The 123,699-nt window shown below is 46.8% G+C and overlaps 2 protein-coding genes across 5 annotated transcripts; one reads left to right on the top strand and one right to left on the bottom strand.

The window, feature by feature from the left end:
* The first annotated feature begins 6,901 nt into the window (after positions 1-6,901).
* On the top strand, positions 6,902-55,696 carry ncoa4 (nuclear receptor coactivator 4). Of its 4 annotated transcripts, none has more exons than XM_085970279.1 (12): positions 6,902-6,998; positions 39,108-39,268; positions 39,457-39,597; positions 40,971-41,059; positions 42,097-42,205; positions 43,088-43,165; positions 44,278-44,391; positions 46,089-47,318; positions 49,480-49,560; positions 50,387-50,482; positions 51,747-51,833; positions 53,397-55,696. In XM_085970279.1, the coding sequence occupies exons 2-11, from the start codon at positions 39,119-39,121 to the stop codon at positions 51,798-51,800; spliced, it is 2,142 nt and encodes a 713-aa protein (XP_085826405.1). In that variant the 5' UTR covers positions 6,902-6,998; positions 39,108-39,118; the 3' UTR covers positions 51,801-51,833; positions 53,397-55,696. The 4 variants fall into 4 exon arrangements, with proteins under 4 accessions (XP_085826405.1, XP_085826406.1, XP_085826407.1 ...); XM_085970280.1 differs by lacking the exon at positions 6,902-6,998 and adding an exon at positions 14,047-14,163; XM_085970278.1 differs by lacking the exon at positions 6,902-6,998 and adding an exon at positions 35,043-35,147.
* A 12,096-nt stretch (positions 55,697-67,792) lies between these two features.
* On the bottom strand, positions 67,793-122,905 carry timm23a (translocase of inner mitochondrial membrane 23 homolog a (yeast)). The gene is made up of 7 exons (XM_085970276.1): positions 122,661-122,905; positions 103,554-103,612; positions 94,420-94,513; positions 93,344-93,428; positions 81,530-81,588; positions 79,080-79,190; positions 67,793-68,992 (listed from the first exon to the last, which is right to left on the bottom strand). Exons 1-7 carry the CDS (start codon positions 122,791-122,793, stop codon positions 68,877-68,879), a joined length of 657 nt encoding a protein of 218 aa, XP_085826402.1. The 5' UTR covers positions 122,794-122,905; the 3' UTR covers positions 67,793-68,876.
* Between the last annotated feature and the right edge of the window lie 794 nt (positions 122,906-123,699).

Here is a 123,699-nt window from a genome sequence, read left to right as displayed (position 1 = left end):
TCCAAGTGGTCATACTACAGGTGTCAGCCGCGACCCAGTCAGTAGCACTCTCGCCTATGAGTCAGAGGGTTGTAGGTTCAAGCCTCACTCCAGGGACTTGAGCACAAAATCTAGGCCGGGTGAGGGAGCGCTGCACCGTCGGAGCTGACGTCTTTCGGATGAGACTTTAATCCGAAGCCCCCGTCTGCCCTCTTGGGTGGATGTAAAAGATCCCAGGGCACTATTCGAAGAAGAGCAGGGGAGTTCTCCCTGGTGTGCTGGTCAACATTTATCCCTCAACCAACACAGACACTTAAAAAACACAGATTACCTGGTCATTCATCTCATAAATGTGGGCTGTTGCTGTGTGCAAATTAGCTGTCATGCTCCCTACATTACGGCAGTGACTACACGTCAATTAGTACTTCATTAGTTGTGAAGTGCTTTGGACGTCCTGAGGTTGTGGAAGGCGCTATATAAATGCATGCTCTTTCCTTTAGTATAACCAGCTTCCTTGTCCCAGCAGAGGAATCCTAGACACAACTTTTTGTGACTACGATTCTTCCACCAGACTGAGGGAGCTGGATTTAGTGGTGTAAACACTGGGACCCAGCAAATTTATGCCTGTTCCCCAGAATGCAAGCTAAATAGCTCTAGTTAAAGGAGGCTTAATGGATCTGGCTTTGAATGCAGCCCAACCTGGTGAGATGAAAGTCTCCTTTGTCCGCTGGCTAAATGATACGGGCGTGGGAAATCTCGACCTAATTCCTTTGGTGCTTAAACCCATAGCGCAAAACTATTTAAAAAAAAAGATTTTAAAAAATAGCACCAGTTGCTACGTGAAGAAACGGGGTGAGGGAATAAGATTCAAATATTACTTTCAAAACATCGGTTGAGGTATGAGGGAATCTTTCACAATATCAAAAATTAAAACTGTGCACGCAGGTTCCAGCGCTTTATGGAAACCAGCTGTTGTCTCATCCTTGCCAAATTCATCACATTCCAATGAAAGGCCGACAGGGAACAGCTGCAAAAGTATTTCCATATATAAAATGACAAAGGGGAGGTCAGTGGTAACAGGGTACACCCCTCCAGCAGACAAGAGGGAGATTATTACCTTCCTTTGAAAAGCGCTTTTCACAAACTCGGGACATCCCAAAGCACTTTACACCCAACAAAGTACTTCTCATGAAGGGCAGTCACTGTTAAACATAAGAAGTAGGAGCAGGAGTAGGCCATACGGCCCCTCGGGCCTGCTCCGCCATTCAATAGGATCATGGCTGATCCGAATCTAGACTCACGTCCACTTCCCTGCCCTCTCCCCGTAACCCCTAATTCCCTTATCTGCTAGGAAACTGTCTATCTCTGTTTTAAATTTATTTAATGTTGCAGCTTCCACAGCTCTCTGGGGTAGCAAATTCCATAGATTTACTACCCTCTGAGTGAAGAAGTTTCTCCTCATCTCAGTTTTGAAAGGGCAGCCCCTTATTCTAAGATTATGCCCCCTAGTTCTAGTCTCTGTTGTAATGTAGGAAATGCGGCAGCAAATTTGTGCATAGCAAGGTCCCACAAACAGCGATGTGATAAATGGCCAGATCATTTGTTGTTTGACGGATAAATGTTGGCCATCGTTGTTTTTTTTACATTTGTTCTCAGGGTATGGGTGATGCTGGCCAGGCCACATTTGCCCATCCCTAGTTGCAGTAGCAACAGAGGGCATTCAGGGTGAAATTCTTGGGCAGTGTCGCAAAGCGGGCGATAGTGAAACGGCAGCAAAATACTGCGGATGTTGGAAATCCGAAATAACAACAGAAAAGCTCGAAAAACTCAGCAGGCCAGGCAACATCCGTGGAGAGAGAAATAGAGTCAACGTTTCGGGTCGAAACCCTTCTTCAGAACTGAGAGAAAAGGCAGGAAATGAAACAAAAGGCAGTTTGGGGGCTGGGAAATGGGGGAGGGGATGAAAGAAGAGACATTAAGAGATATTCAAGGCGAGACGAGATGGTAATAGGACAGGTAAAGAGACAAAGGATGGCTCTAGATGAAGTGTGAAATGCGCTGGCAGAGTGAGAGACAGCTGCCATGTGGGAGAGAGAAAAAAACAAGGAAAAGGCACACCCTGCCCAATTGTCTTTGGAAAATAAAACCGGGGTGAGGTGTAAATGGGGCTGCCGATTCACTATCGCCTGTTTTGTGACACTACCCAAGGCAAATTCACCCCCATTGAGTCACGTGTAGGCTAGACTGGGTAGGGATTGCAGGTTCCTTTCCCTGAAGACATTTAAAAAAAAACTTGCATTTATATCGCTCCTTTCACAATCTCAGGATGCCCCAGAGCACTTCACAGCCAATGAAGTGCTTTTGAAGCAAAAAAGAAAATACCGCAGATGCTGGAAATCTGAAATAAAAACAGAAAATGCTGGAGATACTCAGCAGGTCAGGCAGCATCTGTAAAGAGAGAAACAGAGTTAACGTTTCAAGTCGATGACCTTTCGTCAGAACTGGAAAAAAGCAGGAAATGGAACAGATTTTTAAGCAAGTGTAGGAGCTGGGAAATGGGGAGGGGATGAAAGAACAAAAAGGAAGGTCTGTGATAGGATAGAAGGCAGGAGAGGTTAAGAGACATTGAGAGATATTCAAGGCGAGAGGAGATGGTAATAGGACAGGTTAAGAAACAGAGGATGGCTCTACATGAAGTGTAAATTGCGCTGGCAGAATGAAAGACAGCTGCCCTGTGGGAGAAGAACAGGAGGCACAAACAAAAGTTGTGGATAAAAAATACATATAGGATAGGGGCCGAGGTTATGATCTGAAATTGTTGAACTCTATGTTGAGTCCAGAAGGCTGTAAAGTGCCTAATCGAAAGATGAGGTGCTGTTCCTCGAGCTTACGCTGAGCTTCCGTGGAACAATGCAAGAGGCCAAGGACGGTGAGGTCTGAGTGGGAATGGGGTGGTGAATTAAAATGACAGGCGACCGGAAGCTCGGGGTCCCCCTTACGGACTGAACGGAGGTGTTCCGCAAAGCGGTCACCCAATCTGCCTTTGGTCTCCCCAATGTAGAGGAGACCACACCGTGAGCAGCGAATACAGTATACTAGATTGCAAGAAGTACAAGTAAATTGCTGTTTCACCGGGAAGGGGTGTTTGGGGCCCTGGACAGTGGGAAGGGGGGAGGTATAAGGGCATGTGTTGCATCTCCTGCGCTTGCACAGGAAAGTGCCGGGCGAAGGGGAAGGGGTGTTGGGGGTGACAGAGGAGTGGACTAGGGTGTCTCGGAGGGAGCAGTCCCTATGGAATGCTGAAAGGGGAGGTGAGGGGAAGATGCATTTGGTGGTGGGATCTAGCTGGAGGTGGCGGAAATGGCGGAGGATGATCCTTTGAATGTGGAGGCTGGTGGGGTGAAAGGTGAGGACAAGGGGAACCCTATCATGGTTCTGGGAGGGAGGGACAGGGGTAAGGGCAGAAGTGCGGGAGATAGAACGAACACGGTCGAGGGCCGTGTCAACCACGGTAGAGGGGAATCCTCGGTTGAGGAAAAAGGAAGACATGTCGGAAGCACTGATGTGGAAGGTGGCATCATCAGAGCAGATGCGGTGGAGACGGAGAAACTGGGAGAATGGAATAGAGTCCTTACAGGAGGCGGGGTGGGAGGAAGTGTAGTCCAGGTAGCTGTGGGAGTCAGTGGGCTTGTAGTGAATGTTTGTCAATAACCTATCCCCAGAGATGGAGACGGAGAAGTCGAGGAAGGGAAGGGAAGAGTCGGAGATGGACCATGTGAAGGTGAGGGAAGGGTGGAAATTAGAAGCAAAGTGAATGAAATTATCTAGTTCAGGGCGAGAGCAGGAAACGGCACCGATACAGTCATCAATGTACCGGAAAAAGAGGTGAGGGGGAGGACCTGAGTAGGACTGGAACAAAGAGTGTTCCACATATCCCACGAAAAGGCAGGCATAGCTAGGACCCATGCGGGTTCCCATAGCAACACCTTTGATTTGGAGGAAGTGAGTGAAGTCAAAGGAGAAGTTGTTCAATGTGAGAACAAGTTCAGCCAGGCGGAGGAGGGTGGTGGTGGATGGGGACTGGTTGGGCCTCTGTTCAAGGAAGAAGCGGAGCACCCGCAGGCCATCCTGGTGGGGGATGGAGGTGTAGAGGGATTGTACGTCCACAGTGAAAAGGAGGCGGTTGGGGCCTGGAAACTGTTAAAGTGGCGGAGGGCGTCGGAAGAGTCATGGATGTAGGTGGGAAGAGACTGGACAAGGGGAGAAAAAATAGAGTTGAGATAGGAAGAGAAAAGTTCCGTGGGGCAAGAACAGGCTGAAACGATGGGTCTACCAGGGCAGTCCTGTTGGTGGATCTTGGGAAGGAGGTAGAAGCAGGCTGTGCGGGGTTGGGGAACTATGAGGTTGGCGGCCGTGGGGGGAAGATCTCCAGAGGAGGAGAGGTCAGTGACAGTCTTGGAAACGGTGGCTTAATGTTCAGTAGTGGGGTCATGGTCCAGGCGGAGGTAGGAGGAGGTGTCGGAGAGTTGGCGTTCAGCTTCCGCTAGGTAGAGGTCGGTTCGCCAAACAACAACAGCACCACCCTTGTCAGCAGGTTTAATGACAATGTTGGGGTTGGATCTGAGAGTATGGAGTGCTGCAAGTTCAGAGGGAGGTAGGTTGGAGTGAGTGAGGGGAGCAGAGAAATGGAGATGGCCGATGTCACGCCGGCAGTTTGCAATGAAAAGATCAAGAGCGGTTAAGAGGCCAGGGGGAGGGGTCCAGGTCGAACGAGAATTCTGAAAGTGGGAGAAAGGATCAACCGTGCGGGGGGAAGACTCCTGGCCAAAGAAGTGGGCACGGAGACGAAGGTGGTGGAAAAGGAGCTCAGCATTGTGCCGAGCTCGAAATTCATTGAGGTGGGGGCGTAAGGGGATGAAGCTTAGGTCTTTGCTAAGAACTGATCGTTCGGGGTCCGAGAGGAGAAGGTCAGAGGGGATCGTGAAAACACGGCAGGGGGTGAGATTGGAAGTAAGGGGAAGAAGGTTCCGGAGGGGTGTTGGTGTCCAAGAGTTGTTGAAGCTTGCGATCCTTGACATCAGAAAGGAAGAAAAAACGTTTTTTGTTAAAGCGCCGGATGAGGCAAAGGATGAAATGGAACTGCGGACCAGGACAGCTTTGAGATAGAGTGAGTCGGTGCTGCTGAAGAGAGAGGTCGAGAGTATTCATGTGGCGGCACATGACACTCAGTGTCGATCTCAGGATATGACGAGAGCAGTGGTTCGAGGAACGCTGAATATCTTGGAGATATCTGTAGTCTTGGGTGGATCCAAAACACGAAGGGTGGAATTTCAGTTGGAATCCACGTGGAGTAAGTCGGAGCCGGAGACAGTTGCTGAGGAAAGATATGTGGCTGTGAAAGAAAGTACTTTTGAAGTGTGGTCACTGTTGAAATGTAGGAAACGTGACAGCCAATTTGCTCCCACAAACAGCAATGTGATAATGACCAGATAATCTGTTTTTAGGTGTTGGTTGAGGGATAAATATAGGCCAGGACACCGGGGAGAACTCCCCTGCTCTTCTTCAAAATAATGCCATGGGATCTTTTACGTCCACCTGAGAGGGCAGACGGCGCCTTGGTTTAACGTCTCATCCAATCCAGCGTTTTTCATGATTAGTTTTCTGCTGCCAGCCCACAAATTACCAGATTAAATTGTGTTGCAGCCTACTATGGTGGGATTTGAACTCATGGTGTAGGGAGAGGTTAGAAGAGGTTTTTGTTATCCATGTTAGGACATTAATGCCTTAGCAGAAAGTGAGGGATAAAAAAACCATAACAGATTTTAAAAGGGAAGTGAATAAACAATTGAAAAAGAAAAAAATTAAGAGTATGCGAAAAGGGCAATGGAATGGGACCAAGTGAGTAACCCTTTTAGAGAACTGGCCCAGGCACAATGGGCCGAATGTCCTCCTTCTGTGCTGTAAAAGTCTGTAGATTCCGCTCATATTTACAGCAATTTCTATACCTTTGCATACAAACAGCAATGTGATAATGACCAGATAATCTGTTTTAGTGATGTTGGTTGAGGGATAAATCTTGGCCAGGACACCGGGGAGAACTCCCCTGCTCTTCTTTGAAATAGTGATGGTGTGGAGATGCCGGAGTTGGACTGGGGTGGACAAATGTAAGAAGTCACACGACACCAGGTTATAGTCCAACAGCTTTATTTGAAGCTCCCCCCGCGACAGCTATCTTTGAAATAGTGTCATGGGATCTTTAACATACAGCTGAGAGAGCAGACGGGGCCTCGGTTTAACCTCTCATCCGAAAGACAGCGCCTCTGACAGTGCAGCACTCCCTCAGCACTGCACTGGAGTGCTCAAGTCGCTGGAGTGGGACTATGAACCCTCAACCTTCAGCGGTGAGAGTGCTAACTACAGCTGAGTAACGGCTGAGCCGAGAGGCTTTGGGAGGCCATTATCACTGAGACCCCAACGGGGGGGGGGGGAGGGTGATACCTTCTATGGTGGAAGAGCCTCCAGTCACCGGGAGGAGTGAGCGCTTGGTGACCGCTAGGGGGCAGCAACCAGGGAGCCGACAGCCTCAGAATCGCCCCGCCCCCTCCCCGCGCCCCGCCCCCTCATCGGGCCCGCCCCGCCCCCTCCCCGCGCCCCCCTCAGGAAACCGTCCTGGGGGGCGGGGCAACACTGTGGGAGCCCGTGGACCGAACCATCCGCCAACTGGACGGGGGGGGGATGATGGATCACTTAAATGCAAGATAATAATTGTAAGCATTCGTAATAATACAAACACGAGTGCTGTGATTTATACATTTGTGCCTCAAACAGAATACGGATTTTCTGGAGGGTTTTTAAAATGTGGAATCCGCCACAAGAGCTGAAGTGGTCAACCGCTCCCCCCGCGACAGCTACCGGTGGGTGGGTGGGTCCGGGATGTCCGCTGTTCTCGCGGGACTTGGCGCGCGCCTCAAGGTGAAGCGACGGACGGCAGGAGCGCGAGCGGGCGGCCCGGAGAGCGGGTGAGAGAGAGTGTGAGGGAAAGAGAGTGTGTGTGAGAGAGAATGGTGGGGGATGAGAGAGAGAGGTGGGGGATGAGAGAGAGAGGAGGGGGGCGATGAGGTGAGTGAGAGGGGTGGACGATGAGGTGAGAGGGAGAGAGGAGGGGGGCGATGAGGTGAGAGGGAGAGAGGAGGGGGGCGATGAGGTGAGAGGGAGAGAGGAGGGGGGCGATGAGGTGAGAGGGAGAGAGGAGGGGGGCGATGAGGTGAGGGAGAGGGGTGGACGATGAGGTGAGGGAGAGGGGTGGACGATGAGGTGAGGGAGAGGGGTGGACGATGAGGTGAGGGAGAGGGGTGGACGATGAGGTGAGTGAGGGAGAGGGGGGTGAGTGAGGGAGAGAGAGAGAGGATGAGGTGAGTGAGTGAGGGAGAGGGGTGGACGGTGAGGTGAGTGAGGGAGAGGGGTGGACGGTGAGGTGAGTGAGGGAGAGGGGTGGACGGTGAGGTGAGTGAGTGAGGGAGAGGGGTGGACGGTGAGGTGAGTGAGGGAGAGAGAGAGGAGGGGGCGATGAGGTGAGTGAGTGAGGGAGAGGGGTGGACGGTGAGGTGAGTGAGGGAGAGGGGAGAGGGGTGGACGGTGAGGTGGGAGAGGGAGAGGGGTGAGGGAGAGGGGGGTGGGAGAGGGATGGACGGTGAGGTGAGTGAGGGAGAGAGGAGGGGGGCGATGAGGTGAGTGAGGGAGAGGGGTGGACGGTGAGGTGAGTGAGGGAGAGGGGTGGACGGTGAGGTGAGTGAGGGAGAGGGGTGGACGATGAGGTGAGTGGGAGAGGAGGGGGCGATGAGGTGAGAGGGAGAGGAGGGGGCGATGAGGTGAGGGAGAGGGATGAACGATGAGGTGAGGGAGAGGGGTGGACGATGAGGTGAGTGAGGGAGAGGGGCGTGAGTGAGGGAGAGGGGTGGACGATGAGGGGGTGAGGGAGAGGGGTGGACGATGAGGGGGATGAGGGAGAGGGGTGGACGGTGAGGTGAGTGAGGGAGAGAGAGAGGAGGGGGGCAATGAGGTGAGTGAGTGAGGGAGAGGGGTGGACGATGAGGTGAGTGGGAGAGGAGGGGGCGATGAGGTGAGAGGGAGAGGAGGGGGCGATGAGGTGAGGGAGAGGGGTGAACGATGAGGTGAGGGAGAGGGGTGGACGATGAGGTGAGTGAGGGAGAGGGGCGTGAGTGAGGGAGAGGGGTGGACGATGAGGGGGGTGAGGGAGAGGGGTGGACGATGAGGGGGATGAGGGAGAGGGGTGGACGGTGAGGTGAGTGAGGGAGGGGGGTGAGGTGAGGGAGGGGGGTGAGGTGAGGGAGGGGGGTGAGGTGAGTGAGGGAGGGGGGTGAGGTGAGCGAGGGAGGGGGGTGAGGTGAGCGAGGGAGGGGGGTGAGGTGAGCGAGGGAGGGGGGTGAGGCGAGCGAGGGAGGGGGGTGAGGCGAGCGAGGGAGGGGGGAGCGAGCGAGGGAGAGGGGGGCGACGAGGCGAGCGAGGGAGAGGGGGGCGACGAGGCGAGCGAGGGAGAGGGGGGGGCGACGAGGCGAGCGAGGGAGAGGGGGGGCGACGAGGAGAGGGGGGGCGACGAGGCGAGCGAGGGAGAGGGGGGGCGACGAGGCGAGCGAGGGAGAGGGGGGGCGACGAGGCGAGCGAGGGAGAGGGGGGGCGACGAGGCGAGCGAGGGAGAGGGGGGCGACGAGGCGAGCGAGGGAGGGGGGAGCGAGCGAGGGAGGGGGGGGCGACGAGGCGAGCGAGGGAGAGGGGGGCGACGAGGCGAGCGAGGGAGAGGGGGGCGACGAGGCGAGCGAGGGAGAGGGGGGGCGACGAGGCGAGCGAGGGAGAGGGGGGGCGACGAGGCGAGCGAGGGAGAGGGGGGGGCGACGAGGCGAGCGAGGGAGAGGGGGGGCGACGAGGCGAGCGAGGGAGGGGGGGGAGCGAGCGAGGGAGAGGGGGGGCGACGAGGCGAGCGAGGGAGGGGGGAGCGAGCGAGGGAGAGGGGGGGCGACGAGGCAAGCGAGGGAGAGGGGGGCGACGAGGCGAGCGAGGGAGAGGGGGGCGACGAGGCGAGCGAGGGAGAGGGGGGGCGACGAGGCGAGCGAGGGGGGGGGGCGACGAGGCGAGCGAGGGAGAGGGGGGCGACGAGGCGAGCGAGGGAGGGGGGAGCGAGCGAGGGAGGGGGGGCGACGAGGCGAGCGAGGGAGAGGGGGGGCGACGAGGCGAGCGAGGGAGAGGGGGGGCGACGAGGCGAGCGAGGGAGAGGGGGGGCGACGAGGCGAGCGAGGGAGAGGGGGGGGCGACGAGGCGAGCGAGGGAGAGGGGGGGCGACGAGGCGAGCGAGGGAGGGGGGAGCGAGCGAGGGAGAGGGGGGGCGACGAGGCGAGCGAGGGAGGGGGGAGCGAGCGAGGGAGAGGGGGGGCGACGAGGCAAGCGAGGGAGAGGGGGGCGACGAGGCGAGCGAGGGAGAGGGGGGCGACGAGGCGAGCGAGGGAGAGGGGGGGCGACGAGGCGAGCGAGGGGGGGGGGCGACGAGGCGAGCGAGGGAGAGGGGGGCGACGAGGCGAGCGAGGGAGGGGGGAGCGAGCGAGGGAGGGGGGGCGACGAGGCGAGCGAGGGAGAGGGGGGCGACGAGGCGAGCGAGGGAGAGGGGGGGCGACGAGGCGAGCGAGGGAGAGGGGGGGCGACGAGGCGAGCGAGGGAGAGGGGGGGCGACGAGGCGAGCGAGGGAGAGGGGGGGGCGACGAGGCGAGCGAGGGAGAGGGGGGGCGACGAGGCGAGCGAGGGAGGGGGGAGCGAGCGAGGGAGAGGGGGGGCGACGAGGCAAGCGAGGGAGAGGGGGGCGACGAGGCGAGCGAGGGAGAGGGGGGGCGACGAGGCGAGCGAGGGAGAGGGGGGGCGACGAGGCGAGCGAGGGAGAGGGGGGGCGACGAGGCGAGCGAGGGAGAGGGGGGTCGACGAGGCGAGCGAGGGAGAGGGGGGGCGACGAGGCGAGCGAGGGAGAGGGGGGGCGACGAGGCGAGCGAGGGGGGGGGGGGCGACGAGGCGAGCGAGGGAGAGGGGGGGCGACGAGGCGAGCGAGGGAGAGGGGGGGCGACGAGGCGAGCGAGGGAGGGGGGGGCGACGAGGCCGAGCGAGGGAGAGGGGGCCGGGGGGCGACGAGGCGAGGGAGGGGGGGCGACGAGGCGAGGAGGGGGGGCGACGAGGCGAGCGAGGGAGAGGGGGGGCGACGAGGCGAGCGAGGAGAGGGGGGCGACGAGGCGAGCGAGGGAGAGGGGGGGGGGCGACGAGGCGAGCGAGGGAGAGGGGGGGCGACGAGGCGAGCGAGGGAGAGGGGGGGCGACGAGGAGAGGGGGGGCGACGAGGAGAGGGGGGAGGCGAGCGGGGGAGAGGGGGGCGACGAGGCGGCGAGCGGGGAGAGGGGGGGCGACGAGGCGAGCGGGGAGGCGACGAGGCGAGCGAGGGAGCGGGGGGGGCGACGAGGCGAGCGGGGGGGGCGACGAGGCGAGCGGGGGGGCGACGAGGCGAGCGGGGGGGCGACGAGGCGAGCGGGGGGGGCGACGAGGCGAGCGAGGGAGAGGGGGGGGCGACGAGGAGAGGGGGGGCGACGAGGCGAGCGAGGGAGAGGGGGGGCGACGATGCGAGCGAGGGAGAGGGGGGGGCGACGAGGCGAGCGAGGGAGAGGGGGGCGACGAGGCGAGCGAGGGAGAGGGGGGGCGACGAGGCGAGAGGGGGGGGCGACGAGGCGAGAGGGGGGGCGACGAGGCGAGCGAGGGAGGGGGGGGGCGACGAGGCGAGCGAGGGAGAGGGGGGGCGACGAGGAGAGGGGGGGCGACGAGGAGAGGGGGAGGCGAGCGGGGGAGAGGGGGGCGACGAGGCGAGCGGGGGAGAGGGGGGGCGACGAGGCGAGCGGGGAGGCGACGAGGGAGCGGGGGGGCGACGAGGCGAGCGGGGGGGGCGACGAGGCGAGCGGGGGCGCGACGAGGCGAGCGGGGGGGGCGACGAGGCGAGCGGGGGGGGCGACGAGGCGAGCGAGGGAGAGGGGGGGCGACGAGGAGAGGGGGGGCGACGAGGCGAGCGAGGGAGAGGGGGGGCGACGATGCGAGCGAGGGAGAGGGGGGGGCGACGAGGCGAGCGAGGGAGAGGGGGGGGCGACGAGGCGAGCGAGGGAGAGGGGGGCGACGAGGCGAGAGGGGGGGGCGACGAGGCGAGCGAGGGAGAGGGGGGGCGACGAGGCGAGCGAGGAGAGGGGGGGCGACGAGGCGAGCGAGGGAGAGGGGGGGCGACGAGGCGAGCGAGGGAGAGGGGGGGCGACGAGGCGAGGGAGGGGGGGGCGACGAGGCGCGAGGGAGAGGGGGGGCGACGAGGCGAGCGAGGGAGAGGGGGGGCGACGAGGAGAGGGGAGGCGAGCAGGGGAGAGGGGGGCGACGAGGCGAGCGGGGGAGAGGGGGGGCGACGAGGAGAGGGGAGGCGAGCAGGGGAGAGGGGGGCGACGAGGCGAGCGGGGGAGAGGGGGGCGACGAGGCGAGCGGGGGAGAGGGGGGGCGACGAGGCGAGCGGGGAGGCGACGAGGCGAGCGAGGAGTGGGGGGGGGGGGCGACGAGGCGAGCGGGGGGGGCGACGAGGCGAGCGGGGGCGCGACGAGGCGAGCGGGGGGCGACGAGGCGAGCGAGGGAGAGGGGGGCGACGAGGCGAGCGAGGGAGAGGGGGGGGCGACGAGGCGAGCGAGGGAGAGGGGGGGCGACGAGGCGAGCGAGGGAGAGGGGGGGGCGACGAGGCAAGCGAGGGAGGGGGGGCGACGAGGCGAGCGAGGGAGAGGGGGGGCGACGAGGCGAGCGAGGGAGAGGGGGCGACGAGGCGAGCGAGGGAGAGGGGGGGCGACGAGGCGAGCGAGGGAGAGGGGGGCGACGAGGCGAGCGAGGGAGAGGGGGGGGCGACGAGGCGAGAGGGGGGGCGACGAGGCGAGCGAGGGAGGGGGGAGCGAGCGAGGGAGAGGGGGGGGCGACGAGGCGAGCGAGGGGAGAGGGGGCGACGAGGCGAGCGAGGAGAGGGGGGGCGACGAGGCGAGCGAGGGAGAGGGGGGGCGACGAGGCGAGCGAGGGAGAGGGGGGGGCGAGCGAGGGAGGGGGGGGCGAGCGAGGGAGAGGGGGGGCGACGAGGCGAGCGAGGGAGAGGGGGGGCGACGAGGCGAGCGAGGGAGAGGGGGGGCGACGAGGCGAGCGAGGGAGAGGGGGGGCGACGAGGCGAGCGAGGGAGAGGGGGGCGACGAGGCGAGCGAGGGAGAGGGGGGGCGACGAGGCGAGCGAGGGAGAGGGGGGGCGACGAGGCGAGCGAGGGAGAGGGGGGGGCGACGAGGCGAGGGGGGGGGCGACGAGGCGAGGGGGGGGGGCGACGAGGGAGAGGGGGGGCGACGAGGCGAGCGATGGGGGGGGGGCGACGAGGCGAGCGAGGGAGAGGGGTGGCGACGAGGCGAGCGAGGGAGAGGGGCGACGAGGAGAGGGGGGGCGACGAGGAGATGGGGGGGGAGGCGAGCGGGGGAGAGGGGGGCGACGATGCGAGCGGGGGAGAGGGGAGGCGACGAGGCGGAGCGAGGGGGCGGGGGGGGCGACGAGGCGAGCGGAGGGCGCGACGAGGCGAGCGGGGGGGGCGACGAGGCGAGCGAGGGAGAGGGGGGGCGACGAGGCGAGCGAGGGAGAGGGGGGGCGACGAGGCGAGCGAGGGGGGGGGCGACGAGGCGAGGGAGGGGGGAGGCGATGAGGCGGGAGAGGGGGGGAGAGGGTGTGGGGGGGGAGAGGGGAGTGTGGGGGAGGAAGAGAGGGAGAGAAAGGGGGAGGGCTGGAGAGAGGGGGTGCGAGGGGTTAAGAGGGGGTGAGGAGTTGAGAGAGAGAGGGGGTAGGGGTAGAGGGGAGTGTGGGGGAGGAAGAGAGGGAGAGAAAGGGGGAGGGCTGGAGAGAGGGGGTGCGAGGGGTTAAGAGGGGGTGAGGAGTTGAGAGAGAGAGGGGTAGGGGTTAGAGGGGGGTGAGGAGTTGAGAGAGAGAGGGGGTAGGTAGAGGGGGGTAGGGAGTGAGTAGGGGTAGAGAGGGAGTGGGGGGGAGGTGGGGGAGAGGGAGTGGGGGGGAGGGAGAGTGAGGGAGAGGGGAGGGTGCGAGGGAGAGGAGAGGGAATGAGTGAGGGAGAATGAGGGTGTGGGGGGAGATTGCGTGCGGGGGAGGAAGAGGGGGTGAGGGTAAGTGGGAGAGGGAGAGAGAAAGGGGAGGGAGAGGGGTGTGAGGGGGAGAGAGGCGGTGCGGGGGATAGAGGGGGAGGGAGAGGAGTGGGGGGAGGGAGTGGGGGAGTGGGGGGGAGGGAGTAGGGGGGAGGAGGAGGGAGAATGAGGGGGTGTGGGGGGAGATTGCGTGCGGGGGAGTGTGTGGGGGGTGAGGGGGAGGAAGAGGGGGTGAGGGGAGGTGGGAGAGGGAGGGGGAGAGTGGGTGGTGAGGGGGAGGAAGAGGGGGTGAGGGGAGGTGGGAGAAGGAGGGAGAGAAAGGGGGAGGGTGAGGGCGAGAGGCGGTGCGGGGGATAGAGGGGGAGGGAGGGAGAGAGGAGTGGAGGCGGAGTGGGGGGAGGCGGAGAGGGTGAGGGGAGGAAGAGGGAGGGTGGGGGAGGGAGAGAGGGGGTGTGAGGGTGGGGAGGGGGTGAGGGAGGGGGAGGGAGAGGGGGTGAGCGGGAGAGGGGGGGCAAGAGCGAGGGAGAGAATGTGAGCGAGGGAGAGAGAGAGAATGAGAGGGAGAGGTGCCGGGGTGGGTGAGGGAGGGCAGTGTGGCACCGCGGGGAGGAGCGATGGTACTGGGGACAGGAGGCCGCTGCTGCCGCCCCTCCTGAGTAGCGGGGAAGCTCTGTTGCTGGGCTGTGTTGAGTCCTTTATGGGGGAGGAGGCACATGTGGAGCATAAACACCAGCGTAGACCGGTTGGGCGAATGGCCGGTTTTGTTCCTGTGCTGTAATTTTGTGTAATTTTCTCCCCTTGGAAATATGAACAATGACGGGCAGGAAAAGACCCACTGCTCCATCTAGCTTATCTAAATCCCTGAGCTGCTCGTCAGGCTACACACTGTGTTTAACATCACTGGATAGGAGCAACTCTGAATGGATTGATCAACCGGCAAAAGCAGATCCATTGAGGCCAGTTTATTTCTTATAGAATGATACATCAGAGAAGGAGGACCTTCGGCCCATCTTATTCTTGTGTGTGAATGTGATGCGGTGAGGACAGCATCCCACTAAACCCAATCTAAAAGCTGCTCTCGTACCAGGCACATAATCATTTCAATTCCTTTAAAATATTCAGTTCCTAGAACAGCTTTTCTTTTGCACCAGAATGCAAGGTTTTTGTTAGAGCTTTTTTTTTTTTTAAAAAGAACAATTGAACACAACTTTGTAAACACATCGAAAGACCAGACAAAATTACATACTGACAAGAGTCTCTATCTCAACCATTAACTATTCACTTTTGGTGTTTAGTGCTTTACACAACACATGGGTATTTCCACTGCCGTTTACATTACAAACCACTACTGGAAAAATCAACCACCACACCTAGCTTAACTTGTATGTTAGTCACCGAGGGACTGACTGCTGCGTATCAATTTAAGGTGTTACCTTTTAGATAATTAGAAGGAATGGTAACACCACACTCTGCAACGTCAGATGGCAAGACATTTCTATTGCTTCAGTCTTTAGGGCATTGCCAGGGGTCTAGTTGGGCAGAAATAAACAACTTGCATTTATATAGCGCCTTTCACGACCATAGGACATCCCAAAGCACTTTACAGCCAATGAAGGACTTTTCAAGTGTCGTCGCCATCAATGTACCCTTTAAGCTGCATTGCCATGCAGTGTCTGGAGCTGCCATGCAGCCGGCTCAGCGGCTTTTAAATGGGGAAAAAACGCGTATGCCCGATATTTTGACTGGACCACACACACAAAAAAAATTAAATAAATTAAAGGGAACATTGGTCACCGTTGTTATTTAGGGAAACACGGCAGCCAATTTAGGCACAGCAAGGTCCATTAGATGTTTAATAAAGAGGCAGTAAGATTGGCCTGGGACCAGTGAATACCTTCAAAGAGACACACTATGCTCACTGCTATCCTATTTACACACAAGAAATAAAATGGATTCAACAGACTTGTGTTCCCAGCAGCCAATCTGGCAAGTTTACCTTGGTAGTCATCATCAGCTGTGCTCGAACCACTTTTCAGGAGCCACCAGCTCTCGAACCCCACAAAACCCAACATAAAAGCAGCTTTCATACCAGGCACATAATTCAACTTTATAATGTGGGATTGGGGGGGTGGGGGAGGAAGCTCGAGTGGAGCATAAACACCAGCATGGACTGGTTTGGGCCGAATTGCCTGTTTCTGTGCTGTATAATCTATGTAATAATCTCCACCCCAATCAATTGACCTTAAGCCCTTGGAGTTGCCAGCTAATATTTTACTAATTAAATCACGGAGTGTTTTTCTTCATTCCTATTGTGATGATATAACCTAGTGTGGCCTGCCGACTCGAGCTAATGCTGGCTTCGTGGGGATCAAAGTGTGTTTATAATCCAAACTCTTCTGTCTCCAAAACAATTTCCAGACACCACAGGTCATAGTTCAGGTCATGTCACTGACCATGATATGCTAAGGGAGAACAGCAAATATGCGAGGTCCTGAAACTGCATTTAAGTCGATGATGTTTACATTTTTTGTAATTGTGGAGTATTTTAAACCAACACTCAACACAAGGTTTTAGATCGTTATTCAAGTTGTCTTTATTACACTGGTGGGGAGACAATCTCTACTGGCGCACCAGGAGACTTCTCCAAATTGATATAGTAAACCTTACATATTTATGCGTTCAAAAGCCATGGTAGCATCGTGCACAATCCCGTTACTTGGCTTAAAGCCCGCGTGCACAGTTGCTGATTGGCTAATTCCCTATCTCACGTCACAACTGTTCGCCTATATTTTATTGTCACATGATCTTTATGATCTCACCTGTAATATTTTGTAACCTTTAGTAAAACCTCATGTCTGCATTTCTGTCTCGCTGTGCCCCGTGTGGTTTTACTTATCTCTAAGTTCCATAGTTTATGGTTAATCATAGATGGTGCTTCTGAGCTAATTTCATCTAATCTTGAAAAGCATCGAGACCTTGTGGTCAGCGTGTCTGAGCTATCTCCACCGGTCTCTGTCTCAACCATTTCTAGCGTGCAAGCTGCATTGTTAACCCCTTAATTCCTGAAGGACGCCGATGTCCCACTTCAGTAATGCATCTTTTTATTTTGTGGTTTAATTTATTTTTGGAATTCAGTTGAGGGGGCTTGTGGCGATAATCTCCCATTGAAAGTGATGGGAAGCTCTAATTTTCTGGTCTTGTGTGCTCCTGCGATTAGTCAGTGGAAGTGTGTGCATCGGGGACAGATCCTGCTTAATATTTAAAAAATAATAATTGCAAATTAAAGTTGGCTTTTACAGGAATATTGTCTGAATTGCAAGTACAGTAATGCTCCCCTTTAGTCTAATTTAACTCGTGTTTGTATCGGGCAACAGTGCCAAATGGCAGTTACTTCCGTTTTTTTTTAAAAAGCATAAGAACATAAGAACATAAGAACATAAGAAATAGGAGCAGGAGTAGGCCAATCGGCCCCTCGAGCCTGCTCCGCCATTCAATAAGATCATGGCTGATCTGATCCTAACCGTCAATCTACTATCACAGAACCATCTCCTGAATCTAACAGAATTAGACACACGAAATAGGAGCAGGATCAGGCTACACGGCCCCTGGGCCCGCTCCGCTACCCACAGGGCCATGTCCGATCTGAACCTAGACTCATGTCCAAATTCCTGCCCGTGCCCCGTAACCCTTAATTCTCTTTACTTCTAGGAAACTGTCTGTTTCTGTTTTAAATTTATGTAATGATGTAGCTTCTACAGCTTTTTGGGGCAGCATATTCCATGGACCTACCACCCTCTGAGTGAAGTAGTTCCTCCTCATCTCAGTTTTGAAAGAGCCGCCCCTTATTCTAAGACTATGCCCCCTAGTGCTAGTTTCACCCATCATCGGGAACATCCTCCCCGCATCCACCCGATCCAACCCCTTCACAATCTTATATGTTTCAATAAGATCGCCTCTCATTCTTCTGAACTCCAATGAGTAGAGTCCCAATCTACTCAACCTCTCCTCATATGTCCATCCCCTCATCCCCGGGATTAACCGAGTGAACCTTCTTTGTACTGACTCGAGAGCAAGTATGTCTTTTCTTAAGTATGGACACCAAAACTGTATGCAGTATTCCAGGTGCAGTCTCACCAATACCTTGTACAACTGAAGCAATACCTCCCTATTTTTATATTCTATCCCCCTAGCAATGAAAGCCAACATTCCATTGGCCTTCTTAATCACTTGCTGCACCTGCATACTAACCTTTTGAGTTTCGTGCACCAGGACCCCCAGATCCCTTTGTACTTCAGTACTTTCCAGTTTCTTGCCATTAAGATAATAACTTGCTCTATGATTTTTCCTGCCAAAGTGCATAACCTCACACTTTCCAGTATTGTATTCCATCTGCCAAATCTCTGCCCACTTACTTAGCCTGTCGATGTCCCCTTGCAGGTTTTTTATGTCCTCCTCACTCACTACTTTCCCTCCCATCTTAGTATCATCTGCAAACTTTGATATGTTACACTTGGTCTCCTCCTCCAAATCGTTAATATAGATTGTAAAGAGTTGGGGACCCAGCACTGACCCCTGCGGAACACCACTAGTTACTGATTGCCAGTCTGAGAATGAACCATTTATCCCAACTCTCTGCCTTCTGTTAGATAGCCAATCCTCTATCCATGCCAGAATATTACCCCCAATCCCATGATTTTTTATCTTAAGCAATAATCTTTTGTGTGGCACCTTGTCAAATGCCTTTTGGAAGTCTAAATACACTACGTCCACTGGTTCCCCTTTATCCACCCTATATGTTACTTCCTCAAAGAACTCCAGCAAATTTGTCAAACATGACTTCCCCTTCATAAAACCATGCTGACTTTGTCCTATTAAATTATGATTATCCAAATGTCCTGTTACTGTCTCCTTAATAATGGACTCCAAAATTTTACCTACCACAGATGTTCGGCTAACCGGTCTATAGTTTCCAGCCTTCTGTCTACTGCCCTTTTTAAATAAGGGTGTTACATTAGCAGTTTTCCAGTCTGCCGGGACCTTTGCTGAGTCCAGGGAGTTTTGGAAAATTATTACCAATGCATCCACAATCCCTACCGCCACTTCCCTCAAGACCCTAGGATGTAAGCCATCAGGTCCAGGTGATTTATCCGCCTTGAGTCCCATTATTTTACCGAGTACCACTTCCTTAGTGATTTTGATCGTGTTTAGCTCCTCCCCCCCCCCCCCCCCCCCCCCCATAGCCCCCTGTTTGTCCAGTGTTGGGATATTCTTAGTGTCTTCTACTGTAAAGACTGATACAAAATATTCATTCAGTGTTTTTGCCATCTCCATATTTCCCACCATTAATTTCCCGGTCTCATCCTCTAAGGGACCAACATTTACTTTAGCCACCCTTTTTCCTTTTATATAACTATAAAAACTCTTACTATCTGTTTTTATATTTTTTGCTAATTTACTTTCATAATCTATCTTCCCTTTCTTAATCAATCTTTTTGTTAATTTTTGCTGTCTTTTAAAGTTTTCCCAATCCTCTATCCTCCCACTAGATTTGGCTACCTTATATGCCCTTGTTTTTAGTCGAATACTATCCTTAATTTCTTTACTTAGCCACGGATGGCTGTCTTTTCTTTTACACCCTTTTCTTAGTGGAATATTTTTTTTTTGGAAGTTGTAAAATAACTCCTTAAATGTACACCACTGATCATGTATCGTCTTACCCTTTAATCTATTTTCCCAATCCACTCTACTCAATTCCGCTCTCATACCCTCATAGTCTCCTTTATTCAAGCTTAGCACGCTTGTTTGAGATCCAACCTTCTCACCCTCTAATTGAATATGGAATTCAACCATGTTATGGTCACTCATTCCAAGGGGATCCTTTACTAGGACATTTTTAATTAATCCTGTCTCGTTACATAGGACCAGATCTAAGGTTGCTTGCCCCCTGGTCGGTTCAGTTACATACTGCTCAAGAAACCCATCCCTAATACACTCAATGAACTCATCCTCAAGGCAGCCCTGCCCAATTTGATTTGTCCAATTAATATGATAGTTAAAATCCCCCATAATTATAGATGTTCCCTTATTACAAGCCTCAACTATTTCCTGATTGATACTCCGTCCAACTACGCCCACTAGTGTTTTTTTCCCCTTATTATTCCTTACCTCCACCCAAACTGTTTCATTATCCTGATCTTTTGACCCAATATCATTTCTCTGTATTACAGTGATTCCTTCCTTTATTAACATAGCCACCCCACCTCCCCTTCCTTCCTGCCTGTCCTTCCTGATCGTTAAATAACCTGGTATGTTTAATTCCCAGGCATTGTCACCCTGCAGCCATGTTTCTGTAATGGCCACAAGATCATACCCATATGTAGTTATTTGTGCCATTAACTCGTCTATTTTGTTACGAATGCTACGTGCATTCAGATAGAGAACTTTCAAATATGTTTTGTGACACTTAGTTCCTGCTTTTGCCCTTTTTATTACTTTACCTTTTACTCCATACCTTCTGCCCCTTCCTGACATGCTCTGGTTTTTAATTTCCCCACTGCTACCTAAGTCTATGACCTTCTCTGTTGTCATTTTTATTATTTGCTCTCTAGGAACCTCCCCCCCCCCCCCCCCCCCCCCCCACTGGTTAGTTTAAAGCCCTCTCTGCAGCCCTAGTTATATGATCCGCCAGGACTCTAGTCCCAGCACTGGCCAAGTGAAGCCCGTCCCAACGGAACAGCTCCCTCCTGCCCCAGTACTGGTGCCCGTGTCCCAGGAAGCATAACCCATTTCTCCCACACCAGTCTTTAAGCCACGCATTTAACTCTCTAATTTTATTTGTCCTAGCCAAATTCGCTCGTGGCTCAGGTAATAATCCAGAGATTATTACCCTTGAGGTTCTGTTTTTTAATTTGACCCCTAGCTGCTCATACTCCTTTAACAGAACCGGCTTCCTAGTCCTATCTACGTCGTTTGTACCAACATGGACCACGACAACTGGATCCACCCCCTCCCACTGCGAGTTTCTTTCCAGCCCAGAGGAGATGTCCTTAACCCTGGCACCGGGTAGGCAACACAGCCTTCGGGACTCTCGCTCTTGGCTGCAGAGAACTCTATCTATCCCCCTAATAATACTATCCCCTACAACATTTCTATTTACTCCCCCCTCTTGAATGACCCCCCGTTCCACGGTGCTGTGGCCAGGTTGCTCATCCTCCCTGCAGTCCCTGCTCCTGTCCCCACAGGGAGTAAGAACCTCGAACCTGTTGGACAAGAGCAAGGGCTGCGGCTCCTCCAGCTCTACCTCCTGGATCCCCGTACCTGCCTCACTCGTAGTCACACCGTCCTGTCCCTGACCATGGGCTACATCTGAATTAATTAACTTCATAGGTGTGACCACCACCTGATACACAGAGTCCAGGTACTTCTCCCCCTCGCTCTGCTTCTATTTATTTACAATGGGGGCAGGAGATTTAGTTGGCTAGATTATCTTCAAAGTCAGTTTTGTAATGGCAATATGAAATCAGTCTCTCAAACTGCAGTAACCCTGAACAGTCTGGTTGCTGATGAAATCTTTAATGTTTTCAATCCTTAGGCATAGAGAACTCCTGACGATTGCTTGGGTAAACTTCTGCAGTGAATTTTTTTTGAACAGTTGCCAATTTCAGCCACTGTCCATAACTACCATTGTTTAATTATAAGATGGTGTGAACCCTTCTCTGCTATATTCAAGCACTTGTATGTTGTCGTGGAACTTCAGTCCTTCAACTATTGCAGTTGTGGTGTGAGCACTTGAGGGTTTCTCTTTTTATGGATCATTTATTCCAGTGAAAGGTTTCCATGCCTTTAATGACTATCTCAACATCTTGTTTGACTTCATGCACCGGTCATTCCGGCTCCTGGGAATTGGACAATCAAATTGGAGGTTGTTCCAGTCATTGGAGTGTTGTGTGTCGGAATGTGATCTAACTGTAGCACGATACTGCTCTAGCTGCACATTTAGCTGCTGCAGAATTTACTGAGTGAAAATTAGCAGTTGGCATTCTATAATCTTACTGTGATGAGGTTTTTAACATAATGTCGATCAGTAGACCTCTTCTAACATGCTCACCAATACAAGGATTCCCATGTTGTTTATTGACAACAACATAACATCATACATGGGATAGGCAAAGTGTCAAGTTGGGATTCAAAACTGGCTCGGAGACGGGAAGCAGAGGGTAATGGTTGATGGGCGTTTTTGTGACTGGAAGGCTGTTTCCAGTGGGGTCCTGCAGGGCTCAGTACTAGGTCCCTTGCTTTTTGTGGTATATATCAATGATCTTGACTTGAATATAGGGGCTATGATTAAGAAGTTTGCAGATGATACTAAAATCGGCTGTGTGGTTGATACTGAAGAAGGAAGCTGTAGACTGCAGGAAGATATCAATAAATTGGTCAGGTGGGCAGAACAGTGACAAATGGAATTCAATCCGGAGAAGTGTGAGGTAATGCATTTGGGGAGGGCTAACCAGGAAAGGGAATACACATTAAATGGTAGGACACTGAGTAGTGTAGCATGTCCACAGATCCCTGAAGGTAGCAGGCCAAGTAGATAAGGTGGTTAAGAAGGCATACGGAATGCATGCCTTTATTAGCCATGGCATAGAATACAAGAGCAGGGGGGTTATGCTTCAACTGTATAAAACACTAGTTAGGCCTCAGCTAGAGTACTGCGTGCAGTTCTGGTCACCACATTACAGGAAATATGTGATTGCACTGGAGAGGGTTCAGAGGAGATTTACAAGGATGTTGCTGGGAGTAGAGAATCTTAGCTATGAGGAAAGACTGGATAGGCTGGGTCTGTTTTCCTTGGAACAGAGGAGGCTGAGGGGAGACCTTATTGAGGTGTATAAAATTGAGGGGCATAGATAAAGTGGATAGAAAGGACCTATTTCCCTTAGCAGAGGGGTCAAAAACCAGGGGGCACAGATTTAAAGTAATTGGTGGAAGGTTTAGAGGGGATTTGAGGGGAAATTTCTTCACCCAGAGGGTTGTGGGGGTCTGGAACTCACTGCCTGAAAGGGTGGTAGAGGCAGGAACCCTAACCACATTTAAAAAGTACTTGGATGTGCACTTGGGATGCTCTAACCTGCAGGGCTACGGACCAAGAGCTGGGAAGTGGGATTAGGCTGGATAGCTCTTTGTTGGCCGGCGCGGACACGATGGGCCGAAATGGCCTCCTTCCGTGCTGTAACTTTCTATGATTCTGTGATATACAGCAGAGAAACAGGCCATTCGGCCCAGCCAGTCTATGCTGGTGTTTATGCTCCACTCAAGTCTCCTCCTGTCTTTCCTCATCTAACTCTATTAGCATAATCCTCTATTCCTTTCACCTTCATATGCTTATCTAGCCTCCCCTTAAATGCATCTATATGATTCGTCTCAACTACTCCCTGTGGTAGCGAGTACCACATTCTCACCACTCTCTGGGTAAAGAAGTTTCTTCTGAATTCACTATTTGATTTCTTGGTGACTACCTTATATTGATGGCCTCTAGTTATGCTCTTTCCCACAAGTGGAAACACCCTCTCTACTCTATCAAAATCTTTCATAATTTTATAGAGCTCTATTAGGTCATCCCTCAGCCTTCTGTTTTCAAGAAAAAAGAGACCCAGCCTCCTCTTCCTTTCCTGATGGATATAACCTCGCATTTCTGGTATCATCCTTGTAAATCTTTTTTGCACCCTCTCCAGTGCCTCTATATCCTTTTTATAATATGGCGACCAGAATTGTACACAGTACTACTACAAGTGTGGTCTAACCAAGGTTCTATACAAGTTTAACATAACTTCCTGATGTTGGGTGTTTTCTGTTAAAAATTTTTTATAACTATGAGCCTCTCCACAATGATCATGGAATCGCAAATATCTACCTTGACAAGCAAGACTAACTTGCTGGCCAGCATTATCAGATTGTGTCATTAGGTGCTTTTTACATTTAAGCAGGGGTGCTATGTGTAGTGATCAATAACATGTCATTCTGTGGTGGACACTAGGTGGAGCAGTAGAGCTGTATATAGCTGTATGTATAAGACTACACTACCCAGCTATATATTATATTAAGACTACATTACCCATGAGGCTAGGCTACCCACAAGGCAACAGTCAAGATGGAAGCCTCTACAAGATGCTGTACAAGTCCACATGTGCTCAATAAAAGTAACTAGCAAAAGCTAGCTGTGTTCATAATAAGAATGTCTATTTATTAATGAACATAACACTATGGAAGGGCATTCCAGTGGTGACGTGACTTATATACTGCTCTCTGCTGTTTATCTTTGTTCCTACTGCCACTCCAATCAAGGCCCATTGAGATGGAAGAGCTGAAGTTGATGGGGCTTAGATGATTGCTCTCCAGCAACCACAGCCATCTTCCTTTGTGCCAGTTATAACTCCCAAGGCCTGCTTTTCCGACGAGCTTGAATCTTGTTCTGTTCCCGGAACAAGAGGCCTTCCCCTCCATCTTTGCCCTGATATTTTGCACATGTATGAGCCATTACTGCCTCTCATTATTGCTTTGCCTGTGACTGGCTTGGTCACGACCACCTTCCACACCTGACCCAAGTCTGACGGCCAGCACTGCCTCCCTGTGAGCAGCAGCGCTGGGCATCCACTTGTGACGATCTACGTGTCTTCTGTTGGGAGAAGCTGGTTTGGCGAGGTCAGCGTTTGCCTCTTGACAACAGGAGCACAGCAGGCTAGCTCAAAGGCTGTTGGTATTGCACAAGTGACCCTCCAGAAAGAAAGAAGCTTTTGTTGGGGACAGCTTCTCTCATACTAGGCTGCTGGGGTGGCAATACTGATTTCCAACCACTTGAGTGTTTGCATTAGCAGATGCTGATAAGCCCTGAGTTGGGAGAGAGAGGTTTGTTTGTAATGCAAGACAAGAAGACAGGGCAAGATAACACATTAGGCACTTTGGGCCACTCCTGTCAGTTCCCAAAGCACAGCTTTTTTGTGCAGCCAGTGGCAAACCTGATGTGAAGCTGACAGGAATCGATAAATCCACCTGCCAGCAGGACACGGTTTAAAAACCAAAGGGTCTTCTCAGTCAGCAGATTCAGCGAATCCAGCAACTTTATCCTGGGGGTTTCCTGGCAGCTGTGTAAGACCTGGGCTTTAGTTTAGGGAACAGCAGCACTAACTCCCTACTGCCACCAATATAAACGCACGTTAAATTCTGGTTCCCAGAGAATGACATCAAACCAACCTCCTCCATGTGCTACATTTTTTATGCTTTGGCTTATTAGTGGCTGATTTGGAGAGGAAGGGACGGAAAGGATAGTGTAGACTATATTCCAGTTTGAGAAGGCAATCTCTGCTTCGGTTTTTTATAACAGTAACGGTTGGGAACAGACGCTGCTGGTGCAGTACATCGTGTACTCGCGTTGTGCAATTTTTACATCCTGGGTGCAAGCACGCGCAACTAGCTCAGTGCATCGCACGGGCAGCTGGGAGTAGTAGTTTGAGGGCAGAGAGACTCAATGAAGTGAGCCTCTGCTACTGTCACTCACATGGAGGCCAATAAATTTACATTTGCTATATGTAGGAAGTTGAAAGCAGTGGATTAAGCTTTACCTCTGAGCTTTACTCACCTATTTATAACGGGACCTGTGTAAATGATGTGTTTATAGTAGTAACTAAATTAACTATTAGTACCTGTTTTTGCGGAGGAAGCCGTCTCAGAATACCTGATTAATGTCTGGTTGTTTTCTGTGACCGATTAAAACTGACCAGAAGATCACTTTATAAATGAATAAGTACAGTCCTCGTTAGCTTGCATTGTTGCAATAAATTCAATTATTGTTGTCCCTAACCTGGAGCATGTGCTGTTTTCAGAATGTTGGGAGTGATCTGTTCATGAATTGCCTCAAACTCCTCAGAACACAAAAACAGCTTGCATTTGTACAGCATTTATAATGTGATTGATCCCAAGGTGTTTCATGGGGGAGGAGAAGATCAGGGTACTGAGCAGAAGTTGTGAGCGGATCACTGACGGTTTAGGAAAAACTGGGTATTGGGAAGCTTTAGAAAGTGGAAAGTTTGTGTTGCACATTTAACATGTTTGGTCCTGTGATTTTTGAAAAGTACTGAGCAGCTTCAGTACAAGGAAGGGGGAGCAAAGGGGCGAGAGTGGCAGTTGCATTTTCTTTCCACCGTCACTCCTTCTAGCAATGAAAAAGCAAGATCTGAGGTCACTGACTTTTGCTAAAATGAGGGTTTCTTAAAAAGTCGGCACTAGTTTTAGTGGCAAATGGGCCATTCAGTTTTGATTTGAAATGATAAATGGAGTACACTGGCAAATGGAGGTTTGTTCTGGCAAATGGAGGTTTGACTTGGCTGAAAGTTGACCTCCCTTTTCCTTGAATTCTGAGTCGGGAACCAAGGCTAGATCTGGTGCTGGTGCCAGTTCTGATGACTGCATGTATAAACTTGGCGACGGACCTAATGATGTGAAACTGAACAAAAATCTTATTTCCTTGTTGCTTAACCCCTCCCCGTTGATGATAAGGGAATTACATAACCAGCTTGCTCACCTGGATTAATGGCATCAGGTCTCTGTTTAAACAAACAGCCACTTGCATTGTTTCCAGAGCCCATATCTTGGCTGTACATTGAGCTTTTAATGTTCCACTTATCTGAAACCACAACCTGACACACTTGGTGTATGTTTGGGCAGGGGGAGGTTGATAACATTTAACTCTTTGGTATTAAATGTACTTTTCACCATTCGAAATGTGCACTAATTCTCTTGTATTTATCTAGTCTTAATTCAAAGTTGCTTAAATGACCCGATAATTCAATTTTTTCGCACTGAATTCCCACATTGCTATATTATTTGTATCGCTGAATGCAAGTTGTTGGAGAATTCATATTTTCAGTGGACAGAAACCTTTGAATTATCACGAGTACAGTCTATAACTTTCTGCCTGCACAAAATGAACAGAAGTTTTCCTGATTCTCCACATCTTTTTGGAGCAAACTTTAATCTCTTATGTTGGTGCACTTCTCTGCAAGGGTTAAAATATGTTAATAACGGTGCTTGTTTTATAGAATATTAACCTCTAAACCTAATTGAAATTGATGACTTGAGGCCAAAATCCAAGCAGTTTGCTGAGCTGTGCTTTGTAAAAGGAACTTTTACCTCTTGTCGGGAGGTGGGCGCACATGCTGTGTATCTTGTGATATTTACTGAATTAATGTCGTGTTACATAGAAACATAGAAGATAGGAACAGGAGTAGGCCATTCAGCCCCTCGAGCCTGCTCCGCCATTCAATGAGATCATGGCTGATCATCCAAATTCAGTACCCTGTCCCTGCTTTCTCCCCATATCCCGTGATCCCTTTAGTCTTAAGAAATATATCCAACTCCTTCTTGAATATATTTAATGAATTGGCCTCTACTGCCTTCTGTGGTAGAGAATTCCACAGGTTCACCACTCTCTGGGTGAAGAAATTCCTCCTCATCTCTGTCCTAAATGGCTTACCCCTTATCCTTAGACTGTGACCCCTGGTTCTGGACTCCCCGAACATCGGGAACATCCTTCTTGCATCTTGTCTGTCTAGTCCTGTTAGAATTTTATAAGTTTCAATGAGATCCCCTCTCATTCTTCTAAACTCCAGCGAGTATAAGCCCAATTGACTCAATCTCTCCTCGTACGTCATTCCTGCCATCCCAGGTATCAGTCTGGTGAATCTTCGCTGCACTCCCTCCATGGCAAGAACATCCTTCCTCAGATAAGGCGACCAAAACTGCACACAATACTCAAGGTGTGGTCTCACCAAGGCCCTGTACAACTGCAGCAAGACATCCTTGTTCCTGTACTCAAACCCCCTCGCTACGAAGGCCAATATACCATTTGCCATCTTAACCGCCTGCTGCACCTGCATGCTTACCTTCAGCGACTGGTGCACAAGGACACCCAGGTCTCATTGCACTTCCCCTTCTCCCAATCTATTGCCATTCAGATAATCTGCCTTCCTGTTTTTGCCACCAAAGTGGATAACCTCGCATTTATCCAAGTTATATTGCATCTGCCATGCTTCTGCCCAATCACCCAACCTGTCCAAATCATACTGGAGTTTCTCTGCATCCTCCTCACAGCACACATGCCCACCCAGCTTTGTGTCGTCTGCAAACTTGGAGATATTACATCTAGTTCCCGCGTCTAGATCATTAATATATATTGGCCCAGAAATTCGGGTCGGAGGCTTCCCGCGGGTGTAAGCCCCCGACCTGCACTTGCCTTGCAAGCTGGCCGTTGTGCTGTGGGCCCCCGTGGAATTCCAATCCTGGGCCTGCTCCAACTGCCGGCGCGCAGTGCTTGCGTATCTCAGGGGCGCAGTTAGTTCGATGCGTCCCCTGGGATCACGTGGGCCATGGAGAGCCAATGGTAGCAGGGAATGCTTCATTCATAAGTTTGACAGGAAGTGCTGTCAAACTTAGAAATACTATGAGCCCCAAAACATCACTAAATCTTCAAACAAATTTTTTTTTAAATCACATTTTTAAAATAAACTATAAATTACATGAAATCACTATTTAAAACTAATTTAAATTTTTGAAAAAAGTAATTTTATTTTCTAACAGGGCTAAAAAATAAACTTACCTTTCTTTAAAGTATTTAAAAATAATAAACCTGTGGAAAAAATGTTTTAATTTTAATTAATTCACCACTTACCTTGTAAATAGCAGGCCTTGCGACTGCTTTTTAAATGCCTAACTTCTGGAGACTTACCCTCCCGGGAAAACCTGCAAAAAAAACGTAAGTTCGATGCGCACGTGCAGCCTCTCCTGCGCACGCGTTCGACCTCTTAACCCCTGCTTTCAGGGGAACGGAAATGCCGGTTTCCCACGCATGCGCAGTGCATGCAGGAAACCGGCACTTCCATTGGGCCTACGGGTGAGTACCCCGTGTGTACTCACCCGTGGAGACCCGAAGTTCTGGGCCATTGTGAATAGCTGGGGTCCAAGGACCGATCCCTGCGATACCCCACTAGTCACTGCCTGCCACTCGGAAAAAGACCCGTTCATTCCAACTCTTTTTGCTTTCTGTCTGCCAACCAGTTCTCTATCCAAATCAATACCTTGCCCCCAATCCCATGTGCCTTAACTTTACATGCTAATCTCTTATGCTTGACCTTATTGAAAGTCTTTTGAAAGTCCAAATACACCACATCCACTGGTTCTCCCTTATCTATTTTACCAGTTACATCTTCAAAAAATTCCAGTAAATTAGTCAAGCACGATTTACCTTTTGTAAATCCATGTTGACTTTGTCTGATCCTGTCACTGTTTTCCAAGTGCTCTGCTATTACATTCTTTTATAATGGACTCTAGCATTTTCCCCACTACCGATGTCAGGCTTACCGGTCTGTAATTCCCTGTTTTCTCTCTACCACCTTTTTTGAATAGTGGGGTAACATTAGCTACCCTCCAATCCATGGGTACTGTTCCAGATTCTATTGAATGTTGGAAGATGACCAGCAATGCATCTACTATTTCTAGGGCCACTTCCTTAAGTACCCTAGGATGTAGATTATCAGGCCCTGGGGATTTATCGGCTTTTAATCCCGTCAATTTTCCTAACACCATTTCCCTACAAATACTAATTTCTTTCAGTTCCTGCCTTTCATCAGACCCTATGTTCCCCAACATCTCTGGGAAGTTATTTGTGTCCTCCTTTGTGAAGACAGAACCAAAATATGTATTTAATTGGTCAGCCATTTCTTTGTTCCCCATGATAAATTCCCCTGATTCTGACCGCAAGGGACCTACGCTTGACTTCACCAATCTTTTTCTCTTCACATATCTATAAAAGCTTTTACAGTCAGTTTTTATGTTCCTATTTCTTTGTTGAGAAACCCAGGTAAGAGGTCAAGGAAAGTGATGAATATTTTATCATGGGGAAGGTGTTGGACAGCATAGTTGCACACAACTAAAGGTTGGGGGAGGAAGGTTCAGTGAAGTAGTGACAATGTTTCTATCAAAAAAAAGAGGTTGGAAGCCAAAGGTGAGAAGAAGTGCCTGCTAGATGACAACTGATCCAGAATTTATCAGACTTTGAGGATCACCTTAGAAATGACAGCATTGATTCATATTTAATGTGGAGAGGCTTGTTTTTATTTTGGAACGCTTCCTTTTGTGACATCATGAACAGGGAGTGCTAAGCTCGGCCCAACGGCTTCTGTTCATGATGTCAGAGAGGGTGTTCCATACTACCTGTAGCTGTGTAAAATGGTATAAGGAAAACCATAACACAGCACAAACAGTTCTAGGAAACCTTGTACGGCCTGCTCATATTGACTTTAGATTTAACGCCTCGTCCTATTTCAGAGCAACCAAGCAGAGAGGAGAAGGTTGTTTTAGATTTAAGTACACAGAATAATACTCGGGCATAATACTCATAAAGGGCTTGTCTCTCTGTACCACTTACATTGCCCACATTTTGCACTGTGTTTTAGCCTGGCAGCATTATATCAGTATGCACTCGAGACCGCATTCGTATTGAGGAAAATCATTACTTGTGTGATGAAAATATTGTCTGGTCACTGTACATGTTGAATGGCTGGTTTGAGTCACACAAACTCTTGCTATCTGGGGCAGGGAGGTGTTGGGCTACAGCTTGGTGTTGTATTCCACAAACCCATCCTGTAATGCACTCCTGAGTGGTTCCAAGTGTAATGTCTTAAAGCAGCCCATTTTATTTTTCTGTAGTGCTTTTTGAGAACTTGTAACCAAGTGCGTGTGTATATATCTTGGATTGGCCAAGCTGGTGTGTGGCACGTTGCAATTAGCTAGGGTTTCTGCTGGAAGTGCATGTTGGATGTGGAACAGGATCGGGCTTGGCTGCAATTTTTCCAGCACTGCCTCGCCACCCTCCCTCAAAGGTTGAATATCCTGATAACAGACTGTCTAGGTGCGCACATTTGGGCAAGGTACCAACAGCCAGTTGGTGCCCACAGAACTGTATCTTGGTGAAGAACCAATGCTGTTAGATAGGTGAAGAAATAACCTCCCACTTCGGTCACCTCATGTTTGGTTCCACTCTTCATATTCATGCTGACAACAACTTGTATTTATATAGCGCTTTTAACGTCGTAAAACATCCCAAGGCACTTCGTCGGAGTGTTATCCAACAAATTTTGACACCGAGCCACATAGGAACCATTAGGACAGGTGACCAAAAACATGGTCAAAGAAGTAGGTTTTAAGGAGTGCCTTAAAGGAGGAGAGGTTTAGGGAGGGAATTCCAGAGCTTAGTGCCTAGGCAGCTGAAGCCAGGCGCCAATGGTGGAAGGATTAAAATCGGGGATGTGCAAGTGGCCAGAATTGGAGGAGTGCAGAGATCTCGGAGGGTTGTAAGGCTGGAGGAGGTAACAGAGATGGGGAGGGGCGGGACCAAGGAGGGAATTAAAAACCAGGATGAGAATTTTTAAATTGAGGCGTTGCCAGGCCGGGAGCCAATGTAGGTCAGTGAGCACAGGGGTGATGTGGGAATGGGATTGCACCTTGGCGTAGAGCACCATAATGTTACAAGAGATTGTCTACAAATGGCTGCTCCCAGACTGCCTGTAACCGACAGTTCTAAAGGCTAAAAGATAGCAAAAAGGAATAACTAAAATCAAATCAAAAATCAAATCAACTTTTATTGTCATTGTTAGTGCACAAGTGCAGTACAACTAAATGTAGGCTTGCGGCTCCTGGGAGTGTACATTTAGATTAAGACATTTAAACATTCAACATACATTTGGCTTGTAGTATATCAACATAAACATAACCATAATAAAGTGCATTGGCAGATGTGCAGGCTTTAGAGTTTATTTGTGGAGTTCAGTAGGATGACAGCCCTGGGAAAGAAGCTGTTTCTAAATCTGGTCGTATGGGTGCGAATGCATCTGTAGCGTCTCCCAGATGGCAGGAGGGCTAACAGACTGTGGCTGGGGTGGGTAGGGTCTTTGATGATCGACCGTGACCTCCCGTAGACAGCGTTTCTGGTATATGTGCTCTTATGGTTGGTAGCCGGGTGCCGGTAATGCGTTGGGCAGTTTTGACTACCCGCTGCAGGGCTTTCCGATCATAGCTACAGCTGCCATACCATACTGTGATACAGTTTGTCAGGATGCTCTCTATTGTGCAGCGGTAAAAGTTAGAGAGGATCAGGGGTGACAGGTTACATCCCTTCAGCCTCCTTAGGAAATATAGGCGCTGCTGGGCCTTCTTCACCAGAGAGGAGGTATTGAGGGACCAGGAGAGGTCTTCCATGATGTGGACTCCGAGGAACTTAAAGCTGTCCACCCTTTCCACACAGCCCCTAAGATGCAACAGTACATGTATGTCTTTATGACACTTAGGATTGTGGGGAAATTCAGACTATACTTTTCCTTTCATAGAATTTTACAGTCTGTCCAACTATTCAGTCCTCCTGCCCTTTCCCCAAACCCTTTAAATTTTTTCTTTTTCAAATATTTTATTATCCAACACCATTTTAAAGATTATTATGGATTCTGTTTCCATCACTTAGGGCATTCTTCTGCATAATAAAAAAAAAACTTCTAACCACTTCCCACATTCGTTTAGTGTTGACCTTAAATTTACACCCTCTGGTTACCGACTCACCAATTAGTGGAAATTGTTTCTTGTGATTTACCTCATAATTTAAAGTTCTGAAATCAGCATTCTGTGTAATATACCAAGATTTTGCCAGCATTACAAAAAGATGTTCAATATGTTAGAAAAAAACAGAGCTGAACTGGCCAGTGGCTGAGCAAGACCTGCAGTCAAGTTTTTGTGGCACACATTTTAATTCCTGTTAGCAAAGAATCTTGGGTGCTACAATTGGGAGCTGTATTGCAGAAAAGCCCCAGCCTGTTCAGATTTAAATGTGATGTTAACAGACTAGTTTTAATCTCTTTGAAGCTGTCCTTAATTTTTGCCTTTGAAAAAGAAAGACTTGCATTTATATAGCACCTTTCATGACCACCAGACGTCCCAAAGCCAATGAAGTACTTTTGAAGTGTAGTCACTGGTGTAATATAGGAAACACAGCAGTTAATTTGCGCACAGCAAGCTCCCACAAACAGCAATGTGATAATGACCAGATCTTTTTTTTCTAGCAATGTTTATTGAGGGATAAATATTGGCCAGGACATTGGGGATAACTCTTTGAAATAGTGCCATGGGATCTTTTACATCCACCTGAGAGGGCAGACGGGGCCTCGTGTTTAACATGTCATCCGAAAGACGGCACCTCCAACAGTGTGGCACTCCCTCAGTGCTACACTGGAGTGTCAGCCTAGATTTTTGTGCTCAAGTGTCTGGAGGGAGACTTGAACCCACAATCTTCTGACTGAGCCACAGCTGACACTTGACACTTTGGGAGATTGACTAGATTTTATCGGTAACTTTCTGGGTCCCTGAGGAGGGTGCCTACATTTAAAATTCTGAGCATCACTTTTGAGCCAATTGGGTCGGCAATGATCATGTGACTGGTGTCACTTTCTAAAAATCTCATTGGCCGATAGTAATTACATGCCCATTCTGATCGTTCCATGTTTGATTTACAAGGTTCTGGATAAGTGCTGGTAAAGGCAGTCTAAGAGGAGATGGGGATTTGGTAGGTTTCAGTTTCAGTTTATACAGTAATGACAGCCGACATAAATACTCTTCCAAAATCACAGTCCCTGTCAGTCCCAAGTCATTTTGCATGATCTCTGCGCCAGACTAATGCTAACAAAATGTTGCTGTTTGGAGGGTCTTGGCCAGTCTGTGTAGGGAGTTCACTAAGATGAAATGTGCATCCAGCACGTTGAGAAGATTAGCATGCTTTCCTTCGAATGAAGTCTACAAAAATAACACACAAAATATATACACAGCAATTTAATAACTGCAACACCAGGATGATGCCAAGTGAGGATGAAGTTGGCTTACCGTAATGGTTGCTACTTTGTCATGCCTACGATGAAAATTTGGGGAGGGTTTAACGGTTAGTTGTTTTCTTTGCTGATAATTGACTGATAACCGTAATGCTAATGCCTCCACTAATTAACTTGTTTTGAAAACCCATCTACTTTTGGTTTCTTTCCATCCCATCTGCTCAAAAGCCAAATGAATGCTTTGCTCAGTAGGTGGCATTCTTGCCTGAATCAGAAGGCTCTAGGTGACCCCCAGCCCGACCCCCAGATGTGAGCACACGATCTAGGCTGGCACTTCAGTGCAATACTGTATTGTCAGAGATGCCAAACACATAGCCTATTTTACCTGTTCAGGTGTATATTGAGATCCCTGTGGAGAGAACAGATGAGTAAGGTTTTAGATGTAGACTTTTTTTTTGTCAGTTCAGAATTCCAGCATCTGCAGCACCTCATCTTTCGATTAGGCACTCTACAGCCCTCTGGACTCAACATAGAGTTCAACAATTTCAGATCATAACCTCAGCCCCTATCATATACTGTATATATTTTTTTTCCCCTCCCACTCGGCAGCTGCCCTTCATTCTACCAGCGCAATTCACACTCCACCTGGAGCCATCCTTTGTTCCTCAACCTGTCCTATTACCACCTCCTCTCGCCTTGAATATCTCAATGTCTCTTAATCTCTCCTGCTTTCTATCCTATCACTGACCTTCCCTTTTGTTCTTTCATCCCCTCCCCCTTTTCCCAGCCCCTAACTTGCTTTAAAATCTATTCTATTTCCTGCTTTTTTTCCAGTTCTGACAAAGGGTCTTCGACCTGAAACGTTAACTCTGTTTCTCTCTCCACAGATGCTGCCTGACCTGCTGAGTTTTTCCAGTGTTTTCTGTTGTTATCTCTGCAGTTTTCTTGATTTTTTTGCACTTAAAACTAATTCTGATCAGAAACGTAAACCTTGTCTTTGCAGATGCTGACGAACCTGCTGCCTATTTCCAGCATTTCCATTGTTTGTAATTCAAAGAATGTAATTGTACGTGAAAAGCTTCGGGGTTTTTTTGTGACAAAGGGTTTGACCCGTAACGTTGACTCTTATTTTCTCTCCACGGATGCTGCCTGGCCTGCTGAGTTTTTCCAGCATTTTCTGTTGTAAACATATAAATTCTTGCTCGACCCTTGTTCCCTTTTATCCGTTTTTAATCTCAGGATTTTTGCAGCTATACTGTGCGAATGGCTGAGTTTAAATCAGGGCGTTACTGATAACATTCAGGGGAAATAGTTACAGATATTAGCTTTCTTTTCTAAGCTTTGGACGATGTGCAATGTGAGTCAGAAGGTTGTGGGTTCAAGTCCAACGCCGGGACTTGAGCACAGAAAGCTAGGCTGACACTCCAGTACAGTGCTGAGGGAGTGCTGTACTGTCGGAGGTGCCATGTGATGTTAAACCGAGGCCCCGTGTACACACTCAGGTGGACGTAAAAGATCCCATGGCACTATTTTGAAGAGGAGCAGGGGAGTTATCCCCAGTGTCCTGGCCAATATTTATCCCTCAACCAACATAACAAAAACAGATCATCTATCTGGTCATTATCACATTGCTGTTTGTGGGAGCTTGCTGTGCGCAAATTGGCTGCCGCGTTTCACACATTACAATTCAAAAAGTGTTTTGAGATGTGAAAGGCACGATATAAATGCAAGTCTTTTTTTCCTCTCCCCTTGTGCTGGGGCCCTGGGCATGTGTGTCAGTGACCGGCCGTCGCTGACCCCCTCTGGGGGTCCCCGGTGTACGTGCGGCCGGGCGATGCGCTAGTGGCGGACTGCTGACGCGATGGGAGCATGCGTGGGGGCGTGACGTCAGCGCGCCGGCGGCGGGTGTGCGTGGCGTGCCGCCGATTATAAATAGCCGGGGAGCCCGCTGGTCGGACAGTCGGACGGTGGAGTCGGACTGGAGTCAATTGTGGTTGTGCGCGTCTTTGCCTACAGCCGGCTCACAGGTACAAGTCCCCATCGGGCCGCGTATGTATGTGTGTGTGTGCGCTGAATAACTTTATTTTTTTTGCCATATTTCCCGGTGTGTAACCGGAGGGGCCGCTGTCCGCACTGGCGCCGAGGAGGGCCCGTGAAGATCAGAGCAAAGGCCCGGCGGCCATTGTTGCAAGTGGCCAAGTTGGAAGGCATCTGGGCTTCGTTCTTTTCCCTTTCGGTCTCATCCTCTGCTTTATTATTTTATTATAAACCCACCTGAAAGAGGCCTCGTTGTTCACGCAGTTTCTGTTTCGCTAGACACGTAGACGCGTTAATAACACAGAGGGTAGTTTTTTTGGGGATGGGATTACAGGGCAGGGTGAGTGGAAGATATGGGACTCTCCTAATCATGCTCAAGCTACATATGGCTTTGTTAAAATTGACCATCGTCTGTTGATTTTTGTTTTGCAGGTATTTTGAGGTTATTTTGTTTTTAAACTGTCAATGAAGTTGTGGGGCTGGCTCAGGATGACTTTAATGAACCAAAATGGCAGTGGATGTGTGAAATTTTCACGGACGTGAAATGCTGCTGCAAATATGTTTGTTTTGGTAACTTTGCATCCCCCCTCTCCCTCCAGACGAGTAGCAAGATCAAATTCTTCCCTTATCCACAGACTCGCGTGTGGCTGCAGTACCGGGCCCCGACCTTCCAATGGGTAGGAGGAAAATTTGGAACTAAAAGGGAAAAGAATAGCGATAGCAAGAGGTAGCATAATTTTAATTTAATGCGTTGCAAGAGATAGTGTACACAGTTCTGTTAGAATTGGGTGCTGGAATCTGCCTTTTTTGGTTATGACGACTGCCAACCTGCTGATTTCACGTACTGAACAGTGCATGTTTCTGATACTTTCCAGGCTTTTTACATGGATAATTTAAGGTTAAATTGAACAGAATATTGCAACTAGCAGTCAGGTAGATTTAAGAGGGGAGTGAGGTGGACAAGAGATGTGGAATGCACCAGCCCCCCCCCCCCCCCAATGCAGCAGCATAAGAAATAATTTAAAGTATAACCCTATTTTTCAGGCATTGTTCTTACATGTATGCCCAAACCTCTACCATGACTAGTTTTTCCAGCATTTTCTGTTATTTCGGATTTCCAACATCTGCAGTATTTTGCTATCGTACTAGTTTAATCCCTCTTTGTTACATTCTACTGAAGAGGACTTTAGTTTTAGTGCTGTGCAATTTATCTTCATACTACTAACCATTAGATAATCATATCACAAAGGACCAGAGTTGGTGAATTGTAATCTTTGATGCACAGGCATAAAATGAGCTGAGCGATACTGGAAGTGGATGAAGGAGGGTCAATTTTTATGCAAGGAATATGCATACTTAGGCAGGGTGTGTGCATGCTGTGGCACGTCTAGGAATAATTTTAATATTACAAGTTTTATTTGTGCTGTGAATCTTCAAATGGGGTTTTCATATGCACTTTATATATGCTTGTACACTGAGTTTGTAATTCCTATTAATATAGACAACTTTAGGGTTTTTCTGAAAACTTATCTAATGTATAGAAAACTTTCAGAAAGTACCTGTGCTAATGAGTTTAACTAAATGTATTATTGATTTATCATCCACTTGTAATGAAACTTAAAATGTACATGTCCAGTTTGAACATCATTCTCATAATGAGGAAGACTTTACTTACAGTGAGTGATATACCAATTTAAGATGGGATTGCTAAACAAGGAAATGTTTGAATACATTCTTTTCTGTGGATACAAATGCTGGAGCAATAGTCCTCCACCTATAATAGGTTTTTGTGTCAACTTATTTTGCCTGTCTAATTTGAACATTGTTCTCATAATGGGGAAGACTTTACCTACAGTGAGTGATCTAACAATTTAAGACAGGATTGCTAAACAAGGAAATGTTTGACTACATTCTTTTCTGTGGGTGCAAATGCTGGAGCAACAGTGCCCCAACTTTTATATACTGTAATGTGAAAATGAACTGAGGTACTGACATGACAAAGTGCTATGTTCCATGAAGAAAACCTTGCCCACATGCTTGTCTGGGCAAAATTTAAGGTATTTGAGTAAAATAATTCAAAGAGGAAGGGTGTAGCCATTTGTTGGAATGGTATTTTGAGTCTCAGGTTTTCCTGAGGTATGCGATTTGTGACTTTGCCATTTAAAAAATAAATAAACCACCTCGCTTAAAATATCTGTGCCAAATGGCCATAAGATAGGTTTGAATGCAAAAAGCCCTTTAAATCGCCTCTTTCCAGAATAGTAACCACATCGTCTTCCCATTATAGATTTAGCTGTTTATTAAACCAGTCTAGTGCCATGGCCCAATTCTTCCTCTTCCTGCAGCTGTAAATCGCCTTCTGCAAAGAACAAAATTCCAGTGACAGTCCTAAATTTTGCCAGAGCTCCACTATTTATATGGAAATATACGAATTTGTCAAATCATTATATGAAATCTGGGTTTGTTGTGTGTCTGCCGTAACATCCTGCTACTAAAATAAAAATGTTTATTAAAAATTATAAAGACATCTGTGATGTTAGCGGTATCCTTTAAGGTCCAGATCAATGAAAATTATTCAAAAGAAATCATAGTGTTGTTGAAACACCTCATTGGCCACATGCATTTCCTAAATAGCTGGTAATTCCATTCAGATACTTCTATTCATCTTCTTAGATCTGGATTTAATAGCATCAAATTACCTGTTCTTTGTCTACCCAATTTATTTAGCTCCTGGATTTTTCTATTGAAGAAACTGTATAATTTGCGCTAACTAAGGCTTTCTAATTAAAGGTATACATTAAAGCTCCTACATGCAACTCGCACTTACTGTAACCCTTTTGATAACACCCCTGTTGTTATAAAACAGTGTATTCTCTGACTCGCACTGAACAGTGCCACAAGAAGACTGACTTGTATAAATCACTCCTTGTATCAATCTCGCACTGTGTGCCATGCAAATTCCTTTTACATTTGCACTCGACTGGTCACATTATGTTTTTATAAATTCAGCAAATTGAAGAGGCAGGGAACATGCAAGACAAATGCAAAGGGAGGCAGATAGAAAAACTATTAATGAGACCCACTAAGGACATGAAACGAATCAAGTGAGAGCGGGAGACAAAATCATCAATCATAAAGGAGCTACTGAGCAAATTTTAAAATATAAAAAAAAAATTCTTAACTGACATCTTCCTTTTTCCACTAGCCTGACCACTTACTACATAATAGATATTAAAATGATTAAACTTACCTATACAGTAGCGTTTGAAGTTTGCACCAATGCTTTCCATCAGGATATTTTTTGCAAAGCATGAAGTATTTAATGAGAATTTTCCTGAAACTATATAATGAATGGCTTTTGTCAAAATTAAAATTTAAACATCACCAAATTTAAAAGTGGAAGCTAAAATAGTTACAACAGTTGCCTTCTGTTTATACCCAAGCTAGCAACTCCTGGAAGGGCTGTACCATCATTCAAGTTCAGAGTAAAGTGCTGAACAAATCTTGAATTTAAAATGGTTTACCAAAAGGTTTTGCTTAAATATAGGTAATTTCCATTTTTATTCACGGGAGATGTATATCCTTCCTCCCCAGCCCCGCACCCCAGTTCCCCCTCTACAAAAGCGTAACATCTGTTTCACCATGAGAAGCACCTGCTGTAATTTAAAATAAAATATCTCTGTAGCTTTACTTTAAATATATGGTGGAACTGCCAAATGCTTTGGAGATCTGAATCTAAAATGGTGCTCTTGGGAATGTTGGGGAGAGGTCAGATTGCTAAGTGAACTTAAATACTGTAAAATCAGCCAGGATTTGAACAGTGAGTATTTGGAGTTCTTAGCATTGAAGTGACTGCATTTAATGGGGATTGATTGAGAGCGTGACTGCCCAGCTAATCTTGCATGCTCATGTCCACAGTTGAATTTATCTCAACTACCTTCCTTTTTCAGCAGAGACCAAGATGAACCCAACACACAACCAGGGTGGGGAAAGTACCAGCTTCCAGTGCAAGGATTCGTTAACTAATTGTTTGCAGGCCAAGCAAGATCTGGAGACGGCCATCAGCAGTATCATTCAGGCCGAACAAGAGATGAAAGTAAACAGTCATGAGGTAAGCCTAGCTTGACTATGTTGCGTGGTGGACATGAACAATCCTGACTTAAATACACTATGAATGATTTTAAGTCAAATCAAATTTTTGTTAATACTGCAGCCTGTAGTTTTTTATTCATTGTGATACAGGTGTATAACATTGCCTGGAAAAGGAATGCCATTGCTTAGTTCCTCCTTCTTTTGTAGGTAAAATTTCAAATTCACAGCTGTATCAGCCGTCACATGGAGTGCCTGCGGAGTAGGGAGGTTTGTCTCTTGGAGCAGATTGACCTTGTGCAACAGCTGAAGGAGGAGTCCCTGCAGCAACAAATTCAGCAGCTTTACTGGGTAAGGGAACGGTTGCTGTGCCATTAGAATAACAATTCCAGGTGTTGGTATTTAAAAAGAGAAAAACAACAAATTAGGATCTCTAATGTGCATTTTATTAAAGGGACTATACAATGCCTGAGTTGGTTGTGAAGTTTTTTGTGAACATTGTGCCTTATAAGATGCTGCATTATGTGTGCTGACAGATTGATCCTTTGTATTTATATTGAAATCCTAATCATAGACGCAGCTTTTTAGTAATAAACTGAGCCAATGTGTACAATAAAACCTGAAGCGAGTGATGTATCTCAGGACTGAAACAATCAATGTTTTGTCCTCTACTGCATTGCCTATTCTATTTCCCCAACGTTGCCTGCCTCCACCCTTTCTCTGCCCCATCGCCACTAAAATCCTTCTCCATGCTTTTATCATCTCTAGGCTTGATGATTCTTATCATCCCCTGCGTTTCATAAATTCCACCTGATCCAAAACAGCTGCCCATCTCCTGCCCTGCACTAAGTCCCATTTGCTCGTCATCTTTGACCTACACTAACTCCCACCCAGTCCCCTCAACTTAATAACGTTCTATCCTTGTCCTCATTTTCAGATCCCTCCATAATCTCATTGCTCCCTATTTCTGCAACCTCCTTCCAACCTTGTATCCCTTTGGCTCTCCGACAGACCGTTTGTGCTTCTCCTCCCTACCCCCCATCCCTTTTATAAAGGGAAGTTGTTTAGTTCCTTGCTCTAATAACACTTCAGGCTGCTGGTGGTGGAGATTTGGAATCTAAAATTGTTTTTTTTTTTAAATAAAAAGTGTTCTAACTGATTTGAGCAGTGGACCACATCAAAACCTTAATTGGATTTGGCCAGATGAATGGATACCTGGATTGATCCAACTTCACATTTAATTTCTTATTAATGCCAGAGACGTCATCATGAATCTTTGCCTCTTGCATTTCCTGCTGAGTGAAACGTTACCAGATCTTCCCCTTGCAGCTTGGCTCAGTTGGTAGCACTTCTGCTCCTGAGATGGAATGTTTTAAGTTGGAGTTGGGCTTGAGTGCATAAACTAGGCTGACACTCTTGAGACGTACTGAGGGAGTGCTGCATTGTTGGCAGTGTGATCCTTCAAATGAGACATTAAACTGAGGTCCCATATGCCTGTTCAGGTGGACGTTAAAGATCCCACGGCACTATTTGAAGAGGAGCAGTGATTTCTCCGTGTTCATCACACTGCTGTCTGTAGGTTGCTGCAGGCGCAGTATAGCTGCCACCTTTGGCCATGCAGCAGTCCCTGCACTCCCAAGAGTAATTAACTGTGCAAAGAATTTTTGAGAGGTGTTGACATGCTATAAGGTGCTGTGTAAATTGCAAGTTTTATTTCCCCCTAGCTGCTGGGTCAGTTCAACTGCCTTATTCATCAATTGGAACATCCCCAGTCTAACCTTCCAGCCAATCAAATTACAACCTGCCTGGAGAGGTGAGAGTTGCCACACTCCGAATTGTGGCATTTTTTATTACAAGTTATTGATCTGTATATTCCTTACAAAGTGTGATCTCGAAATCTGAGTTCAGTTGTAGAAAGATGTGATTGCACTAGAGCGGGTACAAGGGCGATTTACGAGGGTGTTGCCAGGACTGGAGAATTTTTAGCTGAGGAAAGATTGGATAGGCTTGCTTTCTTTGGAATAGAGGACGCTGAGGGGGGAGACTTGATTGAGGTATGTAAAATTGAGGGGCCTAGATAGAGTGGAATGGAAGGACCTATTTCCCTTAGCAGAGAGGTCAATAACCAGGGGGCATTCATTTAAAGCAATTGGTAGAAGGATTCGAGGGTAGTTGAGAACTTTTTTCACCCAGAGGGTGGTGGAAGGCTGGAACTCACTGTCCGAAAGGGTGGTAGAGGCAGAAACCCTCATCGCATTTAAAAAGTACTTGGATATGCACTTGGAAGTGTCGTAACCTACAAGGCTACAGACCAAGAGCTGGAAAGTGGGATTAGGCTGGATAGCCCTTTTTCAGCCGGCACAGACATGATGGGCCGAATGGTCTCCTGTGCCATAAATATCTATGATTCTATAACTTCAAGTAAGCAAAATGGGACCTTTGCTTTCAGCTTGTGGTATAATAAATAGCCCAGCTCTGTTCAATGCATAGCTGTGTGTGACTGATTAGGAGGGGGTTTGGGATTCAGCAGTACTGTTTCAAATAATGCCCCATTCATAGTAAAGATATTTGGAGTTAGCAATCAGGTTCTAATCAGTGTCTGAAAGAACAGTAATGACATTGAAATCAGATTGTATGGAAGTTGAGAGCTTACTTTACACCACTACCCCAACCTGTGGTGGTCTCCATGTAAACAAAAGCCCCTGTCTTTGAAGGGGCAAGTGGGGAATACATAGAATGGCCTGCTTGTGTTATAATATGCTCCCACAGCTCCCTCCAAAACAAAAGGATCATGAAATAAATAAGAAAGCAACACAGCCTCTTACTGAGTTGGTGTATATCCTATTCCAGATTGAAGAACCTGGCATTGAAACCAGAAGAATCTCCCACCCTGAATTTTGAGGCCGACGTCCCTTCACTCCGCCAAGCCATTACAAGCTTTGGGACCATCAAAACGCCGGTAAGAGTCTTAACCTATCTACTAGTTCAAAGAAAATTTGTTTTTGTTGTCATAAGAGTTTATGGTATGGAGCAAATCAAATGTTTGATTTAGTGGAAGGCTTGTATCGAGGTGCGAAATGACCCTTTAATAGCTGCGTACCAATGTACAATGAACTCTTGAACACACTTCATTTGTAGCACTGCAGGCTTCTACATTGGCCAATTGCCCATGTGGCTTCTTTGAGAAAGGTTGCTTCACTAATGACAGTTGATGTTGTAACTGTTCAGATTGGGCCCTACATTTTAGTGTAATAAAGCGACTGACTATTAATCTAAATTTAGCACCCACAAGAATCAGAATAGCCAACATTTTAACTTTGTAGCTTGAGGTTGTGCAGTTCTTTTCCCTGATATTCCTCAAGGCTCTGCTCTCACTTGCTCCCGTTAAAATGCCTCAACAGGTGATGAGTGCCACTTTACCGATGCTGCTAACTGCTGTGGCTGTGAGAGGTATAATCTGTGCCACGCGAAAGCTGCTTTAGTGACCAAACAGTCAGGCAGGATCACAATTTTTGTCGTATCAACATGGTGGCTAATGATTGGATGGATTTGGAGTCTTGGGGTAGATTTTAAACGTCGATTAGAAGAACAGTTTCTCACTCCGAGAAGAGGTAATCATCCTATTTCTGGGCTGAATTTGAATCTCTGTTATGAAGTAAAAGGCAGGTGACTAATGCAGTTCCAAGTTTTGGGACAAAAGTTTAGTTAGCATTTACACCAAGCGAGTGACAATGAGTGCAGATTTAGTTTGGCAAGTGTGACCGGTAGGATTCTTTGTGTATATTGGCTGCACAACTACAGGAATCAAAGAACTAAAGGAATTATTTCTGGTCTGGTGCAGATTTCAGAGACTGAGTGCAGGAATTCTTGCAGCATGGCAGCTGATCTGGATTACTGCTTGGTACCAATGCTGACAAAGGTAAGTAATTTGTGACCTCTGCAGTTCTAGTGAGCTGATTTTGTTGATCCCGATCTGTGCTTTGTATTGTTTAAAAGCTGCACTTTTTCACCACATGCTGGAGAGTATGTGCAAAGTGCACAACACATTCATGGTGCCAATTGCTGTATGAAGGCTACAGATTGTGCTGGGAATGCACAGGGATTGAAAACCATTCTAGCAGGGTTAAGAGTGTAAAATTGGGCAATGTCGGGGATCACTGGTTGCTGTTCAGACAAATGAAAGGTGCATTTTACTTTTGCTGCTGTGATTTGTAGCTCCCATTACCTGTACTGTTGCTGGATAGTTCCACGCACCGCTTTAAATCCAGCTGTGAAGTGGAGTTTTCTGGAGTATCAACTAGTTTATACGTGAATTGAACATTGGAGTGCAGTTCATTATTACCTGAATGTTAAAGTGTGTCTGCTCGCTTTCCTATCAAACGCCGCTAACTTTGGTTGTCTTCAGTTGTAACCTTGATCCTTGTAATATCCAAAGTGGCAGCTCTTTCAAGATGGGATCATTGCTCAAAGACTCTCAAAGCCTTAATTACAAGTACACTATTAATGTTTTGTGATTAAGCTGGTGTTGCACCAAGAGTTGTATTTAAATGTCTTCGCAATTGAATCGTGGCATTGTGGATTATATTCAAGCATGCAGGTAAGATTTGTGGCATTATAGAACTGCTCCTGTACAACAGTGATATTCAGCTTTAACCTTAGGGCTGTAATGTATTGGCATATTGAGTATATTATGTGTTTTATTCGGGTGATGGGTATACTGTGGGGGGACTATATTTCATTCAGGCCGTGGGTGAGTGCCGATCACCTGGTTGTAGCTCATGAGAAAATTAGCAAGCATCTGTTCTGTGCCTCCCATGGTGGAATGACCAGAGATTTTAATGCCCCATGAAACATTGTGCCGGACCTGTTTCTTTTCGGTCTCTCTGTGCACTTGTGCAGCACACTGCAGGTGTCACACTCTGGGGCATTGGGCCATCTCGTGAACCATATGTTGTGCTGTAGAAGCTGACTGTGCCTACTTTATATCCCTAACTTAATGCAATAGCTCTAATGTTGGCTTTGTTCTTACAGAAAACATTCCCCAGCGGAAAGGATTGCCCACTCGCTGACTGGCTGTGTAGCCCTCCTGCTGTACGGATGCCAATGTTGAACCTGCAAGATTGTCTGCTGAAACAGTCAGGCCAGGTGGGTATTGATACACTGCCTGCAGATGTAAATTCTGTTCAATGCTGATAGTTAGGGTGGAGTGTTCGATACTGTTGTCACTATTTCTAAATAGCTCACTACTAGTGTCTGTCACTGCTAGGAGCAATTTGCGATACTGAATTAAGAGCTTCGTGTAGGAATAACGTGTTTGTTTCCTCCTGTCGCATGTAATACACACCGATCTATCAGTATGTTCTGACAGCTTCCTGAACTTTAAATGATGTGACATTGTGGAACTGTTTGTACTGAGCTGCCAGTAAAGACTTGGTATCCGCATGCTTTCTCATTCTTTTTATATATATATATAATGAAATTTCTGAGCTAAATCCATTTGCAACAAAGAACAATTGTGATACGGATGTTTTTTTTGTGTAAAGGCCAGTAAAGTCCAAGTGAAAGCATCCATTTATATCTCTGCCCAGCTCTGGAGATTTTCTGGTGGGCCCTCGCAGAGTGATGTTTCACGAGACCAAAGGAAGGTCCTAGCTTGCAGTGTGGCTTTTGGGCAGTTGTTCAAACCTTTTGATACAAGGTGGAATTTAATTGGATGTGTCTATATTTTAAAAAAAAAATGAAAACGCCTCTAGTTCAGTGCTTTCAGTCTCGTTAAGGCTATAACGTTACAGGGTTAAGGAAATGCTTGAAGGTGGGAGAAGTCGAGAGAGTTTTGCATTGCTTCTAATCCAGGGACAACCTAAAAATGGAGACTAGCTGACTGGTTTGAAACTAAAGACACAACTGTTTGCTACACGTCACCCGAATGTCTTTTTGTTTGTGTGAGTATGTCTGAGGCTGGAGCTGGATTTAACTTGATGTAAATTTTCATGACTTGCTATTTTTAAAGTGTATAAAGTTTTAATCTATATTTTAATAGTAAAATAAAATGGGGTGTGATGTGGTACATTGGTCTGTTAAAGTATGTTAAAGTACAAATGTCATTGCTTGGTTAAAGGTTCCCATTAAGTGCTGATAAAAGATATTAATCCTTGAACTGTGGCCCATCTAATCTTGGCAGTGCAATTTATCAAACCATTAGATATTTTAAACATAGTACAGGAAAGTGTATGATTGGCAAACCATACGTGTCTACAGTTGGGTGTCGATCTTTCACTTGATTTTAAATGGCAAGCTCTCCTAATTGAGGACCACTAACGCTCAGCTCATATTGAATGGTCTGTAAGGTGAGCTGTTTCCCTTCATATTGAATTGAGCCTGTTTATACTGCAGAGTGGATTCATTAATACCCACAGCAACTTTGCATGTTACTATTTTTGCAAGCTTCTATTACTCTGGTTGTGGACTTTCTTTGGCGTTGAGCAGATGTCCACACTGGCCGGAAGTGAGCTCAGCCTATCTGGGACTAGTCAAAACCTAAGGACATGTACTACCAATGATACTTACCTGGAGATTGGCAACTAAAGCAACTGCTCTTGCCCCATGTTTTGCTACTAACCTTTGGAAATATGCCTGTTGGAGGCAACCCTGTGAGATGAACAGAAGGTGGATCAGAGGATATATAATGGCATTGAACCGGGATAGTTGGTATATTTGGAATTCTATGCTTGGTTTATGTGTGTGCATCTCTGGAATTGATTAATGATGGGATTCAGTCTGAGGTCTGGCTAGTGTTAAGTATCAAGAATGTATGAAATTGACTGACTTTAATTTTTCCATAGGGATCACCATCAAACCTGAGTGCAACAGATCTGGACCACTACAAAATGCGAGCCTGGGGAGATGATCAGGACCTCGAGCACTGGCTGCCTCCCAAAAAGCAGAAGAGTAACTCAGCGGAGAACATCACTCCTCAACAATGCACCCAAGCCACCATCGGCTGTAACCTGAGCCCAAAAGACCCAGACTACTACAGAGTGCAGGCCTGGGGTCACCGGCAGGGCCTGGGGCACTGGCTGCTTCCCACAAAGCAGAGTGATGACTCGACAGAGAAGACCACTGCACAGCAGCGCGCTAGTTCCACTAATGAAACTCCAACAGACCTAAATTACTACAAATTGCAGGCCTGGGGGCATCGGCAAGGCCTTGAGCACTGGCTACTTCCCAACCAGCAGAAATCCGATCCTACCAAGAATGCCCCTGCACGTCAGCGTACCGAGTCATCTGGTAGTTCTTCCACCTTTGAGCTAATCGAGGAATCTGATATGGAGGCTGTGGACCAAGAAATGGAAGAGCCAAGCCCACCTTCTGGAAAAGTGAGTGTCGCCGATGTGAAGAACGCACATTCTGAAAAAGCAAGTGGCAGCAGCGTCAATGAAGACCAGTGGAAATCCATCACTTGGCCTTTCAGAGAGAAGTATACCACCAGCGAGTGGCTTTTGAAGCCTAGCAAGGGTGAATCCTGTGGTAGTTGCTGTGGTGTTCAGACGAAAGCGATCGAGATTGAAAACCTGGGCAAGCTGAAGTGCCTGAGCGAGCACCACGGTGCCAAGAAGTCGCCGCCTGCTTCACCAAATGATGCCCGCCATCGTCCGTCCCCGCCGCCAATCCGCGTGGCGGACGCATGCAAAGCCAACGAGCAGTGCAGCAGCTTCTCGGAGTGTGTGTGCGGCCGGAGCTGCGAAAAGGAGGCGGTCAACGAGTGGCTCCTCAAACAAGGAGGGAAGGACAAGAATGGCGTGCAGACTGGTCAGCCAAGCAAATGGGCCACAGAGCAGCAGCAGAACCAATTAGACAAGTGGCTGCATCCCCAGTCCAGAGCCGCACAAGAGCCACTCCCGGAGTCCCCCGTCAACAGTCCTGTGAAGTCGCCTGAAGAGCTGAAGTCAAACACTCCAGTCGACACGCCCATGAATCTGGATAAGTCGGTGGCCTCTAAAACACCCGAGGGCACAGAGAAGGGAGCCGAGTTTGAAATAGAAAATAAATTTCTGTTGCGCAAGAACACACAAGTAAGAATCTCCACCCTGCCCCCAAAACTGTACTGAATCATATTGCTTAGTCTGTTTACTACCTGTTTAATTTAATAGCGTGGATTGCTTCATCGTTTTGTCATTGAGCTAGGTGGGCCAATAATGAAGCAGTTCCATTCACCAGATGGGTAGGAAAATCAGTAGCCAGCACAAAACCAATCATCGCTTAAAAATTAATACTTTGCTTCACTTCTCAAGGTGGCCATACTGCATTTTAAACCAATGAGCATTTGCAGTAACAAGAGAAACACAAATTTCAGAAGCAAGTTCTACAAGAATCAACAGCGGCCGTAAATTTGCCTGCCGTGGAAATGCCTGAAGCATTCCTCCACACAGTCGCGCCTCTTTCCCCGCGGCCGGAGCTCTACTATGTTCCCAGTGATTGCGGATACTTCTTTGCAATCTGGGCAAGCGCCATCTCCCTTTGCAGCCTGTGACAATTAGGAGGCTACCATTTTTATGCCTGGCACACTCTTGCTGCTGGCTCACTGTCCCTTACTGCACTGAATAAATTGGGGAGTTCATGCACCCTGACTTTAGTTCTGAAATCTCTACGAGTGAAAGTAGTTATTGGGCCTCACTAGTAAAGTGGACTGGCAGGCAGTGAACAGCCGTGAATATCAATGAGATCTTTTGGTACATTCTGGGTAGTAAGTATTAGAGATTGGAACAAGTTGTGTGACTCCACTGAATGAACTTTTTTTTTTAGCTGAACCTGTGAGTTATCACAGTTTAAGTTATTTATATAACTTGCATTTATATAGAGCTTTTAACGTAGTAAAATGTCCCAAGGCGCTTCACGAGCATGGTCACCGAGCCACATGAGATATTAGAAAAGGTGAGCTATGTTTTAAGGACCAAACAGACTTGAACTAGGTCTCGGACATCATTAATAATGGAAGCAATTCCCAGCAGTGGTACGTGGGTTACAGTTTTACTCCTTTGATTTATATACTGTTAGATATCCAGCTTAGTATTTCGTTTGTGAAAGGTATGAAGGCTTTCTAGCGCATTAGCCTCGTGGACATTGCTTAAAAATCATTAAATGGGTAAAAGATCTTCAGTAACAATTCCAAAGGTCCCCGTTTAATGAGGCTAATGATTAGAAAGCTGTGCTTTCACCTCAACGAGCTGGGTTCTAAACTAACAGACTGGGGCCGAAGCCGCCTTTCATTTTCAGGCTGCTATGGTTGCACATTGTCCTACGCTTGCCAATTATTCTATTGGATAGGATTTACCTCCGACTTTGACCTCTACCTGAACGCCATCAAATGATTACTGTCCAGAAGTTTTGTGTGACTGGTTTAGTCATTTTACATCTCACTCACTGAGCGCTTTACAAGGAAATGCATTAAAACATAAGAGTCATCAAGACAAGTTATGCATAGCTCATAGAGCATGACACAAACCCCAGTTGGTGTTGATCATAGAGTAGTTTTTTGCGGTAAAAAGGGTTGCTTGCGTATGTCTGTGTTGTTTGTCAAAACCCAGGAGATTTTTGATGTAATTGACATCTTTCTCCTCCGTCAAGTTCATCTCCGCAAAGAATAGGACAGCTGGCGTAGATAGACGATCGCATGGGGAATTGAGTTAGATAGACTCTAGGTGCGATGGGGTCGACAGGTCACAATGCAATCTACGCATTTTTGTCAAATGTATCCAGTAGGAGGATGCAGCTTCTCGGTGCAAGCTGTGGGTTCAGTTAGATTCCTTGAATCTAGTATTGGATTTTTGAAAGTTGAACGTGGGAGTGTAAATGGACTCTGACTTTGAGCCCTGGGTCTACTGGTGAATATCAGTAATCTGCTATTGCTCAGATATCGGGGCTGGTCTTTGGTGTGGCTGATTCACTCCCCAGCCCCTCTCCATGAGCCAGCTGTTGGTGTACAGGAAATGTCGGTGTCGCCAATTGTTGTGACTCTGCAGCAGTTTCATGAGTAACTCGGTGTGACTGCACAGGGGCACAACTTGTATCTGACTGACCTCACTGCTGGTTTGGCTTATTCTTCCCTGTATTGAACTAAGCTTGAGGATAGTGCAATGCAGCTAAAGTGGAAATTATTTTTCAAAGTTCTGGTATTCATTAGCCTACAATGCTTGGTGTTTCACAGTCCATTGAACTGTCTGTGTTTGTGCATAGGAACTGAATGGTATACCCGAAGTGTCCAGTCTTTTCTTTAATATGAACCTTTCTGCCGATCGAGAGAAGATTCCTGCAAAGGTCAGTATCTGTGCAGTGGAGTGTTGCCAGTGTAAATAGGCTATCTGACTGGGTATTGTATAGCTGTACTGTGCAGCTAATCTTTCACTGATTTACTGCAACTGTACAGAAGCGTCTACCCAGCAAGTGTTGGGAGGCCCCAATTCTGGCCTAGTCTGTTATCCATGTACATACCTTCCAACAGGGTGGCATTTATGCACCGTATAACACAATTTATGCAGCGCATTACACTTGTGGGTGATGGCGTCACTGGGTGAGAAATTTATATGACAAAGCATTTATTGCTGGGGACAGTGGCACAGTACGTGAGCAGTTTACCACTTGGTACTTGGATTTGAAACCAGCACAGACTGATTCAGGTTGGCTGTGATGCTGTCGCCATCTTCTCCTATGTGGCTGCATAGCCTGTTAGTGCTTGCTGTCTGACTTCAAGTGGAAAAACAGCTGCTTGGTTGTCGGCAGCTGTGGGACAGGGACCACAGTTGAGCATTAGGAGAGGAGATGTTAAAACTTTGGGGGTGGGTATCTTTTAGGGTAAATGAAGCTCTACCCTGCATCTGATCGATACTGTGCCAGAGCACTGGGCGCTTGATGCTTGTATTAGGTGAAAAAGTGAGGATGCTCCTTTCTCCAACACATCTCTTTGATAGGGTTTTACTGTCATTTTCATTGTAATAGGGAGAGATCAGATCTGGTGCAGTTAAAGCCATTTTCCTTGAGGGTTGGAGCAAAGTCTTAGTAATCTAAATTACATAAATATTTGCAACCGTTTCTGATTAATTCCGTCAAATCTCTGATCCATAAACTTTTTTCTTTTTCCATTTAGGATCAATCCAGCCAATCCAAACCATTTGGCGATATGTTTGCTCACTTTAAGGAGCCTTTTGATCCAGAGAAGTGGCTGTACAAAGGTCCTCGCCGGGTCAGTAATGGAATTTGTACAGACTTGGGAGGGGGAGAATTGGGTGGTAGGTGAACTGCATTCATGAAGCCATGTCCCACCCGCCCAGGATTGCAGACGTAATAGAGCGTTTGTTTTCTGCTGCATTATCTGAGGTGGAAACTGAAAGTAGTCAGCCCAGGGAGTCTGGAATTGGCAGTAGCTGAGGGGTTTGTTTGTGCAGTGGCTGCATGTTCACTAAACATTAAGTCAATGCAGAGCACGGTTTTGCACAGCCAAATAAAGGCACACGGGGAATTTCTGGCATGTCAGGGAGGAAATGTCCTGACGGAGCAGTTTCAGAAGCAAGAAGTTATTATTTGGTTTTAAGATTTTTGTTAGGCAAGAGTATTAAGAGATATAAAACCAGGGTAGTTAATGGAGTTAAGATACAGAAAAGCCATCATCTAATTGAATGGCGGAACAGGCTTGAGGGCTGACTGGCCTACTCGTGTTCTTATTATCTCATAGAATCATAGAATGTTTACAGCACGGAAGAAGGCCATTCGGCCCGTGGAGCCCGTGCCGACTCTCAGCTATCCCACTCCCCTGCCCTTTCCCCATAGCCCTGCAAATTTTTTTCTATCAGATACTTATCCAACTCCCTTTTGAAAGATGAGATCGAGTCTGCCTCCACCATCCTTTCAGGCAGTGCATTCCCGATCCTAACCACTCGTATGTCGCCTTTGGTTCTTTTCCCATTCACCTTAAATCTGTGTCCTCTGGTTCTCGACCCTTCTGCCAATGGGAACAGTTTATGTATCTACTCTGTCCAGACCCCTCATGATTTTGAACACCTCCAGCTAATCTTCTCTTAATCTTCTCTGCTCCAAGGAGAACAATCCCAGTTTCTCCAGTCTTATCAACGTAACTGAAGTCCCTCATTCCTGGAATCATTCTCGTAAATCTTTTCTGCACCTTCTCTAAGGCCTTTATATCCTTCCTAAAGTGTGGTGCCCAGAATTGGACACAGTACTCCAGTTGGGGCCAAACCAGTGTTTTATACAGGTTCATCATAAGTTCCACATTTTTGTACTCTGTACCTCTATTTATGAAGCCCAGGATCCTGTAAGCCTTTTTAACTACTTTCTTAACCTGCCCTGCCACCTTCAATGATTTGTGCACATATACCCCCAGGTCTCTCTGTTCGTGCACCCCCTTTAGGATTGTACCCTTTAGTTTATCTTGTCTGAGTGTTGAAGCAATAGGTTAAATCCTTGTCTAATGATTTGTCTTTTCCATGTAGATTGAACAAGGCCCACGGGGTGCCTATATCCCAAAGGTCAATGGAGTCTGTTGATCAGAAGTGACTGGAAAAGAGCCCTCCAGTTAGGTTGGTAACACACACAGTATTTTTCTGTAATGCGAGCTAGAGCAGAAGGGTGTACCCAGGGCTTTTAACCGTTTGTAACGTTGCGATGGGAGTCTTGTGCACCAGCGTTCCTGGTATTGACACACAAGGTAGGAATCGGGACTTTAACTATTTGTACCTTTTCTTTGTACTTTTATACCTAAGTTTAGGATATTTTCATGGCGCGATACACCTGGAGTGACACGGCACAGACACAGTATTGTGTCTGATTCATGTAATGTCAGCTAACATGGGGTTGCTTTCACACGGAGTCAAGGAATGGAGGGAGACTCCGTGCTGTTGTTCATGCCTGCTTCCTAACGGCCAGTTCAAGAATTGCCGAGACTTGGGGAGAAAATTGTCTGCCAGACATCTGAAGGGGGATGTGATGCATTTAAATGAATGTGAAGGACACTAGGGGAGGAACTGCACGCTACTTAAATACCTTTGTACGACCCATGCCTAAATGGCACGCCTCCACTCTATTACTTTTCAGCTGAAGTAAAGGATCATCAATAAATGTTCATCTTCCTTCAAAATAAAGATTTGATCTTAGTCGCGTGTTGTGTATACGCCATCTGCACAATTCTTCCTGCCTCCAATCTCTTTTTCCCGCCCCCAGTCCCCCCTCTCGGCATTGGATTTTTCAGTTAATCTGATTTGCAGCATTTTTCTGCCTGCATTTCTATTTGGGTTGCTACCTTTTATGGCTTTGGCTGTTCTACCAGTCCACTGTACCTAACATCAGATCTTGCTTTCTGAGCACCTTTTCTCTGATAGAATTATCTGGTATTCCACAAGCTAACTGGCAGTCACTACATATGCTTTTTACCCGAGTCCTTAATTAAGTTCCATACTGACCAATGGTTTCTCCCATTCTCTGCACGGATCAAGAGGCTACTGTTGATTGTGTTTACTACATTCAGTGCTGATTCTCTCCAAGTTGAAATAATATTTAGTAGGTTCCCCCCAGAGTGATGTAGGCAAATGGATGCTTTCATTATCTGCTCCAGTACTTCGTACAAATAACTTAAACCATTTCCAATTATCTGCCAAATTTTTGGTCAGTGAGCTGGAAGTTGCAGCTTCATTTTTACTTTTCTGCACAAGACCTTTTTTTCTTTGCTTTGACTCGGATTTTCCATTCTCTCCCTTTTCACTACCTGCTCTGATGCCTTTGAATTTCTTTTAGGAATCTTTTTAATAATTAAAGGTTAATCAACAATTGACTTTAATATAAGGTAAGCGTTGTGTGACGTTGGCCAACAACTTTCCCTTCCGCCTCTGGTTGCAGCTGTCTGCCTCAACCTATTTGATATTTCAGGTGCTGTAACCATGACACTTTGGTCTGAGCAGATATCCGAAATGTATTGTGGAGCAACGTGGCGGTGATTGACTCATGCACAGGTAACCGAGGAAAGACTTTCCACTGGGATTTAGAGCAGTTCTTATGAAGCCAAAGGTGTTGAAAATGTCTTTCCTGAAATACAATAGACAGACCTTGCATCCGATCAATGACCTTTTTACCTTTTTTTCTCTTTGTAGCTTTGAACCACCAGCGCTAAAGATGAATGGGCTGACTTGCCTTTATTCTGGAACTCCATCAGACGCACACTTAACCCCATCTGATGAGATTCTGCTGATCAATTTCTTGCTTCTGCCTTGAAGACTACTCTGTGTTCAAATCCTTTCTGGTGTGTGTGAGTTGTACTGTGAAACTGGGTAGAGTCAACACGATGGGGAGATCTATGTATTCAGAACAGCGTTTCCTCCGCCCCATAAAAGTGACCATTTTCATCCGTGGCAATATGCAGCCTGTCCCACTGCTAACACCCTCCAGGGCAGGGTAGGGTTGGGGAGGGGGGCGTGGGTATATTAGCTAACCTATTAGTTAACCTGTATTCAGGGCCATTGCTAGCTGATTTGATTAGCAGTACTGCTGGTTACACTGTTAGAACAAGGAGTCCAGAATGCAAGCGTGTGAAATTGGTGCATTAATGATCTGCTCCTAGATGCCTTTATGAATTTGTTATATGTGGTGCCTCAAATTGCCTCGCTAGGGTACTGGACATATGAATGGATATACTAAATGCCAGTGGCAGAACATCAGTAGTGCACCAGTCTTTATATTGACAGGCAAGATGTTTAAATACTTGCTGAGGTGGCTCAGTGAAATGCCAGCTGTCCCATCAAGATGCTTGGCTAGATCGTTCACTATTGTACGTGATCACCCAATCCAGTGATTGAATCCTGAAAACTGCTGCAATAGAATCCCATTGTCCAGAGCAAATGAGTCTGCTGTTCATTGTTCAGACTCTTGTCCATTTGTATTGAAGCTGGAAGTATTCCCGGCCCTGGGGGGGGGTGGTTCATTCCCATGTAACAGTTTACCTGTTTTTCTCGTGCTGTTTGTGTGCAGATGTTAACGTTTGGAACAGAAGTTGAAATATTTTTGATGATATAATTTTAATTGAAGTGCTTCAGGATTTGACTTCTTTAGAAGGAAAAATTGGATCTTTGTAAAGGAGAAACGGCAAAACAGTCCGTGGTGACCCGTAACCAGCGAAGTTTTAATATGTGTGGTAGAGAAGAGCACAGGATGGTTAACCTATTCCAAAACTCCCTTTTCTTGGGGTATTTGATGGCCCATCACATTTGATTGTTTTATCACTAACCTTTCAATTTAATCCTTACTAATTAGGCCTAACCAGATAACTATTGACACAAATGGGATGATCCATTTGAAACTGCATCAGTTGCACCCACTGAGGATCCTTGAGTCGGGGATGATGTTTTGAGATGTGGGTAGTTTCAATGTAGTAACTGGAATGTAAAAAAACCCAGTAAAATTTAATCCAGTGATCCCAAGACACTATGTGGAGATTTTGAACTTGTTTATTTTAATGGACTCTTTTTTGATTGAAAGATGCTTGTTATTGTTTTGATCCTAAACATATAATGGACCATTGGGAGGTGGGGGGAGGAAGGAAGAGAGAGAAATTGTCTTGCAATGTGATGTCAATGTTGGAAACCCACCAGTTGCAGTATTGGTCTCTTCTGTCACTTTCACTGAATATGGACGATGGTATTGATCTGACTACATGTTGGGTCTTGGTGCGCGCTGCAATTGACAACTCCAGCTCGGTGTGTGGCCTCTTTCAGTCTCCTCTTGGTGCTGTTCAGTCCTGATAAATGGTTGGATCAGGACTCTTGAATTACGGGATTGAAAATGCCCTAGTTGGATCTGTCAATATCCTGGAAAGCTGAAGAGCAGACGTGCTCGGCAGTGACCCGCGGGTGATGGAAATCCCAGTACTGCCGCCTTGCCACAGGCTGGTGCAGCTTCTTACTCTTCAGTGAGCACATGTTCTGAGTGTGCAACATTTTACACTCATTCATAATTTTTAATTGAATAAAATCTGTGTGTATTGCCAATTTCACTATCGAGGTGAACACCTGCTTGTCTTTCTCGCTTCCCATATCTGCTCTTTTGTTTTTGTTGGTCAGCTTGTGTTTGAGAACTTGACCTTTTACAATGACCCGCTGCCAGGTCTTTGACGTATGGTAGTGTGACTTTAGAGGTATTACACAAGTCCTTCTGGTCCAATAGGGTGCCCATGTTAGCTCTTTGCTATAATCTGTTTCATTAATGTAGCCACCACTGATTTTTGTTGTATAATCGAAGTGTGGAAGCTACAGTGGACTTAATTACATTTCTTCTCTTTTTCTTTATTAAAAAACCTACCAGGACATTGGTTCCTCAGTCATCCTTATTTATGAATATTGGTTTTGATGGTGATCTTAAAATATGTAATCGTCTCAATAAATTGCTGCAGCAAAACTAAGCAGTGTCTCTGTCTTTCTTGTGCTTCTAGTGGGTGGTGTCTGGGTATAATATACAAGCCAGTTTTATACAATGCAACACGTTCAGATGAAGTTGTACATAATGCCTTGTATAGAGAGTGATAAATCTGACTGTTGCTCAGATAAAAGTTGTTTCGCTCTGTCTCTCCAATTTTGACCATGTGCCTCTCGTCTGCTCGGTGGGCCTCTCGCCTTTGCAATGTGCCTCTACGTACCTGTCTGAGCTTATGTTAACTCCTCAAAATAAGAAGGTTCACAGCATTTATATCAAGTTTACAGATTTATTGACCGTATAATAATTGATTGACTAAACATGCACTTAGACAAAACCTTGTGCGTTTTAGCTGGAGAATTCAAACCCGTTAAGTTCCAGATTCGGTGTACTGGGTGAGCCAAACCTTCCAATTCCAAAGTATCCATTCTAACGCCCATTTTTAAAAACTTTTTTTCCCTCTACCCTCCTACGTGACAATTCACAAGTTCCATAGCATTACTTCATTCAACACATTTGATTGTCCTGTCTTTGCAGCACGCAGACCATACCCCCAACTTGACTTGCACTCCCTCTCTTTTCAGATCTATGGTCTTTCTCAGGCAGGTGTTCACCTTTCAAGGCTAGAATGAACAGAAAGCTGTTTTGTGTCTGAGCATTAAATACTAGTTTTAACAAGTTATTTTCCCATCTGAAAAGGATGATGCAAATGTATCCTCCTGTGGAACTTGGTATCAACTAATTACTGAAATGCCTTTTAATTACATCCACGGTCCATTAGACTGTCTTGAAGTAAGACCAACTTTATTTTGCTTCCTTACAGGCTTATGCTGTTCTTTAAAATATGGCCTCCACCTGCCTCTGTATGGCCTTGTGTAGGCTTAGCGTACTGAAGCTCACATCAATCCCATTCAGCTCGTGGGTTCCTGGACACTGACCAACTGGCGATGCTGGTCATGTAATGGTTTGGCTGTTTCAGCAACACCTGTCCCATAATACCTGCACAGGTTACTGACCTGTTAATATTTACATTGTTACCCAACAATACGCCTCACTGCCAGAACGCAAACTCCTGTCCCAACTTTTGGCACTTCAGTTACACTCTGTCCTTGAAATATCATGAATGGGCACTTTGATCCTCTACAAACTAACTATCCCTCACACCAGGATCAGGCTACACCCTATGTCATTCGTTCTGTGAGCTCGGTGTCAGTCTCGTGTCTTCCAAAAAGCATTTGGACCCCACACTGTCCTGGTCTCGTGCCTCCCAGACTGCAATCTGCTTGCTGTACCCACCCACTTGTTTGCATTCATAACTTTCTGTTGCTCGAACTACCCCTTTGGGCTGATTGAGTCTGGTTCTGCTAAACGGCTCGCTGGTTGGTTAGTTCCCACCTGCTCGTTGGCTCGCTTCTTTGAGGCCGCAAGGTGATTGTCTCCCTCGGACTTCCAACGAGTGCTGGACTCTAGATCAAGCAACCATACCGTTAAATCACTTGGAACAACTTCCAGAAAGTGGCAACTAACTCCTACATTAATTCTAGATCTCTGCCCAATTTCGTTGTGCTCACTGCTGCTCCTTCAGTTAAATTTTAAACCACCTGTTCGGTCAGTGAGTTATACCTGTCCCACTTTTGCTGCCATTATTTGCAGTCTGGCCATTTTCCCTAACGCTTGGCAAAATGTTACTTCCATATGCAGACCCAAGTTTCCTGTGCTCCAATGACCAGCTTGCCAGTGATCATGTGGGATAGAGTGGTATGCCCTTAAACAGAGTGTTAAACTTGGGAATTTGGAGAGAGTGGGAGTCCCTGGTAATTACTGGGTGACTGAGTATTAACTGTAAAAAGTGAAATTTAGTTTTAACATTTTGAATTTAACTTAGAACTTTAAAAACTAGTTAACAGAAACTGCAGTCAGTGGCAGTTAACTCAGTGGCTGTAAGTGTTGGTCTTGAATAGGTGCTAATTACTGTGAGCAGGGAGCGGAGACTGCACTTGTACCTTGGGTGTGGCTCCAAAGGTATAAAAGTAAACTATCTGCTGACGCACAGAGTGAAACTTGGGAATTCCCTGCAGAGGGGGAAGGAGGTGCTGCTTTTGCCTTCAATACTTGTAGTGCTTTGTTACCGGTAAATATTTTATTTAATCTGCCTAGCACTTAAACTAGATTTAGTAATTAGCTAAAAACAAAACTATAAACTAAGTTAATTAAATAAAACAAGGTTATAAAGGGATGGCAGTGCAGGTGGTGTGCTGCAGCATGTGGGAGTTTGTGGAGAGCCTTGCGATCCCAGATAACCACGTCTGCAGTAAGTACCGGCATCTCGAAGGGCCGTATGGCCTACTCCTGCTCCTAATTCTTATGTTCTTCTACCCACTACGTTTGTGCTATTTCCCAAAAGGCAGAAAATACCACACTGACTAACTGAAGTGTACAGCCTAAACTGTGGTTAGATTTATGCACAGAAGAAAAATGATGCAATAACTTACATTTATATAGCTCCTTTAACAGTAAAATGTACCACAGTGCTTCACAGGAGAGTTAACAAACAAAATTTGACACCGAGTCACGTAAGGAGCTATTAAGTCAGGTGACCAAAAGCTTGGTCAAAGAGGTAGATTTTCTTAAAAGTAGGTGGAGAGGTTTAGGGAGGGAATTCCAGAGCTTAGGGCCTTGGCAACCGAAGGTACTGTCGCCAATGGTGGAGCAATTAAAATTGGGGATATGAGGCCAGAATTGGAGGAGTGCAGAGATCTTGGTGGGGATGGTTGTAGGGCTGAGGGTAACATAGGCATAGTGCCTAAAAACAAAGGGCTTCAAATGCACTCTTTCAAACTTAATTCTTACAGTATTAAGGGGATGAATTTCTTTGGGTTGGGGTCAAATTCTCCCGGTTGTCCGTCTGCTTTCGATAGAAGAGCCACAGAAACCCCAGAAAAACACGAATTGCGCAGCTGCCCTTCCAAAGAGCGGGAAATTCAGCCCTTAAGCAACAAAAGGAGGGACAGAGATATACAGTAAAGGGAGAGATATAGAGCTTAAATAAAATCCCAATTTGCAACCTCCATAAACTTATCCAAAACTCTGCTGCCTGTATCCTAACTCGCATCAAGTCCCGTTCACCTGTCACCCCTGTGCTCGCTGACCTACTTTGGCTCCTGGTCCACTGATGCCATAATTTTAAAATTTTCATCATGTTGAAATTTCTCCATGGCCTCGCCCCTCCCTATCTCTATGACCTCCTTCCACCCTACAACTCTCAAAACTCTGCATCCCTCGTCTCTTGTGCATCCCCCACCATTGGCGGCTGTGTCTTCAGCCATCTAGGCCCGGAGCTTCAGAATTCCCTCCTTGAACCTCTCTATCTCCCCCCCCTCCTTTAAGACCCACGTTAAAACCTACCTCTTTGACCAAGCTTTTTGGTCACTTGTTCTAACGTCTCCTTCTTTGGCTCGGTGTCAATTTCTGCCTGATTATGTAAAAGGTGCTATATAAATGCAAGTTGTTGTGGGAGAGTGAACGTTTGTCCTATACACTTGGGTGGGGGTCATTGATACAGTGAAGAGTGGAAGTGGGTTTGATTTTCCTGCTATATTTCATTCTTGAACTGAACCAACTGGGGAAGTTCTGAGCAGAGGCTGTTGGATCTCACTATATAGGGCAGGGAGGTGACAATCAGACTGTTGTATCTTAGTGGTCCTCCGCTACAGCAGACATTGGCAATGAGAGCATATGGTCTGGTGAACCAAAGCTGGGCTGATAACTTACCAGGCGAAGAAGTATATGAAGAATTCCCACTTGGGTGTGGTGCTTGGAGGATGATCTTACCCCAGCATGAGGCAATGCCCCAAGGGAGGGTGGAGGAACAGTAGAAAAATTGGCAAAGAAAGCCTGCCTTAATATTGGTATGTTTCACTAATAGGTGGTAGCACTCGCACCACAGTCAAATGGTCGCAGATTCAAGCCCCACTCCGGAGATTTGAATACATAATGTAGGCTTACACTTTAGTGCATTGCTGAGGGTGTGCTGCACTGTCTTTTGAATGAAGCATTAAACCTAAATAATCCCACAAAGGGGCTGTTGCCACATTCCCAGATAGCCATGTGCTGGCTTGGAATCCAGCCCCAGTTATGTTTATCCCGCTCCTGTCAGTTTTTTTTTGCTGGACAGAATATTTGCCCTAATTTTTAAATTGGCATTTCCTCCTTTAATTGTTTTTACTGCTTTGTTAACTTAGTGTTTCAGGTGTTTGGATGAATGTAAAATAGCCCATGACACTATTCAAAGAAGAGCAGGGGAGTTCTCCTGATGTGAAGTGCTTTGGGATGTCGGAGAACATGAAAATCACCATATAAATGCAAATTCTTCCTTTTAAGATTGAGGAAATGCATCAAGTTGTTCATTCATCCTATAAGCTCAGAAGGCCTCATTCATCCAAGATGGCAGCTGACAAAATTATATCAACTATCATGGGCCTAGTACGCTATAGGTTAGTCTAATTGTAGGGAACTTCCCAGCGAACCATTCAATAATTACCTAAATAGAGTACAGCTGTGGCACAAAGTTAGATTGCTTAGCTGCTTGATTTATGCCCAGGAGCCCTGAAATCTCAGATGCACTCTACATTGTAAAGAAATGTGCTGGCCTTCAGGACCCATTCCATGACTGTCCATTAATGAAGTCACACCATCTCCTCAACTTACCTTACTTGTAAAGGAGCTCCAATCGTCTCACCCATTTCCGCTCTATTGCCTGACCAACTTGTCGATCAATGTACGTATATCACTGATTGTCCCAGTGATTCAGATAATCTAAGTGTTCTTTATTTGCAATCCTAATTCTTACACGAGTTCTCATCTTCAGGTTCTTCTGACCTCTGTCTCATATCTGCCTTTGCAGGATACCCTGCAACAAACCTATCTTGTTCCAACACGTTAAAGCTATTTGCCTCGGCTTCATGCGTGGTGACTCAATGAGTAATCATCTCATGAATCACCTTCAGAACACTTGTTAATAAGAATTTGCTGAGAAGCACAGCAAGAATTTTGGACTTTTTATTTTAACCAGTTCATATATTGTGTAAGTTTACTGTTTAGTACTTTGCTACAACTTGTGACTTCAATCTATTATTTTACCTATAAATAAATCTGACCAATTAATTTAGCCCATAGTGGTCATGTGGTGTGCTATTTTTCCACCTTCGGTGGTGATAAGATGGCGGGCATCCCCCATATTGTCCACGAAGAGATCCAACTCTTGAGTCTGGGTTAATTGTTAAACCTGGGCTACACTAATCAATATCTGTTAGAATTAGAAGAGATGGCGGTTTCAGCTCATGAGTCTGTTAATACTGTAGTCCAATCAGAAACATACTTTTTTCTACTGTGTTTCATCCTTCTGATTCAGTTTTAAATTCCCCAACTATTTTTAGGTTTTAAAACAAGGAATGCTACATTTTGCCAATGAAAAAAGGTTGCTGGTGGTCAAAATTCAAAGTTACAAAATAACCCACCGCTGCAAAATCTTGGGTCCTTGCTCATTTAGGGCACTATTTTCCTATGTATAAAGCTTAATGAGAAAGTAGATGCAAGTAAAAAGTGGGACTTTCCCCATTTCTTCCTCTACCTTTTATGCCAAGATGTATTAATGAGAATTAGATTGCTCATGTAAAGGCTGATCACAAAAAAACTTCTGCAGAATTACTCCTGGGAGAGAACTACCGTGGAAGCGGCGTTAAGTCTAGTCACATTCAGACCCACATTGCAGGAAGGGCAAGGTTTGAAGTACCCGTACAGCAGGTACTTGTTTAAGTCTTCAGTAGAAAGTTGACATAAATCAATGCCTTCACAAATGGAGATACAAGTGTACTAGATGACACTGTTCATGGATGGTCTTAAATCAGCAGAGGTTTCTGATGCTTACATTTGTTTGCCAATCACTACATTGTAGCAAATTTACAGAAGCAATACATCACATGACTGACCTATAGCAAAAATACTTCCCTTCTCTCCCTTGCTGAAGCTACTATTCACATAGCACTGCATCAGGGAGGTATTTCCCCAGTGTTGAGTTTACAAGAACCAGCACCTTGAACAGGCTGTTAGTTCCATAAACCTCAATAGAGGCTTGGCTTAGCTGCTACCACTCCCACCTCTTGGATCAGGTTGCAAGGTTGATCCCCACACCAGCACATAATCTAAACTAACATTCCTATGGAGTACTGAGAGAGCTGCACTATTGGAAAGGCTTTAAACCAGTAAGACGGTGGGGGGGGAAGGATCTACAACAAATGAAACCAGCCTAAATATAAACAAAACAGGAAAAGGAGAGTATAGAAAAAAATAGAGGACATTGATGGCCAGGGAATAAAGAAAGAAAAGGAGTGTAAAAAGAGGGGAACTGTTACTAAAAATGAGTTAAACTGTCTGTACAGCAATCCACAGAGTGTCCGTAATAAAACAGGAGCTGGAGGCAATCGTGCATTGCGAGGAACCAGACATAGTAGGGATTACTGAGACACGGTTACAGAAAAATTAGGACTGGGAATTATTCTTCTTAGGCAGTCCCTCGGAACCGAGGATGACTTGCTTCCACATTAAAAATGAGTTCACAGGTGACTGAGGAGTTCAATGCGGGACCTGAAGTCTCTGTCACAGGTGGGGCAGACAGTGGTTGAAGGGGCGGGTGGGTGGGGTGCTTGGGTTGACGTGTGCTCCTTGCGCTTGGCTTCCGCTTGCTCCCGGCGAAGAGACTCGAGGTGCTCGGCGCCTTCCCGGATGCTTCTCCTCCACTTTGTGCGGTCTTGGGCCAGGGATTCCCAGGTGTCGGTGGGGATGTTACACTTTTTCAAGGAGGCTTTGAGGGTGTCCTTGAAGCATTTCCTCTGCCCACCTGGGGCTCTCTTGCCGTGCCGGAGCTCCGAATAGAGCACTTGTTTTGGGAGTCTCATATCGGGCATGCAGACAATGTGACCCGTCCATCGGAGCTGATTGAGCGTGGTCAGAGCTTCGATGCTGGGGATGTTGGCCTGAGCAAGAACAGTGACGTTGGTGCGCCTATCCTGCCAACGGATTTGCAGGATCTTGCGGAGGCAGCGTTGGTGGTACCTCTCCAGTGCTTTGAGGTGCCTGCTGTACATGGTCCATGTCTCTGAGGCATACAGCAGGGCAGGTATCACTGCTGCCCTGTAGACCATGAGCTTAGTGCTGGGTTTGAGGTCCTGGTCTTCAAACACTCTCTTCCTCAGGCGACCGAAGGCTGCACTGGCACACTGAAGGCGGTGTTGGACTTCGTCGTCGACGTCTGCCCTTGTTGACAGTAGGCTCCCGAGGTATGGAAAGTGGTCCACGTTGTCCAAGGCCTTGTCATGGATTTTGATAATCCGGGGGGGGGGGGGCAGGTTGGTAGAGGACCTTTGTCTTACGGATGTTTAGTGTAAGGCCCATGCTCTCATACGCTTCGGTGAAGGTGTTTACGATGGTTTGGAGTTCGACCTCCGAGTGAGCGCTGTAATTCGATGACAGAGGATGGGACGACCTTGGATCTGGACTGGAGGCGACGGAGGTTGAACAGTTTCCCATTTGTTCTGTAAATTAGCTCCACTGAGAAACATCGCAGGGTATAACATTAATATAATAGAGGGGAAAAGGGGAGGTGGAGTAGCTGTACTTATTAGGAATAACAATGGCAGTAGAAAAAAAAGTGACGCAGCTATCAACAAGACAGAAATAGAATCCATGTGGATAGAGATAAAAGATAATCAAGGATCAAACACACTAATAGGGCTAGTCTACTGACCACCTAATAGTGGGAGGTGAAGAAATATGCAAATTAGGGAAATGAATAAAAAAAAATCATGGGGGGAATTTCAATTACCCCGATATTAACTGGTCAGAAGAGGTAGGTAAAGGGGCTAAGGGAATGGAGTTCCTACAATAGGCACTGGATTATTTTCTAACCCAATATGTAAATAGCCAACAAGGGAGGATTCACTATTGGATCTAGTAATGGGGAATAAACCAGAGCAGATAAGAGAAGTAAAAGTTGGGGAACATCTAGGTGATAGTGAGCACAATATAATACACTTTAAGATAATAAATGAGAAGGACATAAGTATGACGAAGATCAGGGTAATAGATTTGAGAAAAGCTGATTTTGAGGGGCTAAGACTAGAACTTGGGAAAAATAAAATGGACAACAGTATTGGCAAACAATGACAGAACAGCAATGGGAAACATTTAAAACAGTATTCAAGAGTGTCCAGGAAAAATATATTCCGCTAAAAAAGAACAAGCTTTTTAAAATATTTGTTCATGGGATGTGGGCGTCGCTGGCAAGGCCACCAGTTATTGCCCATCCCTAGTTGCCCTCGAGAAGTTTGTGGGTTTGAGGAGGTGCTGCCGAAGAAGCCTTGGCGAGTTGCTGCAGTGCATCTTGTAGATGGTACACACTACAGCCACGGTATGCCAGTGGTGGAGAGAGTGAATGTTTAAGGTGGTGGATGGGGTGCCAAGCAAGCGGGCTGCTTTGTTTTGGATGGTGTCAAGCTTCGAGTGTTGATGGAGCTGCACTCATCCAGGCAATTGGAGAGTATTCCATCACACTCCTGACTTGTGCCTTGTAGATGGTGGAAAGGCTTTAGGTTCAGGTGGCGAGACACTCACTGCAGAATACCCAGCCTCTGACCGGCTCTTGCTGCCACAGTATTTATGTGGCTAGTCCAGTTAAGTTTCTGGTCAATGGTGACCCCCAGGATATTGGGGGATTCGGCAATGGTAATGTCTTTGGAATGTCAAGGGGTGGTAGTTAGACACTTGCTTGTTGGAGATAGTCATTGCCTGGCACGAATGTTACATGCCACTTATCAGCCCAAGCCTGAATGTCATCCAGGTCTTGCTGCATGCAGACATTGACTGCTTCATTATAAGGATTTACAAATGGCAGAACACTATGCAGTCATCAGCAAACATCCCCACTTCTGACCCTATGATGGAGGAAAGGTCATTAATGAAGCAGCTGAAGACGGTTGGGCCTAGGACACTGCCTTGAGGAACTCCTGCAGCGATGTCCTGGGGCTGTGATGATTGACTTCCACCCATCTTCCTTTGTGCTAGATATGATTCTAGCCAGGAGAGTTTTCCTCCCCAATTCCCATTGACTTCAGTTTTACTAGGGCTCCTTGATGCCACACTTGGTCAAATGCTGCCTTAATGTCAAGGCAATCACTCTCACCTCGCCTCCGGAATTCAGCTTTTGTCCATGTTTGAACCAAGGCTATAATGAGGTCTGGAGCAGTGTGGTCCTGGCAGAACTCAAACTGGGCATCAGCGAGTATGTTAGTGGTAAGTGCTGCTTGATAGCACTGTTGACAACACCTTCCATCACTTTGCTGTTGATTGAGAGTAGACTGATGGGGTGGTAATTGGTCAGATTGGATTTGTCCAAGCACTAGACACCTTGGATGAATAAAGGTATAAGGGAAAAATTGAGGGCAAGGAAAGAGGCATATATTAAGTAGATGGACAGCAGGGGAAGAGCATGATAAGGGAGAATATGAAGAAATTAGTAGAGAAGTCAAAAAACAATGATGAAATTAAATCATCAAGGAACATAAAACAAAAAAGTGTGAAATATTTTACAGGCACAAATAAAAAAAGTCAGGATGGGAATAGGACCACCAAGGGATGGATAGACGAATACCACAGGCAGCGATAGAGATGGCAGAAATATTAAATAATTACTTTGCTTCAGTATTTACCTGGGAGATAGAACAGGTGGACAGAAAATCAGATGATGACATTAGTAATGAGATAACTGCATTTAAAAAAAAGAGATATTAAATAAACTAACCAAGCTCACAGAATTTCAACACGTAAATGTGAGACATTACATTTTGGTAGGAAGAATAAGGAGGTAATTTATTACCTGAAGGGTGAGAGTCTGGGTGGGGTAGAGGAGCAAAGAGACCTCCAAGTACAAATACACAAATCATAAAGTAGCAACACAGGTTAGCAAGGCCATTAAAAAAGCAAACCAAGCACTAGAGTTTATTCCTAGAGATATGGAATTGAAAAGTAGGGAAGTTATGCTAAACTTGTGTCGAACCTTGGTTAGACCACACTTGGAGTACTGCGTACAATTCTGGTTGCCATATTATAAAAATGATAGAGAGGAACTGGAGAGGGTGCAGAGAAGATTTACAAGGATGATACCAGAAATGTGAGGGTATACCAATCAGGAAAGGATGAACAGGCCGAGTCTCTTTTCACTTGAAAAAGAGAAGGCCGATCTAATAGAGGTCTTTAAAATTTTAAATGTCTTAATCTAAATGTACTCTCTCGGGAAAGCCTACATTTCGTTGTACTGCACTTGTGCACTAACAATGACAATAAAGTTGATTATGATTATGAAAGGTTTTGATAGAGTGGATACAGAGAGAGTGTTTACACTTGTGGGGAAGAGCATAACTAGAGGCCATCAATACAAGATAGTCACCAAGAAATCCAATAGGGAATTCAGAAGAACCTTCTTTACCTAGAGTGATGAGAATGTGGAACTTGCTACCACAGGGATTGGTTGAAGCGAATGGTATAGATACATTTAAGGGGTGGTTAGATAAGCACACGAGGGTGAAGGGAATAGAAGGTTACGCTGATGAGAGTTAGATGAAAGACAAGAGGAGGCTCGAGTGGAGCTTAAACTGGTTGGGCCGAATGGCCCTTTTCTGTGCTGTATATCCTATGCAGTCCTAAGGCACTTCACAACAGCGTTATCAAACAACATTTGACACTAAGCCACATAATAGGACAGGTGACCAAAAGCTTGGTCAAAGAGGTAGGTTTTGAGGAGTGTCTTTAAGGAGGGGAGAGAGGCAGAGGGGATTAGGGAGGGAATTCCAGAGATTAGGGCCTGGGCAGCTGAAGGCAAGTGGATGTTAAACATTTCATTACAATAGTGAGAGAGAGCAGGGAGTTCTCCCAGTGTCCTGACCAACATTCCTTCCCAATCAATAAAAAGACAAATTACTTATTCATCTCATTGCTGTTTGTGGAATCCTGCGGACACATAATGGCTGCCATGTAACATATATAACAGCCAATGTCCTCCATAAAGCAATTCACCATGAGGTGCTCCGAGATGGTTTAACCTGATACAGGAGACTTTGGTTTATCCAGAGGTTATATGTCCAGAATACTCGATGTAACGGCAAAAATCAGGAGCCATTTTCTGTAAGTTTTTTTTTAGTTCTCGTTGCTTTTTTTCCCCCCCCCAGTCAGGCACTGCAAGGTCTGTAGCTATAGCAACAGCTTCAGCTAGAGACGCTTGCAGCTGCAGCCGACTGTTTTGAAGCTGTAAGCAACAGGGTTTGTTGATTCACACGGAGCTTTTCAGTTCCGTATCTCTCAACATTAACGCTGGTATGTCCGGCACTTTTGATGATACGGCACCAGCTCGGTCCCGTCAGTGCCGGATATCAGAAAGTTTCCTGTAAGATGTTAAATAAATGTAATTCTTAGAACCTTAGACCCGGTGTTGCTTCTTATGCTCCAAGTATTTGTGTAACAATCTGTTTAAAAAAAATTCAGAACATAAGTTTATTACACAATAAATAGCTTTGCTTTATTCTATGCTATGCTTGTCCATACAGTTTGTGACCAGATTCCTCGAACAGAATAATTTGAAAGACAAAACTTCATATGAATCGAAGAGTTAAAAGGGTTGGACGCTTCTACCCAAGTAACTCCGGTAGCATTCAGAGCACCAGCCAACATATTCTCTCTCTATTCACAGTTCCAGCGCCTTTTCCTGGCACTCCTGCAATATTAAGCACTCACATAGCTCAGGTCAGATGTGGGGCTTCCTCTGCATTATCCGGATAATCTGTCCGGACCCCCAAATCTCGACATTTTTATTCTCAAACTCTCAATCTTGGTTCTCCCACCTTAGGCCGCAGTTTTACTCTTTTCAAAAAAGTATTGCCTCATTTCTTCAATGCAAGTCTACATGTACATAATTACTTAAGTATTCATTAGAGAACTATTATAATAAAAGGGAAGTACATTAGTAAAACAAATAGCAATGCAAGATTTCTCACCTTTATTGGGAAGAATTTGATGATTATGGTGAAGTGATGCTGGGAAATTGAACAAACAAGTTGGGAACAGCAACCCCCGCCCAAAAACACAATTATAAACACTGGCCATGGCACAAAACATTCCACTCACAGCCGCAACCCAGTGGCAGTGCTGGATTCTATTGCACAAATCATGGGGTTAGCCGATTCATTCTCAGCAAGTGCTACAGGATACAGGGAATGAGAGGAAACCAGTCAGCCCATCTAATCAGCTCCTTTGCCATAATTATTTGCCAGATCAGTTAAATGAGAATATGTTTTGCTGCATTAGAGACCAGCAGAACAATCAGCGAGCAACCTGTCCAATCCACAAGGTTGCTGCACATGGATCAGGGACACTGGTCTGGGTGTGGTCGTGTGTGGGGAGGGGAGGACACCCTCTGTAGTCCATCATGGAGGCTGAGATATTGTCCAGTCAGAATTTAATATATAATAGATGACAAGGACAGCCCATGGTATATTAACATCACTATTACTGAGCTCAGACTTACATTATTACAGATTACAGAACAAGATTAGCCATTGAAAACAGTGAACCGGGATGGGTCTTTAACCCACGTAGTTTTGCGGAAATGGCCTGTGGATTCCAATGGTGTGGGAATTCTGATCCAACGTTTGGCTGCATCGCTCCGCTCAATGCTGCAGCAGTACCGTTTCGGCCAATGGAGGGCTTGGCTAATTAGTTATCCAACTGCTCTAGCGACCTCTTATGGTTTATTCTGCACTGATCCATCAGACTTGGGATTGCTGCCGATCTCAGACCTGCGACTAGTGGAATTTGCAACCGTCGCTGACTCTGCTCAATCTGGGTCCAATGTCACAATGAGACTGGGGTCAATCAGCCAGCACTGCAATGTTATCCACTCACAACATCTGTGAGTAACCTTCAAAGCATCACCAAAATTTAGGGATAAAGTGGTATTTAATAATTTTTTTAAAAATCAGATGCAACCCCGGGTTCAGGTCTCATTCACTCTACACCTATTCAAACGTCCCTGATGGCTCTTCCCGCAGAATTCCCACAATGCAGCCTCAGAGGGAATGTCGTACCGACGCGCCCTTTATATGGCCCCAGTTGTTGTAGAGAGCGTAGAGTCCAGTCAGTGCAAAGCCGACAAATCCTCCTCGTGCTGCCCCACGAAGTCCAGCTGGGGTAAAGAAAGAAAAAAGTTACACTGGATGCGGACTGCAAAGGCCTCCTGCTGGTGAGTTGCACTGCTTTCCAATACACCGCTCTTAACAGAGCTCCAGTAAGGCAGGTCAAGTGTCACCCGCGCACTCTCAGTGACCACCAACTGTAAAGGATGGAACCGAAAAACCTGAGTTTATGCGGACTACAGAATAATGTTTAGCCCAATATTGTTAAACGCCAAACCTTAATGACACTGTGTCCAGTGGGGATGCCCATGTTTATCCATCAGGAGAATTAATGCTTTTGTTTGTTAGAAAACAGGCACAATGGACCTGCTGGTCTTTTCCTGTCCACGTTTCATAGAACAAAAGAATGGAATGCTCCAAAGTCCTTTCAAGCTCAGTGAATAAATGCACCACACGGTGGGTGCATAGGCACAGAGGGCAGGCGTTCTGCCCAATTAAGCCAGTACCGCTATTTTTTTATTTTAGCCACTTTGCTCTTTTTAATCCCAATTTCCTGCCATTTCTTCATACCCCTTTACATAGTCTGGAACAGAGTCATACAGACCAGTTTTATCATTGGACTGCGCTGATTTAGCCAATTTTATAAAGATGGTTTGCAGTTGGGATCAGAGGAGTGAGCTCTTCCTTCAAACACAGCAATTATGAAACATACTGAATGTGAATCCAAGTTTAAATCAGATAGGATATGGAGCACCCCCAACACACCAGTTATGACATTTCCGATTCCCAAACTAGCCAGCCAGCACAACATGAGCGAGTCCCTTAGTGCTAAATTAGGGCTAGTGCTGCGGAGCAACATCGAGCATAAACTTGGCCAAGAATGCTCCGCACTCAATTCACTTACAGCTGGGAGAGAAAGGCGGGGGGGGGGGGGGGGGGGGGGAGAGGGATTTTTATACCCTTTATCTGCGCTGGATTCAAACCAGGCCCCGAAGGCAAAAAGACTGATCAGGATGAGCCAGTCTCCTCTAGTGTGCCAGTTTAAAAAAACACGGATTCTTGGGTTGGGGGTTAACAGACACGGCATCCAATTCGTTCCACAGCCAAGTCGCTGCTGCTCTCAGTATTCGAAAGAGGCGCACTCAACCAGCCCAGGGTCACAAACCCATCCAGAGGGAGGCTGCCCTCCAAGAACCTGGCATTGGGCAGCAGCGGACTAGTGGAGCCGTCGTGGGCCTAACACACACACTGCCAAAAATAGTTCAATAACCAAATAGCAACACCACAAATACAGGACCAATGAGAATTATACAGTACACAAGAGCCTGTGCTCGGATAGCCAGGCTGCAGAGTTTCAATTCTGTACGATATTCAGGCTCTTGTTTCTCTGCATGCCACCATCAGCACGGTGGCATAGTGGTTAGCACTGTTGCCTCACAGCGCCAGGGACCCGGGTTCAAATCCAGCCTCGGGTGTGTGGAGTTTGCACATTCTCCCCGTGTTTGCGTGGGTTTCCTCCGGGTGCTCCGGTTTCCTCCCACAGTCCAAAGATGTGCGGGTTAGGTTGATTGGCCATGATAAAAAATTGGCCCTTAGTGTTAGGGGGGATTAAATACGTGGGGTTACGGGGATAGGGTCTTGGGTGGGATGGCTGTCGGTGTAGGGACCGGGTGCTAGGGTTTGGATGATCAGCCATGATCTCGTTGAGTGGCGGAGCAGGCTCGAAGGGCCTACTCCTGCTCCTAGTTTCTATGTACTGAGTGAGAGCAGCCCTGGAGAACTGCACCAAGAGACACAGATCCACAGTCATCGCATACAAGACGGTAGCCATTCCTGAACATTCCAAAGACATGTCGACAAGGCTATGAAGTAGAAATTAAAACATTTTATATTTCCTAGAATTTTTTTTGCATTGCGAGGTATGTAATATTTACACAGCTAGGTCGCATCCAAATATCGCAGGACTTTACAGAACGAATTGCTTTTGGAGTGCAGTAACTATTGCAGTTCTAACAACTCAAACAGTGAGGTTATGTTGTAAGATATAGCCCGTGCAGTAAAACCCAGGTAAAAGGTTAGCAGAAATCAGCACCTACAGTGTTAGCAGAAGCCTGTATGGGCCACCAATGAAACTGCCATGTGACCACAAAATCCCAGCCATCTTGCCTCACCTCCAGTGGACTGAGAGCCTTGCAGGCACCTCTACGTTTCCAGACACTCGACGGCCAGTGTCACAGAATAGCCACCCAGGGTGCCCAAAGGCTGGCAGAACAATGGCATCGCATCCAGCTCTGCACTCCAGACATGAACCAACGCGGTTACACTAACTTCAAATTTAAAGGCCTGTATCCAGTCTAATATCAAACTGCAACACACTGGCACCAAACAGCTGCTTGCAACATCCAACAACTGGACAGCTGTTAAGTGTTCTCTAGGCTGTAAACACTGATGTACATTATATCCACAGTACACAGGGTATAGTTTCCATGTCACAGTACACAGGGTATAGTCTCCATGGCACATTCTGGTAACGAGTGAACTTTACGGAATGGCTTGGTTCTGTGGACCACATTCCAAAGAGGAGTGGTGCAACCTGGAGATTTTAAACACGCCACAAGAACCTCAAGAATGACCTTTTTTGGGTGGGGTGCAGCGTGTGTACAAGGTGTGTGTGTGGGGGTGGGAGGAGGGATATTCGGCCCGTCACAGGCAGTGGGCCATCAGTGGGGTCTAAATTTCAAAATTTGTTCTGGTTCATCCACAGGGAATACAATGATTTCCTTGGATTGGGCTGTTTTGCATCGCTCCTGGACTGGGATGGGGGAAGCCTCCTGCCATGACCTCAGTAGTATACAATGAGCTGGTGTTAGAAGCACTGCCCCAGATTCAGTCCCATTGCCTGCTGGCTGGTCTTTTACTAGTAGGGCAGTATCTTATGGGCACAACTAGATACAGGAAACTTTCGATTAACCGGCCACTAAATAACCGGAACGCTCTATCCACCGGCAAAATTCGGGAGTCGGTTCAGATAACTTTTTTTACTTTTAGTTATTTTTTTCCACTCATTTGTGGCTGTGCAAGCGTGTAGCTGAAGCTGTTGCTAAGCTACAGAGACGCTTGCAAGTTGTGCCGATTGTTTTGAAGCTGCAACAGGGTTTGTTGCTTTAGACGGAGCTCTGAGCTCCGTATCTTTTAACTATAGCGTTCGGTTATCCGGCATTGTTGATGGACCGGCACCAGGTCGGTCCCGTCCGTGCCGGATACCAGAAAGTTTCCTGTAATGTGCAGTTTTGTGCCCTCCTCACCAACACATTGCCTTGACTCCATGGATCTACTTGTGCAGTTGCATGGCATGTCCCAAAGTTACTCTGTCCTTTTAATTTAACACAGGTTGGAACAGAGTGCGCTACCTTGCAAATGAGTGTCCCCATCACCACTGGATGATGATTTCCCCCAATCTCATTGAATTTTTGGGCACTTTTTATATAACCACAAAATTAGTTGGCTGGGAACAGGGTTTCTAAGGTCACAAGTGGCCACATGATTGTGCCCCAGTGAGAAAGCATATCATTCGCAAGTGCTGATGGTGCAGGTACTCAAAAAAAAAAAAAAAAAGTGCCATTTTCCTCTTTATATTTCATCTTTTTTTCCAGTCTGCCAGAATTAAACAGTAAGGTTTATCCCACATACAAGACCAAACCAAGTGATGATCACTGGGGAGTTGAGGTGTCTTCGCACTCCCTGTATAAACAGCATTCCAACACTCTCCAAGGACAGTCATGGCACTCTGAATTATCCAACTCGGGCGAGCTAAAATCAAACAGGAACAAACTGCAGTGACCCCGAGAACACAACTCCTGGGTCAGCACATCCAGTAGTTTCACTTCCAGCTGTCCAACTGTTGACAGCAGACAAGTCGACACCCCTCCCTTATCAGACGAGTGGTAAAAACAGAAGGGTTGGGCAATCAGCTCATTTGATGATCAGTGCACGCAAACTCCTGGCCATACTCCACACTGCACCGTACATAAAAATAATAAATGGTCAAACTATTTTATCTAGTTACTTTTCCACAACATACTATAAAATGCAGGATGAAAGTCCTACCTTCATGCAGGGTACTGCACCCTTCAAACTTAAGTGCAGCTTGTGCATTGGTGCAAGGGATCCCTCGTCACTGGGCTGGCTGGTGTAAGGGTTGCACCCAGAGGGCTACTGTTCTTCAAGCCCCATTTTCCAAGCCACCTACCATGTCAACACTTGGAGATTGCTCAATGAAAGGGATCAGCACAACCAATGGCTCACCCTTGTCCCAGTCTGCTGGAGATTCTCTCTCCACCCTCTCTTGGGTGCAGGGGCAGCAGGAATGACTGGTGCTGGACTCGGATCATACCACCTTCACTCTTATAGGGGAAAGCAGTTCAGCCAAGATTCCCGCTTCCTATCGCTAGCCAGCAACCTCTGCTGGGAGTATGCATGTGGGTGCCAGGCAACGTGGCCTCTAATTTTACAGGCTGTGCGGGCCATTCAAAATTGGAAAAAACCACGCATGCGTGGAATTAAGAGCCGGTTCACTGGCTGCGTGAGACCTTCAGAGGGCTGGGCAGCCGCGCAGCTTAAAGGGAACATCGGTGCCAGGTGAGGGCAGGACCAGCTGTGATGCTCCCACAGCTGAATAGCCTAATGACAGCCATACAAAATGCCATACGGTACAGGAGCTTGACCGACACTTGTGGAATTGTACAACAGCAAGGAATCAACAGCTTCAGATGAGGGCACAAAATTGCCCAAAATAAAAAGGAAGATGCTTTCTGGGCACAGACAAGGTGAAAGTCAAATGAACATAAGAAATAGGAGCAGGAGCAGGTCATACGGCCCCCGAGTCTGCTCCGCCATTCAATAAGATCATGGCTGAACTTCTACTTCAACTCCACTTTCCTGCCCTATCCCCATATCCCTTGGTTCACGTAGCGCCCAAGAATCTATCGATCTCAGTCTTGAACATACTCGCATTAGCCCCGAGTGGAGGTGGAGCACTTCCCTGCCCAGCTTCGGAGAGGGGGGGGGGGGGGGGGGGGAAAGAGGAGAAAGGGGAGTCATATCTGGCAATCGAGTGCCACCTCTGACTACAGAGTGCATTATTTAGGTGCAGGCTGACTATCCTCTCAACAACAGGAGGTGAACTGAAAATGGGGGAAACATAGAAGATAGGAGCAGGAGTAGGCCATTCGGCCCTTCGAGCCTGCTCCGCCATTCAATGAGATCATGGCTGATCATCCAAATTCAGTACCCTGTCCCTGCCTTCTCCCCATATCCCTTGATCCCTTTAGCCTCAAGAAATATATCCAACTCTTTCTTGAATATATTTAATGAACTGGCCTCCACCGCCCTCTGTGGCAGAGAATTCCACAGGTTCACCACTCTCTGGGTGAAGAAAGTCCTCCTCATTTCAGTCCTAAATGGCTTACCCCTTATCCTTAGACTATGACCCCTGGTTCTGGACTCCCCGGCCATCAGAAACATCCTTCCTGCATCTAGTCTGGGGGGGGCCAATCATTTCCAAACAGAGGAAAATTACCTTTAAAAGAAACTATGTCACAAAAACATTGAGCGCAACTGGCAAACTCTCAACAGGATCACAGAATGGAATCCACCCATCACCTCCACGTTTGGACTTCCGTGGTGCTATGCACGCCCAGGAACAAAGGTAGAAACATATTTAAAATGTCAATGTAAAGGACACGTCCTCACCCCCTGCCCCCATTCACGGTGCCCATTACTGATAATGTAATCAGGCACAAACAAGTCTCTGCGTGCACGTAGGGACTCTGGATCGCTCGGTCGGCAAGGTCAGCAGTTTGTCTCGCAGGCTCGAGATGGATTGTACACACAGCTGTTGGTACATCGAGTCACACAACAGTTCTCCCTGCACCACAAGAAATGGTGCCGTTTATGGGCAGATCCCCCCCCCCACCCCTCCTGTCAGATGGCGACTGTCTGCAACCAATTGCTCTCGAGGGTGATGCTGTAAATTTTCTTCTGGGTGAAAACCCAAAAAGTTTTTCCCAAATTTTTTAATTTAAAAAAAGGTGTTTATATCTGGACTATTCTTTGTTACAGATTTGCCAGTTTTTCTGTTTCAGCTTGGTAATGTTTGGCTTCTTGAAATAAAATGTGGGAGGAAAAAAAAAACAACAATGACACCAAAACACTTCTTTCGGCACTTGTGATGTGAAGCCTTGCATGTGGTTTGCTGAGTCACTGAACACTGCTGGAGACCAGACCCACACAACAGCAACTCGTGGAGAGACACTGGGTTCTATTCAGCGAGTCCAGACAGATTTTTTAAACCACCAGGAGCGCAAAGCAAGATTTGAACAATTTCCACAGCTGAACAACCAACATACAATCCCGTCAGCAACAGCTCCCTCCCTTTAAGTTGCACGGCTGCGCAGCGGTCTGGAGGTCTGGCACAGCTGGCTCACCGGCTTTTGAATAGAAAAACCGTGCATGCGCAGAAATTTGAATGAGTAGTTAAAGGGACCACACATCCAAAAAAAATTAAAGAGAACATTGGCGCCACGGTCTTCAAAACAACAGTTGATCAGAAGCCACCTTTAAATTAATATTTAGCACCAGTAACAGCACAATAAATGTAAGCACGTTTCTTGGAAAAAAACAATTAAAATCCAACAATGCACGCCTCGGCTTGTACCATTCATCTCAACTGCAGCCTCAAGTACATCAGTAAAAGGAGGAGTGGAGTGTGACCGCGTGGGAGGAGATTGGGATTGGTGTAAATAAACAAAGGGACTTCCGCCTCCTACAATCCCCCTACCCCACAGAGGCTGGGGCAGTTTCACATCCACTGGCTGATCTCAGGTACTTCATTCCTCTGACCATTCTTCATACATCAGCTTCAATGGCGAGCATCTGCAGGACAGGGTGCACTGGCGCAACACATCTAAACCCGATGCGGTCCTCACTCAACAGCTGTACGAACAATCCACTGCAGGGTTGACTGGATAGTGATCAGGAGCAGGGACCCTGACTAATTTACTCCCCTGCCTATCCCAAAAGTAAGATACAGGAAACTTTTTTTTAAATCCGGCACCGACGTGGTGCCGGTTCATCAAAAATTCCGGATAACCGAAAGCTATAGTAAAAGATACGGAGCTGCAACAAACCCTGTTGCTTAGCAACAGGTTCAGAACAATGGCCACAAGTTCCAAGCGTCTCTGTAGCTTAGCAACAGCTGCAGCCACACCCTTGCACAGCAACAGATCGAGGAAGGCAAGTAATAAAACTTACCTGAACCTACTCCTGAATTTTGCCGGTTAACCGAGATTTCCGGTTATTTAGGTGCCGGTAAATCGAAAGTTTCCTGTAAATAGTAGCACCTGCATTGCCACATTGGCCGAGATCAGCTAACCCTGCTCAGACTGGAGACAGAACCCTGAACCTGTAACATTCAGCTCGGTCTCACTTAATACGGCCATGACACTATTCCACCAGGGAGCCTGGGAAGGTGCTTAAGAGTATTTCTCCAGATTGATAATACTAAAGTATTGAAATCTCATCTGCTAAGAGATATGCAGAATTTCATTGTTGGTCTTCACTGCATCAGAAAGCTGCTTCATAACAATCTACAACAACAACAACTTGTATTTATATAGCGCTTTTAATGTAATAAAACATCCAAAGGCGCGTCAAAAGACAAAAAATTTGACACCGAGCCACATAAAGGAGAAATTAGGGCAGGTGACCAAATGGGTGTGTTGGGGGTAACCCCACAGGGAATCTGATTGAGAGCTATCAGATCTGGAAAAAGTTAGTCACAGCAGAATACAAGTACTCCAAGTTGGGCTAAACAAGTCTGAAAATGCGAGAGAGAATGAAGTAACACCAAGTGAGAGTATGTATTCCCTTAATGAGCCACTTTCGATTTTGGCAGCTTTGAGCAGTGATCTCATTGTCACTCAAGATTGCAGTGTGCGCTTTTGGTGCCCTAATTAGTCAAATTACTTTACTGAAAGCACAATATAATTTACTTCTTCCCACCCAAATAAAAATCGCAAGTTTAAAATAATAATCAAGGAATAGATCAGACTCCAAAGGCGAAGTCAACTGACAATTTCAAAACCGAGATTGACAGATTTTTGTTGGACAAGGGTATTAACGGTTACAGAACCAAGGCAGTAGAACCAAGGCAGTAGATGGGGTTAAGACACAGTTCGGCCCTAATCTAACTGAATTAGATTGGGGCAGGCCAGGGACTGATGGGCACACAGGAACAGATCTACAGGAAACTTTCGTTTAACCGGAGGTTAAATGTCCGGAAAGCTCTATCTACCGGCAAAATTCAGGAGCCGTTTCCAATAAGTTTTTTTTACTTCTCGTTGCTTTTTTTTTTCCCAGTCAGGCTCTGCAAGGTCTAGCTGAAGCTGTTGCTTAGCTAGAGACGCTTTTAAGCTGCAGCCGACTGTTTTGAAGCTGTTGCTAAGCAACAGGGTTTGTTGATTCACACGGAACTCAAAAGCTCCGTATGTTTTAACATTAGCGCTGGTTTCTACGGCAGTTTGGATGGTACGGCACCAGCTCGGTCCCGTCAGTGCCGGATACTAGAAAGTTTCCTGCAATTGAATTAGATCGGGACAGGCTCAGGGGCTGATGGGTACACAGGAACAGATCTAATTGAATTAGATCGGGACAGGCTCGGGGGCTGATGGGTACACAGGAACAGGAGACGACCAATATAGGAAAGCAGTGAACCATTGCCCTATTTCTCAGATTTGAGCCCAATTTAGACCAGCCATCTTGTGGCAAGTGTCAAAGATTCGCCCTATATGGGCTGTACTTCTTTTCCAGGAGAATACTGGCAGGTAAACTCTTGGAGTTCTGGACTGTTCCTCTAAACTGCAGCAAATCAGGATTTGCCCTGCGAGTAAAATATTAATCAGGTGCCACTCAAAGTAAGCAGCTTTCTTTGTTTGATATTGCAGAGGATTCTCAGCTGCTAAATCTTACATTTATGTATCCATCCTCACATAATAACATCTGAAGGGAGAAGTGAACACTTAGCAATGGGTGAAGGAAAGTTCACTTGGGAAAAAAATCACTGAGCAAAATTTGAATTAGAACAGGTGAACAGCTAGCACCAGCACTGATGCAGTGGGATAAATAGGCTATGCCCAAGCTGTAATTTCTGTGAAAACAATCAGATATCCATCACTGTCCAGTGAGGTTACTTTTGACTCATTGGCCTTTTTCAGTGTGTATATATATATATATATATATATATATATATATTGATTGATTAATATAAATTGAGGTGTGCACCAGCTTCAAAGTTTGCGACCGAAAACCTCAAAAACAGTACGCAACCACCTGAAGGGCCACAGCAAAAAGAGATCCTTTATCCCACACCGGCCACAGATATCTGGAAATGCAGCTCGAGTGGGATATAGCATCATTTTTTGCAGTACCCCTTAATGTCTCAATAAATACCTCAATAGAAGATGACCGTTACCAGACTGTACCCCACGAGAAGGGATCTCGCAAAGCTAATAAAATTCCTGGATCATAAAAGGCTGCACTTCATCTGGGGATCAGACCTTGAGCTAGCGGTTAATGATTGTGTGTTCATGTTTTATTGCTTCTGTCTAAACAGCAGCATAAGTAGAATAGCTAAACTTTTACTAGATAAATGTTACACAACGCACATGGAATGTTTGAGGACAGGGTTGATAGCTCATTAACTGGAATCAATGAACAATGAGATATCAGAGCCTCATTGCAGCCAACACTATAAAAGGGTCTCTAATACTTCTTACACCATTTTAGAATTCCGATTTGTAAAGTTATTTTTCAAACCAATAATACTACAACAATTTGCAGATTTGGGAATTGGTCCTCGCTAACAAACTGGCACACACCGAGAGTCGTGTCTGGCCGGTTAGTGCCCCCAAATTATTACAGAATTGGAGGTACATTTTGTACCTTCTGCTTAGAACACAAGGTACAAAATGTACCTCGAATTCTGTAATAATTTGGGGGCACTAACCGGCCAGACACGGCTCACCAGTGAGCAAGCCGAGTCCCAGATTATCGAGACCCTGGACACCAATGCTGGTTTACCTGTGGATTTGTAGAGTAGGCCAGTCAAGGACCCCGCTGCCACTGTGTTCAGATCATCCTCTGCACCTCGAACCTTTTCAATGACAACACCGAATGTGCTGTACAAGAGAGCTGCATAAAGACAGAGTCAGGTATAAGTGACATGGCCAGACAGTGCTGTACAAACAGATGTCGGTGAGGCTTGGAGTACAGCGTGCACAGAGTGCATCAGCCATCAATGTAGACAATACAAACATGAAGCAATACACATCACACTATACAGGCACAGTAGTGCATTGGTTATGGTAGTGACTAGCAATGCAGAGGCCTGGACTAATAAATTCAGAGAACACGAGTTCTCTGGTGTAACACTATACCACACAGTCTAGAAGGTCCTATGGCAATGAGAATTCAAATTCAGTTTAAAACAAAAAATCTGGAAATATAAAAAAGCTGTTATCAGTAAAAGTGACCATGAAGCAGTCAGCCTGTTGCAAACCTCCCCCCCCCCCCCCCCCACCCCAAAAACACTCATTCGCTAATGTCCTTTAGGAAAGGAAACCTGCCATCCTTACCCGGTCTGGCCTATGTGACCCCAGTCTCACACCAATGTGGTTGACTTTGAACTGCCCTCTGAAATGGCCTAGCAAGTCACTCAGTTCTGGGGATGAACAAGAAAATATCGGCCTTGCCAGTGATGTCCACATCCAGAGCACCACACCGATAGTGTGCAGATTCACAACTACAGTCCCACACAACCTCCCGACCTCAGTTATGCTGCTTTGTGGAAACTATGAAGGTCAAGTTATTCCTGCACAAGGGGGCCCAGAGGTAAAGAGCCTCATGGTGTGGCACTATACCACACAATCCAGGTCACACATGTATTTCCTGGTGTGTGCCTAGTGTGGTAGCAGTTGAGGTGTCACAATTGCCTCCAGTGCCCTTGGGCTGTGGAGGGAAAGGAATAAAATCAGCTGTAGTTCTCACACTTGATTGCAATTCAGAAGAATGAGAGGTGATCTTATTGAAACATAAGATACTGAGGGAGCTCGACAAGGTAGATGCAGAGAGGATGTTTCCCCTCGTGTTTCTTCTCTGAGGGTCGTAAATCTGTGGAATTCTCTGCCCCAGAGAGCTGTGGAGGCTGGGTCATTAAATACATTTACGGTGGAGATAGACAGATTTTTGCAAGATAAGGGAGTGAAGGGTTATGGGGAGCAGGCGGGGAAGTGGCTTTGAGCCCAAGATCAGCCATGATCTTATTGAATGGCGGAGCAGGCTCGAGGGGCCAAGTGGCCTATTTCTTATGCAATCTAGTAAACCCGCTGGAAAGTGCGCGTGCGGACGTCGCACAAGGAAAGGATCCAGCCGAGCTGTGGTGCCCTCCAAGGTCAACACTCCCGCTAGGCTCACAAGAATAGCCATTTGAGCAAGGTACCATTTGGGCTGTCAGCAAACTTGGAATTGTAGGTCAGCGAGAGGCAGTGTCTTCAGAAGAGGAAGGAACCGACAGGGGGAGGAGGGAAGAGACGGGGAGGAAATGAGGCAAGGGAAAGAAAGTGAAATAACAACAACAACGAATCACCCATGGGCTGCTCTCGCATAATCGAACAGTCAATTCCAAGGTGGGTGCAGAAGAAAAGATGAAGAATTCCACCAATCGCTTAGAGGTAAAGATATCATCTGTCAACACCAGGATGGTCCCACATTCAATCCAGACTCTGCTGCCAGCTGATCGAAGCTGAAACAGTTAGAGCTGCTACACTTAGTCACAGAACACTTGGGCTAGGAATTGAGGGGTGGCACTAGGATCCCACTCCTCCTTGCGAGCTCCACAGGGAATGAGCACAACTTCTTTGGATGGGGACAGGATTGGGCTCCCATCACAGCCAAATAGCAAGTCACCACGCACCAAGACACAACACGTTCAACTTTGGGGAAGGTACTGGAGAGTGATCACTGCACGTACAATTCTAGTCCATTAAAGGAGTCGGCACTTTCAGGGCAGGAAAAAATGGAGGAAAGTTTCAGTGCTAACCTAAAAATTGCTAAATTTCTCCCCCTCAGTGTGTGGGTTTTTTTTTTGGGTGGGGAAGAAGAGGAATTATATGCATCGAGGAGATGATATTGCTGGCAGTAAAATATTTTCACATGATCAATAAAAACCAGATTACAAAAGCAAAATACTGTTCTGACGAAGGGTCATCGACCTGAAACGTTAACTCTGTTTCTCTCTCCACAGATGCTGCCTGACTTACTGAGTATTTCCAGCATTTTCTGTTTTTATAATAAAAACTGATTTACTGACGATCTGGAGGAAAAACACTCTTTTTGGGCTATTTTTGAGGTGACAGGCTCGACCAGTAATCTTCAGCACACTAGATTATCAGAAATTACTGATCAATTTTCAGACAATAGTTCACACAATGTCGGAAATAACTAATCACAAAAGTAACTGCACGAACACTTACCCAAGGAGCCTAGTGTGTTGGCCCACAGAGCTCCCTGCCTTGTGACCATGTTCAGGATTCTGCAAAACAAGACATTTTAACTTCAGCTCTTTAAACATTCAAACAAGCTTTCAAAGTGCAAATTTAGAAATTGGAGTTGTACTTCTATAGCACACTTAAACTTAGCAAGGTCTTCCAAAGCCCTTTAGAAAGTGGCTTTAGAGAGCAGGAGTTAGGGGAAGTGATTGAAAGTGCAGCCAGATGGGTTTTAGGAACTCCTGATGTGGAAATGTGGCAGGGCAGATGGGGTTTGGGTTGAATATTCCTGAGCGAGATAGCTGCCAGATTGAGGGAGGGGGTGGGAACGTATAGTGAAAGAGCAGAGGGTGTAAGTGGGGGAGAAAGGTTGGAGCAAGTCTGTGGGAGGGATTTGCAAGCGAGGGCAAGGATTCTGAAATGAACATCCCAGGACATGGGGTGCCAGGGCTGATAGACAAGCAGAGTTTAAGCGAGGGTTGGACCTGGATCGTATAGTGCTCTGCAGAAATAATAGCGCAGCTGTTGAAGCAAATGGTTCCAAAGGCACAAACTTCCAGCAACCATTAGTCCGATAGACTGAATACTGACTACAGTAAGCTTTATACGGTCAGTGGTAGGCACGGCGCAGCATTTAATAAAGCGGATTCATAGAGATCACATTAATAAAAGGGTTGAAGAAGTATTTCAAAAGTTAGGAGTACATAGGGAATTAAGGCAGAAATTTTTCATGCAAGGGTAACAGATGTACAGAATAAGGTCACTGAAGCATGGGCTTAAGAGGCAACTACAGGAAACTTTCGATTTACCGGCACCTAAATAACCAGAAATCTCGGTTAACCGGCAAAATTCAGGAGTAGGTTCAGGTAAGTTTTACTTCATATTGTACTTGCCTTCCTCCATCTGTTGCTAAGCTACAGAGACGCTTGAACTTGTGGCCATTGTTCTGAGCCTGTTGCTAAGCAACAGGGTTTGTTGCTTTATACGGAGCTCTCATCTCTCCGTATCTTTTACTATAGCGTTCGGTTATCCGGAATTTGATGAACCGGCACCACGTCGGTCCCGTCTGTGCCGGATAAAAAAAAGTTTCCTGTAAATAGGATTCTGGAGAAAGGGGATGGAGGGATATGGTGGGAAGCTTGGGTTGAGCTTAATCAAAAAGGGGCAGGCTTATTGGGATCAATGGCCTCTTCCGGTTTTAAAATTCCCTATGCTCCCAGTTACAATCAACTGGAGTGTTAGAAACAATTCAACCCACAGCTCAATAGGCCACATGGCAGTAAAACATGCCATTCTACAAAGTGAACTCACTGAACCGTAATATTTCTCCCAGCAACAGTGAATTACAGAACAGTTACATTACTCAAAATGAGAGTTAAAAGTGAGAGTACAAATGCTGAAAACACATCGCATCAACTTCTTGTTTAAATAATGATGCACGAGAATAGACTTGAGAATTTATGGAACCAAAATAATATCAGTAACTGCACAGTCAATAAATCCATTCATTTTATACAGAAGTTAAATAAATGTTAATGTAAACAAAGGAATATACAATTGCAAGCTTCTAAATCGGCTTTTAAAAAATACAGAATAGCTCCCACTAATGATCAGGAATCTCGGTTACATTTGGAGCCACAAGGTCTGGCAGACACTTCAAGTACATAGATTAATCACAGCTGCCTCACACAGTCAGCCTCTGCAACAGGAGCTCGATCGATGGTTATGCTGTTTGTTGCTACTGAGGATTAGCACCGACTGCACAGACACACTGAGGTAGGTCTTTTTATGTCAGAGTCTGAACAGGCTGTCCCCTCAGCATCTACTTGTGCTTCCAGAGAACAGAACATTTAACATAGCACTTGCTCTTTCAGCATTACTGAAAGCCCAGCAACACCAGCACCAGAAATCTCAAGCACGTACATGTTGTATCAAATGGGAAGATGTTCAGAGGTTTAAAAAAAAAATCAAAACGCCACAGTTTTGTCTAGAACTAGTCAAGAAGATTTCTGTTAAGTCAACGGCAACCTTTGGTGTAACCATTTTTTAAAATATTAGTCTATGGGATGTGGGCATCTCTGGCAAGGCCAGCATTTATTGCCCATCCCTAATTGCCCTCGAGAAGGTGGTGGTGAGCCGCAGTCCGTGTGAAGGTACTCCCACAGTGCGGTTAGGGAGGGAGTTCCAAGATTTTGACCCAGCGACGGTAAAGGATCTGCGATATACTTCTAAGTCAGGATGGTGTGCGACTTAGAGGGGAACTTGGAGGTGGTGGTGTTCCCATGCGCCTGCAGCCCTTGTCTTTCTAGGTGGAAGAGGTCGCAGGTTTGGGAGTTGCTGCAGTGCATCTTGTAGATGGTACACAATGCAGCCACGGTACGTTATGGTGGAGGGAGTGAATGTTTAATGTGGTGGATGGGGTGCTAATCAAGCGGGCTGCTTTGTCCTGGATGGTGTTGAGCTTCTTGAGTGTTGTTGGAGCTGCACTCATCCAGGCAAGTGGGGAGTATTCCATCACACTCCTGACTTGTGCCTTGTAGATGGTGGAAAGGCTTTGGGGAGTTGGGAAGTGAGACACCTGCCGCAGAATACCTAGCCTCTGACCTGCTCTTGTTGCCACAGTATTTATGTGGCTGGTCCAGTTAAGTTTCTGGTTAATGGTGACCCCCAGGATGTTGATGGGGGGATTCAGCAATGGTAATGCCACTGAATGTCAAGGGGAGGTGGTTAGACTCTCGCTTGTTGGAGATAGTCATTGCCTGGCACTTGTGTGGTGCGAATGTTACCTGCCACTTATCAGCCCAACCCTGAATGTCATCCAGGTCTTGTTGCATGCGGGCATGGACTGTTTCATTATCTGAGGAGTTGTGAATGGCACTGAACACTGTGCAGTCATCAGCGAACATCCCCATTTCTGACCTTATGTTGGAGGGAAGGTCATTGATGAAGCAGCTGAAGATGGTTGGGCCTAGGACACTGCCCTGAGAAACTCCTGCAGCGATGTCCTGGGGCTGTGATGATTGACCTTCAACCACCATCCTTTGTGCTACATATGACTCCAGCCAGTGGAGAGTTCCCCACCCCACCCCCGATTCCCATTGTCTTCAGTTTTACTAGGGCTCCTTGATGCCACACTCGGTCAAATGCTGCCTTGATGTCGAGGGCAGTCACTCTCACCTCACCTCTGGAATTCAGCGCCTTTGTCCATGTTTGAACCAAGGCTGTAATGTGGTCGGGAGCCAAGTAGTCTTGGCGGAACCCAAACTGGGCGTCAGTGAGCAGGTTATTGGTTAAGTGTCTCTTGATAGCACTGTCGATGACACCTTCCACCACTTTGCTGATGATTGAGAGTAGACTGATGGGGCGGTAATTGGCCGGATTGGATTTGTCTTGCCTTTTGTGGCCAGGAAATACCTGGGCAGTTTTCCAAATTGTCGGATGGATGCCAGTGTTGTAGCTGTACTGGAACAGCTTGGCTAGAGGCGCGGCTAGTTCTGGAGCACAAGTCTTCAGCATGATAGCCGGGATGTTATCGGGGCCCATAGCCTTTTCTGTATCCAGTGCGCTCAGCCATTTCTTGATATCACGTGGAGTGAATCAAATTGGCTGAAGACTGGCTTCTGTGATGGTGGGGACCTCAGGAAGAGGCCGATATGGATCATCCACTGCAACCATCTTCAGCCAGAAGTGCCGAAACGCTTCAGCCTTGTCTTTTGCACTAAAGTGCTGGGCTCCACCATCATTGAGGATGGGGATATGCATGGAGCCTCCTCTTCCAGTTAGTTGATTAATGGTCCACCACATTCACGACTGGATATGGCAGGACTGCAGAGCTTTGATCTGATCGCTTAGCCCTGTCTCTAGCATGCTGCTTCTGTTTTTTTTAGCATGCATGTAGTCCTGTGTTGCAGCTTCCCCAGGCTGGCACCTCATTTTTAGGTGCCAATTATCTAATGGATTTAAATTCTAAAGTTAAAAAAAAATCCAGACTGAGCGTAGCTCAGGATCCCTTTCAGCTCAAGGTCAATAATTGAAGGTTTGGTCCAATACACATGCTCCCAACAGGAATAGCCAGGTGGCTGTGTATACAGGTTTTCAACTTAATCTCAACTGGCTACGGGGGGGGTGTGGTGAGGAGTCTTGGTGGGAGTTACAGCATCGAATTTACAGCACAGAAACAGGCCATTCAGCTCGACGGGTCTACACACTGGTGCATCATTCAGATTGATAACACGTACTTAGTGCACGTACTGAAACAGCTGCACAAACACTGATAACCCTCTGACACAGGACCAGGAGACATTTGGAAAACTACACTGCTTTCCAATGTTCAGAAATTCTAGGAAGCGAACACAATTGAAGTGTGGCGGTCAACATTTGCTTTTAGAATTTTTAGGACCCATTTCACAAAGCACTGTATTCCCAAACACTTAGATTCAGCATTGAGCAGATGAACAATTTTAAAGTAAAAAAAAAATACAAACAGACATATTTTAATCACCAATGGTGTTAACGCACTGCATGAGAATACAGGACTGTAATGTTCCACTTAATTTAACTGAAGGGTTACTTTTTGGATAATAGTATTATTCGTGTTTATAGAATACAAGCAGATCTGCAATGGGGTGGCTCATGGGGAGTCTGAGGGAACACCAAAGTGTGACGGAGTGTGTGCTGCACACAAGGTTTGTAATATAACAGCAGATCTCCCGTGATGATGCTCATGCTGAGTCAGAGGATACATTACATCGAATTTACAGCACAGGCCATTCACAGCCCAACTGACCCATGCTCCACACAAGCCTCTTCCCACCTTATTTCAATTCACCCCATCAACATATCCTGCTATTCCTTTCTCAGTGTGTTTATCTAGCTTCCCTTTAAATGCATCTATACTATTCACCTCAACCACTCCGTGGTAGCAAGTTCCACATTCTCACCACTCTCTGGGTTAAGAAGTTTCTCCCGAGTTCCTTATTGGATTTATTAACGATTCTTATATTTTTGGCCCCTAGTTTTGGACACCCCACAAGTGGAAACATCTTCTCTATGTCTACCCTATCGAACCCTTTCATAATTCTAAAGACCTCCATCAGTTCACCCCTCAGACCGCGCTAAAATGTCACCGCTAAATTGTGGCTGAAAGCAAGTGGGGTGCCTACAGGAAATGCATGCTATAGAGGTTAATTACAGTTTTTTCACCCACTACCACCCTCCACCCCAACAAAATCTCCAGGGCTACTGAACAGGAAGACTTTACAATTGAGTATCTTAATTTCTCTAGACAGCAATCTCAAATTTTAAAAAAATCACAAAATAATTTGCCAATGCTGCAGATTGTATATGTTTGGGTATACAGTGCTTTGGGACTCAGATCTTACAACTTCAAAAAGCAAATGCTCACCTATGCAGTTCCATTATGTTCACTTCCGAGAACTTCTAACAATTAGGAAGAAATGTTGTTGGGAGAGGAGAAAGAGACAATCAATAAGGGGTTTCTACGAGAGAATGAAGCGTTCCTGCATGCGATATTTTGAGGAAAAGGATGGGAGTTACTGTCCTGGGTTTGGTGCACCAGGTTGAGAACACACACTCATTGCCTGTCCTGAAGCAGCTGCAAAGTGACCGGTAACACCGACACAGGATTAGGTAACCTTAGAAAAACTACAATTCTTAAGAAATGATCATGTAACTGTGGTAGTCAACATTTGCTTTTAGAAGTTGTAAGACTCAGTTCCCAAAGCACTGTACAGGAAACTCTTTGGTATCCGGCACCGACGTGTTGCCGGTTGATCAAAAATTCCAGATGACAGAGAGGGTTATCTACCGAGGCTATTTTTAACAAAGAAAAATAAAAAAATCAAGAAATGTGCAGTATACAGTAATTAGGTACTCACCTACAGAATGTTGTGTTAAATGGATGGTGGAAGATGCTTGATTAAGTACAGTACTGCCAGTTGAGGGTAATGCAATGACTACCAGCAGCGTGGGAGACACATAGTACCCCTGTAAAATGGCGGATCAGAAGAGACTACCGGCAGCGCGGGAGAGTCAGACTCCTGTTACAGGGGTATTGAGGTGTTCCGACTTCCGACAGCACCAAGAAGTGGCAGTTTGGAGAACTACCCCCCCCACTGACGAACTCGGCCACCGCAGGAGATTCGGACTCGGACTCAGCAACATTTCCAGTTATTGAGGTGTTGTTTTCGGAGTGAGAATTTTGCCGGTTAATACAGAATTCCGGATATTTAGGTGCCGTTTAAACGAGAATTTCCTGTATTACCAAACACCCCAATAAAAGGTGGTGACTTGTGTTGAGACCCTATTGTACAGACACCAGCAGATCTCCAGTGCCTCACCCAGCTAGCCTTCATACATAACATAATTAGCAGCAGGAGTAGGCCATAGGGTCCCTCGAGCCTGCTCCGCCATTCAATAAGATAATGGCTGATCTTAGACTTCAACTCCCGCCCGATCTCCACATCCCTCGATTCCCCTAGTGTCCAAATAGCTCAGTCTTGAATATACTCAATGACTCAGCATCCACAGCCCTCTGGGGTAGAGAATTCCAAAGATTCACAACCCTCAGTGAAGAAATTCCTCCTCATCTCAGTCCTAATGGCTGGCCCCTTATCCCGAGACTATGCCCCCTAGTTCTAGACTCTCCAGCCAGGGGAAACAACCGCTCAGCATCAACTCCGTCAATGCCCCTCAGAATCTTTTACATTTTAATGAGATCACCTCTGATTCTTCTAAACTCCAGAGAGTATAGATCCAATCTCTCACACAAGCCTGGACTGAGATTTGCAGATTGTTGGACCATTGGAGGGGAATGGATATAGGGAGGACAGGAAAAAAAATAAAGCAATCAGAGCGGAGCCTAATCCGGTCCTTACCCAGAACAGCATATATTTTCCAATAGGGCCTGTTGGGAAGACACAGACAGATCAGGCGTGGGATCATCGCTGATTATTTCCCTACATAGCCTGAGGCCAACTGTAGCACTCCTACAGCTAATAATCAGCTAATTCAGTCCAGCCTATAGGTCAAACCAAGGACCTTCCTAATCCATGTGGTATAGCAACCCATAATCAAGATTTTACTAAGTGTAACCGTGGGTCTATGAACACCCTTGTTATGTCCATTTGAACCGTGAAATTATAAAGTTTATCCTTCCAGACTGGAGTTCTGTCTGACAAGAGCTAAGTCAGGGTGAAGTATTGGCAGTGGGAGCAATTGCAGATGGTACAAGAGGCATTTTGGCTTAAGTGTGGTTCCCCCCCCCAATTGTGTTTTGGTACCATGCCAAAATGGGAAATAAGTGAATGACAACACTGGGCACTATTCATCGAGAGTCACGAGGGAATCTTGCAGCATCTCCTGAACATTTATTGTTGATTTTCATGCAGCCGCTTAAGTTATGTGGAGGCGATCCCAAGGAGGGCACAGGTGGGGGGGGGGGGGGAATTTTATAATTACACATTCCTTTTTTTGATATTTTGAGTGGTCTGCAGCAGTCCCTTTAAGCACCGCTGGTTAGGCCACAAAACACCAACTACCAATAGGCAGAGCGTGCAGTGGCACCAGACACTATATTTAAGTCCTATTGGCATCATAAAAAAGAGAGGGGCATCAACAGCCAGAAGTTACACCGGGGGCAGTTTAGATCAAAGAGCAACTTTTGAATAGTACAATAGGGAAGGTATTTAAAAAAAAAATGGATTTCAAATGTGGCAGCTACTGACTCAGTCAAATTAGGTATGAATTGTGTATGCAGAACATTAAAAACACACAATGGAAGGCTGCTGTGCATTGAAAACTTCCAAGGCATTCCAGGTTAATGGCAGCCCATTACCATTCTCTGGACACTGGAAAAACAGCACTTCCTGACTAGTCAACAGTGTCGTGGCATTTATAGACTCACCAGGTCAGGGTCGGAACGTATGAATTATTCAGATAGATATGCAAAATCCACTCAAAGATGATACAGTCCAGTTTCTTGATTAAGTCATTACTGGCAGAAACTAGGCACTGCAGCACACCACCCTACTCATTATTTTCCAGTGAATTATAGAATCATACAGCACAGAAGGTCAATCATGTCTGTGCCAACTTTGAAAAAGAGCTATCCAATTAGCCCCACTCACCTGCTCTTCCCCCAGCCCTGCAAATGTCTCCTTTTCAAGTATATAAATCAGATTCCCTTTTGAAAATTACTATTGAATCTGCTTCCACCACCCTTTCAGGTAGTGCTTTCCAAATCTTTACAACTCGCTGCGCAAGAAAATTCTCATTCCCCCCTGATTCTTTTTGCCAATTATCTTAACTACCGACCCTCCTGCCAGTGGAAACAGTTTCTCCCTATCTACTCTATCAAAACCCCTCGCCTATTAAATCTCCCATTAACCTTCTCAACGCCAAGGAGAACAATTCCAGCTTTTCTAGTCTCTCCATGTAACCAAGTCCCTCATCCCTGGTACCATTCTGGTAAATCTCCTCTGCATCCTCTCCAAGGCCTGGACATCTTTCCTAAAGTGCGATGCCCAGAATTGGCCACAATACTCTACCCGAGGCTGAACCAGTGATATATAACTTTCTTGCTTTGAACTTTATGCCTCTATTTATATAGCCCAAGATCCTGTATGCCTTTTAACAGGTTTATCAACTTGCCTTATCCTGTCACCTTCAAGATTTGTGTACGTGAACCCTCTCTGTTCCTGCATCTCCATTAAAATTGTACCATTTAGTTCTCATTCTTCCTTCCAAAATGTATCACTCCACAACTCTGCATTGAATTTCATCTGCCATGTTTCTGCCCATTTCACCAGTCTATATCCTCCTGAAGTCTGCTATTTGCCTCCTCACTATTTACTACATTTCCAAGCTGTCGTCTCATAAGTGGTTTGTCAGGACTAACATTTTCTCCAGGTCCCAGAATTTGGAACCAGCAAAATGAAGGATTTATTTTTTAATTTAAAAGGATGATTTAAACATCTTGTGCCTAACTGTGGCAGTGATCAAATGCAGATCTGACTGAAAAAGAAACTGCCAATTCAGCAACACTGCAAGAACACATGGACAAGGGGGAGGGGGAAACAAGCCGATATAAGCCATGCCACAACTTCCTTCTGTTTTGGACAGAAACTAAAGCTTTCAAAATTCATTCGCGTCTTCTGTCTGTTTATTCCTCCCACTTTGAATCAGTCACAATACACACACAGCTTCCCTCACAAAAACCCCTCAGCACAAAACTACTAAGACGGCAAGCTGGCAAATTGCTCCTGGTCTTTCCGCTTCATAGCTAGCCTGCAGAATATGAATACAACTGAGTTCAATCTCAGTCTTTCCATCACTCGGGTATCTGGACTCTCTCAGGTTTGTACGATGGAGAAACCAGAATGCTATGCAGTATAGAACAAAAAGTACAATACCAAGCTACACTACTGAAATAGGCAGAAGCTGAAGTACTAAAAAAGCCTAAACACCTCAATTACTGTTCTTACACAGGCGATGAAAATGAACAGGAAACACTAGTTATTTTAAATGTGGGGAAAAAAGGGTCAGCTTGGCTCAGTTGGTACGGCACTCGCCCGAGTCAGGTTGTAGGTTTTTAGCAAAAACAATTGAAGGAATGAGCACCTGATTTGTTAAACATTAGAAAATCTGTCGAAAGTACACACTCGGGCCCCCGAGTCAGAAGGTTGTGCATTCAACAGAACTTGGATTACACAATCTAGGCTAATACGGTGCAGTAACGGGCAATGTCCCCGCCATTTCTTTTCGTGCGCAGTTTCTTTAAATTTGCTGCGTGGCCATGCACGCATGGTATCTCTTTCAGCTTGTGAGGGGCCTGTGCAGAACCTCCGGATTGTTGCACGGCCACACGCAGCTTGTGAGGGGCCTGTGCAGAACCTCCGGATTGTTGCACGGCCACACGCAGCTTGTGAGGGGCCTGTGCAGAACCTCCGGATTGTTGCACGGCCACACGCAGCTTGGGGGGGGCCCTGTGCAGAACCTCCGGATTGTTGCACGGCCACACGCAGCTTGGGGGGGGGCGGAGAAGAGGTGGGGGAACGTTGGTAATGAGAGCTTGCTGCGTTGCTGAAGATGCCGTCTTTCACCGCAAGATGTTAAACGGAGGACAAGCTTGCCTGTTCTTGTGGTTCAAGTGGACATTAAAGATTCCCATGGCACTATTGGAAGAGCAGGGAGTTCTCCTGCTGTCCGGACCAACATTCTTCCCTCAACTATCATCGAAGACACATTAAACACCCAATTATCTCATTTGCCATTTGTGGGATTTTGCTGTGTGTCAACTAGTTATTACATTTCAGAAGTAATTCACTGGCTGTGTAGTACTTGGGACATTCCGTGGATGATAAAAAGCTATATAAATACAAGTTTTAAAAAAAAAGTTTATATCTGCCAGCTTTCCAATGGCAACTCGTGTTTTTAATTGCCCAAATACAGGAAACTTTGGTTTATCCGGAGGTTAACTGTCCTGAATGCTCGAGCCACCGGCAAAAATCAGGAGCCGTTTCGTTAGGGTTTTTTTTCTTTTCATTGCTTTTTTTCCACCAGTCAGGCTCTGCAAGGTCTCGCTGAAGCTGTTGCTAAGCTACAGAGACACTTGCACGGTACGGCCGACTGTTTAGAAGCTGTTGCAAGGTTTGTTGCCAGATACGGATTGGAGCTCCGTATGTTTCAACATTAGTGCTGGTTTGTCCGGCAGTTTTGATGGGACGGCAACAGCTCGGTCCCGTCGGTGCCGGATAGCACAAAGTTTCCTGTATTCTGCAACTTAAGTTTGCAACTTTACTAAGCGGAAGCAGAAAAAGAGGGGTGGATAAGGAGCATGCATTAATGGTTATATTTATCAAGACAGACAGGTCACATGAGCAAGCAAAACCAAAAGCCAGGTAAAGAATACAACACAGAATTTTGCTCCAACAAAATGACGAATGCCCACCCCACCACAGTTTTGGCTTAGCTTGTGGAATCTGTGCCCTTGTAATCCATGCAAGTATTTCTCAGCTTGCCTCTCTCATTTGCTCAGTCTCTCCATTTGCTGATCAAATCTATAATCACCATCTAGTGGTTGAATGCAATTTAACAGCCTCCTCTCAGACCAGGAGGGGAAAAGAAAATCATTTTTCATTCCATCAGCCGCTAAACACAGTTTATTTTTGTTTTGCCGAAAGTCACAAATTTCCAAAAGAAAAATCGAGGGTGCAATAAAGCAATACTTCTGCCCCACAGGCCATGAAGGGACCCCAGACTCTACAGTTACCACATAAAAACACAGCAGAAAGCTCTCCCTCACTGGAGGGAATCAGAATAGACGCTAAAATGCCACTTTCCAGACCAGCAACAGGAGCACTTTTACTTGGGATCAGGCTGTTTGCCCTCTTGCCAAGGATGCTGCATGGCACAAGTTATTAAAGAGGGTGGTAGAGCACATATACAGAGAGGAGTATCTCTTAAAAATAACACGCCAATCATCCCAGCTATAAAAGACAGGAGGGAATACATTGGGGAGCAGCCAAAACAATTTCTGAATTTAACACCGATTGACAAATGAGTGCTTCTTCCAGTTTGAGAGAAAATACACACTAGGGTTTCAAGCTTTCTCACCATTGGGTTTCAAGCTTGCTCTACATATTGCAAATTATCTGTGTCAAGTCAGTTTTACATGGATCTTCAAACACAATAGTTCCCGAGAAGGTCCACACTTTTGCAGCCTTCCCTGTCCATTACAGAACTAAGAGGATGGGCAGTCTCACATGAATGGGTACTCACTGAACATTTCTGGGTTTTGACCAAGCCATATCCCGAGTCTCCTTCAAGCCCAGACGCAAGCCATTTACTGCACCGATTGCAGCACCTGATGAAACAGAGAAGAGCTGTAAACCATTATAGAGGCAACTTCTAGGCTCTTAAACCAAATATCAAACTCCGTTTCCCAGAGAAACATTTTGGAGCTGGTGTCACAATGCTAAATGAGTAACCAGTGCCCAAAGCGAGTTACTGGGGTAAGGAACATTTGTCCTCTTTACACCTGCAAACATCTTGTACTCCCAGGTCAGATTCAGTGAAGAGCATCCAGCGACTGGACCACTTCCACATCAACTAAAAGGGCTCTGTACGTGAGCCTGCCAACTAGTAGGAGCCGTTCGGAAATATGGCGTGATTTCCGCTGGAAACCGGATCAAGATTAAATTCATTTTATTTACAATTATTAACCAGAAAGTTGGGACGTTCATCCTCTTTAGAAGGAAATTCCACCCGTCCCGAACCCGAGAAGGATGCAGATCTCATTCCACCCGGAACTGCAAACATTTCCTTACACTTACAAAGACCCTTCCTTTCCTACCAAACCTGCTATTACACAGCAGGAATGGTAGTGAAATGGGTATCTGCACTGGTTACCACATAGCAGTGGTTTTTTTTTGGGAGGGCACTAAGATTAGATGAGACAGCATACAAAGTGAAGTCAGCACCCGTTATACATTCTCAGGCAAGCATAGCACAAGTTTGCTGCAGGCCAAAGCTCTCCAGTTTAGATTTGGCCAAATTTGAAGAAGATCTCTCTGCTCTAACCCAACAATGAATCTTGCACCCAATTTCAAAAGACTGTCCTATTCCTGTATCTGTGCATCATTTATATTTCTTCCATTAAAAGACTGTCCCATTCCTGTATCTGAGCATCATTTATATTTCTTCAATCAGCCATCTTGAGTCTAAACTAGTGACGACTTACAGGCAGGACACAGCCATGTGCTAGTTGCTAAGTTCACTAGTATTAGCCTAGAGACCTTAATGTGTGGTTTACTCAGCAGGTATGACTGATCTGATAACAACCACCACAAATGTACCTGTCATACAGCAGCCACCAATTGTAAAGAAAGCCAGCTCAAATCTTCCTCGGGTCTTATTGGCTCCAGTTGGTAATATAAATTCTTCCGTGTCCTGAAAGAGAAGCAGGGCAAAGGTGAGAATCTGCAGTCTTTACTTGATCTTAAAATCTTGGGATGTTATAGAAATTTTAAGACCCCACTCTCAAAAACCTCCAGAGTAATCGTAACTGTTGAAAATGCCACAGATTTAACTCATTTCTCCCATCACCTCTTTGAATAGTACCAGAGTGTCTTTATGCACTTGGATACCAAAACCACTTGCAGACTGAACGAATCTGCTGACAAACAGGAAAAGAAAGGGAAAGCAGTAGAGACAGAGACGTGGAAAAGGATTTACAAAAAGATTTAGATTGGTTATGGACCTGGGCAAACACATAGCAAAGGAAATTGTATATTGGTAAATGTAAAGTATTGCACATCAAAATAAAACATGCTACAATGAGGGGAATTAATTTGTACAGGGAGGCTTTGAAAATGAGATGGAAGTAACAGCAGACGCTGGTTTTAATGTTCAGCCATGTCGAAACTAATTGAGTGCTGGAATATACAGCAATTGAATAAATTTATAGAAATTATGTAAAGTATGTTAAGGCTTTGAGCACAAAAATCTAGGCTGACACTCCAGTGCAGTACTGAGGGAGGGCTGCACTGTCGGAGGTACCGTCTTTCGGATGAGACGTTAAACCGAGGTCCCGTCTGCCCTCTCAAGTGGACGTAAAAGATCCCATGGCACTATTCAAAGAAGAGCAGGGGAGTTATCCCCGGTGTCCTGGCCAATATTTATCCCTCAATCAACATCACTAACAGATGGTCTGGTCGTTATCACATTGCTGTTTGTGGGAGCTTGCTGTGCGCAAATTGGCTGCCACGTTTCCTACATTACAACAGTGACTACACTTCAAAAAGTACTTCATTGGCTGTAAAGCACTTTGGGACGTCCAGTGGTCATGAAAGGCGCTACATAAATGCAAGTTTCCTGAAACACAGATCATACTTTTGGTCACCTCAAAATATTAGAAAGGGTACAGGAAAAAAGTAACAAAACTGATCTCAAACAGGAGATTAGCTATAAAGTTAGAGAAGCACAAGCTGCAAGATATAAAAAGAACGTTGTTGAGGGGAGGGGCATAAGGGACCTCATGAATATAAATGATCAAATATTATAGATAAAATAAACTAAGATTATTGCTTTAAAGTAAGGAGCAGAAATGGAAATTGTAAGTAGTAAATTTAAAACTGATACCAAGAAGAAAAAAAAATCTGCTTAGAATACAAGTCTAGCACAATCTGACAGCCAAGGTAATTAAGGCAAAAATATTGAGCTTAATTAAAATATACTTAGGTGCCATGATGGGAGAGTTAATGTAACAGAGGGATGAGCTGCAATCAGCCAAATGAAGACTGACAGCCAGTAGTTGCAGCCCAGATGTTCTGGCACTAGATGGCATGGTATGTCTGGCTAGAATAAGCAATCACTATAGTGAAACCTGCACAGACTCCTGCAATAAATGGACGCTTACTGACCGTCCCAAATAACTTGCATTATAATAGATACACACTTCCCCTCGAAACCACGGACACTCGCAAATTACGAACTACAGACAACCTTCAATGCACCAAATCTGTTTACTACCACCAGCATTTATATAGCGCCTTTAAAAGGTAGTAAAACGTTCCAAGGCACTTCACAGGTTATTAAACAAAATTTGACACGAGCCATATAAAAGGAGATATTAGGACAGATGGAGGTAGGTTTTAAGGAGCGTCTTAAAAGGAGGGTAGAGGGGTAGAGAGGTTTAGGGAGGGAAATCCAGAGTTTGGGGCCGAGGCAGCTGAAGGCACGGCCGCCAATGGTGGAACTATTAAAATTGGCGCTGCTCAAGAGACCAGAATGGGCAACTTAAAACACCGGACATGCACAGGTAAGTGCAAGGCGGCAGCAGATGAGAACAAAAACCACCATTTGTGTAATGGAGATCTCCAATACATAAAAGCAGAGAACTGGCAAAGGGGAGGTGCAGGGTGCAGAGATGGAGACTGGGGGGGGGGGGGGGGGGGGAAAGAGACAGAGAATGGTTTCCCTTTTCCCTGGCCTCCTGGTTCTAGGAACTTCTCAACAGCTGCTGGCACCAAACTACAAATAAAAGATTCTCAACTACAGGGGACCAAACCGTTATTCCCGTAAATCCGATGACGTGTAGAAGTCATGTGATCCGACATCACATGATCTGATTGATGCGCTATCGATTCTAATAAAAGGCTGAGTAGAGTTCAGAACAACAGGCTTTTATTAACTACTGAATGCAACTACAAACAGATCAGGACTATGCCTCTAGTGGACGACCGAATGGCAGAGAGCTGCCGTGCAGCCGTCCTTATACCAGGTAGCCAAGGGCGGAGTCAGCTGAGGCATAGTCAGGTATAACAGTGAAACAAGAGTGAACGACGACAACAACAACAACAACAACGGTGAACGACAGTGGTTTACTACATTCACCCCTCGTTTAAAATTAAGTCCGGCGGGGTGAGGTGTATCAAAAGTTCGAGTAGGTGAGTCTGTCGGGCGGCCTCGTTTGCCGTCGAGATCTTCGTGGCGACGGTTGAGATGGTACAGCTTCCAACGACGCATCTTGAACGGGATCGAGCACCGGCGTATCGTCCCCTTTGGCGTTGGGTGGGCGAGTGGACTCCGGCGGGTCCTGGGGTCGCGGCATGCCGTCTACTGGGGTGGAATGGACCGGGGTGAGAATTGGGTCTACTGAATTTTGGGCCGTGTCGAAGGGGGTCGCGGTGGAGGGCAATGGTGACGGGTCAGTGGACCCCGAGGGTGCCAGATCTCTAATGGAGACTGTATCCTCCCGCCCGTCCGAGTATGCCACGTAGGCGTACTGGGGGTTGACATGGAGGAGGTGAACCTTCTCTACCAGGGGAGCCGTTTTGTGGGACCTTACATGCTTCCTCAGCAGGACGGGCCTTGGGGACATCAGCCAGTGTGGTAGTGAGGTACCGGATGTGGACCTCCGGGGAAAAACGAACATTCGCTCATGGGGGGTGGCGTTGGTGGCAGTACACAGCAGTGACCGGATGGAGTGGAGCGCATCAGGTAGGACATCCTGCCAACGGGAGGTCGGAAGGCCCCTAGATTTTAAGGCTAGGAGGGCCGCCTTCCAGACCGTCGCGTTCTCTCTTTCAACCTGTCCGTTCCCCCGGGGGTTGTAGCTGGTGGTCCGGCTTGAGGCAATACCTCTCATGAGCAGGTACTGACGGAGTTCGTCGCTCATGAAGGACGAGCCCCGGTCGCTATGAATATAGCTGGGAAAACCGAACAAAGCAAAGAGGTTGTGCAGGCATTTAATGACCGTAGCGGTGGTCATGTCCGGGCAGGGGATGGCGAAAGGGAAACGGGAGTACTCATCAACTATGTTGAGGAAGTACACATTACGGTCAGAGGAGGGGAGGGGCCCTTTAAAGTCGACACTCAGGCGCTCAAAGGGGCGGGTGGCCTTGATCAGGTTTGCTCTGTCAGGCATATAGAAGCGCGGCTTGCACTCTGCACAGACTGGGCAGCTCCTGGTCATGGTCCTGACCTCCTCGATGGAGTAAGGCAGGTTGCGGGCCTTGATGAAGTGGAAGAACCTGGTGAACCCCGGGTGGCAGAGGTCGTTGTGGAGGCCCCGTAGTCTATCGATCTGCGCGTTGGCGCATGTGCCTCGCGATAGAGCATCTGAGGGTTCGTTGAGTTTCCCGGGCCGGTACAAGATGTCGTAATTGTAGGTGGAAAGTTCAATTCTCCACCTCAAAATCTTGTCATTTTTGATTTTGCCCCTCTGCTTATTATTGAACATAAAAGCAACTGAACGCTGGTCAGTAAGCAGGGTAAATCGTTTTCCAGCCAGGTAGTGCCGCACCGCCTCCACAATGGCCTGGGCCTCCTTTTCCACAGAGGAGTGTCTGAGTTCGGAGCCCTGGAGGGTTCGTGAAAAGGCCACGGGTCTTCCCGCCTGGTTAAGGGTAGCGGCCAGGGCAAAGTCGGATGCATCGCTCTCCACCTGGAAGGGGATGGACTCGTCCACCGAGTGCATGGTGGCCTTGGCAATGTCATCTTTTATACGGTGAAAGGCTGAGCGGGCCTCCGCCGTCAGGGGAAAGGAAGTGGACTTGATAAGTGGACGGGCTTTGTCCGCATAATGAGGGACCCACTGGGCGTAATAGGAAAAGAAGCCCAGGCACCTTTTGAGGGCCTTGAGACAGTGGGAGTTCCATCAGGGGGCGCATCCGGTCAGGGTCAGGACCGATAACTCCGTGTTCCACCACGCAGCCAAGGATAGCGAGGCGGGTTGTGCGGAATATGCACTTTTCCTTGTTGTACGTGAGGTTTAGGAGTTGGGCCGTGCGAAGGAACTTATCAAGGTTGGCGTCATGGTCCTGCAGGTCATGGCCGCAGATGGTCACGTTGTCCAGGTAGGGAAACGTGGCTTGTAACGCATTCTCGTCGACCATCCGGTCCATCTCCCTCTGGAAGACGGAGACACCGTTGGTGACGCCGAAAGGAACCCTGAGGAAGTGAAAAAGACGGCCGTTTGCCTCGAAAGCTGTGTACTGGCGGTACACATTTGGTGGTATGCTGCCTTGAGGTCAATGGTCGAGAAAACGCGATATTGCGCTCTCTTATTAACCATGTCGGCTATGCGGGGGAGAGGGTATGCGTCCAACTGGGTGTACTTGTTGATTGTCTGGCTGTAGTCGATGACCAGGCGCTGCTTGTTGCTGGTCTTAACGACTACCACCTGAGCTCGCCAGGGGCTGGTACTACCCTCAATAATCCCCTCCTTCAGGAGCCGCGTCACCTCAGATCTTATAAAGGATCTGTCCCCGGTGCTGTATCGCCTGCTCTTTGTGGCGATAGGCTTGCAGTCGCGGGTGAGGTTAGCGAACAGGGGGGGGGGGGGGGGGTGATTTTGAGGGTGGAGAGACTACAGGTGGGGCGCGGTGGGCAATTTAAAAACTGCTGGTTGCAGACAGTGAGTGGGGGAAAAGGTCCACTGTATGTCAAGGTGACACTCTTAAAGTGACAATGAAAGTCCAACCCCAGCAGAACGGCAGCGCAGAGATGTGGCAGGACGAAGAGCTTTACATTTTTATAAACGGAGCCCCTCACCGAAAGGGTCACTACGCAGTAGCCGCCGACGTCTGCTGAGTGAGATTTTGAGGCCATGGAGATCCGATGGCGCGCTGGCAGGACCGAGAGGGAATAATGCCGTACCGTATCAGGGTGTATGAAGCTCTCCGTGCTCCCGGAATCAAAAAGGCAAGTTGTGGCGCGGCCATTTACCTGGATGTCCATCGTGGACCTGGCTAGCTGATGGGGTCTGGATTGATCCAGCGTAATGGAGGCCGCTGTGGAGTCGGGAGCGTCGCTGTAAAACCCCGGTGAGGCGGTGGGTGAGTCGGGGGCCCGTTGGCAAAATGGCGGACAAAATGGCAGCGTCGGAGAAGAAGAAGGACAAAATGGCGGCGCCCATGACGAACCCGATCCCCACGAGGCTGGAGGAAGGCAAGATGGCCACTCCCACGAATCGCAAGCGGCGCTGCTGAAGGTAGGGGTCTTCTGACTTCTGCAGACGCCAGCGCAGTGTCCCTTCTTACCGCAGGCAAAGCAGACAGCGTTTTTCGCCGGGCAGCGCGCCCTGGGGTGTTTGGTTTGGCCACAGAAATAACATTTCTGGCTCGGGCGGGACATCACTGCAGCAGTTGGGGCCGGGGCGGCGCCACGTCCCAAGATGGCGGCGGCCGCGACATCCATGAGGCGGCCGCGCGGTCCGGGGAGTAGGCCTCCATGTTCCGATGGGCTACGTCCAACGAAAGGGTGAGTGAAATCGCCTTCTTCAGATCGAGCTCGCTACTTTCCAGCAGTCGCTGCCGTGTGAGTGTGGACCTGAGGCCCGCAACGAGGGCGTCCCGGATGAGCTCTTCCGTATGTTCCGTGGCTGATACTTGCTTGCATTCGCAGGCTCGGCAGAGTTCCTTCAGCGCCCGTATGTATGCTTCTGTGGGTTCCCCGGGCTGTTGTTTGCGGGACCCCAGGAGATGTCTTGCGTAAACATAGTTGACCGGGCGCACATATTGTTCCTTTAAAATGTCGATAGCCCCCTGGTAGCTCGTAGCGTCCCGGATAAGGGCAAAAGCTCGGTGGTTTACTTTCAAATTCAGCACCCTGAGCTTGTTGGCGTCGGTGGCGACGGTCTCGCCGGATGCAGCCAGAAAAGACTCAAAACAGTTCAACCAGTGTGAGAACTTAGCAGGCGAGTCCGGTTCTTGCGGGTCGAGTTCCAGGCACTTGATCTTAAGTATCTGCAGCATCGTTATTTATTTATTATTTTTTTTTCAGTAGTTAATAAAATTGATGCGCTATCGATTCTAATAAAAGGCTGAGTAGAGTTCAGAACAACAGGCTTTTATTAACTACTGAATACAACTACAAACAGATCAGGACTATGCCTCTAGTGGACGACCGAATGGCAGAGAGCTGCCGTGCAGCCGTCCTTATACCAGGTAGCCAAGGGCGGAGTCAGCTGAGGCATAGTCAGGTATAACAGTGAAACAAGAGTGAACGACAACAACAACAACAACAACAATAGTGAACGACAGTGGTTTACCACACTGATATCACGTGATCAAACCTCCAGGAATGCCTCCAACCAGAGCTGGCAGCCATGCTCCACCAGCACTAACAGCCCCCTACCCACCCCCAGCACTTCAAACATTAGCAGCTGCAGCACACGGAGGGAGCGGGTCCCAGACAGGGATCTTCAGGACATTAGTTTCCCACCAACCCCGCCCCCCACCCATCCCCAAATTTGGCTGGAATCTCAGAAGGCACTCCAGCCTTACTGCAGACACCTCGTACTGTGCAGGCTGCCAACGATCCCTGGATCAGGACACCCCTCGATGGAAAAGGACCCTGGGGTGGCAATGAACTGGGAAATCCAACAAACAGAAAATGAACTGAAATCACATCCTGCTGGCAGGGCTCCAGAATTAAGCACGATCCCTGGTAAGGACGAAAAAGGAACGCTGCATGAGTTATAGCCAATCCTGGAATATTTGGCTTATCCTGTTTACTGTACATACAATGACCATTTTGAAAATAAGGACACCTGATGAAAGTCCCTTAGGTGTCCCTAATTTACAGGTTCAATTCAATTCAATTTTATTTGTCATATATGCAGCAGACGTGTGTACTGCACAATGAAATGTTGATTTTTATGAGTCCTCCCAACATTGGAATAAATATGGCATAACAATGATAAAAATACTAATAGAAATACTAATAGAAAGACAGTAATAATAAATAAAACAGTAATAAATAATAATAAATTAATCGTTCATGAGTCTTATGGCCTGGGGGTAGAAGCTGTTTCGAAACCTGCTGGTACGAGACCGTATGCTTCGGTATCTCTTACCGGACGGGAGCAGGGCGAAGAGGTTGTGGCTGGGGTGACTCGCGTCTTTAATGATTCTCAGGGCCTTCCCCCGGCACCTCTCGGGGTAGATATCCTGCACAGGTTTCGCTGTACATCAAGTTATCCAGTAATGGTGCATTACAGAAAGCAGGTTTTACATTATTGCTCCATTATAGAAATTCTCAACATTTAAAAAAATATATACCAGGATACTCTGTCGCAAAAATCAAACTTTTGCAACCCCCTCTTTCCTTGAACCACTGCTCCAATTCAAGATTTGTAAACTCTTCCAATTCTGGTCTCTTGCGCATCCCTGATTTTAAATCGCTCCACCATTGGCCTTCAACTGCCGAGGCCCTATGCTCTGGAATTACCTCCCTAAACCTCTGCTCTGCTCAGGGCATCCCAATTTGGAAGAGGAGTCTGAAAACAAGGGTCAGACCTCTCATTAACATATGCAAGGAGCCTAATGACTTTATTAAGCATCTCTGGCAGCTGCCTAAAACAAACAGGCCCACAAAAATTTGGTAGTGTCCCGAATGCACATGCAGATGAGGTGCAGGCCGTCCCACCTGCTTTGCGCCTGTTTTTCCTGCCTCCCAATCCTTTCAAGTACTGCCAGCTCAGATATAGCACAGATCTTTCTTCACTGCCTTGGTGAGTACTCATAAGGCGAACCTAAAGGAACGCTCCCCAACAATTGCCTGCACCAGGATGCCATTTGTCATCAGCTATCTTGATGAAAAACAACATGGAGCTTATTGAACGCTAAATTCCGGACAATTTTTGTCCTACTAGTAACCAGGTTAAAGCTACCCCACAACTCACTTCACATCAGACCCATACAGACAGCAGAGGAGGAGGCCTTCAGTCCAAGTTGGATTCAAACTTAGCTCCTAGAAGTGCTAAGTAGGACTGTCCAATCTCATGCTTTCATGGGCCATGTCGATGCATTTAATGAAGCTCTGGGGGCCAAATATGAAGTTTAATTCATTCCTTTCTCCCACTAATTCACATATACCTCAAGTTGGTGATATTGACAGATCTTGGTGCTCTGATTTAGAATTTTATCAATGAGGCAACAGCACTGAGAACACCCCTTTCCAAACCTCCACAGATTCGACAAAACAAACTAGAGAATAAGAAATATAAACACAAATAGGATAGAGTTGTCTGGGTCGAGAGCCGGATTACCAGACCTGTGGAGCTGCACGCGGCCCTAGTTTACACCCTCTTGCACTAACCTACTGAGCCACCAAGACCCACAGTCCGAATATTTTTGAGAAAAAAGAGTGCCACTTGGTGTCCACTGTAGGAGTGCAAGCTTTGAAAAAGTATCAGCACAGATTCATGCAGCAAAGAATGGATAGACAACACCAAGTCTCAAAAGGACAGTGGAAGTCATTGCCAAATAATGAAGCGCAGGCATCGGGAGCAGACTTGCAAGATATCCTACGTTGTGCTATATAGCCAGTTGGTTGATCTGGACTTGAATAGAACACTTTTCCTGCAGCATTAAAAAAAATCAGAAGTTCTTCCATCTCTACCATGAAAGATTATGACCAGTCTTATCCCAACTACCCACACGGAGCCTTGAATATTTTAAACAATAAAATATTTGCTACTCACCTGGATCAAATATCTAGGATCAAGGTTCAGGTATGGAGACAAAGGGCTCATTCCAGTCACTGAAAACAACAAGGGGAGAAGTTAGCACCAGTAACATCCTGTGTCTTTTTATTTTGCCTCTTACAGCACCCCCTGCACACCAGTTTCTTTCTTTCACACTCAGTTTCCAGCTACCCACTTTAGCCAGACTGTCACAACAGCTGTTTACCTAAAGGGAAGGAGGAAGATAGGAACGGCAGGGTTCTGTGGTGCAGCAGCTCAGCACTGACCTTTCACCTCTGGGGCTTGGGTTCCAATCGAGCCCAAGCTGACGGGATGAAAGTCTCCTCTTCTGTGCTGTCGAACTACTGCCCAAGGTGACGAGTATGGGGCAGTCCTGTTGGAGGGGCGAGAGTCCACAGCAAAACAGCCTCAATATGGCAATCTCAAATCAGAGACCACAAAGGGCAGCTGCTATAGAACGAAGAGACAGTGATGCAGTCGGGGGCATTGTTCAGGCGTCAATATTAAAAAGACATTGTTGGCACAATACAAAGGGAGCTTTATCCTGCACCCAATCCATACTATACTTGACCTGGGAGTACTCTTACGGTGGCTAAAGCACCTCATTTTAGCAAGCAAAGAAATTCACCAGAAATATATTAAAAACCACAGGGAATGAGTCACTACGGTTATCACCTTGTGGCCTGGCACACGAGCAGCATTCACTAGAATCATAGAATGGTTACAGCAGAAACATAGAAGATAGAAGATAGGAGTAGGTCATTCGGCCCCTCGAGCCCGCTCTGCCATTCAATGAGATCATGGCTGATCATCAAAATTCAGTACCCTGTCCCTGCTTTTTCCTCATATCCCTTTAGCCTCAAGAAATATATCCAACTCTTTCTTGAATATATTTAATGAATTGGCCTCAACTGCCTTGTGTAGCAGAGAATTCCACAGGTTCACCACTCTCTGGGTGAAGAAATTCCTCCTCATCTCAGTCCTAAATGGCTTACCCCTTATCCTTAGACTGTGACCCCTGGTTCTGGACTCCCCCGCCATCGGGAACATCCTTCCTGCATCTAGTCCTGTTAGAATTTTATAAGTTTCAATGAGATCCCCTCTCATTCTTCTAAACTCCAGCGAGTACAAGCCCAATCGACCCACTCTCTCCTCATACGTCATTCCTGCCATTCCCAGGTATCAGTCTGTTGAATCTTCGCTGAACTCCTTCCATGGCAAGAACATCCTTCCTCAGATAAGGCGACCAAAACTGCACACAATACTCAAGGTGTGGTCTCACCAAGGCCCTGTACAACTGCAGCAAGACATCCTTGCGCCTGTACTCGAATGCTCTCGCTATGAAGGCCAACATACCATCTGCCTTCTTAACCGCCTAGGAAGTCATTCGGCCCGTCGAGCCCGTGCCGGCTCTCTGCAAGAGCACCTCAGCTAGTCCCACTCCCCCACCCTTTCCCCGTAGCACTGCAAATTTTTTCCCTCCGGTACTTATCCAATTCCTTTTTGAAATCCACGATTGAGTCAGCCTCCAGCACCCTTTCAGGCAGTGCATTCCAGATCCTAACCACTCGCTGCATTAAAAAAAAGTTTTCCCTCATGTCGCCTTTGGTTCTTTTGCCAATCACCTTGAATCCGTGTCCTCTGGTTCTCGACCCTTCCACCAGTGGGAACAGTTTCCCTCTATCTACTCTGTCTAGACCCCTCATGATTTTGAACACCTCTATCAAATCTCCTCTCAACCTTTTCAGCTCTAAGGAGAACAACCCCAGCTTCTCCAGTCTATCCACATAACTGAAGTCTCTCATCCCTGGAATCATTCGCGTAAATCTTTTCTGCACCCTCTCTAAGGCCTTCACATCCTTCCTAAGGTGCGGCGCCCAGAATTGGACACAATACTCCAGTTGAAGCCGAACCAGTGTTTTATAAAGGTGGTTCGTAACTTCCTTGCTTTTGTACTCTATACCTCTATTTATGAAGCCCAGGATCCCATATGCTTTTTTAACCACTTTCTCAACCTGCCCTGCCACCTTCAACAATTTGTGCACATATACCCCCAGGTCTCTGTTTGTGCACCCCCTTTAGGATTGTACCCTTTAGTTTATATTGCCTCTCCTCGTTTTTCCTACCAAAATGTATCACTTCACTTTTCTGCATTAAATTTCATCTGCCACGTGTCCGCTCATTTCACCAGCCTGTCTATGTCTTTACAAAGTCCATCACTATCCTCCTCACTGTTCACTATACCTCCAAGTTTTGTGTTATCGGCAAATTTTGAAATTGTGCCCTGTACTCCCAAGTCCAAGTTATTAATATATACCAAGAAAAGCAGTGGTCCTAGTACCGACCCCTGGGGAACCCCACTGTATACCTTCCACCAGTCCGAAAAACAACTGTCCACCACTACTGTCTGTTTCCTGTTACTTAGCCAATTCCGTATCCATGCTGCCACTGTCCCTTTTATTCCATGGGTCACAACTTTGCTGATGAGCCTATTATGTGGCACTTTATCAAAGGCCTTTTGGAAGTCCACATACACCACATCAACCGCATTGCCCTCATCAACCCTCTCTGGTACCTCATCAAAAAACTCGATCAAGTTAATTAAACACGATTTGCCTTTAACAAATCCGTGTTGACTTTCCTTAATTAATCCACACTTGTCCAAGTGACTGTTAATTTTGTCCCGGATTATCGTTTCTAAAAGCTTCCCCACTACCGAGGTTAAACTGACTGGCTTGTAGTTATGGGTTTATCCTTACACCCTTTTTTGAACAAGGGTGTAACATTTGCAATTCTCCAGTCCTCTGGCACCACCCCCCTATCCAAGGAGGATTGGAAGATTATGGCGAGTACCTCCGCGATTTCCTCCTTAACCTCCCTCAGCATCCTAGGATGCATCCCATCCGGTCCTGGTGACTTATCAACTTTAAGTTCAGACAGCCTTTCTAGTGCCTCCTCTTAGTCAAATTTTATCTCATCCAGTATCTCCACTACCTCCTCTTTCACTAGAACTTTGGCAGCATCTTCTTCCTTGGTGAAGACAGAAGCAAAGTACTCAGTTAGTACCTCAGCCATGCCCTCTGCCTCCATGCGTAGGTCTCCTTTTTGGTCCCTAATCAGCCCCACCCATGCCTCCTCTTACTACCCGTTTACTATTTATATATACTTATAGAAGACTTTTGAATTCCCTTATGTTAGCTACCAATCTATTCTCATATACTCTCTTTGCCCCTCTTATTTTCTTTTTCACTTCCCCACTGAACTTTCCATATTCAGCCTGATTCTCACTTGTATTCTCAACCCAACATCTGTCATACATGCCCTTCCTCTGCTTCATGTTACTCTCTATCTCTTTCATCATCCAGGGAGCTCTGACTTTAGTTGCCCTACTTTTCCCCTCGTGGGAATGTACCTCGACTGTACCCGAACCATCTCCTCTTTAAAAGGTAGCCCGTTCTTCGATTACAGTTTTGCCTGCCAATCTTTGATTCCAATTTACCCGGGCCAAATCCGTTTTCAACCCACTAAAATTGGCCTGCCTCCAATTAAGTATTTTTACTCTAGATTGCTCCCTGTCCTTTTCCATAGCTAATCTAAACCATACAATACTATGATCACTGTTCCCTACATGTTCCCCTACTGACACTTGCTCCACTTGACCCACCTCATTCCCCAGAACTAGATCCAGCAATGTCTCCTTCCTCGTTGAGCCAGAAACGTACTGATCAAGAAAGTTCTCCTGACCACACCAGAAATTCTTCCCCATCTCTGTCCTTGACAGTATTATCCCAGTCTATATTAAGATAAGTGAAGTCCCCCGTTATTACTACTCTATAGTTCTTGCATCTCTAATTTCCCTGCAAATTTGCTCCTCTATATCTTTCCCACTAGTTGGTGGTCTATAGAATACACCTAGTAGTATAATGGCACCTCTATTATTTCTTAACTCTAACCAAATAGATTCTGTCCTTGACCCCTCCAGGACATCCTCTCTCTCCAGCACTGTAATTCGCCTTAGCCAATACTGCCACCCCACCTCCTTTCTTTCCTTCCCTATCTTTCCTGAACACCTTATATCCAGGAATATTTAAAACCCAATCCTGCCTTTTTTTAAGCCAGGTCTCCGTTATCGCTGATGTAAGAAAAAGGAGGCTTACCATCAAGTAACTTTAAAGTAAGCTTTAAGTAACTTATAAACACACTATATACAAGAGAGGTCTTTACCATGCCTCTGGTAGAAGCCTCTTACAATACTGAACAGACCAGTATTTATACCAGTCCAACAGGAAGTGACACATGACAGGAAGTGAGGTATGTACACAGTTCATAGTTCACAGGAAGTGATGACATAACTTCCCGGAAGTTGTTATTTTTATCACAATCGCCACATCATATTCCCGTGTGGTTATTTGCGCCTGCAGCTCACCAACTTTTTTTTTTTAAACCATGCTTCGTGCATTCACACACATGCACTGTAAACCTATCTTTGACCTTTCATTCTCTCTCAAACTGACCACATCCAATACCGCACTATTTCTTACTCTAGTGCTATCTGTCTCTCCCCATCCTTTGTGCACTTCCCTTCTCCTTTCTAATGCTACATCCTAATGCCCATCCCCCAGCCAAATTAGTTTAAACCCTCCCCAACAGCACGAGCAAACCCCCCCCACGAGGGACTGGGAATAGGTCAGGACCAAGCATCATCCTGGAACAGCAGGTGTGAGGGAAGAGAAAAGAATAATCATTTTAACGAGAAACAGCTCTGTCAATTCTCATCTCAGCACCATTTCATATCAGATCAGTAGGAATAGGTTATTTGCTGCAAAAGCTATTTGAGTAAAGCATCATTAGAGTTACACTCGATACGCTTTAACAGCCAGCCGACCCAGCAGGGACAAAGATGTCACCGTATTATACTGCTGTGCCATACCGTATTTGAAACGGTAGGCAGGTGGCAGGCACAGCACCGAATGGACACTTTCTTCTGCATTGTGGGAGGTTGCACAGTCAAGTTCAGATGGGGCAGCTGCAACACTTAGGGTTGTCACCCATGCGATGCGATTGACACTCGCGCCACTGTTTACATGTTGCACTTTGAGTTTCCTAGATAGTTCAGCGGAAGCATAAACCACCTCTATTCGAGATAAGCACTTCAGAATTTTGTGATGATGATTATGAAGCAGTATGCTGCAAAAAGCAGCTCCCTCCCTGGACTGGCTGATTTGTGCATTTAGAAATCAGGAGTTTTACTAGAATGTGTGTTCAGTGTACAGGTAGAGGCAACAGTACTGAAAATGGACGACAGCAAATCAGTGGTCACTGGGAACACAGAAAGGCTTGACAAAATTAAACAGTGACGCACAGATTTCCAGAGACCAATCCGCATCAGTAACTTTGGCTCAGTAACAACAGCTAACTGTGTGCGTAATTCTCCATACAATAGATGGCTTCCGAGCAATAACATTTAGGAGCCAGTCAAGATGGCATACTTTAGCATTACAGGAAACTCTCTTTTAACCGGCACCTAAATAACCAGCAATCTCTGTTAACCGGCAAAATTCAGGTAAGTTTTACTTCATATTAGTGGCCGTTCCTGGATCTGTGGCTGTGTAACTGGGGTTCGTGCACCTGTTGCTAAGTAACAGGCACGCTTGGTCTGTGGCGGGAGTTCCTGCACATGTTGCTAAGCAACAGGGAAGCTTGGATTTGTTGCTGTGTACGGAGCTCTCGTACCTTTTAAACTATACCTCTCTGTAATCCGGACTTTCTGATAAACCGGCACCACGCCGGTCCCGTTGGTGGCGGATAATAAAGAGTTTCCTGTACCTATCATACATTTACATTGCCAGTTTGATCCCGATTGTAAACCAGTAAAAGTATCCTGCCACTACTGGTGGCAATGCACATCAAGGAAAAGCACCTGGGCTGCAGAAGTGGAGCATGCTTCTTTGGGATTGCATGAAGCAGTTTTCTACTTGCCAGCCGATACAGACCTTCCATAGCCACTGGTGTACGCACGCCAGGCACTTACATATTTTCAGTCCCAAAATGACTGCGATACAAACATGCTGTAAGTCTCCTCGGTCTTGGGACGCAGTGTAGCATCGTACAACACAGGAGGCCATTCGGCCCATCGTGCCTGCTCTTTGAAAGGGCTATCCAATTAGTCCCCCACTCCCCTGCTCTTTCCCCCTAGCCCTGCAATCTTTTCCTTCAAGTATTTATCCAAGTCCCTTTTGAAAGCTGCTATTGAATCTGCTTCCACCGCCCTTTCAGGCAGTGCTTTCCAGATCACAACAACTTGCTGGGTGATCATCATCTTTTAACTTAGATTTTGGTTGTTCTGGATGAAATGGTGAAGTGGAGTTGGCTTTACACAGGAAGCAACGATCCTCAACTTATGTCTTACCCATAATTACAAAAAGTGTTCATTGCAACTCAAGTGGTGAAAATAAGCACAGTGAGAGGTTAGAGAGAAAGATAAAAAAGGTTTAGCTGCATTGGTTCCACCGTTACCATTTCAAAAGTATTTTCACCATAGAAAAAGCTTTAGGATCAGGCTAAATGCTGAAACTTAGCCAAAGTTCCTTGTGGGCCAGCAGGATAAATTCATGCTGTATTTTCTACTTGATAAAAGAAAAAATTGCTCGGTCAATGACACAGTACATAATGTGGGGTAGTATTGAGCCAGTCAGGAGCAGGAAGATACCAGATTCGATCCCCAGGCTATGCCAAGTTTACCAATCGCAATCAGGGTGGCACTGGGATTCTATAATGGCCCCTCAGTGTCTCTGAGCTCAGGAAGAGAAAGAAAAATCAGCCCAATCAATTACAGGAAACTCTTATCTGGCACAGACGGGACCGGCGTGGTGCCGGTTTATCAAAAAGTCCGGATTACAGAGAAGTATAGTAAAAGGTACGAGAGCTCCGTACACAGCAACAAAGCCAGGCTTCCCTGTTGCTTAGCAACAGATGCAGGAACCCCAGTTACACAGCCACAGATCCAGGAACAGCCACTAATATGAAGTAAAACTTACCTGAACCTACTCCTGAATTTTGCCGGTTAATAGAGATTTCCGGTTATTTAGGTGCCGGTAAATCGAGTTTCCTGTACCAGGAACCCATTCTGGAAAGTGCACACGACGTGTGATCACAGCCCATCCCATGGTACAATAGCCTGTCAACATCCATCGCCTACGCTCACACAAAGAACAGCCACTCAGATAGATGGCTCAGTCACCACCATTTACCATAGTGTAATTTACCCTATGTGTCGCCAGCAGAGCAAAATAGTTCAGCTTCAAGTCAAAACTATGGCGACTAGGGCGCAAGGCCCCAGAACCCAGGGAATTGTACCTTTATTGGCAGGAGAAACTGAGCAAGACGTTAATTGGTCTGCGCTATGCTTTTGGTTCTTTTCTAACGTTATTACCCCTGATTATTTTGGCTGTCATAGGCGAGTCCTGACTAATGTTCCCGCTAAGCTGCACGGAAACGCGGTCGTGCAGTGTTCTGGAGGTCCCGCACAGGTCGCTCACTAGATTTTATATGGAAGAAACCGTGCATGCGTGAAAATTTGAATGGGTCACACAGCCGGTTAAAGGGATCACGCACGAAGAAAAAAAAAAAAAAAACAGGAAACATTGGTCCTGACTCCTCATACTGTCGAGAGAGGCTATCCTTACCTCAAGGTCGAGGTAAGCTTTAGGTAATGTACTCGAGGAAATAACCAGAAATTCCTGTCTGCAAGTTATCTTGTGCAGTCACAAGATCTCACTGCAGTATTTTAAAGCGACACGTCAAACCTCATTTTCAGTTTAAAATACCAGGTGAATTTATTTTACAAAAGTAAGCAGTCATATACTGTAGATATTTACTGACAGTTCCACCAAACTCGTCACTCAAACAATATTAAAATGACTACCAAGTGCATATCTGTCCTGGTGGTTTGTAGTTAACACACACACACGGAGGGGGAGAGAGAGAGAGAGAGAGACAGAATCCTCAAGAACTGGCCTTGTGTGTTTTTCTCAAAATACAGCAGTGCTGCCAACTCAAGGACATAACCATGGTAACATTCCTCACAGACAATATTTTACTCCACTTCGGCAGAGTGAAATGCCTTTAGACTCTGACAGTACCGCATTCACATAACTGTTAAGTAAGTGTACATCACGTTGCTACTGCAGTTTAAAATTCCTCCAGCTTCATGTGGGCAAAGCTAAAGCCCTCCTCTTCTGCTCCGGCATACTTTTACACACCTCAAGCATCAACTCCATCTCCCTCGCTGGCTGTCACCTCAGGCTAAGTCCACAGCAGCGGAACCTTGGTGTGTCGCGCGACCTAAGTTTCTCCTGTCACATCCAATCGCTCACCAAGACTTCTTGCTTTCCCTTAGACACCTTGGAACATTTTTTGCGTTAAAGGTATAAATGCAAGTTACTGTTCTGCAACCAGGCCATCTCTGCCCCACACCTCTGAAAACTGAATGCACTCTTTAATCACCTTTCCTAGTCAGCCTCTCCACTTCAGCCATTGATAAGCTATCAAGTCACACAAAATGGTGCGGCTAGTGGCCTCAAGTACTAAGGCCCATCCTCCCATCGTCTTCATTCTCATTAAGCTCCACTGGCTCTCCATGCCAAACTTTGAACCTAGGCCTCCCTTTCAAACCCTTCCACTACCTCATTCCTGCCTGCCACTGTGATCCCCTCCAATCTTAAGCCCTTGTCTGGATCCTCTAACACACTCCTCACTCCCTTCACTGCATTACTGGCTGGCCCTTCAGCCTCCTTCCCTTTAGACCGGTGATTTCCCAAACTGGAATCCGCAGAATAACGCAAGCACCGAGCAGGGCCAGCCTTACTGGACATTTGGCGGCCGCACTCCACCAAGCCCGCCTCCGGCTGCCGCTCATTCGCTTAAGTAGGCAGGAGCAGAGTGCGGCCGCCACGCGTGCAGCGCAGAGTGGGCTGGCTCTCTCACCTAGGAGGGGAGCACACATGGAGGAGCGCTGAGAGCGGCACCAAGATCAGCAGGTAGACCCACAGTTACCAAGGCTGAAGTGTCATAGAAACATAGAAGATAGGAGCAGGAGTAGGCCATTCGGCCCCTCGAGCCTGTTCCACCATTTAATGAGATCATGGCTGATCATCCAAATTCAGTACCCTGTCCCTGTTTTCTCCCCATATCCCTTGATCCCTTTAACCTTAAGAAATATATCTAACTCCTTCTTAAATATATTAAAAAAGTTGGCCTCAACTGCCTTCTGTGGTAGAGAATTCCACAGGTTCACCACTCTCTGGGTGAAGAAATTCCTCCTCATCTCTGTCCTAAATGGCTTACCCCTTATCCTTAGACTGTGACCCCTGGTTCTGGACTCCCCCGCCATCCGGAACATCCTTCCTGCATCTAGTCCTGTTAGAATTTTATAAGTTTCAATGAGATCCCCTCTCATTCTTCTAAACTCTACCGAATACAAGCCCAATCGACCCAATCTCTCTTCATACGTCATTCCTGCCATACCAGCTATCAGTCTGGTGAATCTTCGTTGCACTCCCTCCATGGCAAGAACATCCTTCCTCAGATAAGGAGACCAAAACTGCACACAATACTCAAGCTGTGGTCTCACCAAAGCCCTGTACAACTGCAGCAAGACATCCTTGCTCCTGTACTCGAACCCCCTCGCTATGAAGGCCAACATACCATTTGTCGTCTTAACCGCCTGCTGCACCTGCATGCTTACCTTCAGCGACTGGTGCACAAGGACACCCAGGTCTCGTTGCACTTCCCCTTCTCCCAATCTATTGCCGTTCAGATAATAATCTATCTTCCTGTTTTTGCCACCAAAGTGGATAACCTCGCATTTATCCACATTATACTGCATCTGCCCAGTCACCCAACCTGTCCAAATCATACTGGAGTTTCTCTGCATCCTCCTCACAGCACACACGCCCAGCCAGCTTTGTGTCATCTGCAAACTTGGAGATATTACATCTAGTTCCCTCGTCTAGATCATGAATATATGTTGTGAATAGCTGGGGTCCAAGGATCGATCCCTGTGGTACCCCACTAGTCACTGCCTGACGCTCGGAAAAAGACCCGTTTATTCCAACTCTTTGCTTCCTGTCTGCCAACCAGTTCTCTATCCAAGTCAGTACCTTACCCCCAATCCCATGTGCTTTAACTTTGCACGCCAATCTCTTATGCTAGACCTTATCGAAAGCCTTCTGAAAGTCCAAATACACCACATCCACTGGTTCGCCCTTATCTATTCTACCAGTCACATCCTCAAAAAATTCCAGTCTAGATTTTTGTGTTCAAGTCTCTGGAGTGGGACTTGAACGCACAACCTTCTGACTCAGACGAGACTGCTACCACTTAGCCACGGCAGTAATCATTTACAGTACTGATGGCCAGTCACCTCACTCACTATTAGCGAGATTCATCACATTATGTAAGTTCATATACAAAATAACCATGGCCAAACTTAGTACCTGTTTTTAGAACCTCAAAAAGGTAATAATCGCTGGATTGTTACCTGAGCCATGCGCAAATTGGCATAGGGCCAAACAGATTAGAGGTTTAAATGCGTGGCTCAAAGAGTGGTGTGGGAGGAAGGGGTTTCAGTTCATGGGGCACTGGCACCAGTACAGGTAGACTATCCTTTATCCGCACTTCTGAAAACCTCTAAAAACCGAAAGTTTTTTCGTGGAGTAAGTCGTGCGCACGACATGACCCGAGTGGCGCCAAACATGACAGGAGTGGTCTGGGAGCTCTGCCTTTCCCTATGAGCAGGGCAGAGGGTCACAGAGTTCCCTCCTGGGTAGGAGATTGCAGGCCGAGCCGGGCAGTGTGAAGGAGGTACCAGGAGAGTGAATCCAACAATACAGCGGCCCGTCCGATAGTCTTTTCTTCTTCCACCCACCCCCCCCCCCCCCCCCCCCGACTTGCAGGCCAGCTTAGTGTAGGAGTCAGCCGATATCCGGCTTTCCCACAACTGGCGGCGTCAGTCAAGCCCCAGACCCCCACTAAGTCAAGGAATTCAGATACGGAGCAGGGGGAGCCGGAAACCTCGATCTAACGGCAGAAATCAGCAGCCGTTTTGTTAGGTTTTTTTTCTTCCCCTAGCATTTTTTTTTTATTTTTTATTAAAACAGTCAGGCTGTGGAAAGAGTCTCTGTAGCTTAGCAACAGCTTCAGAGACACTTCCAAGGCAGGGCCCAAGTGTTTACAAGCTGTTACTAAGCAACAGTGTTTGTTGTCAGATACGGAGATGAAAACCTTCTGAAATCCGAAAAATTCCAAAAACCGAAACACAGCTGGTCCCAAGGTTTTCGGATAAAGGATAGTCTACCTGTACTGGGGAAAGAGGGAGCTGTTCCGTTGGGACAGACTCCACTTAAACTGGGCTTGGACCAGTGTCCTGGAGAACTGAATAACTAGGGCAGTAGACAGGGTTTTAAACTAATGAAGGGGGGGTAGGAGGATTCAGGAAAGAGTCAATTTAAAAGCAGAAGGAGAAAAGTCACGGCTCTAGAGCAGAGTAGAGATTTGAGTAAAAATAAGCAGAGTGGGTCAGGAAGGGACAGAAAGAGTAACAAAGGTACTGTAATGAGGCATCAGTGACTACGGTGACATCAGGGAAAAATAGAAATGTCAAAGCAAAAGGCACTGTATCTGAATGTGCGAAGCATTCGCAACAAAATAGATGAATTAATAGCACAGATAGAAATTTAAATTGGCTGTTAGATCAAACCTTTGTGGAGACGTGGTTGCAATGTGGCCAAGGTTGGGAACTAAATATTCCAGGATACTTAACTTTTAGAAGAGATAGGCAAAATGGAAAAGGAGGAGGGGTAGTCCTGATAATAAAGGATGGGATAAAGACAGTAGAGAGAAAGGATCTTAGCTCCGAAAATCAAGAAGTAGAATCAGTTTGGGTGGAGCTAAGAAACAGCAAGGGGCAGAAAACATTGGTAGGAGTTGTTTATAGGCCCCAAAACAGTAGCTGCAATGTAGGGCAGAGTATAAATCAGGAAATTAAAGGCACATGTAACAAGGGTAATACAGTGATCATGGGGGACTTTAATCTACATATAGACTGGGCAAACCAGATTTGCAGTAATAGTGCGGAGGACGAATTAATGGAGTGTATGCAACAAAGTTTTCTAGATCAATATGTTGAGGAACCAACTAGGGAACAGGTTCTTTTAGATCTAGTATTGTGCAACGAGAGAGAGTTAATTAATAACCTTGTAGTAAAGGGGCCTTTAGGGAAGAGTGGCCATAATTTGATAGAATTTTATATTGAGTTTGAAAGTGATTTAGTTAAATCCAAAACTAGGGTCTTAAGTCTAAACAAAGCAAACTACGTACGTATTGAGGGGCAAGTTGGCTAAGGTAGATTGGAAAACTACATTAAAAGGTATGACAGTAGAGAAGCAATGGCTAGCATTTGAAGAATTAATACATAATTTACAACATACATTCCTTTAAGGCACAAAAACGCCACAGAAAAAGTGGTCCAACCGTGGCTAACAAGAGAAGTTAAAGATAGTATTAGATCAAAGGAAGAGGCTTATAATGTTGCCACTGATGCGCAGTTTGGGTTCCGCCAAGACCACTCGGCTCCCGACCTCATTACAGCCTTGGTCCAAACATGGACAAAGGAGCTGAATTCCAGAGGTGAGGTGAGAGTGACTGCCCTTGACATCAAGGCAGCATTTGACCGAGTGTGGCATCAAGGAGCCCTAGTAAAACTGAAGTCAATGGGAATCAGTGGGAAAACACTCCATTGGCTGGAGTCATACCTAGCACAATCATCACAGCCCCAGGATATCGCTGCAGGAGTTCCTCAGGTCAGTGTCCTAGGCCCAACCAGCTTCATCAATGACCTTCCCTCAAACATAAGGTCAGAAATGGGGATGTTCACCGATGACTGCACATTGTCAGCGCCATTCACAACTCCTCAGATAATGAAGCAGTCCACGCCCGCATGCAACAAGACCTGGACAACGTTGAGGCTTGAGCTGATAAGTGGCAGGTAACATTTGCACCACAAAAAGTGCCAGGCAATGCCTATCTCCAACAAGCGAGAGTCTAACCACCTCCCCTTGACATTCAAGGGCATTACCATCACCAAATCCCCCACCATCAACATCCTGGGGGTCACCATTGACCAGAAACTTAACTCGACTAGCCACATAAATACAGTAGCAACAAGAGCAGGTCAGAGGCTAGGTATTCTGCGGTGAGTGTCTCACCTCCTGACTCCCCAAAGCCTTTCCACCATCTACAAGGCACAAGTAAGGAGTGTGATGGAATACTCTTCACTTGCCTGGATGAGTGCAGCTCCAACAACACCCAAGAAACTCCACACCATCCAGGACAAAGCAGTTCATTTGATTGGCACCCCATCCACCACCTTCAACATTCACTCCCTCCACCACTGGCGCACCGTGGCTGCAGTGTGTACCATCTACAAAATGCACTGCAGCAACTCGCCAAGGCTTCTTTGGCAGCACCTCCCAAACCCGCGACCTCTTCCACCTAGAAGGACAAGAGCAGCAGACGCATGGGAACACCACCACCTCCAAGTTCCCCTCCAAGTCACACACCATCCTGACTTAGAAGTATACCACCGATCCTTCATCGTCGCTGGGTCAAAATCCTGGAACTCCCTCCCTAACAGCACTGTAGGTGTGCCTTCACCACACGGACTGCAGCGGTTCAAGGCGGCAGCTCACCACCACCTTCTAAAGGGCAATCAGGATTGGGCAATAAATGCTGGCCTTGCCAGCAACACCCACATCCCATAAAAATGAAGAAAAGAAAGAGTAGCAAGCCTGAGGATTGGGAGGATTTTAGAATTCAGCAAAGGAGGACCAAGAAATTGACAAAGGGAAAATAGAATATGAGTGTAAACTAGCGAGAGACATAAAAACTGACAAAGCTTCTATAGGATGTAAAAAGGAAAAGATTAGTGAAGGTAAATGTGGGTCCCTTACAGGCTGAGACAGGAGAAATTAGAGAGTGGGGAATAAGGAAATGGCAGAGAAATTAAACAAATACTTTGGCTGCGAATTTAATTGAGGTGGTGGGATGGGGGTGGGACAGCTGGTTTCCGGTCCCGCGCCCAGCTGCATCCGCTCTGCAGACATGATTTTACCTTGATTGGCCTTGTTAAGCCGCCCTGCGGGCTTACCGGCCAATTAACAGGAAGCAGGTCTGATGACGTCAACTGATGACGTATCAACCGGTTTCCTTAAAGGGACCGCGTCCACATGGAGTTTGACAGTTGTTCTGTCAGTGTTTGACAGCATGGAGGTGCTGAAAACACTGACAATCACTGCACAAAGGTGAATGCTTGTACCGAGGCTCTCCAATGACTCCCTCCATATGCTTATGGAGGGAGTTACAGCATGCAGGGAAGTTCTTTTCCCTTCCAAGGGTGGAAGAGACCTCCCCAGGACACCAACTTACCTTGCACCTCCACCCAACCCTCTCTATCTACCTTATCACTTCCCCATCTCACTAGCCACCCCTCACACTCACCCTCATCCCACTGCAAGCATACTAACTAACAACACACAAGGGTGGGCACTTGAGAGGTTTAGCCAATATGTCCATGTGAAGTTTCTGGTAATGTGTCGTCATACAGTGAAATCTCTTTTTCCAAAGAGTGCCCCTTATTGGACAGATCTGAGCGTATCTTGAGAAGTGTCTTGCTGAGTTCCAATGATTGTTCAGTCATAACTTCCTCCCCACCCCGCTATAGTGATGTGCATGCATGGAATGGCTTGGACATTAAAGGGATGCTTCACGGTGCTGGTGTGGGATGGCGTCAACCTGGCACATCACGTGGCAGCCAGGGTTTACAGCATCAAGTGAAGAAAATCTGACCATGGGTGATGCTCCCGGCCAGCAATTTTGTCAGGGGCTGATGCCGTGTCCAGTGCAGCATCAAGTGATGGTGGAGAAAGTTGTTGGTGTTGGGGCTGATCGTGGAAGGATTCGGAGGACCATGGTCTGATCGTTTCACTGGCTCCGATGTTGCTGGAATAGATGGCAGCAGCGATCCGTCACTGGTGAGAGGGGTTCTCCCAATGAGGTGGCACTGGACATACAGTTGGATCTAAAAACTTGTAAGCTAAAGAAATCTCTCTATGTATTAAAAATGCAGTAACCAACATTTTCTGTGCTCTGAAACTCACCATCTGCAACATGGCATCCTTGACACCACTTCTGCAGCGGTCAGCTTTTCACAAACATCAGAGCAGACTCAAAATACACCAGGTTGAGCTTGGCATGTTCTCCGACCAGCAGGTCACCAGTGGGGGAGAAGGTAAAATTACAAGTAAACCTCAAAATACTCTTAAATTGGCTCTTAACAAGCCATTTAAGTAGCTGAATTGTCTCCCCCGCCACTTGGTGTCGGGTCAGTTCTGCGCTGACAGACCCGACATTTGGGAGACTTGCGTGGAGGCGGGTTGACAGCGGGTTTCCTACTCGCCATCAATCTTTGCAATTTTGACAGCGGAACCGCCTCAGCGCAATTAAATTTGCGGCCTTTGTATCTGTCTTCACGGACAAAGGTGCAAAGAACTTCACTGAAATAGTGGAGAACCAAGGGTCTAGCAAGAATGAGGAAAAGAAATTAGTATTAGTAAAAAAAAGTACTGGAGAAATTAATGGGGCTGAAAGCCAATAAATCCCCTGGACCTGATGGCCTACATCCTAGGGTTTTGAAAGAGGTGGTTATAGAGATAGTGGATGCATTGGTTGTCATTTTCCAAAATTCCATAGATTCTAGAATGGTTCCCGCGGATTGGAAGGTGGCAAATGTAACCCCACTATTTAAGAAAGGAGGGAAGAGAGAAAACGGGGAACTACAGACCAGTTAGCCTGACATCAGTAGTAGGGAAAATGCGAGAGTCTATTATTGAGGATGTGGTAACAGGGCACTTAGAAAATAATAATAGGATTGGGCAGAGTCAACATGGATTTATGAAAAGGAAATCGTGTTTGACAAATGCGTTAGGGTTTTTTGAGGTTGTAACTAGCAGAATAGATAAGGGGGAACCAGTGGATATGGTGTATTTGGATTTTCAGAAGGCATTCGCTAAGGTGCCACACAGAGGTTATTAAACAACATTAGGGCTCATGGGATTGGGGGTAATATACTAGTATGCATTGAGGATTGGTTAAGGGACAGAAAACAGAGAGTAGGAATAAATGGGTCATTTTCGGGTTGGCAGGCTGTAACTAGTGGGGTACCGCAAGGATCAGTGCTTGGGCCTCAGCTATTCACAATCTACATCAATGATTTGGATGAGGGGACCAAATGTAATATATCCAAGTTTGCTGATGATACAAAGCTGGGTGGGAATGTAAGTTGTGAGGAGGATGCAAGGAGGCTTCAAGGGGATAGACAGGCTAAGTAAGTGGGCAAGAACAGAGCAAATGGAATATAATGTGCTGAAATGTGAAGTTATCCACTTTGGTAGGAAAAATAGAAAAAAAAGAGTATTTTTTAAATGGAGAGAGATTGGGAAATATTGGTGTTCAGAGGGACCTAGGTGTCCTTGTACACAAATCACTGAAAGTTAACATGCAGGTACAGCAAACAATTAGGAAAGCAAATGGTATGTTGGCCTTTATTACAAGAGGATTTGAGTAGAAGGGTAAAGATGTCTTACTGCAATTACATAGGGCCCTGGTGAGACCACACCTGGAGTATTGTGTACAGTTTGGTCTCCTCACCCAAGGAAGGATATACTTGCCATAGAGGGAGTGCAGCAAAGGTTCACCAGACTGATTCCTGGGATGGGGGGATTGTCCTATGAGGACAGATTGAGTAGACTAGGCCTATATTCTCTAGAGTTTAGAAGAATGAGAGGTGATCTCATTGAAACATACAAAATTCTTACAGGGCTTGACAGGGTAGGTGCAGGGAGGATGTTTCCCCTGGCTGGGGAGTCTAGAACCAGGGGTCACAGTCTCAGAATAAGGGGTGCTTCATTTAGGACTGAGATGAGGAGAAATTTCTTCACTCACTCAGAGGGTGGTGAATCATTCTCTACCCCAGAGGGCAGTGGAGGCTCAGGTCGTTGAGTATATTCAAGACAGAGATCAATAGATTTTTGGATATTAAGGGAATCAAGGGATATGCAGATAGTGCAGGAAAGTGGAGTTGAGGTAGAAAATCAGCCATGATCTCATTGAATGGCGGAGCAGGCTCGAGGGGCCAAACGGATACTCTTACTCCTATTTCTTATAACCAATTATTGGATAGAACTAGTTATATGCCAGAATAGGAGGAGCGCAGATATCTCAGGGGAGGGGGGTTGTAGGGCTGGAAGAGGTTAGAGAGATGGGATGAGGAGAGAAATAACAACAGAAAATGCTGGAAACACTCAGCAGGTCAGTCAGCATCGAGGAGAGAGAAACAGAATCAACGTTTTGGGTCGAGGGCCCTTCGTCATAACTGGAAAATGTTAGAGGAGAGATTTTTCGGTATGTCTCCCTTTTTCCTCAACTAAGGATTCCCCTCTACCATGGTTGACATGGCCCTCGACCGTGTCCTTTCCATTTCCTGCACTCACCCCTTCCCCTCCCTCCCAGAACCACGATAGGGTTCTGCTTGTCCTCATCTTTCACCCCACCAGCCACCACATTCAATGGATCATCCTGCGCCATTTCCGCCACCTCCAGCGTGATCCCACCACAAAACACATCTTGCCCTCCCCCCACCCTTTCAGCATTCTGAAGGGACCGCTCCCTCCGCGACACCCTGGTTCACTCCTCCATCACCCCCAACACCCCTTCGACCAGCACCTTTCCCATGCAAACGCAGGAGATGCAGCACCTGCCCTTCTACCTCCTCCCTTCCCACTGTCTAGGGCCCCAAACACTCCTTCCAGGTGAAACAGCGATTTACTTGTACTGTTACAATTTAGTGTACTATATTCACTGCTCACGGTGTGGTCTCCTCTACATTGGGGAGACCAAACGCAGATTGGGTGACCGCTTTGCGGAACACCTCCGTTCAGTCCGCAAGCGTGACCCTGAGCTTTCGGTCGCCTGTCACTTGAATTCTCTGCTCCACTCCCACTCTGACCCCTCCGTCCTTGGCCTCTTACACTGTTCCAACGAAGCTCAATGTAAGCTCGAGGAACAGCACCTCGATTAGGCACTTTACAGCCTTCTGGACTTAACATGGAGTTCAACAATTTCAGACTATAACCTCAGCCCCTATATTTTTTCCCCCTTTTTGTTTTCTCACATGGTAGCTGTTGATGATTCTGCCATCGCATTTCACACCTCATCGTCATCTTTTGTTTCTTAACTTGTCCTATTACCTCTCTGTTTTTGCCTTGCACCATCATCCCTTTTGTCAGTCAATCTCTCCCGCCTTCCAGCCTATCACAGACCTTCCATTTGTTCTTTCCTCCCCTCCCTAAAAAGGCTAAAGGGATCAAGGGATATGGGGAGAAAGCAGGGACAGGGTACTGAGTTTGGATGATCAGCTATGATCTCATTGAATGACAGAGCAGGCTCGAGGGGCCGAATGGCCTACTCCTATCTTCTATGTTTCTATGTAAAATCTCTCATCTCTAACCTTGTCCAGTTCTAACGAAGGGTCCTCCACCTGAAACGTTGACTCTGTTTCTCTCTCTCCTCGATACTACCTGACCTGCTGAGTGTTTCCAGCATTTTCTGTCGATATTTCAGATTTTCCAGCACCTGCAGTATTTGGCTATTGTAGGATGAGGCCAGGTCATGGAGGGATTTGAAAATAAGGATGAGAATTTTAAAACCCAAGAGTTATTCGACCGGGAGCCAATGTAGGTCAGAAACACAGGGGTGAGGGGTGAACGGGACGAGGTGCCAGTGAGGAAACGGGCAGCAGAGTTTCGAATGAGTCGACTTTACGGAGGGTGGAAGATGGGTGGCCCGCCTGGGATCAGTCCCATGCGACTAGTTATAGTTCTTGTACGGAGGACTGGTTCTAACACTATTACTAGTTAGTTGTCCCTTTAACCAGCGACAGTCGCGGGGCCGCGTTCGGCGGTTTGCGGCCTACCCGGGCGCGGTACTCACAGGGGACACGGGAAAGGTCGGGCTGGGAATAATCAGGGAGCGAGCCACCGCCGGCTGCTCCTCCTCCTCCGCCGCCGCCGCCGAAAAGGCCGAAGCCGGCGCGTAAACCTCCACCGGTTCCCGAGTTGTCCATCGCGCTGAAGATTTTAAGTGAAAGGACAAACCGGATCCCGCGCCGCCGCCGCCGCCTCCTGCCGGGCCCACACTCACCGGCCGCTCAAACCCATAGCAACCAGCCACCGCGCGACACTTCACAGCACCGCCGCAACCGCGCTTTACGACGCACGGGGGGGGGGGGGGCACGTGATGCTCACGCTGCCGCCATGATAGTGAGGGCATCAGGTCACGTGACTGCCTTAGCAACCAGCAGCGGACAGTTGTAAACTGCACAAGTCAGTGGATGACAACACAGCGCCCCACCTGCGTTTCCGTTTATTGATTTTAGTTGTAAGAAATATATAATGTTGCTGCATTTTAAACCTGCTATGTGTGTCACCACACGCATTTGCTTTTTAAGCAGGTTCTCGGTGCTTGGGGTCCCTGTCCACGGTGGGCGGACACGTCAAACTCCCAGTCCCGACCCCGAACAACACATTGCAGAGCCATCTCTCTGCACCTCTGGACATTGCACCTCTCTCTCTGGACACTGGACCTCTGGACAGTGCACCTCTCTCTCTGGACCTCTGGACAGTGCACCTCTGGACATTGTGCCTCTCTGGACACTGGACCTCTGGACATTGTGCCTCTCTCTCTGGACACTGGACCTCTGGACATTGCACCTCTGGACATTGTGCCTCTCTCTCTGGACACTGGACCTCTGGACATTGTGCACGTCTCTCTGGACATTGCACATCTGGACATTGTGCCTCTCTCTCTCTGGACACGACCCCTGGACATTGTGCCTCTCTGGACACTGGACCTCTAGACATTGCACCTCTGGACATTGTGCCTCTCTCTCTCTCTGGACATTGTGCCTCTCTCTCTGGACACTGGACCTCTGGACATTGTGCCTCTCTCTCTCGACACTGCACCTCTGGAC

This window comes from Somniosus microcephalus, chromosome 29, assembly GCF_052327205.1.
Source record: "Somniosus microcephalus isolate GS21.2 chromosome 29, FLI_Smic_1.0, whole genome shotgun sequence".
NCBI classification, from domain to species: Eukaryota; Metazoa; Chordata; class Chondrichthyes; order Squaliformes; family Somniosidae; genus Somniosus; species Somniosus microcephalus.
Note: the sequence above shows the minus strand (reverse complement) of the source record. Positions and strands in the feature narration are given on the sequence as shown.

Coding starts and splice junctions, on each gene's coding strand:
- ncoa4 (XM_085970279.1), top strand. CDS start 39,119: ATGAACCCAACACACAACCAGGGTGGGGAAAGTACCAGCTTCCAGTGC. Junction 39,598..40,970: donor AAATTCAGCAGCTTTACTGG/GTAAGGGAACGG, acceptor ATTTCCCCCTAG/CTGCTGGGTCAGTTCAACTG. Junction 50,483..51,746: donor TGTACAAAGGTCCTCGCCGG/GTCAGTAATGGA, acceptor TTTTCCATGTAG/ATTGAACAAGGCCCACGGGG.
- timm23a (XM_085970276.1), bottom strand. CDS start 122,793: ATGGACAACTCGGGAACCGGTGGAGGTTTACGCGCCGGCTTCGGCCTT. Junction 103,613..122,660: donor CGACCTTTCCCGTGTCCCCT/GTGAGTACCGCG, acceptor TGTTGTTTTCAG/TGACTGGAATGAGCCCTTTG. Junction 81,589..93,343: donor TCAAAACCCAGAAATGTTCA/GTGAGTACCCAT, acceptor CTTGTTTTGCAG/AATCCTGAACATGGTCACAA.